Source organism: Ovis canadensis, chromosome 23 (genome assembly GCF_042477335.2).
Source record: "Ovis canadensis isolate MfBH-ARS-UI-01 breed Bighorn chromosome 23, ARS-UI_OviCan_v2, whole genome shotgun sequence".
Classification (NCBI taxonomy): Eukaryota; Metazoa; Chordata; class Mammalia; order Artiodactyla; family Bovidae; genus Ovis; species Ovis canadensis.
The window spans coordinates 23615054-23759232 of NC_091267.1; the positions used below are offsets into that span (position 1 = coordinate 23615054).

At 35.5% G+C, this 144179-nt stretch overlaps 1 protein-coding gene across 1 annotated transcript; it reads left to right on the forward strand.

Annotated features, from left to right (window-relative positions):
- Positions 1-8627: 8627 nt before the first annotated feature.
- Positions 8628-86279, forward strand: CDH19 (cadherin 19). Its single transcript, XM_069568428.1, has 12 exons — positions 8628-8920; positions 37369-37669; positions 41195-41489; positions 47824-47943; positions 50662-50826; positions 52907-53088; positions 53828-54081; positions 58750-58871; positions 72106-72227; positions 77464-77578; positions 81547-81798; positions 84863-86279. Exons 2-12 carry the CDS (start codon positions 37475-37477, stop codon positions 85351-85353), a joined length of 2313 nt encoding a protein of 770 aa, XP_069424529.1. The 5' UTR covers positions 8628-8920; positions 37369-37474; the 3' UTR covers positions 85354-86279.
- The last annotated feature ends 57900 nt before the right edge of the window (positions 86280-144179 follow it).

The following is a 144179-nucleotide window of genomic DNA, read 5'->3' on the forward strand; positions in this document are numbered from 1 at the left end:
TAACTTCAAGGCTCACTCCCTCATCTTAGTGATATATTTCAACACTATCTTGTTAATTGGACTTTTTCTGAACATTCTGTATAAAATTCTGTGCTTCCTGCCCCATGAGAACGCTAACTACTCCCATTATCAGTTCAGTTCAGTCGCTCAGTCTTGTCGGATGCTTTGCGAACCCATGAATTGCAGCACGCCAGGCCTCCCTGTTCATCACCAACTCCCGGAGTTCAATCAGACTCATATCCATCGAGTCAGTGATGCCATCTAGCCATCTCATCCTCTGTCGTCCCCTTCTTCTTCTGCCCCCAATCCCTCCCAGAATCAGAGTCTTTTCCAATGAGTCAACTCTTCTCATGAGGTGGCCAAAGTACTGGAGTTTCAGCTTTAGCATCATTCCTTCCAAAGAAATCCCAGGGCTGATCTCCTTCAGAATGGACTGGTTGGATCTCCCTGCAGTCCAAGGGACTCTCAAGAGTCTTCTCCAGCACCACAGTTCAAAAGCATCAATTCTTCAGCACTCGGCTTTCTTCACAGTCCAACTCTCACATCCATATGTAACCACTTGAAAAACCATAGCCTTCACTATACAGACCTTTGTTGGCAAAGTAATGTCTCTGTTTTTGAATATGCTATCTAGGTTGGTCATAACTTTCCTTCCAAGGAGTAAGTGTCTTTTAATTTCATGGCCGCAATCACCATCTGCAGTGATTTTGGAGTCCAAAAAAATAAAGCCTGACACTCTTTCCACTGTTTCCTCATCTATTTCCCATGAAGTGATGGGACCAGATGCCATGATCTTCGTTTTCTGAATGTTGAGCTTTAGGCCAATTTTTTCACTCTCCTCTTTCACTTTCATCAAGAGGCTTTTTAGTTCCTCTTCACTTTCTGCCATAAGGGTGGTGTCATCTGCATACCTGAGGTTATTGATATTTCTCCCGGCAATCTTGATTCCAGCTTGTGCTTCTTCCAGCCCAGCGTTTCTCATGATGTACTCTGCAAATAAGTTAAATAAGCAGGGTGACAATATAGAGTCTTGATGTACTCCTTTTCCTATTTGGAACCAGTCTGTTCCATGTCCAGTTCTAACTGTTGCTTCCTGACCTGCATATAGGTTTCTCAAGGGGCAGGGCAGGTGGTCTGGTATTCCCATCTTTTGAAGAATTTTCCACAGTTTATTGTGATCCACACAGTCAAAGGCTTTGGCATAGTCAATAAAGCAAAAATAGATGTTTTCTGGAACTCTCTTGCTTTTTTGATGATCCAGCAGATGTTGGCAATTTGATCTCTGGTTCCTCTGCCTTTTCTAAAACCAGCTTGAGCATCTGGAAGTTCATGGTTCATGTATTGCCAAACTACCCCCCATACCTGCTTATATTTCTACTTAGCCCTTTTGTTTATCTAGTACACTCTATATTCTACTAATTTACCTTGTCTATTCACTATGACCCATCACTAGAACATGAACTTCATCCCCCATAGAAGCTTCTTTTCCTGGATCATTCCTAATTGTACCTCTTGCACTAAGACAGGAGCCTAAGAAATAGTATATACTCTGAAGTTTCAAGGACAAAAAGAGGAATCAATCAAGGAAAAATGGATGTTAAGTAAAGTCCTTATATGGTTAGTTTCATTGCTTTACAAGTGATGCTGACTATAACACTACTAAAATTGCTGATCATATTTTTTAAATGTTTCTTTTAAAAATTGTAAGTTTTCTTCATTAAAGAGGGAGTGTGTTGCAGTGAGTACAATATAGACTCTGGAATAAAAAATCCTCTGACTATTCAAGACCTTGCTTTGCTATTTGTCTCATGTTTACTCAAATGTAAAGGAAGCTGATGACTACCTGGCAGAAGTGTGGTGGGTATTAAAGAGTTTCTATCATAGCACAGCCATGCTGTGTGTGCTATAAAATGAAATAACTACAGCTTTCCATTTCTTCTGCAAAACAGAACACTCTGAACCTGCCATAATACTCTCTAATATATGAGCACATGTTCCTCTCAACCATGCAAATATATTATTACAAAAAGCCAGCTTTGTTTATTTGCAAAACTATTTATGCCAAGTTTTCTAATTATTAAAAACATGGATTTACAGACTATAACAAATGAAATATGTCTAAAAAATAGAAACCATGATTTTTCTATTGAATCTAAGATATATATTCCAGAAATGATAATCTGTTAAAAAAGATCAGATGTTAAAAAAGCTGTTAAAGGGTATGAATAAAAGCATTTTTTAAAATAGATACGAAAAAATTATTGAAAACAAACAGGGAACATTTCTGTCCACATGAAAACCTGTACATGGATGTTTATGGCACTTTATTCATGGTTTCTATAACTTGGAATCAACCAAGAAGCCTTCAGTAGGTAAAAAGATAAAGTGTGGAATATTATTCATGAATTAAACAAATAAGCTATCAAGTCATAAAAAAATAGAGAAATCCTAAATCCATATTGTAAGGAAAAGAAGCCAATGCGAAAAGGCTACCAACTGTATGCCATTTTCTAGATCTGTAGGTAAAAATAGAGAGAGAATAAAAAAATCAGTAGTTACCAGGACTTAAGGGGAAAGGTGGGATGGCAGGCAGAGTGCAGAGGATTTTTAGAGCATGAAACTACTTACTCTACATGATACTCTAACAATGGGTACACATCCCAACATTTGTCCAAGTCAACAGCATGTAAAGCCCCCGAGGGTAAATCTTAATGTAAACTATGAAATTTGGATGATAATTACATATTCCTGTAGGTTCATCAATTATAACAAATGTTCTACTTTAATGGGGGACAATTACAGCAGAAGAGGCTCTGTGTGGGGAGGGGGTGAGGAGAAGATGGGAACTATGTGCATTTTCTATTCAATTTCACTGCAAACATAAAACATTTCCTGAAAATTACACTATCTGTTTATTACACAATATACTATATACCAGACACTATATGTCTATTACACTATAAGTCTTCACAAGTTTGTTTAAATTCCTTCTTTATTCTTCAGAAGCAAACTAGGAAACATAGCTATATGATGAACATGTTTTATAAAAAGAGATGCAGAGACCCATTCTGAGGATAATATCGTGAAGAAAATCTTTAATACGCTAGGGGAAAATATATGTATAAAATTAACATGAATGTATTGGAAGTTGATCAAAACATTCCTTCAGATTTTCAATAAGAGATTAGAGTTAGCTCAAAGTTCATTCAGATGTTTTCATAAGATATTAGGAGAAAATCCAAATGAACTTTTTAGGCCAACCTAACATATATTTTCAGAGAAGGCAATGGCAACTCACTCCAGTGTTCTTGCTGGAGAATCCCAGGGATGGGGGAGCCTGGTGGGCTACTGTCTATGGGGTCGCACAGAGTTGGACACGACTGAAACGACTTAGCAGCAGCAGCAGCATCATATGTTCTAAGTAAATATAAAATATTTAAATTGTCTTGGGACTTCCTCGTTGTCCAGTGGTTAAGACTGCGCTCCCAATGCAGGCGGTCCAAGTTTGACTCCTGGTCAGGGAACTAGATCCTACATGCCACAACCAAGAATTCACACACTGCAACAAGGAACTGGTGTAGCCAAATAAATAAGTGATTAAAAAAAAAAATAAGCTGTCTTTTAATTTAAAAAAAAAAACTAATATTTTAGTCAGCCATAGCAATTTATTGACCCACAGATAAGCAAGATAATGTAAGATGACTGCTCCTGTGTAGACTTTTGTATATTTGTGTGTGTGTTTATTCATCTATTGATCAAATACATGTAATTTAATTTTTAAGTAAAATGTCCTATACATATTAATTAAAAACACCACACCACATGAATATAAATCAGATAATATAAACTTTTCCTTTAAATGACTAGGTAGGAAATAGTTTCTATTTTGCAGGTCGAGTCTCTTGCAATTATTCAGTTTTCCTTAAAAACTTGAAAACATCCGTAATTTGGACTATATGTAAACAAGTTAGTATGGTTGTGTTCCAATGAAACTGTTGTTTTTTTTTTTTAAACAGAAAGCTGGATTATTTGACATGTTAAGGGTCTTATTTTGCATATGTGGATAAAATATCATTGAATTAATATTTAAGCACTACTAACTTCCAATGACTAGTTTCTATTAATTTAAATGCATGTCATTTAAGCAGAGTTTTTCTTTATATGCTCTGTGCTTGGTCACTCACTCAGTCATTCACTTTTGTCCAACTCTTTGCAACCCCGTGGACTGTAGCCCACCAGGCTCTTCTGTTCATGAGTTTTTCCAGGCAAGAATACTGGAGTGAGTTGCCATTTTCTCCTCCAGGGCATCTTTCTGACCAAGGGATCGAACCCATGTCCTCTGCATTGGTAGGCAGATTTTTCCCACTGAGCTACCTGGGAAGAAGCCCCTTTCCTTATAAAAATATATGAAAAATCTTTCATAAAATGCCCTTCAACTTATACTTGTGGAAACTTAAAGGAAATGGCAACTCACTCCAGTATTCTTGCCTAGAAAATCCTATGGACGAAGGAGCCTGGTGGGCTACAGTCCATGGAGTCACAAAGAGTTGGCCAGGACTGAGCGACTGAGCACAAACAATAGGCCATCTCCTACGGTGTGGGTCAGTCTGCAGAGAAGCTGTTTTGTTCTGAAATTCTCTCCTAATCACCTCTTGATTAAATACATATATCTCACATATCATCACATAGTCTGGAGGTTATCATTCTTCTGTTAAAAAGTGATTTTATTGGACTTTCATTTTGTTACATTTCATTTGGTTAAGCATCTTGTTTGATGCTTAAAAATGATGTGTGTTTTTATTTTCAAGAGATGGTTGATCAGAGTTTTATTTGTCTTTGTATAACTGTAACCTCTAATGAGATATCTTACAAAAGGAAAGATATGGATGACTGATAAGTAGATAGATAGATAAATAAACAGTTCAAGAGCCAAGGTTCAAGTGTGCTAATGCTATATTTGGGGGTTGTACTTCTGAATTATATTATTTTAAATTGTTACTGTATTATTAATTACTAAAATATATTTTTTATGGAATAGAACTTTTTTATTTTTGCATTATTCAATCATTTTTCTCTGTCTTGGAGTTTATGTTGCAGTTTAACCAGAGAGAATTATTCCTTAGATACAAAGCTCCAAAGCAAGGTCTTCCCACAAAAATAGAAAAAAGTAACAAAACAGAAAATAAAATAATAAAATGTGGGTATATATGAACAGATACATTTTATTTATTTGTTGGTTTGCTTTTTTACTTAATTGATTTTTATTGGAGTATAGTTGCTTTACAATGAACACATTGTAATTTTACCAAACCTCTGGTTACTGCAACTAGAATTTAAAAGATAAATCTTCTAAGACTATGCAAAATGTTGCCATATTCAATAGAATGTTTCTTTATTAGCAGCCAAGTTTTCTGAGTTTAACACAAAAGGATTGATGTTATTTGAAATATATGGATTAGCTAGTGTTTTAGTGTTTATCTTCTCTTATTTATTGTGATATATGATCATGATTTAAAAAAAATGCATCAAACTGGACTATTAGAAAAGAATAACATCTAAAGGTCACTCTAGGAAAGAAATTACTTTTATTTTCAGCTTTTTGAAAAGCTATTTTACATGTTTGTCTATAGTATACACTGTTGATTGTCAAACCAGATTCAATAATCCAAATTTTATTTGTTCACATTAATCCATTTCTCTACCAAGTAGTTCTTCCTTCCAGGTGCAGGAATGGCTTAATGGTTCTAATCTTTTCTCTTTGGCGTAACTTTTTCATATATGGACAAAAGATTATATTAGTCAATACGACAAAAATTAAGTTTTGGGGACACTCTTGGAGTGATAAATTACTCTTAAGCACAAGATGAGAGCAAATGAACTTGAATAACTGATTGCAAGGTGAAACCACTGGCTCCAACTAACCCTAAGCCAACTTCATCTTTTTATGTATGTTCCACATTTCTCCAAGTTTTATTCCATTCTCTTAACTTTATTTTGTATTGTTGTCTCTATGGCAGCCAAAAAGAATCCTAATTGACACAATGATTTACAGTTAATATATTTTAAATTATTTCTATCAATATATATGAGTTTTTCTACAACCATTCATGAATATTATTTTATTATATTATAATAAAATATGTTATTATAATATATAATACATAATAGTGTTCTCCAAGACTGTGGTGATCAGGAGGTAGCCCTTTAATTCTGTCAACCAGACCACAGCTGATTGGAGCCTTAATATCTCATTAAAGTCATCTGGGTCATCTATGCTGAGATATATCTACAGCTAAACTTTCTGATTGAAGTTTTATCTCCAGGGATTGAGCCTAAATAACATCTGAATTTGTCCTCTGCCTGCCTTTATGTCTGAACTTCATTAGCTGCTCCATTCTGCAGCTAGTCATTAGATTTACATTTCTTAATGATATTTTTTAAAAAATAAATTGGTGGCTCTTCAGAGCATTAATGAATTGTAATATGTTCATTTAAATCTTAGATTAACTCAATTCAATCCTAGTTTGAATTCTTCTGAAACTACACGCTCTTTTCAACAGCCTGGGGTCAGATGACATTTGTAGAATTCTCCCGGACTGCATGTGAAAGCTGATGATTGTTTGCTAGAATGTTGCTGTGTAGTTATGAAACAGTATCTGAGTCTCAGGAATGGTCCACCCTCCCTACATTTGTTCTATGATGTGGAGACCTCCAGTAACCCATAGTGTACCAGGGGCTCTGTCTCTCCAATGGATAGTGCTGTACTTCATTCTGAGCTCTTCCTTCTGTATTAAAGTCATGGTCCACCCCCTATTTCTTTACTCTCCCACACCTAGAAACAACTGTTCTCCTGATGTGAGGAAAATGTGGTAGAAGTAATCCATAAGCTTTTTTGATGCCGAGTCCCATCAGTCCAGTCAAGTCCACATTCTTGGTTGTGATATACAGACTTGCTGGATTTCCCACTGTGGTATTAAGAAACTTTCTTCTTCCAAGGACCATAAACTCTTAGACATTTAGAGCACTTTCTGCCTAGATTAAAAACAAATCTAGTTGGTCAATTTACATTGGTGTTTTATAACAGATCTTTAGTTAACGAAATAAAAAAATTGCCATTAATGGTATTCTACATAAAACACATAGTTTCAAACTGTACAGTATTCAAAAAGTTCGTTCCTGTCTCAGTAGATTTTCTACAGTGCTGATTGCCCCTTTAGTGGTTTTATAACAATCAGTGTATAAAACGCTGACCCACACTTGCTCTCTTGCCTGAAGATAAGCCCTCGGGACATCTTGTTGAATAGGGCTATTGGTTGGAAAAGTGTAATTGCAGTTCAGAGTGGAGCTGAAGACTGGAAACTATTCCCCATAAAATATTAGATTCGTAATCCAAAACTGGAATATAGATGAATTGGGAGTTCATTATGCAAGTGAAATAAGGCATTCACAGAAGGATGTGCTGTCTGAGTCCACACACATGAGGTTTCTAAAGTCCTCAAACTCAGAAGCAGGGGGTAGAATGTCAGTTGACAGGGCCACGGGACAGGTGGAAATGGGGAGCTATTGTTCAATGGGTGTAGCATTTCAGTTACACAAGAGGGGCGATTTCTAGAGATCTGCTGTATAACATCATGCCACTAGTTTACAGTCCTGTACCATGCACTTTAAAGAAGTTGTCAAGAGGGTAGCTCCCATGTTAAGTGTTCTTACCACAATTTAAAAAAAAAAAAAAAGCTAACGGAAAAAAAAAAAGAAATTTTTGTTTGGTTTTGCTGCATGTTACACAGGCCTTTAACATTTATTTAGTAAATGATAAACAAGAGAATTGCTTTATATTAACTCAGAAACGAAATAAGCATGAATCAGATAATCTACATTACATAATCTATACCGTTCTCATTAGCATTGGTTGTAACCTCTTTCCCCTTCTTCTTCCTTTGTTATGATAAAAAGAATGCACATACGTATCCTCCAGATAGTGCAGGATTTAAGTCTATTTCTGAATTTGAGGCTGTTTCCTACAATGCTTGCATATGTAAATCATAAAAGTATTAAATTTTATAGACATTGATCATGGTGTTGAACACTGTTCATATTCTTTAACCTTTCTCTGATTTGGTTCAAAAATAATTTTTAATTAAAAATAGCTTGAGTAACAATATACAGTGTAAACAGTATAGAGTATAATATTATGTAGTTCACTATAAACAACAGTAACTATTTATAACAAAACTTAACTATAAATTCGATAAAATAAATAAATTTAGGTAGTTCATAAACCAAGGGAAAAAGAGGATTATAATTTAGACATTGCCCTCTCTGTATTTTACTTCATTCCTGAGTAGAAAGACTGAATTTAGGAACAGCCAGAAGTCATAGAGACAGAGTTTAAAAGCTTTTCTCTTTTTAGCAACTTTTTGTGCCTGCTTTAAATTGATCATTTGTTTCATCAGCTAATCCTCAAGTAGAGGGCATGTCCTTTCCACTTGCAGAATTCTCTTACATAAGTTGAATTTCCTCCTTATCATCTCAAGCCAGTAAGCACTTTATTTTCTTTTTTGTTTGTTATTAGGAGAAAGAGGGGGGGAAATCAGCTCCTAACTATTTGCTGGAGCTGTCTGCATTTTAATCGCAGACTATGAACGGACATCAGAGTGCCCTTATGATATTTTGCACAAAGGCTCAGTGTTCATGGCTCTACTCAGAGAACCCAAAATAGCATTCAGTAAGCAGTGACATACTGGGGGTCTTGGTACTACAAGCACAAGTGTCTGTAACTCAGAGCAATGTGCCGCATGTAAGGTTCGATGAAAAGCCTGTGAAGCAAAATCGGGGCAAACTCTCCTACTATTCTTCCTGTGTTTCACGTGAACTTTGGATTTCAGTCTCTTCAGACCTCATTGAACTTGAAGATACACAGGTAAGAATGTGATAAACAGGCGAGTATTGATTATATAAGCTAACTCAATGAAAATAGAGCCAAAAAGTACTTGAAAAACTCTCTAATTTTCACTTCATAAGCAAAAATTTCTAAAAATCTCTAAACTTGACATGTACATTGAATATTCTCTAAAACAAAGGTCAATTTAGCACCCCTGCAATTCAGATTCAGGAAAATAAAAGTTCTTTATACCTAGAAAATTTAAAACAAGTTTCTTGGGAGGAATGTAGCATTACTGCATCTTTCTCCAGGATTTTGTTTCTTAATTTTTAAAAATATTTACCACTCTACTATCAGATGCCATGAGCAATAAAGTTATAAATTTTAAAGATATGTGGAAATATTTATTACAAAGTAAATATTTTTAAAATAATGAATTATTTCTTAGTAAATTATATTCAGTATGGAGATTTCCACATATCTGAATAAAACTATATGCTTTTTTGAAAATCTCTTATTAAAGTTGATATATACTTATTTTATTTTCTTTCTTTTTGTCAGGTATTTTTGGTTATCAAATTTTTCATTGACTTTCAAAAATTCTTAAAGTAAAATGCTAAAGTAATTAAGAATGTTACAAAAATAATAATAATAGCAAACTATTGAGCACATTAAGAATACAAATATGTACATATACAAACATGTACACATATCAGCTGTCAATCTATTATAACCATTGCATGAAAGTTAATTCATCAAATATGAAATACACAAAACTATAAACTAAGAAAATGCAAAATGTGACAGGGATTTATTACTGTATCAATTATGACTTGTTGCAAGTAATTTTAATTGAGTTACTAATTTTAATAAAATATTTCAATGTAAATTTGTCAAGCATTTAGTAAATCCATAGCTAGCATATGAAATAACTGCAGAAGAAGTTAACAAAATGTATAGGTAGAATATCAAATGTTTTCTCAGATTATGTAAATTTATAGTTCAGTTCTATCAGTTTATTTTTTAATTAATATATCTGGAGAGAAGACTTTGTATTTGTATAAAATATTTGCTAATTTATAATTATAATTGAGACATTCATATTTTAGATGTAATAAAATTGTATACTTTCATATTATATTATTATTTCAAATTCTAAGTGTTTTTAATGTCTAAATATAACTAATATGCACATATATTTAGAATTTTAGATTTGAAAATATTTTTATTTCAATCTGAATATGTTTACCAAATATTTTTAACAAAATATTTAAAAATGTTTCCAGCAAGAATAAAGATACAAATTTATAGGTCTAGAATTGCTTAAAATGTTAAATAAAGAGTTTATGAAATCTAGCCTGGAAAATCCCATGGACGGAGGAGCCTGGTAGGCTGCAGTCCATGGGGTCTGTGAGTCAGACATGACTGAGCGACTTCACTTTCATCTTTCACTTTCATGCATTAGAGAAGGAAACGGCAACCCACTCCAGTGTTCTTGCCTGGAGAATCTCAGGGATGGGGGAGCCTGGTGGGCTGCCATCTATGGGGTCGCACAGAGTCAGACACGACTGTAGCGACTTAGCAGCAGCAGCAGCAGAAATCATTTGCTCTCTTATTCTTTATATGTGTTTTCTTTACAAACACTTTTTACCAATGACTGAAATGAATCAGATCATTAGGTAAATTATATAAAATTTTTACAGTTTCAATTTTAGCATGTTTTTGTTTCCTTTTATGGTTAAAAACACACACACTTTCACACAATTTGTAGAAATCTTAAAGCATAGATTAACTACTTATGTATTTTGTTTTATTTTGTTTTCTCCTTTGAAATATTTCTAATGTACTTATCTTCAGAAAATTTTTAATTATTAAATTAAATTATCATAAATTGAAGATTCTTTAAACTGATGTGCACAAATTTCCTCCATGCATTCACTAGAAACCTATTGTTCAGAAATTTATCATAATATATGACATATAATTTGGTAAATAATAATCAATAACTCATTATGAATTGATAGTGAACTTTTTGCCAGTCATGCTCTTAAAGTTATTTTATAGGCAAAGTGTTATAGTATAGTATCTAATAAGTTATTGAGTAGTAATGCAATAAGAATAAATGCATGATACAGTTTGAAAGAACATATTGATTTTTCATATCTGTTTCTTTAGATTAGGATTTATTGATACTGACCATAATGTTTGAGGACTATGCTAATGAGCATGAGAAATTGGAACTTTTGTACTTTGTTGTCATGATGACTTTCCTTAATAACTATGATCATCTAATACCTATATCTTTGCTTTGTGTAACAGATTAAGGATAAAACACAAATACAGAACTTCATAACCCATATGAATCCTTTTTTTCTGCCAGTGCAGGTAACGACTCATAATTTGAGAAATGAATGAGTTACTTTTGCCATAGTGACCAAAAGGATGTTTGACCTTTTTTTTAAAGACTCACAGTGTTAGAGTTTTGTTGCCACCACTCAGTTGAGAGAATTCAGCTTAAATGCTCTAAAAATCTACCTTTTCACAACTTTTAGAAAATCAGTTTCTTTTTGAGACAATGCATGCCCTTTTGAAATAATGCATGAATATTCAGAAGTGATCCAGTCAGACAATTCTTATTTCAGATTTTTTTAAAAAATGGCTCTAGAATTAGTAAAGTAGAAATATTTTTGTCAGAAGTTTGTCTCATTAATTGGTACTTAGTAAAAGACATTCAAGACCATCAAAAAATGTCTTAAATTTAAAGGAAAACATAATTTTTCAAAGACTCTGCTTTGGCATCTGAAATCAAGTTTGAAATGTTATCATAGAACAGTGACTTATATGAGATCAGCACATTTACATTTTATCTGCTCCTTCCTTCTAAGAACTTACATGATAAATGAATTTCGTAAATTAGCAGGATAGTATATTAAAGTGGGAGTACTTTTGGCACATCAGTTATGGCTAAAAATAACCTAGGTAATTTTCTCTAAGTGCAAAATTTAGAAATGTCATTCCTGTGGAAATAAGGAAATTATACATAAATCATGGGAAAGGAAAATGCCACCGTTTTTCTGCCTTTAAGTTGAATTAGAGCTGAATTGTTTTCAAGAGTTTGCTATCTATTTTATTCTTAAAAATCTCTAGTGGAGCATCAGTGACCTCCTTTTTAAAGAGATTTGTTTGTTTTGTTTTGGTTTTGGCCACGAGGCTCGTGGAATGTTAAGTTTGCTGAACCCAGGCTCTGAGTACTGCAAGCGCAGAGTTCTAACCACTGGACTCCTAGAGAATTCTCATTACCTCTATTTTGTTTGTTTTGAAGTTAGTTGATTTACAATGTTGTGTTAATTTATAATGTACAAAAAGTGATTCACACACATTCCCTTCTCTATTCCCTTCTCCAGAAGATCTTCCTGACCCATTCTGCACGTGAATTCTTTATTGTCTGAGCCATCAGGGAAGCCCTCTTTTTCATGTTATTTCCCTTTATGGTTTATCACAGGATATTGAATACAGATTCCTGTGCTATACAGGACTTTGTTCTTCACCTGTTCTCTACATGATAGTTCACATCTGCTAATCCCAAACCCCCAATCCATCCTTTCCTCACCATCCTCCCCTGTGAGTCCCAAGTTTCCTCTCTCATATCTCTGAGTCTGTTTGTTTCATAGATAAGTTCATCTGTGTTATATTTTATTTTTTATATTGTTTATTTTTTTCTTTGCAGCATCTTTATGTATCACTCATTTAATTGCCCTACCAATGAGCTCTCAAACACTGTAATTTCTATGTTAAAAATTGTTCATTAATTCCAAATGGGCAAAGACATGTACCTGCTTTCCTGTCATTTGCAATGGCTTCGAGAGACACATCTACCATTGGAACTCATCTAGACCTTCAGTCAGTCTTCAATCCACTCTTCTAATTCTTGAGAAACACTTAAAAAATTATTGAGCTATTCATCACAAGGCACCAGCCTTTGGTTTTTGTTTTTAATTAATGAAAAGAAGCCAAATTAGAACCCTTCAGGTACACATTAGCGAGTGTTATGGACTCTCCTGGTGATAAGTTAAAGAAGATATCTATTTTTCATGTTCATTTGTAATACTATTTTTCTTATTAAATATAACTTAGTGTCAAACTCTACTTTCTGAATAGCATATAGTTTCTCTACCAAGAAACTATGTAACTATTATTGTCATAATTCTGTCCAAAACCTCTTTAAACATTGACTGGTTGTATATGTCAAAAATTGCTTAACTAGCTGCAACAATTAGATTTCCAAATTTTTACACAGTAAACAATGTCTTGCAATAATGCATTGCATTTCTAAATGTCAGTTTATTTCTGTAGGACAGAGTTTTGGATCTGAGTTTAGTAGATTCAGTTCAGTTCAGTTCAGTTGCTCAGTCGTGTCCAACTCTTTGCGACCCCATGAATCGCAGCACACCAGGCCTCCCTGTCCATCACCAACTCCCGGAGTTCACTCAAACTCATGTCCATCGAGTCGGTGATGCCATCCAGCCATCCCATCCTCTGTCATCCCCTTCTCCTCCTGCCCCCAATCCCTCCCAGGATCAGAGTCTTTTCCAATGAGTCAACTCTTCACATGAGGTGGCTAAAGTACTGGAGTTTCAGCTTTAGCATCATTCCTTCCAAAGAACACCCAGGACTGATCTCCTTTAAAATGGACTGGTTGGATCTCCTTGCAGTCCAAAGGACTCTCAAGACTCTTCTCCAACACCACACTTCAAAAGCATCAATTCTTCGGTGCACAGCTTTCTTTATAGTCCAACTCTCACATCCATACATGACCACGGGAAAAACCATAGCTTTGACTAGATGGACCTTTGTTGGCAAAGTAATGTCTCTGCTTTTAAACAGTCTGAAATTCTTAACATTCCTGAAAGATATTTTCTAATTTCAAAATACCATTCCAAGTTATTTTGCTGGTATGAAAAACAACTAATAACAAAAAGCTATGGATTAGGAATTTAGAGGTCATGGGAGTATCTCTTATACTTATGCACTTATAGTGCATATCTTTGAAAGATTTACGAGGTAGAAATGACCATAGATGAAGCTTGAATATGCATGAGAGGTAAAGGAGGAAAACATGAAACAGGGAATTTTTATTCAACTAAAGAGTTTCTAAGTAGAGGCTGGTTTTATTTGGTGAAAGAAACAACATAATCATGATGTGGAGGACCCACTCCTGTATTCTTGCCAGAAAAATCTCATGGACGGAGGAGGCTGGTGGGCTACTGTCCACAGGCCGAAAGAGTCAGACACAACTGAAGTGACTGAGTACACAGGCATGCAACGATATGGAGTGAAGAATAAAAGAGGATTAATGAGGTGCCTCTTGGAAAATAGGTGTGTAGATCAGGAGATAGGTATGTATAGACTATTCACGAGATTGCTTTGTGATGTTTCAGTATATAAACATTAATTGAAGCTGGAAAACCAAGAGATAAACATGTACCAAATGAGCAAAAATTTTTTTTAAGGATGGACCTCCAGAATTTAGGGCAAGAAAATGAAATGGAGATTCTACAGGCAAAAGAGAAACACAAATGTGTATGGAGATTTGCAAACCAAAAAAGGGAGCATTTTTAAAAGGAACGTGGTTATTGTGAAGGCAAAACCATGTTATACCACTGTGAAGCTAATTTTACAATAATAAATAAGTGTTTTTTAGATTTTGTTAAAATATAATGGAAAATCCCTTTTGATCTTGATAGATTGGTTGCATTGCAGTATTAGGGCAGGGGAACCTAAATTGCATTTTTCTGTAGACTGAATGAGAGAACGTGAAGACAGTGAATGGGCACTTATTCTGTAATATTTCCCCTCCATTTGCTTTAATATTTACTTTTGGATGTTGTGCCTTTTGAATTAGTGTTCTAATTTCCTGATCTTTTGTATCCAATTTTCTATATCTATGCCTCATCATTCTAGTACCTAAGAGATTGTCTCATATTTATCATTTAACCATCCCTCCCCCCACCTTTTAAAAACTAGTCATTAGATTGGACTTCATTAGATGTCTTTTTTTCTGGCAATGACTAAGGTAATTGAGTTGGACCTCCCCAAACATCATTACAGGCTTCCCTGGTGGCTCCGTGGTAAAAATCCTCCTGCCAATGTAAGAAATGCAGTTCGATCCCTAGGTCGGAAAAATCCCCTAGAGAAAGACATGACAACTCACTCCAGTACTTTTGCCTGGCAAATCCTATGGACAGGAAGTTTCTACTCCAAAACCTGATTTCAAATAATAGAAACTGTATACATTAGCCTTGGCTGTATAAACCTGCTAGGGTGCTTAGTCACTCAGGGTGTCTGACTCTTTGTGACCATTTGGACTGTAGCCTTCCAAACTCCTCTGTCATTTGTATGCAGTCTGTAGCAAATATTTCCTATTATTCTTGCTCTGTCTTGGAAGGAGTTATTTTCTCTACGATTTAAGCAGCATTCATATTGACAGTTAACTCCTTTGATTTTTTGTTCCTGTGGTAATGGGGATTTACTAGTGATTCTCTTATACACTCTAAGGATGGATTAATTAGTGGGTTCTGAAGAAATCTGGGATTATAAACGTTTAATGGTTTGTTTTATAGCCTAACTACCTTTGTTTAGCATTTGGCATGTTCTAGGTGCAGTCCCAATTCTTTTTACCTGGCTTATCACAACATATACAAAAGTCAGGTATGTTATCTTATTTTGCAGTTGGAGAAACTCAATCTGAGAGTGTTTAAATACCTTAGTGCATGCATGCTGAGTTGCTTCAGTCGTGGCCGACTCTGCGACCCCAGGGACTGTAGCCCGCCAGGATCCTCCGTCCATGGGAATCTCTAGGTTAGATTACTGGAGTGGGTCGCCATTCCCTTCTCCAGGGAATCTTCCCTACTCAGGGATCCAACCAGTGTCTCTTATATCACCTGCATTGCCAGGCAGGTTCTTTACCACTAGAGCCAGCTGGGAAAGCCATACCTCAGTTAATACCATGCAACTATTATCTATAGATGTACAAGTCTTTACATTTTATTCAAATTCTTCTTAATAGCATTAATTTAATGTTACTAAATGAGAATTTAAATAAGTAATATAATTACGAAAAATAACCAGTTGAAAATTACACAGTTGGTTTGATTTAATTCTTTACCTCATGTCATACCTTTGTCTACTATTACACATTCTCAGTCATTATTATTCATAATAACCATCCATTCTAGATATAATTTGGCAACCAGAAGGTTACTGCTACATGATCAGAGCCATACAGTAAAAGTCAAGCTGAGAACTAAAGCAAATTGTCCTCTTGAAGAGAAAGGAAGCAGGATAAGGTGGGAAATGTCTGCTTGGAACATCCACCCAACCACGTAGTGCACCTCTATCCTAAGAACGGTCTCCAGACAGATGCTTAGATAACACAGGGCATACACAGGACCAACAACAGAGCTGTGGGAAAATATAAGAATTTCTATGTTTGTTGATGCTTTATCTCCTTCTTTTGCATTTCATTTTTCCGTGTGTCTTGTGAAATATCTGTACAGTCATAAATGTTGAAGTAAATGATTAGTATACACATGCTCAGCAAACGTTGGAGTCCACTTGAAGCGTTTTTCTTTTCCTGATAAGAGTATAAAACATGAAAGTTGGGAAACCACTGCTCTAAAAATAAATCCTGGCCCATATCTACACACATATTTCTTTTCCAAAATATTATCCATATTCCAAAATCCTTCAAGCACATTGGTTAAAGGTACCCACTCAGAAGGAAGCAAGTGCCCTGAGTTTAACTCTAACCCCACCGGGTATTACACGGCTGAGCAAAGTTGTTAACCTACATGTGCACATTTTCTGCATTCATAAAATAGCAACATAGATAGAAAGTATATCATAGAAATGTTGTAAGATGAGTCATTTAAAAATGGCATAGTATTTGTATAGTTATAAGCATGGATTAAACATTCAACATTAGTTAGATACGATGATAATAATGATGAAGGTGATGATGGTGGTGGTAGTGTCCTCAGTCTATTTGCCTTAGAATCACCTTTCAGTTCAGTTCAATTCAGTCGCTCAGTCATGTCCAACTCTTTGCGACCCCATGAATCGCAGCACTCCAGGCCTCCCTGTCCATCACCATCTCCTGGAGTTCACTCAAACTCATGTTCATCGAGTCGGTGATGCCATCCAGCCATCTCATCCTCTGTCACCCCTTCTCCCCAATCCCTCCCAGCATCAGAGTCTTTTCCAATGAGTCAACTCTTCTCATGAGGTGGCCAAAGTACTGGAGTTTCAGCTGTACCATCATTCCTTCTAAAGAAATCCCAGGGCTGATCTCCTTTAGAATGGACTGGTTGGATCTCCTTGCAGTCTAAGGGACTCTCAAGAGTCTTCTCCAACACCACAGTTCAAAAGCATCAATTCTTCAGCACTCAGCTTTCTTCACAGTCCAACTTTCACATGCATACATGACCACTTTAGAGACTGTTAAAAATACCTCACTGAATCAGAAAGTGTGGAGTGGAAAATCCACATTTTATCCCAGGTTTCATTTCAAACTAATGTAGAGTAAGTGTGTAAATTATTTCTTGCGGCTAGAGGGAATGAACCAAGCAAGCTACTATTTACTTTACACACAAAAAGATTAAGACATTCTCTTCATGCATAGTAAAAAATTTTCAACTAGAGAACTTTTAATCAGGTCCAACATAAAATAATAATAGAATTGTCACATATGTTCACAGTTTAGTATAAAAACCATTACTACCATTTTCAAAAAAAGTATTTTTGCTTAAATGCTTTTATTATTTCACCCAGTTCATCTGAGTCCAATACTATATGGTTCTATGAAACTATTTTATGAATTTTAAAATTTTGCTTTGATACTACACACACAGATACACATACACACACATACACACACACACAAGCAAAATAGCAGAGTGTATGACTTTAAATTTCCTTTTCATTCACTAAGATTTGGGCCTTTAAAAAATCCATGTTTATATTATGCCTTTTTCAATAACAAAATCATATTTTCCACACCATTTGGCAGTGGTGCTTACTAAGTATTGCTTTTGATGGTAGAATAAATTTATAGATATTATAGTTATAAAGAAGATGTACTGAAAAAATTGATAATTGAAGAAAGGAACATTTGGTTGATATATTTGACTGGCTTTATGTAGCTACTAATACAACATCAGCAAAAATTGTCAGAGTACAAATATGTCTTTATTTACTATAGTAAGAAGTAGCTAAAAAGATTTCCAATAAGTAAAAGACAAAATAATATATTTACAATGGAAATTGAGAACTAAATAATAAATGTTGTAATAAATTCTTGTGAAACTAGAATATATTTTTGATAAGAAGGAAAATATTTTTACTTTATCTTGTCATTGTAGAGATATATAAGTTCAAATCGACAGGTGGTATTTATGTAATGAAAATAAGTAGCCAATAATGTCGTATAATCACACAAAACAAAGTTTTAGGTGAAAAATGCTTCATTTGCATGATTCTATGATTGTGGAATTCCCAACTGTTTAATTTATGGGTACAAAGCTTTTCACTAAACGTTGATGGTAAATAAATAAAGAGAAAACAAATCAAAGCTCCCTCAATAGGCAATGAGTGTATAATTGAGATTTCTTCATATGTCAGTATAATCCTAATGAGTGGCAATGAATGGACTGGGTCTATACATATCAATACAGATGAGTCTAACTCATAGATTAAATATTCAATTTGAGAAAGGCTTTACATGATATCTCATTCATGCAGATTTTTAAATGCTGAATATATGTTATTTATAAACATCCATAGAGTAGATTTTTTATCTATAGAAAAAAACTCTTTATATTCAAGATAATAGTTATCTTTTTGGTAGAAAAGGAGGAAGATTCATAATATTCATTATGTAAATATTAACATTAAAATACAAAAAGTTAATACTTCAAAAGTTTTATAACACTTTTTTCTCAAAGAAAAAATACTTATCAAAGTAAACTAATAAGTAATTGCTAAATTTTGGATGGAATTCCAATTGTTTTTAATATGTTTACGTGTGTATGTATAGATATGTAGTATAATTATGTATATACATTTTAATTACATGATAATATAATATGTATTATATATAATATATTATACACATGTTGCTTTAATGTGTGTGAGTGTTTGTGTGTGTTTTCTGTGTGTGTAACAAATTTTTGTGTCTGTAACAAGCTTTTGTGTGTGTTTGAGTCTTGGGATTTAACATACAATGAATAATTGAGAACAGTTCATGCATAGGTGCACTTTCTTTTTGAAAATTTTAGACACCCCACTATTTTATGAGTGTATGAATGTAGATTTATCTTTAGTTATATATTTCTTTTTGTATATGCTGCTCTCAACTACCTTTCATCTTTGTAATCATACATAAAGTAAAATCAATTGTAAAATATTTAATTATCTGCAGTAAAATTTTTATGTCTACTTTCCTGTTTTAAATGTTAATTAATATCATAGAATATAAACAGCCAACAAATAAATATTTTCTGCTTGCTACCTCAAATCATAGAAATGGTACTAGAGGGAACATCAGTCTATCTATCTATATTCAAATATAGCTCCAAACAAAAAAATTAATGCCTTAATTAAATTATCTCAGAAAGTAAAGATATATATTATACATCCCCCCAGGGTGGGAGGAAAGGGTCGGGGGAAAATTAAAATCTGTAATTTTCCAGGAAATTCATTATCCTAGCTAACCTTCAGTTTAAAAGTCATTCATTATAACTTTGATGAAACGAAGTTTCAAGTTTTTGTTTTTAATGGAATACCCCAAGCTGATTTTAATACTTCATAGATTGCAGCCACGCATGTAAAATATCCTGGTATTAAATGCTTGAGAAATGTACCAAGATCAGAATGCACCAGATAGATAAGGGAATCCCAAAGAAAAATATACTCAGTATAAAATATTTTAAGCATATGCTTTAAAAATACTGAAGAAATGGCAGAGGAATTAATTCAGCACCTAATATTGTGGAGAAAATATCCCAGAAAAACGAGGACTGAACTGAACTAGAGAAACCAAGATTTGATATAATGCACAAGAAGTTAACTGAATTATACAGGCTATGGAGATTTGTGGCCCATCTGACTATGCTTAATATCTTAACTTGGAAATTACTTAACTTGGGTAGCTATTTGAAATAATGTTTTTGAAATTAATATGCAAATACACTTGTCCCTGGGCACATCATATTTCTCTCCATCTCTGACCTTATTCAATTTCTTGGATCCTTTTAGGTTAGGCATTTTTATCTCTTCTGTTACTCTGACAAGTCTTTATTCCAGCTATTATCTATAGCTGGCCTCTGTGACCTCCTTTCTCTCATTAGTTTCTATAAGCTCACTTTCATCTTTCTTCTCTTTAAATGGGAGTTAATAATTAGCATCTCATTGAATTAAAGGAATATTAACTGAAAAATACAGGGAGTACCTCCTATGGTGTTAAGAATCTAGTTGGTGATTTTATGGGGGTGCTAAGCTAGGTAACCAAGTCCTCAGCAATCTCATACCAAAAATGATTGAGTCAGTGGGGGGCGCAGTCACTCATTGTCTCAAGCTTGACTGAAACTCCATCCTCTCATAACTAAAGCATCTGGTTGCCTAAAATAGGAAAGATAAAGACAAGAGAACTATTCAAATGTCTTTTACTGCTTCGGTTCTGAAACATAAATGTATGGTTTTCACTTGTATTTCATTAACAAAATAAAATGCATCAATTCAGTTCAGTTCAGTTGCTCAGTTGTGTCCGACTCTTTGTGATCCCACGAATCGCAGAACAACAGGCCTCCCTGTCCATCACCAACTCCAGGAGTTCATCCAAACTCACGTCCATAGAGTCCGTGATACCATCCAGCCATCTCATCCTCTGTCGTCCCCTTCTCCTCCTGCCCCCAATCCCTCCCAGCATCAGGGTCTTTTCCAAAGAGTCAACTCTTCACATGAGGTGGCCAAAGTATTGGAGGTTCAGCCTCAGCATCAGCCCTTCCAAAGAACACCCAGGACTGGTCTCCTTTAGGATGGACTGGTTGGATCTCCTTGTAGTCAAAGGGACTCTCAACACCACAATTCAAAAGCATGAATTCGGCACTCAGCTTTCTTGATGGTCTAACTCTCACATCCATACGTGGCCACGAGAAAAACAATACCCTTGACTAGACAGACTTTGTTGGCAATGTAATATCTCTGCTTTTTAATATGCCATTTAGGTTGGTCATAACTTTCCTTCCAAGGAGTAAGCGTCCTTAAATTTCATGGCTGCAGTCACCATCTGCAGTGATTTTGGAGACCCAAAAAATAAAGTCTGACACTCTTTCCACTGTTTCCCCATCCATTTCCCATGAAGTGATGGGACCGGATGCCATGATCTTCGTTTTCTGAATGTTGAGTTTTAAGCCAACTTTGTCACTCTCCTCTTTCACTTTCATCAAGAGCCTTTTTAGTTCCTGTTCACTTTCTGCCATAAGGGTGGTGTCATCTGCATATCTGAGGTTATTGATATTTCTCCTGACAGTCTTGATTCCAGCTTGTGCTTCTTCCAATCCAGTGTTTCTCATGATGTACTCTGCATAGAAGTTAAATAAGCAGGGTGACAATATACAGTCTTGACGTACTCCTTTTCCTATTTGGAATTAGTCTGTTGTTCCATGTCCAGTTCTAACTCTTGCCTCCTGACCTGCATATAGGTTTCTCAAGAGACAGGTCAGGTGGTCTGGTATTCCCATCTCTTTCAGAATTTTCCACAGTTGATTGTGATCCACACAGTCAAAGGCTTTGGCATAGTCAATAAAGCAGAAATGGATGTTTTTCTGGAACTCTCTTGCTTTTTCGATGATCCAGCAGATGTTGGCAATTTGATCTCTGGTTCCTCTGACTTTTCCAAATACAGTTTGAACATCTGGAAGTTCATGGTTCACGTATTGCTGAAGCCTGGCTTGTAGAATTTTGAGCATTACTTACTGGCATGTTAGATGAGTGCAGTTGTGCGGTAGTTTGAGCATTCTTTGGCATTGCCTTTCTTCGGGATTGGAATGAAAGTGACCTCTTCCAGTCCTGTGGCCACTGCTGAGTTTTCCAAATTTGCTGGCATATTGAGTGCAGCACTTTCACAGCATCATCTTTCAGGATTTGAAATAGCTCAACCGGAATAACATCATTTCCACTAGTTTTGTTCATAGTGATGCTTTCTAAGGCCCACTTGACTTCACATTCCAGGATGTCTGGCTCTAGGTGAGTGATCACACCATCATGATTATCTTAGCAGTGAAGATCTTTTTGTACAGTTTTTCTCTGTGTTCTTGTCACCTCTTCTCAATGTCTTCTGCTTCTATTAGGTCCATACCAGTTCTGTCCTTTATCATGCCCATCTTTGCATGAAATGTTCCCTTTGTATCCGTAATTTTCTTGAAGAGATCTTTAGTCTTTCCCATTTTGTTGTTTTCCTCTATTTCTTTGTACTGATCGCTGAGAAAGGCTTTCTTATCTCTTCTTGCTATTCTTTGGAACTCTGCATTCAGAGTTTTATCTTATATTCAGAGTTATATCTGCATTCAGATGCTTATAGCTTTCCTTTTCTCCTTTGCTTTTCACTTCTCTTCACAGCTATTTGTAAGGCCTCCTCAGACAGCCATTTTGCTTTCTTGCATTTCTTTTCCATGAAGATGGTCTTGATCCCTGTCTTCTGTAAAATGTCAGGAAACTCTGTTCATAGTTCATCAGGTGCTCTGTCTATCAGATCTGGTCCCTTAAATCTATTTCTCACTTCCCCTGTATAATCATAAAGGATTTGATTTAGGTCATACCTGAATGGTTTAGTGGTTTTCCCTACTTTCTTCAATTTAAGTCTGAATTTGGCAATAAGGAGTTCAGGATCTGAGCCACAGTCAGCTCCCAGTCTTGTTTTTGCTGACCGTATAGAGCTTCTTCAATTGTGGTAGGGATATTGGTAAGCTATGATAATGTCTACCATAGCAATCAAAAGATTTTCGTTCTTTTTTTACTCTCTTATTTCACATGCCAGTCACAGCTATTTCTGCTTACTAATTATTTAAATGTTAGAGATGGTTAAGGAAATCCTACAGAACTAAAGGTAGGCTTTTCTTAGTAACAGGGTGAAAGGGAAGATACCTTGTGAACAATTACAATGGTCTCTGAGACTGGAATCTCCTCATGCTACTCAGAACCTTTTCCTATAATTTTTGCAGAAATCTCAACCTTAGTATTTCCAAACCTACCTAATCTCTTTTGAATTCCAGTTAGCCATCAAGTTTTGTTAATCCAGTTTCCATATTATTCGTTGTGGTCCTCATCCATATTATCTGTTTCTGGGAACTGTGATTGACCTGACTGTTGGAATGCACTGGAGCCTTCATTTGGGCAACAAACTGTCATGGTGGATGGGAGAAACAGAACAACCATTTCAAAGTCCTGGAATTGCAGATGCCTTTCAGCACTCTTAGAAAATTAAAATTATTTCTTGAAAACTGACCTCATATTAACTAATGGTTAACATAAATAAATATAAATATGAATGAAGACATTGAGCAGGGAAACAATGCAGTAGGTAATAATAGAGTCCCCAAGATACTTCAGCTGAAATAGTTCAAGAACCTTACACTTTTACATTATTAATATCCTTGTTTCTGCATGTAAGTAAGTAGTGGTTGTGGTTTAGTTTCTCTTGTGACCCCACGGACTGAAACCTCCTGAGTCCTCTGTCCATGGGATTTCCCTGGCAAGAATACTGGAGTGGGTTGTCATTTCCTTCTCCAGGGAACCTTCCAACCCAGGGATCGAACCCCAGTCTCCTGCATTGCAGGCAGATTCTTTACTGACTGAGCCACCAGGGAAGCCCATTTAAGTAAGTAGAGAAGCTTTTAAATAGATTCACACACATGCAGAGTATCTTCTGGACTGAGTATTGAGGCAGTTCCACAACCTTGGAAAAAATAAACTTCAAGGTGCAGTCTGTAACCTTCCCCCAACCATTCTATAAGGAATGATAAAGTTGCTTATGGAATTAGGGGGTTGTTAAGAGACATTCCTTGTTTTTCTTTTGTAAAAAGATCTGTCAAATTAAAAGAGAAAAAGGAAAAGGATTTCAAACTACTTCCTCTGTGATAATATTACCACTCACAGCCCCCAGAGCCTCACATTACTGCCTGTCCAGCCCTAAGATTTTATAGAATTTGCTTGCTTCACACCTTTAGATCCTAATATGAAACATTAGATGTGCTTTTTTAAATTAATAAAGAGAAATATGTTATCTTATTTTTAAGTAGCATTTTAGAAACTAGGACTTTAAGAGTTTATTTTTTTAAGCTTTGGCACTTCCTGACCATTGCAAAGTGTGTCTTTTGATACACTATTTGGCCAAGCCTACTCAGTGATTTTCAGAAGACAGAGACATGGTATTAATTGCCATCTGCTTGTCTCTTTGAGGAGCTGGCTAAGTTGAGCTTAGTTTCAGCTTTACACAAGCTTTCAGAATACATTATATTTTATAAGTTTTCACAGATGGAATAATTATCTTTATATAACCAGGAAGAGGTCATAGAAAAGACAATTTGTAATTAGATTCAGTCACAAACTGTATAAGTGCATAGATTATCATATTTTTCATCCCTTAAGTCATAATTAGTCTTCTTTGAAAACGTAATTGTTCTGAATCACAGTGGGATCATTTTCAGCCCATATATGCCCATCCAATATCGCACATTGCTTCAAGTATGACAATGTTTATCTGTCATAGTCACTTAGCATTCTTGGAAAAAAATAATGATATTCACATCCTTTGAAAATACTTGTAGAACACATACATTAGAAACAATGTATCCTACACTATGTTTGCAATAGTCATTTATAAAAATTTTACATGTGCATGAAGTTTGCAGAAATAATAGTAGTTGACCACTTCAAAGTTTAGAAATAAAGAAATCACTACGCATTTACTACCCAGGTATAGGTTGTTATTTTTATAGAATTACTTTAAAATACTTACATAACATAATAGTGTTCTGTGTACATTGACTCATTTAATCAAGATAACCCCAAGTGATATGCCTTATTTTCATTGTCATTTTTCATATGACAAAACTGAGGTATGTAGTTAGTGTTAGTCGCTCAGTCGTGTGCGACTCTTTGAGATCCCATGGACTGAAGGTCCCTCTGTCCATGGGATTTCCCAGGCAAGAATAGCAGAGCAGGTATTGCCCAGTCACACAGTAGTGGATGGTGGGGCTGATCTTGTCATAGACATCTTTGCTCCACAGGTGGCGCTCTTAACCCCATTGAGCGGGCTTAGAAAATTGCATTTCAACATTTGGGAGAATCACCTCACTCAGGAAATAGTAAACTCTTGATCTTCATTATGGTGCTACATAACCTTACTTTATGTAAAATAGCTTCATAATTCATTATAAAACTATGTGTATAACTGTATAAACTAAATAAATATTAATACTGAAAAATAGAAATGTATATTCTTTTACTCCATTTATAATTCTTCAATTCAGAAATGATTTCTATTTGCATTTGAGGGCATGGTCTTCCAGGCTTTCTTCTCTGAATTTGTCTACATTTATGGTCAAATTAATGGAGTCATTTTCTACGTAATTTCTTTTTTTCACCTAGCAATGTGTTACACCATATTTCCATTTCATTAAGGGCCTTTACAGCATAACATTTAGTAGCTGAATAGCATTATGTTAACATGAATTTCAGGCTTACCTGGTAGCTCAGTTGATAAAGAATCTGCCTGAAATGCAGGAGACCTGGGTTCGATTCCTGGGTTGGGAAGATTCCCTGGAGAAGGGAATGGAAAGCCACTCCAGTGTTCTTGCCTGGAGAATCCCATGGACAGAGGAGTGTGGCAGGCTACCGTCCATGGCTTCACAAAAGTTGGACACAACTTAGCAACTAAACCACCACCAACATGAATTTTGAAACTTATTTTTTTATTCACTCCTTTCTTTGTCATCTATGAGAGCACTTTTTTATATCTTCTCCAAATAATTAGATACAAGGTATTCAGGCATTTTCCCAGTGTTTTGAAATTACACAATGATAGAAAAATATAGAGAAATATTTATGAGTTTATCTCCTGAAATACTGTATTAGAATATCTTTTTAGGTATTAGAAATAGAGCACTGTTTTATTCATCTATATTACATGTTTTCATGAGAATGTTATATGAAAAAAATTTCAGAAAATAAAGTTTTTTTACTTTGAGAAATAGCCAGTGGACCTGCAATGGCTAAATTAAAATTAAATTACAAAACTGGTAAAGACATAGTTAAGTTTTGTACATATTAATTGCTTTGGCAACATGTAGTGAGGAATATAGTCAAAAGGAGTTCAGGTGAACCTTCAGTAGAGAGTTATACAAAGATTTAGCCTTGAAGTTATAAGAATGAATCCCATTTTGGTAGCTTGTGGAAGGGAAATAAAAGGTGGGATACCAGATTTTTTAAAATGAGATTTTGCCAGTGTATATCATCAACTGAAATCTGTATCTTCCCATTGTGGAATATTTCGCATGGGCATTTTCAATCTTATCAATGCACAGCCTTCACATGGGGCTCATTAATCCACAGCTCTCCCTGAAAGTGAGTGAAAGTCGCTCAGCTGTGTCTGACTCTTTGTGACCCCACGGACTCCCCTCACTGCTGCTCCAAAACAGAGCTCACAACAGCCAGCCCAGGAATGAACTGACTCTACATTTTAGGACACCGCACAAGTAGTGTTGGAGAAGGCTATAGTGTCAAAGAGGGCTTAGGTGATTTCAGCCATTACATTGCTTCATCTGTAGCATACACTGTCAATTCCACAGTAAATAAGTAAAATATAAGTCTAATGAGAATTCATAAACAGAACAAAGAAAAGGGTCTTTTACATTCTAAATCTCTTAAGAAAGAGTTAACACATGGTTAATTATAATTTTTGGTTCAAAAATTGTCTTCCTTCTCACTTATATCTGCAAGCTATATCCACTCATTTCTTAGTATAATCCTATTAGCAGTTTTGAGAAAGCCATATAAAAGCCTTTATTTATAATGTCACTCTAAGAGACTGCCAAGTTTCCCTTGATTTTTAAGAGATCACAAATAGGATTAAGTTTCTATATTTATCTGATCCACACTTCCCCAGCTCCAACTTTTATCTTCCCCCACACAGACACCAAATCCATCATTCTGACTTATTCTTTCCTTTGCTTTGTGACCTCAAGAATCTTTAGAGTAAGAGGGAAAATGATGGTGTAAAAGGAGATAATAAAAAACATTTTATTATGTCTAGTTTCAAGACTGGTCCAAAAGTTAAAATGCAATTTAAAGAACTTTATTCAGCTTTAATAACATGAACTACCCAAGACAGATGTCATACACAATGTTAGAAATCTATGCATTTCCTTTCTTCTATTCAGGAAAATGCAAAGTATATTGTAGACTCTAAGACCTTAAAATTAGATATACAATCCTACCTCTATTTAGTATTATGTAGATCACTTAAAATTTCTCAATAGACATCCCTTCATATGTGAGCATAATATATTATATGAAATATACTTTTCTATATTGAAATCATATGATTCTACTTGGATATATTATATTGATGCTTATAATAATAATGTTATTCAAATATTAATAACTTTATTAGACAACATTGTGTTAATATCAATGCCACCTAATTTTAATATATATTTTGAAAAATACTATGCTATACATTTTATTTAATATTACACATATGTCTAGATACTGGCACTAATATTAAATCCAAACAAGCTAACATGATTCAGAGTAATGGTATGGTTTTCTCTATATTGACATATTATGCATGGGGGGATAATATATGTATATACTGTATAATATATACAGTATTTTATACCATATATAGTATAATTATGATACATAATTATTATATAAATATAAAAATTGCATACATATATACAGTGTATGTATATAAGGGGGAATACATGTAAATATATGTATACTTATACCTGATACATTTTGTTGTACAGCAGAAACCAACACAACACTGTAAAGCAGTTCTCCTCCAATCAAAAATAAAAATTTAACAAAGAAAGAAATATTATACAGATTCATATTCCTGTATTCACCTGATTGGAAAATAAAACCAGGATTGCTGACGTATCAGAAATGTCACTGGCTATTTCTCTAGGGCCCAATTCAGACATATTAATTGATAACAGTTTTCCTTATTAGCCTGGACTCAGCTCTGGGTGTCTCTCAGTCTGACACCGTTGACAGCTGCCAACACTCTTCATTCAAAAATGAACCATTATTTGCAACAATTTTTCGTTCCCCTAAAATGTATGACCACTATAGAAAATTTGGAACATGGAAGATTGCAAACAAAGCCATAATAGTTCCTCATTCAAATATGCTTACTGACACCATTTCATCCTATTTTTATACTGAGTTTCAAACGACAGGGTATTGTATTCCTATCTGTTTTGTTAGGATACAGATGCATGAAATAGTGATAACTTAACTTTTAAACATTTCCATCATACACTTAAGCTGAAAAAAATAACATAAGGTAGATCAATCATTCAAGTTTAATGGATATTATGTTTTGATAGCTCTAGGTTGTATCAGAGGAAAAAAAATGCCACAGATATTTCTAAACTTCAAATGTTAAACCAGTTTCTCTTTCTCCTATCATCTTAACTACCATCATAAAATCTGTGTATTATTTTTCTTTTCTTAGGCTTAGTTTAGAAAACCAACTTATGAGAATAATTTATAATGTATCACCTTATAATTTTGAAACATTTGGTAGCATTCAGTTCAGTCACTCAGTCGTGTCCAACTCTTTGCGACCCCATGAATAGCAGCACGCCAGGCCTCCCTGTCCATCACCATCTCCCAGAGTTCACTCAGACTCACTTCCATCGAGTCAGTGATGCCATCCAGCCATCTCATCCTTGGTCGTCCCCTTCTCCTCCTGCCCCCAATCCCTCCCAGCATCAGAGTCTTTTCCAATGAGTCAGCTCTTCTCAGGAGGTGGCCAAAGTACTGGAGTTTCAGCTTTAGCATCATTCCTTCCAAAGAAATCCCAGGGCTGATCTCCTTCAGAATGGACTGGTTGGATCTCCTTGAAGTCCAAGGGACTCTCAAGAGTCTTCTCCAACACCACAGTTCAAAAGCATCAATTCTTCGGCACTTAGCCTTCTTCCCAGTCCAACTCTCACATCCATACACGACTACTGGAAAAACCATAGCCTTGACTAGACGGACCTTAGGCAACAAAGTAATGTCTCTGCTTTTGAATATACTATCTAGGTTGGTGATAACTTTTCTTCCAAGGAGTAAGCGTCTTTTAATTTCATGGCTGCAGTCACCATCTGCAGTGATTTTGGAGTCCAAAAAAATAAAGTCTGACACTCTTTCCACTGTTTCCCCATTTATTTCCCATGAAGTGATGGGACAGGATGCCATGATCTTCATTTTCTGAATGTTGAGCTTTAAGCCAACTTTTCGACTCTCCTCTTTCAGTTTCATCAAGAGGCTTTTTAGCTCCTCTTCACTTTCTGCCATAAGGGTGGTGTCATCTGCATATCTGAGGTTATTGATATTTCTCCCGGCAATCTTGATTCCAGCTTGTGTTTCTTCCAATCCAGCGTTTCTCATGATGTACTCTGCATTTAAGTTAAATAAGCAGGATGACAATATACAACCTTGACGTACTCCTTTTCCTATTTGGAACCGGTCTGTTGTTCCATGTGCAGTTTTAACTGTTGCTTCCTGACCTGCATACAGATTTCTTAAGAGGCAAGTCAGGTGGTTTGGTGTTCCATGGTGCCTTAATTTGAACTTCAATTTTTTATACATTTTTTCCTGCATAATTCAGTTTATATTTGCCTCTAAGTGGACAAATTTAAAATTTTATTTGAGGTATAAAGTGGTAAAGAAAATAGCTGTTAGTTTATAAAGTAAACTAGCTTTTAAATAATACTAAATTTAGACAAATTATCTCCACCGTGTCCATGTATGTGCTCAGTTGTGTCCAATTCTTCATGACCGTGTGGAGTGTAGTCTGCCAGGGTCCTCTGTCCATGGAATTTTCCAGGCCAGAATATTGGAGAAGGTTGCCATTTTTTCTCCAGGAAATCTTCCTGATGAAGAGATCAAACAAGAGTCTTTTGTGTCTCTTGCACTATAGGTGAATTCTTTACCTTTGAGCCATCTGGTATGCCAATTCAGTGGTTGCCCAAATTTTTAATTTCATTAATTTATTATAGAGTTCTGTTTTTTGTATATTTCATCAACTGCTGGTACTAAAATATTTAATACTTTCTGTGCATCATATTGATTTTATAAATATAAAATAAATTATTGTTATTTTTATTGTTGAAAATATGTTTTAAATACAGTTAAAATGCAGTGCAAATACTCATTAACCAATTTCAAGAATATTAATTATCAGGAGGACCAAAAATTATCAGTTGTTGACCAGAAAAACAATGACAAGCAAAAGTAGCAATATTTTTATTTATCATCTAATAACCAATTCATATTAAATGTTAGAGATTTATAAAAATGTAAGGATAAGAATGTGTTTCTACAAATCAAGATCTAGACAATGTCCTCACTTTACACTTGCTCTTGTATCTTAAACATCTTTTAATCTAGCACAATGTCTTCTTTAAAACCCTACACTTTTTTGGTCAAACTACTAACATGTTGAAGCCTCCCCAATACTGTCCCTCTATGTTGTCACTGAGCACACAGGCTTTGGGTTCCCTGCCTCATATAACAAATTCCCACTGGAACTTTCAATGCAAAAAGACAGACTTTTGGACACAGTGGGGGAAGGGGAGAGTGGGGATCTTCCCCATCCAGAGATCGAACTTGGGTCTTCTGCGTTGCTCGTTTATTCTTTACTGTCTGAGCCAGCAGGAAAGCCCTAATGCATACGTTTGAGTGCAAAAGAACAGACTTTTGGATGCAATAGTGGGGAGGAAAAGGTAGGAAGATTTGAGAGAGTAGCATTGAAATAAATCAGATTTTTTTAGCAGCAGTAATGAGGGATAACTGACAGAACAAACCACACATATTCAAGTTAATTTGGGTTCCTTTGGGATATTTATACTTCTGTGAGACCATAATCACAGTCAAGATAATGAACAAAGCCATCACCTCTCGATTTTCTCTTAAGACCCTTGGTATTCCCTCCTTCTTCTCCAGCTCAATGCTCTCTCAAGAATTTACCTGTTTTCTGTCATTGTAATAGGTTTGAATTTTCTAGAATTTTATACAGATGGAAACACGCAATCTGAATTATCTTTTGTCAAGCTTCTTTCATTCAGCGTAACTATTGGGGATGTTACTTTGTGCATCAATAGTTCATTTATTTTTACTATTCAGCACGATTACACCCCATGGATGTACCACACTTAATACATTGAATTGTTGCTAGTCATTTGATTTGTAGTCAGTTGGGCAATTTTAAATAAAGCTGTTTTAAACATTTTGAAGGAGATCAGCCCTGGGATTTCTTTGAAAGGAATGATGCTAAAGCTGAAACTCCAATCCTTTGGCCATCTCATGCAAAGAGTTGACTCATTGGAAAAGACTCTGATGCTGGGAGGGATTGGGGGCAGCAGGAGAAGGGGACGACCCAGGATGAGATGGCTGGATGGCATCACTGACTCGATGGACGTGAGTCTGAGTGAACTCCGGGAGATGGTGATGGACAGGGAGGCCTGGCGTGCTGCGATTCATGGGGTCGCAGAGCCAGATACGACTGAGCGACTGAACTGAACTGAACTGAAACATTCTGGTAAATATCTTTGCTTGGACGTGTAATTTTATTCATCTGTGGCAAATATCTGAGAATAGAATGGCTGGGTCACATGGCTGGTGTATATTCAAGTTTTTAACTTAAAAACCTGTTTTCTACACCAGTTGTGCCAGCTTCCATTCTCACCAGCAGCACATGAGAACTATATCCCATTTGGTACAGCAATCTATAGTCTTAATTATTTGATGATGATTGATTGTGCTTTTAATTTTCTTTTTATTCTCAGAGATTTTTCTTGTTCAGTTCGCATTTCAATAGAGGAGGCCAGTGTTAACTACACCACAATTATAACTATTTACTTCTCGTTAGTTCTATTGATATTTGCTTCATGTATTCCAAAGCTCTGGTATTAAATTCGCTTATGTTTGGGAATGTTAGGCCTATTTGATAAATTTCCTTTTATAGTCTTTGTAAATGCTCTTGTTATGTCAAATGATATAACTCTTATCTTGAGGTCTTGTTTCTGAGATACTGATACAGCATTTCCACTAACTTATGACTATTATTTTATGGTACATTTTTCTCCTCCTTGTCCTTACAGCCTATCTGTGTATTTATAATTACATGCTTTGTTTAGTACATTGTTGGGTTAAGTTTTTAAATTCCAAACTGACAAACACTGCATGTTATTTGTAGTGTTTTGTTAATCTCATTTTACTGCAGTGACTTATTTGGTTGAAGTTGCTATACAATCTTGAGTTTACTTCTTCTCCTGCATTCTCCTGTTTATTATTGCACTAATAAAAAATTTCTAGAATCTTACTTTCCCTTTCTTGGTCCCATGATATGGCATTTTGTTTATTTTCAGTGATTGCTCTAGTGAATTTGGTGTGCATGCATCATTTCTCACAACAGCCTACTTGAGCAATTGCTTTATCTATAATGTAATAAGTTGAATAATAGATAATGTAATTTCCCACATCCCTTTATTTTCACCATTATCAGCACTGATTTTATTCTACATGTTATATACCATGTAATATTGTTATTAATTTATAAATAATATATATTTTTAAAGTATTAATAAAAATAAAAAATAGCCTTTTATATTTATCTATACATATTTAATATTTCCTTCTAATTCGTCATTTTATGTTGGTCCACATGTCCTTCATTCTGAAGAGTTTCCAGTTAATAGTTTTACAGTGCAGTTGTGCTGTTGATTAATTCTAATGTGCTTTATAGTACCTTGATTTTGAAGGATATATAATTATAGGTTGGAAGGTTTTCTCTCAGAACTTTATGGGCTTCACTCTCTTTTCATCAGTAATTTCTGATGAGCATTTAATAGACATTCTCATTGTTTCCTTTTTTATCTTTACATTTTATTTTTAGTAATTTTACAATAACATGATTTTCTTTGATTTTTCTTTTACTTGTTTGTTGAGTGTCTTTTTAAGTGTGGTATTGTTCTGCACATTTGAAAAACCATTGGTTATTATTATTTTCTCTCTTTTCTCTCTTGGATTCCAATTATATAAATATTATACTATTGGAAATTATTCCATAGTTATTGAAATTATCTTTATTGTTAAAAATCATTTTTTCTCCTGCTGCTATTATCTCTCTACTTTAATTTGAAAAATTTAAAAAATAATCTTTAAAATCAATGGTATTTTCTTCTATAATGTTTGATCTTTTGATATAACCATTTTGATCTTAGGTATTACATCATTCAGTTCTAGGAGTTTCATTTTTTTTTCTTTCTTTTTTGTGTTTCATTATGTGGTCACTAAAATATTTGATTTAGACAGTTATCATCAATAACCGGCAAAACTTTAAAAGAAAGAGTGATGAGGAAATTCATAATAAATGGTTCAAGTGCCAGTACATGAAGCTAATAATGAAACTTAGGAACAAGAACACATCAAGACTGGAAATAACATGTGACAAAAGTAAGAAATTTTTGCCTTCAGATATGAAGCAATATTAAATGTAGAGTATCAGTTATGAGTATTGTTGACAAATATGTAAAATTGCATCTAATCAAGATTCTACTAATTTAAAGTGAATAAAGAAATATATTAAACCACACTGTGGGGATGCAGTCAGAAAAATCCATAATGTGGGAAAATCCATGGGATCAATTACTTTTCTCAACACATAAATGGAAAGAAAAGTTAAATTTAGTGTGATGAGACTTGTGGGTTAACTGAGATTTAACAAATGTCTCAACAAACTACATGGTGTGTAAATAGCTGAATCTTGACTCAAAGATGTTTAAATAATTTTAATTTGAGTATTGTTTGAATATTTGATTGTATTGAAGACATTCTAAAATTTTAGTAGTTAATTTTGATTTTTAAAAAAGGTACACACTTCCAGAACTATGTTGAATAGTAGCGGTGAAAGTGGACACCCTTGTCTTGTTCCTGACTTTAGGGGAAATGCTTTCAATTTTTCACCATTGAGGATAATGTTTGCTGTGGGTTTGTCATAGATAGCTTTTATTATGTTGAGGTATGTTCCTTCTATTCCTGCTTTCTGGAGAGTTTTTATCATAAATGGATGTTGAATTTTGTCAAAGGCCTTCTCTGCATCTATTGAGATAATCATATGGTTTTTATTTTTCAATTTGTTAATGTGGTGAATTACATTGATTGATTTGCAGATATTGAAGAATCCTTGCATCCCTGGGATAAAGCCCACTTGGTCATGGTGTATGATCTTTTTAATGTATTGTTGGATTCTGATTGCTAGAATTTTGTTGAGGATTTTTGCATCTATGTTCATCAGTGATATTGGCCTGTAGTTTTCTTTTTTTGTGACATCTTTGTCAGGTTTTGGTATTAGGGTGATGGTGGCCTCATAGAATGAGTTTGGGAGTTTTCCTTCCTCTGCAATTTTCTGGAAGAGTTTGAGGAGGATAGGTGTTAGCTCTTCTCGAAATTTTTGGTAGAATTCAGCTGTGAAGCCGTCTGGACCTGGGCTTTTGTTTGCTGGAAGATTTCTGATTACAGTTTCAATTTCCGTGCTTGTGATGGGTCTGTTAAGATTTTCTATTTCTTCCTGGTTCAGTTTTGGAAAATTGTACTTTTCTAAGAATTTGTCCATTTCTTCCACGTTGTCCATTTTATTGGCATACAACTGCTGATAGTATGGGGAGGGAGGTGGGAGGGGGGTTCATGTTTGGGAACGCATGTAAGAATTAAAGATATTAAAATTTTAAAAATAAACTAAAAAGTAAAAAAAAGGTACACACATACACACATATATACATATGCCATGTGTGCCTAAGTTTGCTTGTGTGTGTAATGAATCATTAAAATGATAGGACATTTCAAAATTTTTTTAATATCAGGAAATAGGCGTGTATACAGATTAAGCAAGACTGATCATGTCTTGATAATTTTGAACCTAAATGATGGCATACAGCTGTTCATTATACTATTTTGTGCTTAAATGTATGAAGATACTATAATATAAAGTTAACTTTGATGGTATTTACCTGACATTTTAAGTGTAATACATATCACTGCTAGTGATAGTTTTCCAAATTTATACAAATTATCTTTTCATAAAGAAAACTGTACTTGTTCCAAATGTTTTCATTGTTCATTGCTATCAGAAATATGTGTTTTATCGATTTCTAAGCAACAGACATAATTAAAATTTCAAATATTGAACATAGGGTAAAATTAATATTTAATTTTTACCACAGGTGAATTTTTTCTTTATTTTCATTAAGTAAACTTATAACAAAGAATATATCTGCTTGAAGGAATTAGAGAGGGACCATGGAATTCCCATTAACAACAGTATGTTTTTTGTTAATTAGCCTTTTTTAACATCTCTTACTAACAGGAGCCAAAGACCTATGAAATCTATCAGGGACAATCAAAGATACATGGAGAAAATTCAAACAAGGTCATATGAAAGACTCCTAACTGAAAAAGATTTTATGACTTTTCTGTTGATTAGGGCATTGTTAGATCTGACAAAACTATTTTTCTTCTGTGAAAGTGAAAGTGAAGTCGCTCAGTCGTGTCCGACTCTTTGTGACCCCGTGGACTGTAGCCCACCAGGCTCCTTTGTCCGTGGGATTCTCCAGGCAAGAATACTGGAGTGGGTTGCCATTTCCTTCTCCAGGGATTTTTCTTCCTTAATCCCAACAAAGCCAATTTGGTTATGTGGAGACTATGTAAATATGGGAAATGAAAAGTTATTCTGTTTCATTTAAAGGTGAGAATTACCAATCATGTCATGGAGAGTTGGTATGATCAGTATCAGGTAAATGGAAAGTTCTAAATGGAAAAGTCCCTAGCTTGTTTTTTGTTTTCTTTGTTTGTTTGTTTTTGTCTTAATTTTTTAAATTCATTTTTATTTATTTATTTTAGTTGGAGGCTAATTACTTTACAATATTGTATTGGTTTTTGCCATATAGTGACATGAATCAGCCATGAGTGTACACGTGTTCCCCATCCTGAACCCCCTCTTCTCTCCCTCCCCATCCCATCCCTCTGGGTCATCCCAATGCACCAGCCCTGAGCACCCTGATTTATGCATTGAACCTGGACTGGCGATCTGTTTCACATATGATAATAAATATGTTTCAATGTTATTCTCTCAAATCATCCCATCCTCACCTTCTATTTAAATACTGAAAGACCTTTCATCTCCATTTTACTTATTATAAACATTTAGCCATGTTACCCAAGCACTGAGATTTTTATTTTATTTTTTATAAATGGTTTTCTTTCTTTGTTAAGATGAAAAACATTTCTTTGGTATATATTTGCAATATAAAAATATCTTAGAGTTTCTATTTGCAAAGTATTTCATAACATCAAGATTATGAATCAGTATAAAATTTTAAGTCCCCCAGGTCTTAAGCTGAATTTTCTTTTTTTTCTATTTAATTATCTATGTAAAATATCATAATTTAAGAAACTGAATTGAAAAAGAGAAATGTCACATTTTTACCTGGTTTGATAGTTGATTTAATGGAGTTTGAGTTTTACTGAAATAGAAAGAAGTAAGCTAGTTAAACTTTTAAAAATTTATCAGTGCCAGTTATCAGTCAAGGAGATTGGTAGGGCAACTTTTCCACCTTCAGGCAGATTTATAACAATAACTAGGCAGAAATTTGTAATTGTTCCATTCAAATTATTCCTACAAAATATGATTAACTAGCTTACCTGGAAAATAAATGCATATTTTGTCCCATTTTTACAGATGCAAAAGTTTTATCCTGCCTTCAATAATTCTGTGAGAAAGTGTTTTGTTTTTAGGTGATTCAGGATAATTTATTTATTATTTTTTTAGATTTATTTATTCTAATTGGAGGCTAATTACTTTACAGTATTGTAGTGGTTTTTGCCATACATTGACATGAATCTGCCATGGGTGTACACATGTTCCCCATCCTGAACCCCCCTCACCTCCCTCCCCATCCCATCCCTCAGGGTCATCCCAGCACACGAGCCCTGAGCACCCTGCCTCATGCACCAAACCTGGACTGGCGATCTGTTTCACATATGATAATATACATATTTCAGTATTCTCTCACATCATCCCACCCTCACTTTCTCCCACAGAGTCAAAGTGTTATTTTTTAAATCTCAAAATATTGTTTTATTCTGTTCTCTAGGAATATGGAAGATACGTAAGAGTTGAAAATATTACAAGAGAGCTTAAGAGTTTTGTTTGCAGCACACTATTTCCCCTGGAGAGTACCATTTGGAATCCAGAGCAAAATGAATTGTTGGTTATTGCTGCCTTTTATGTTTGGAATTCCTCTCCTATGGCCTTGCATTATAGCAACAGAAAACTCTAAAACAGAGGAGGTGAGGCACCCAGCGGGATCTCACTTGAGAATCAGGCGTGGCTGGATGTGGAACCAGTTTTTTGTACCAGAGGAAATGAATAAGACCAGACATCACATTGGCCAGGTACTGATTTTCTGAAAGTGCTACTGGAAATAACCTTGTAAATCTAATCGAATGAGTTGTGGAGGCTTCAGTATTTGATGAATTTTTCATTTTCTCAGTGGAACTATTAGAAAGGCTCAAACAACAGCATAACTGATTGTTTAATATTTGCAAACACCAAAAATATTCACAAAACTTGAAGAAGAGAGAAAGCTCTGCATTTCAAATTTCACTTTAGTCTCTCATGTGAAAATGCAGCCTTTATCAACATCTGGAAATCTGATGGTGTTATTTTTGGTAATGGATCAAAGCAACAGTAATGTTTACCAACAGTATTTAGCTGTATTTTCCATTATGCTAAGTGGCTGTTGATTTACTCCTCATTAATTTTTAATGAAATAGATTAATACCAAATACTTTTATAGTCATGTAGCTTGAAGAACCTACACACTTCATTTGATTAGTGAAGTTGAAGTAAAATGAATAATTATTTCACTTCTCTCTATAAAAACATTTTAAGAAAATGTCCTTAATGACACAAAACATTTCCTATTCATGTTTTCAGTTTTTATTCTTAGTTGATTTTCTTTAAACAGAGGTAATTATAATATCATGTCTTCTTCTCTGTAAGGCTCTTTCTCTGGATGAATGAACTCAAATAAGTTTAACCACTAATTAACTAGCACTAAAATTTAATTGGGCCCAAAGGGTGAAGCACTCAAAATTCATTAACTCCCTCCTTCTAGCCCTTTCAAAAGAACTTCTGTGTTAGTGTGTTGTCTGGATTCCACATGAGTTCATCTAGCCCATTAGCCAAATATATGACTACATTCAACCAACGACCTTGGTTAGGATTTTAGGCCAATTTCAGTCATTGGGGTGTGTGTGTGTGTGTGTGTGTGTGTGTGTGTGTGTGTGTGTGTGTATCTGGTATAAGTAATATTTCTCACGCCTTTTTTGACTTTCAGTGGTAAGGCTCTAAGGGAAGTGCATCAGTGCAATCAAAATGAGGACTAGTGATGTGATTAATTCACATTTTCTCATTTCTTTTTTTGCTTCTGCTCACTACAGATAACTTTTATTTCCTCCTTTCATATAGCATTTAGCTTTTTCATTCTGTAAAAATATTTATGAAAATATTCTAACAGATATCTTTCCTCTAAACAACCTCATTAGGCTTAAACAGTAACTGTTTAAAGGAGAGTTATAGCAAATATTTACATGTTTGTAGTGACAGAGCTGGTAAAAAGACAATATAGCTGATATGTCCAAAAATCACTTTCTTTTTGATCAGTTTGTTAAAAGGGGTTAAAATTTGGAAGCACAATGAAGTAAAGATTTAGTCAAATAAGATTTTCCAAATTGATTGTAAATACATAATTGCAAAAATGGTTTTGAATGGAAAAATAGAAAATGTATAATCATGAAATTGAAATGTGTTTAACTTATGCATTTTGTGACATAAATAGAAGATGTTGAAATTATGGTTTTTTTAAATTAAATCTGAATCCTAAAAAGATCAGGCTCACTGATCTATGACAATCAAACTGAATATACTAGAAATGCATTTATCCATGACCAAATCTGACTTTCCTTGATCCTGATATTCAAACTATATTGAAATGATATTGGAAACCAGGGCATGTGATTCTTCTCATTTCTAATACTTATTTTAGAAAGTACATTTGTTTTCCTTAATTTCTCATCATTAGGGGATGTGGACTTCACTTTTATTAATAAGTAAGGACTTCCAAAATTTAAAAGCTGTAATTCTTTTTTCATTATTTCCAATTTGTTTCTTTTATTGTAAAACAATGATTCAAGACAGCATTATAATATTAAATTGTTCATTTTGCTATCTTGAGATATTCTCCCCACATAGAAAAATGTATTAATTAGTCCAGAATAATGATACATTGTACCTTGAGCTGTCAGAAAAATTATGAAATTAAGCTTGTGTCTATTGGTTTACTGTATATATTTTCAGAGAAGCTCTTACTCTGAAGAAGGGCATATTCATAAATAGTGCTCCCCAGCTGGCACAGTGGTAAAGAATCCACCTGCCAATGCATTAGATGTGAGTTCGATCCCTGGGTCAGGAAGATCCCCTGGAGGAGGAAATAGCAAACCACACCAGTAATCTTGCCTGGAAAATTCCATGTACAGAGGAGAACAGGAACACACCAGTATTCTTGCCTGGAATAGGATGGACAGAGGAACCTGGTGGGCTATATTCCATGAAGTCACAAGGAGTCATACATGAATGAGCACACACACACATTCAAAAACTGGAATATGAATAAGGAATCAAGAAAACCATGGATTCATGATAATTAGGAGGTCACTCTCTAATGCTTCTTTTCTTCATGTAAAATAAGTTAGATATGAAAAGTCATGTAGTATTTTCTATATCATAACCTTTTTTAACATATAAAGTTCAAAATTTCATTAACACTAGGATAAATAAGCTATTTAGTGAGAGCCAAAGAATAGGTACATTTGAGAATTAAGTGGACTACATTGGAAAGAAAGAATTAGATCTAACTTGACTTAAATTTGAGGACTAAAAGACCATGTTTGTAAGAGGGGAGGGGCTGTGTAGGCGAGGGTCTGGGGTCAAACAGGGCTTTGGTCCAAATCATAATTCAACCCCCAAACCATAAAACTCTATGAAAGTTTTTATATTTTTAAATCTCACTTCTCTTCTCTATTCAAAGAATTTATTAAATCAACAATATGTATTTTACAATATTAGTATGAGAATTAATTGAAAAAACTAATATAAAGCAATTTTCAGATTTTATGGATGATTGAGATTATTATCATAGTCTCAACATGCTCCCTAATTTTCTTACTAATATTTCCATGTCTTCTATGTGTTTTTAGCCTAGAGATAGAACATCACTATTTAAATTTATGTAAGTCATTATCTCTTTAACTGTCTCTAGATCCCAATCTAATATAAATATTTGAGAGTATGGTTTTAATGACTAAAAATGTAATCATCTGAGTAAACACGAACTGGCTGTGTTGTGCATAATGTATAAAAGAGACTTTGTTTTTCAATCATTATAGTTTCTAATTGGAATCATCTATTTAGAGTAATAAAATTTGTATACTGCTTTACAGTGAAATTTCAGAGTCATCTTCCTGGAGATAGATTTTAATCTTAAATTTAACATTTCACCTCATCTAATATGCGAAGAGTTGACTCATTGGAAAAGACTCTGATCCTGGGAGGGATTGGGGGCAGGAGGAGAAGGGGACAACAGAGGATGAGATGGCTGGATGGCATCACTGACTCGATGGACGCGAGTCTGAGTGAACTCCGGGAGTTGGTGATGGACAGGGAGGCCTGGCATGCTGTGATTCATGGGGTCGCAAAGAGTCGGACATGACTGAGTGACTGAACTGAACTGAATACAATATGGGAATTATATGAAATTATTAGTTTGGAGAATAATTAACAAACATGAAAATGAAACAGGTAAAATATATCTATTTTAACATATCTAGACAGTAAATTATCTCTCTTTGCACTTGCAGCTAAGATCTGATTTAGACAATGGAAACAACTCTTTCCAGTACAAGCTTTTGGGAGTTGGAGCTGGAAATATTTTTGCCATTGATGAAAGAACAGGTGACATATATGCTGTAGAGAAGCTTGATAGAGAGGAACGGTCCCTCTACACTCTCAGAGCCCAGGTAATCGACACCACTACTGGAAGGGCTGTGGAACCTGAGTCTGAATTTGTCATCAGAGTGTCGGATATCAATGACAATGAACCAAAATTCCTAGATGAACCTTATGAGGCCATTGTACCAGAGATGTCTCCAGAAGGTATTGCATATTAATTTACATCAAAGATGTACCTGTTAACAATGAAAACAAATTTAAAGTTTCAAGCATATGTTTTGAACATGAATTATTTAAAGTTCTACCTGGGTACTTCCTTCTGCAAATCTGTTAAGTAAAATATTTGAAAAATTTGACTATACACTAAAATTTTATAAGCAACAATACTATTTATTATTAGGTAATTTGTCTTGTTAAAATATAATTTCAGTCTTCAATAAAAAACGGTTAAACATGTTTGAGTGATACATGAAATTATTTAACTTGTTCACTTATTAGTTTCTTCAATATAAGAATTTACTTTCCAAAATATACTTTTGAATCTTAAAAAAAAATAGGATCATCTTCATTTAAAAATAAGAGAAACCATTTTATAAGACAAAAATCTATAATCATCCAAACGAGGGATCATGAAAACTAAAAACAAAACAGTTGAAGATCTCTGTGTAGCCACATCCATTTTTAAATTTCTTTTTCAAACCCAATATCATTTTAATAAATACTTTAACTATAAATACTTGTAAAGGAAAATGCTTTCCATGAGATATAATAATTGACTGCCTTGGAAATCAGACTTGTTTCCAACAGGGGGAAAATTATCATACAATCATACAAAATTTGTCCACTCTTTTTTGGTCAGAAAATTGTAACAAAACAACAAATAGTATATAATTTTTAATTCATAAAATGTATTTAATCGTGATAAATGAATTTATTTAAGTGTAATTCAATAATGATTTTTAAATTATGCTAAGGTGCTTTAACACTGCCTTGTCTGAATTTGATCCATTATCCAGCATGTCTAAAAATGTAGATTCCATAATATACTTTCCTGATTCTTCACCCTTTAACAACTAGCAATTTAAAGACCCATTTCTACATGTATTCAAAACATAGATTTTTAACACCAGCATAAACAAATTTAGCTGTGTAAATGGGCTTCCCTGGTGGCTCAGGGGTTAAAGCGTCTGCTTCCAATGTGGGAGACCTGGGTTTGATCCCTGGGTCGGGAAGATCCCCTAGAGAAGGAAATGGCAACCCACTCCAGTATTCTTGAAGATCTCCTGGAGAAGGCAATGGCAACCCACTCCAGTATTCTTGACTGGAGAATCCCATGGACGGAGGAGCCTGGTAGGCTACAGTCCACGGGGTCGCAAAGAGTCAGACACGACTAAGCGACTTCACCTCACCTCAATGTATATCAAGGCCAATTATCCTTAGATATAAATGATGAATTAGTATTGTCCTGTCTGATCATCAGACAGAGATACATTTCTTTTTCTCCTTCCATCCTTCTCATCCTCCTTCTCCTTTTCCTCCTAGCTCTTTTCTTTTCCTTCTTCAACAAACATATGTTATAGATCTAACATGTTCTAGGAATTTTTTGTGAGACTGGGGATTTGGTTGTAAAGGAAACATATGAAGTAATTGCTAGTTAACAGACCTTATATTTTAATTATAGTGTATAAACTGTAAGCAACTATTTTAAAGAAGTCAGGTAATATTTGACCTTATATGTTATTAAACTGTTAAATATGAGCAAAATATGATGATGGCTAATTGACTGGACAAAGTGGGGTCATTTAGGAAGTAATATTTACAGAAAATGATCCAAAGAGGCCAGCCATGCCATGTTCTGGGAAAAAAATTCCCATGGCACAGTGAAGAGAGCTGCAGAGCACATGGCAATGGATGAAATCTTAGTGAAGAATGTAGGTAGGGAAAGGAAAATATACAGGGTGACAGAACCGCTAGATATAAAGGAGTTGACTGGTGAAGGAGAATCAGTGGAATTAGACAGTCATATAAGAAAAGAAAGACATGAGAAGCAATGTTGCAAAAGAAGAGATCCTACAACTGCATGGACGCTGCTGTGAGGTTGAATGAAATCAACAGAAAAGAGTGATTTTTTTCCAAGCATTTGTGCAAGTTTACATGTAAGTTTACATACACGAAATAAGTTTTTGCCAGACAATATGTCTGATAAAGTGGACAAAGTCAAATATCATCTTAAATTTTATTTTCATAAAGTCCTTTGCAACAACTACCTTGAAGATTAAGAGGCTATTCAGAACAACCAAGTTGATTTAAATTTTGCATTTTTGAGAAAATCTCTAAAGGATAATATAGGAAAACAATATCAACTATCAATGTAATGGATAGAATGCAGACTTACTATATTACATACTTTGTTGTTATAAACTGCTTCCCAGGTGGCACTAGTGGTAAAGAACCTTCCTGCCAATGCTGGAGATATAAGGACACAGGTTTTTATATTACATGCTATGTTGTAAGTTTATTAAAGGAAGAAGTAAACTGAGAAATTACTCTTATTAAAACCAGAGAAAGTGATTTTTTGTAATTATACTTTCTTCACATAACAAGATAGATAAAAATTGATGTAAGAGACCCAATCACTTCAAGAGTCCAATCATTGGCTCTTTGCATTTACAAATAGTTTGGTCATCTGTGACCAAGCTGTGGTGACAACTCAGAAATTCAGTGACCTTTAGCTCTTTCAGTCACCAAGCGAAGGCTTTCCCTCTCTCTGGTATACATTCCTTGCTAATTGAACTTCAAGAAATTATTCAATTTAATTTTTTAAGAGTTTCCATAAATTACCCAATTCTAATTACAGAGTGGTGTCATAAGATAGAATAATAGGAAATAAGGGTGAGAGAATTCAGTGTACACATATACAGGTTTTGGGTTATTACTCTTCCCCTTAGCACACAATTTTCATGATCATTCTGCATTGTCACAGTAGTTCTAAGCAGGGTGGTCAGCTCTCCAGTTCTACCAAGGACCACCCTACTCACACCTATATATATATTTGCAACTTGTACTAGAAGCATTTGTCACTGATTTTTAATTTTTTTTTAAAATATTAATTCTTTCATTACAATAAGCCCCAGTGAATTTTGTAGACATCTATTGTTTTACTTCCAGTTTCTTTCAGAATGTGTGAGACAAATGGGCAGTGAATGTAGTTCTTTTTAAGACATGATTAAATCTGAATGAGGGCCATATGATAAAACACAGTTAATCTGAGAAACTGATCAAATGATCCAAATGTGGATGAAGGATATCCTGATGATATACTTCAGGTTAAAATAGTCTGCATAAGATACCTTTCATTAATGTACATATAGGTCATTTATCCTTTAAAAATATATTTATTTCGAATATAATTTAGAGAGAATTTAATTTTTGACCTATTAATGTTGTAGAGTCAACCTTATTAGTTTTAGTGAGAGTATATGAAAATGTTGATCAAATGAGTAAATAGAGGCTAAACAGTTTAGATTATATATATGACATACACCATGCTTCATACACTGATTGAGTAATACACATGAAATATAATACTCAATCACCAAGTGTCTGTTATCTATCTTTACTGGTATTATAAGGAAAGGGACACTTTAAACAGTCATCGATTGTTTCCATGAAAGACATATCATTGGCCTCGTGGTGATTTTGTCAACATTCTGTGTACTGTATAACATTCCTAACTGCAAGCTCTTCATGACCCAGATAACCACAATGGTGTGATTACTCAAGTAGAGCCAGACATCCTGGAATGAAAAGACAAGTGGGCCTTAGGAAGCATCACTAGGAACAAAGCTAATGGAGGTGATGGAATTCTGATTGAGCTATTTCAAATCCTAAAAGATGATGCTGTGAAAGTGCTGCACTCAATAGGCCAGCAAATCTGGAAAATGCACCAGTGGCCACAGGACTGGAAAAAGTCAGTTTTCACTCCAATCCCAAAGAAAGGCAATGCCAAAGAATGTTCAAACCACCACACAATTGCACTCATCTCACTCGCTAGCAAAGTTATGCTCAAAATTCTCCAAGCCAGGATACAACAGAATGTGAACCATGAGCTTCCAGATGTTCAAGCTGGATTTAGAAAAGGCAGTGGAACCAGAGATCAAATTGTCAGCATCCATTGGATCATGAAAAAAGCAAGAGAGTTCCAGAAAAACATCTACTTTTGCTTTATTGACTACAGCAAAACGTTTGACTGTGTGGATCACAACAAACTGTGGAAAATCTTCAAGAGATGGGAATGCCAAACCACCTGACCTGCATCCTGATAAATCTGTATGCAGCTCAAGAAGCAACAGTTAAAACTGGACATGGAACAACAGACTGGTTCCAAATAGGGAAAGGAGTACGTCGAGGCTGTATATATTTCTCCTGCTTATTTAACTTATATGCAAATAACATCATGCAAAATGCTGGGCTGGAAGAAGCACAAGCTGGAATCAAGATTGCCAGGAAAAATACCAATAATCTCATATATGCAGATGACACCACCCTTTTGGCACAAAGTGAAGAAGAACTAAAGAGCTTCTTGATGAAAGTGAAAGGGGAGGGTGAAAAAGTAGGCTTAAAATTTAACATTCAGAAAACTAAGATCAAGGTATGCTGTTCCATCACTTCATGAAAAATAGATGGGGAAACAATGGAAACAGTAACAAACTGTATTTTGGGGGGCTCCAAAATCACTGCAGATGGTGATTGCAGCTGTGAAATTAAAAGACACTTGCTCCTCAGAAGAAAAGTTATGACAAACCTAGACAGCATATTAAAAAGCAGAGACATTACTTTGCCAACAAAGGTCCACCTAGTCAAAGCTAAGGTTTCTTCAGTGGTCATGAATGGATGTGAATGTTGGACTATGAAGAAAGCTGAGTGCCGAAGAATTGATGCTTTTGAACTGTGATGTTGGAGAAGACTCTTGAGAGTCCCTTGGACAGGAAGGAGATCCAACCAGCCAATTCTAAAGGAAATCAGTCTTGAATATTCATTGGAAGAACTGATGCTGAAGCTAAAGCTCCAGTACTTTGGGCGCCTGAAGAATGAACTCATTGGAAAAGACCCTGATGCTGGGGAAGATTGAAGGCAGGAGGAGAAGGGGTCGACAGAGGATGAAACGGTTGGATGGCATCATTGATGCAATGGACATAAGTTTGGGTAGGCTCCAGGAGCTGGTGATGGACAGGAAAGACGGGCGAGGTGCAATCCATGGGATCTCAAACAGTTGGACGCGACTGAGCGACTGAACTGAACTACAAGTCAATGAACAATTTTTCTTATACATGACAATTTCGCACAGAAAATATACAAAATACTATCAAATGATGGGTATTTCTTAATTGCTTCAATGCTTATTTATTATTACTGTTTATGTTACTTTACTATTTTTGAAGATTTCTACAGTTTTTTAATTACTGATTAAGAACTTATACAGGCTTGCTTCTCTCTACTGACTTTTTTAGAAAAAACATTTAGAAAATATTTAAAGCTTTTAAAGTTAATTAATCTGTATTTAATGAAATGTTATGTCTATAAAACGGAAACAGAAGGAAAGAAAGACAGAAACTGAAAAAAAAATATAATCAGATAATAAGAGTGATGTTAGAATTGACCATTCCTAAAGTCCTTCTAAATTTTAGAGCTGATATTTACAAATTGTGAGTCAGAATAAAGCAAGACTTTATGAAATTTATTTTAGAAGTTCTGCCTCAAATTTGTATCATCTTAATTTATTTTACATTTATTATTTTCATGGTAAAAACACAGAACACAGAGCTTCAAAAATCTGTGTTTCCAACAAGACTCATAATGCTAGATTCCATATTTATATAAAAATCATTAGAAAGCACAATTAAATAAAGATATTTAAGTTAACCACTGATTTTAAACATACAAGTATTTATTTCCCATGAATTTTATTGATTGTTACTAAATTAGATTAAGAACGCTTACCTTATCAAGCTGGTAGATTTTTACATTGCACTTTAAAAGAAAATTCATTAAAGTAGGCATTTTGTTGAAGGGAATGATATTAGCCTAATAATTCTGCTTATTTTCAGGTTGACATTATGTCAAGATCATTTTAATAACATTTATTAATATTTTTAAATTCTATAATTTTTGAAGAACTGGTTACAATATGGTTTTTGAAGAAAAACTGCTTTTAAATCTCCCTTTGATTACTTCACTAATAAAACATCTTTGAATAATCCTTAATTATACATTTTAGTGGGTTATTAAATATTTAGGTTGCATTAGATCTATACATTTAAAATTCTATATTGTATTTGGGAATAAGGGCTATTTTTTTATAAAGTTATATTTTCTTGTCTAAACAAAAGTATATTTGTTTCATAATTTATAAAAAGGAGGGCAGGTCTTTCATTGCATATCATCATCTTTCTTGCTAAAGAAAGAATCTTAGAGAACTAGGATCCATTTTCCAAAAACCAGAGTCTTAATTTCTTGTAACTATTTATGTTCTCTTCAGGAACATTAGTAACCCAGGTGACAGCAAGTGATGCTGATGATCCTTCAAGTGGCAATAATGCTCGTCTTGTGTACAGCTTACTACGAGGCCAACCATATTTCTCCATTGAGCCAACAACAGGTATTCCTGGATGAAATAACGTGCAATTCAACATGATTCTAAGTTGGCAAACATCAGAGCAAAAGTTCCCTGCCTACAAATGTGTTGTAAAGTGGACCAAATGTTTCCATAAAGAAGGAGGTTGTAATGTAATCTTAAGCATTTAATTATTTTTATTTTTTAGCTGATTTTTCTAAGGTTGAGAGATTAGATTTTTCACATCCATACCACAAATGATTTGTGTATGGATTATAAAGCATACCTAAGGATTAGTACATTTTAAAAATATGGGAAAGAGACATTTACAAACAATTGACAAAAAAGTTGATACAAAGAAAGCCTGCAAGCATATTAAAATTCTGTAACCTTAGTAGTCATCATGGAAATGCAAATTAAAATCACAGAGTTCCACCTGTACACCCAGCCAGAGTGTTATGTACTTTTGATTTACATGAATGTAGCATTTGATTTTTCTATCCATGCTTCTTCAATTTCTGTTAGTCAATTGAATACTTTATAAAATAAATAAAACAAAAGTTTTCTATATCTATTAAACATATAAGATTTTTTTAACATTGGTCATTTAACAAGTATGATTTCTTTGGTCACTGCAAAGATTAAATACACATAAAGAAGTTTATATTCTCTAAAGATGAAAAAAAGAAGTACCTAACTAACCACCCAAAAATGTGGCAAGTGCCAAAAGGAGTAAAATTCTGTTTGTTAATGAGACAAGTATTATATCCATCTCAATGACATGAAAAGGTTTAAGCAATTAAAGCATGTGTTGGGTCTTTAAGTATTTCTTATTGATTCATTCATTTAGCAAATACTAAATATCTCACCTTTTGTCAGTCAGGTCTCTTGTGAGAATCAGATTTTGAAAAGTATGATTTGAGTGACTATATTCTTAATTCTCCCAGAATAATGCCTAGTTTCTATTATCCTGAATGTACAAGTTAAAGTTATTTTAATATATGCAATGGATGCCTTAAGACATTTGATTTTCATTCCCTTACATGATCTTGGTTGAGAAGGGTCGAATATGTAACAGGCGTTGTGTTTACAACATATTATGTTTACAGCAGTATGACATTGCAATATTAAAAAAATAAAAGGGAAGCAACTGGAATTCTTTCCTCTTGTAATTTAAATATAAATATTAAACATTTGCATATTGATAAATACATGCATTTAGTTTGTGTATATCATGAAGTAAAATAAACAAGGTTCAATAGAAGAAAGTAAGCACTATTTCATATTGTCTGGCAAGGCAGAAGGCACTGAAAACAGGATGCTGAGCTGAGCCTGCAGCCAAAGTGAGGAGAGGAAGGCATTCCAGATTATAGGAAGAATGTACAGGAAATCCCTGAGAAGGGGAACTGTTGAAGCTGTTAGACTGTCCAGGCACCAGGGTGAGAAAACACGACAGGAGGAAAGCAGAAAGTGAGTTATCTGTGAAGGAGACGTGGGCCAGGTGGCACCCGATCTTCTTGGCCATTTCGAGCCTTGTCTTTCCCTCCTATTCCTCGCTGGCTTCTCAAGTATTATATACTGAACAAATCTGCTAAAGCAATTAATTTCATTAGTGGAGGAGCAGTAGAGTGAGCAACAAGGCAATTAAAAGCCAAAACACAGAAGAGGTAAGTTTTGGAGCGTGTAAGAGGATCTAGGAATATATTTAAATTTGTTCATTCTGAAGATGAGAAGAAAAGTAAAGAAAGTAGGCAAAGTTAGTTGAAGCCTCCACACATGAGAAGTGAAGGTCTTTGTGTCCCTCTCAGTCTCTACACCTTTGGATATATAATTCAGAAGGTCGAATACTATTCACCTTTGCTAATAGCAAACATGATTCTCTGTTGAGTCACATCTGGGGAAGACAGTAGCAGCATCTGTTTCATATATTCTATGGTTTCCATATTGATTACGTATACTAGAATATAATTGTGAAACACCAGTCCACAGTTAAAATATCTTCAGGGTATGGTCCAATTTATCCTTCTTTTTTTTTTGTTCAGGTATCACAGTTTTTAATAAATACCTTTGCCCAGACGTTGTTGAAGATTAGCCATTCCCTGTCTTATATTTGTATTATGTGTTCCCCAATCTTTAGGACTGCATTTTGCCCTCCTATTCACCATCTTAAGCTTTTCCTAGGTTTCTTCAATGATGAATAACGTTTTATTGAATAATTTTATAGAAAGTGGACACTGAATACAACAATTTCATGGTCCAGTGTGGGTTTGAATAGCTCTGTTGGTGGATTATGAGTAACTGTGAATCAAAAATCAGCCCTTCTTCACAGGTCATGACTCAAAATAGATTTTAACATCACAGGTGCACAGTATTTTTTGCATAAATTTGGCATTTTTATTTACACCTCTATCTATAGTAAGTCAACTTCTTCCAAGTTTAGGGGAACAATTAATTGTAGCACCCTAGTAACAGGTCAAAAAAGAAAGCAGAAAAATAAGACTTTCTTCCTCTCTCCCTGTGGTTTATCTTAGCATAGTATTTTATTAAGGATCTACTACTATTAGTATTGTGATGACTAAACTCTAGGCAGAGTTGGTGATTAGTATATTGTCACCTTTTTATCTCCAGGGCAGCATCTGGCACATTGTAGTGATTCAAAATGTGTCAAACCAATGATCTTATGTTCAAATTCTTAAGAAATTGACTAGGGAGAAGCCATGGTTAATCATGAAATAATAATTGCCGTTTGTTACATTTTTAAAGGAAAAATAAGGATATCTTCTAAAATGGATAGAGAACTGCAAGATGAGTACTGGGTGATTATTCAAGCCAAAGACATGATTGGTCTGCCTGGAGCACTGTCTGGAACAACAAGTGTATTAATCAAACTTTCTGATGTCAATGACAATAAACCCACATTTAAAGACAGTAAGTAAGAAGTACCCTAACAAATGATTTTTGAAAGTATGGGAAACAGCGTAGACTAAGCCTTGATTTGGCGATGTATTAAAGCATCTGCTTTCAGATTTAGGATAGTGTCACTCTCTTCTCAAGAGTAATTTGTTGGCAATTTTTAATTCGTGCAGTTGAATAAATGATTCTTTTAACTTCGCCACAATGACAGATACATGGTAGCATACTTAAACTCTTACTTCCTGAAAACAGCAAAATATTACCGATTTTAAAGTGACATTTCTCCCACTTAAAAAAAGAGAACGAGCTCACAAGCAGTCTGTGTAGTGACTCGCTCTGTGCTTCTAAGGAAATCATGAATCCCTTTAAAGAAAAATTATTCTGAATGTGCTCCTTTTTTTTAATTCTAAGATTTACTCTTTAGAATGTTATCATTCCTGATGATTTTTTACATTTTAGCATAAATTACAAATGATATATGAGTAACTAATTTTAATAAGTTTTATGCAAGTTACTTCTGAAAAGTAAAGAAAGGAAGCTTATTTATTTTTATTTGTGTCAATGTATTTCAAATATAACTGCCATTATATAAAAAGAATAGAGTCATCTGATGCCAGCATGCTTTTTCACAACCAACCAACTATTGCCGCTCCATCATTTGTTTCTTTTTAAAATTATTTTATTGATGTATATTTTGGGCTTCCCTGATGGCTCCGATAGTAGAGAATCCGCTTGCAATGCAGGAGAGCTGAATTCAATACCTGAGTTAGGAAAATCCGCTGGAGAAGGGAATGGCTACCTACTCCAGTATTCTGGCCTGGAGAATTACATGGACGGAGGAGCCTGGTGGGTTACAGTCCATGGAGTTGCAAAGAGTTGGACACGACTTAGTGACTTTCACTTTCATAACTGATTTACAATGTTGTGTTAATATCTACTAGACAGCAAAGTGATTCAGTTATGCACATATATACATTGTTTTTCATATTCTTTTCCTTTATTATTTATCACAGGGTATTGGATATAGTTCCCTGTGCTCTACAGTAGGACTCGTTTATCCATTCTTTGTACAATAGTTTTCACCTGTTAGTTCTGAACTTCTAATCCATCCTTCCCCCAACTCCTCATCCCACTTGGCAACCACAAGTCTGTTCTCCATATCAATGTCTGTTTTCGCTTTGTAGATACGTTCATTTGTGTCATATTTTAGATTCCACATATAAGTTATAGTACATGGTATCCGTCTTTCTTTTTCCAACATAGTTAACTTAGTATAATGCATGTTGCTGCAAATGTTCTTATTTCATTCTTTCTTATGGATGCACACTTCCACATCTTTCTATTTCTTTTCAACTATGGTTAATGCAATCCAGGTTCATATTCTCTTAAATCAAACTGCTACAGTTAGAACTCAAATATTTGCTTTTAGACGCTACCTTCTTTAATCCATACTTATATTTATTGGTAATTGTAGGTATCAGAGAATGCCTGAGTAATATTGAAAAACTTTGTATCAAATATAATTTGGCATTGTTGAAGGATACAACAGAAAATAAATCCATGAATAGTGAGAAGGTATGAGTATGAATGGGCTTCCCTGGTAGCTCAGACAATAAAGAAGCTGCCTGCAATGCAAGAAACCAGGGTTTCATCCTTGGGTCGGGAAGATCCCCTGGAGAAGGAAATATCTGTCAATTTCCCTGGAGAATCCCATAGACAGAGGAGCCTGGCAGGCTATAGCCCATGGGGTCACAAAGAGTTGGACATGATTGAGTAGCTAATAGACACGTGCGCACACACACACACACACACACACACACAAATATGTATAGAAATTTGGAAATTCTATGTAGTGGTGAAAGAACTTTCTAAGATATATTTAAAGAGAGAATAATAGATATTCAAAAAGATACGAGGGAAATGTTTAGACTGCAAAATATAAAGGGAGAGAGAGAGACGTGTATTTAGAATAAGCAGTTAGTGAGAGTGGGTATGTTTTTTTTCTGACAGTGCATTAAATAAGGAGTGAGTGCTATATTTGGAAGTTCTTTATGTTGATTATCAGTGCAAAATATCTTGAATTTTGTTTTTGAAGGTTTATACCGCTTGACTGTCTCTGAATCTGCACCTGTTGGGACATCTATAGGAAAAATCATGGCATATGATAGAGACATAGGAGAGAATGCAGAAATGGACTACAGCATCGAAGACGATTCAAGAACATTTGACGTCATTACCAATAATGAGACCCAAGAAGGAATAATTATACTAAAAAAGGTAGATGCATTAAATTTTTTGCTTTGAATAATAATGCAAAATCAAATCTGAAATACATATAATTATTTTGTGTAACCAGTTAGTGTTTACTTTAACTAAGTAATTAAATTAAGATCTTGTGATTTTTAGTTTACAGAAAAAAGGAAAGATATGTGTGCTTTTAAAAAAATTCTAAGATGTTTCATTTTTTAGAATATAAACATATATTGCCTACATTTTAGCATAAATTACAAAGCATAATTTAAAAATAGCTAATTATCAATTTTGTGCAAGATACTTCTGAAAAAATTAAGAAAAAAGTTCAGTTTTTTATATTTCTATCTATATATTTCAGATATAACTGATGAGAGAGATATTACAGAGCTCCTTGAATTACACTGTAGGAGAGTTTTTGAAAAAGATTTTAAGACAGAGGACAAACTTTTCAAAAATTTCTTAAATAACAGGAAATTAATTCTCAACTCCCTAAGATACTTATACTCAGAAAAGTATAGTTTTAACCCTAAAAAAACTAGTTATTAACCAAAAACATTTTGTAATAGTTGTAAATAACAAATACACATAACATAGGGATTTTCTCCACAACTACTAAATATTTAATGACAATCTCATAGGGATCCAAGCACATAAATAGTAAAAACCTAACTGGAAAGCACCTGAGACTTAATTTATCAACAAAACCTTTTTTTCCCCCTAAGTAATTCCTTGGGTTTTCTGTGTACATTGTATTACTTTGCAGAAAGTGAACTTTGAGGACCAGAACCACTATCGTATTAGAGCAAAAGTTAAAAATCCCCAAGTTGATGAGCAACTCAGGGAATACCACACTGAAGCTTCCACCACTGTCATCAAGATCCAGGTGGAGGATGTTGATGAGCCTCCTGTTTTCCTCCTCCCATATTACATCTTTGAAATCTTTGAAGAATGCCCTCATGGATCCTCTGTAGGCACAGTCTCTGCCACTGATCCTGACCAGAGGAAATCTCCTATTGGGTATGTCTGGAAGCCCAGCTTTGCATTGATAAATGAGGGAACACAGATTAGCTTGAAAATAAAATTTTTTTATAAGTGGAATAAGAATATATCCAGACCTATATTTCTCTCTATGGTCACTTATAAAATTTGCAAAAGTTTAAACAAATCAAAACAGGAAACCTCACTGTTGGTTAAGATGCAAAGAAATAAGCACTTGCAAACATGGGCAAGAGAGAGGCTGTGCACCGAAATTCGATGCAATCAACTCTATTAATTGGGATAGGGATGTTAGGGAAAAGAAACCCTTGATTATGCCAAGTCAGAGGAGAAACAAATTTGATGACAATGTGGTTCATACAAATACTATTTGATTAAGTTAAAGTAAAAGTCGCTCAGTCGTGTCTGACGCTTTGCGAACCCATGGACTGTATATAAGTCCTGAATTCTCCAGGCCAGAATACTGGAGTGGGTAGCTGTTCCCTTCTCCAGGGGATCTTCCCAGCCCAGGGATTGAACCCAGGTCTCCCACATTGTGAGCTGTTCTTTACCAACTGAGCCACCAGGGGATGATATTCAAGTTAACCAAGCTTTTACAAGATACCATTAAAGGCATAAAAATGAGTCCAATCAGTTAGAAATAAGTTTTTTTGTTGCAATTAAACTATATTTACCATCCATTAAATTAGTCTGTTACATTAAGGTAATATACTTTCTGCCTTTTTTTAAGAAAAATTTATTCACCTTGTAGTTCTTATTAAAGATAAAAGCAAAAGCTGTTATTATATTTGGCTGTGGTCACATTTTTCTCATATATGTTACATAATATTTGCATATAATCAACTTTAATGCTTTTGTATTTTTTTAAATGTCATATTTTCAGCTATGTTTTTACTCATCATTATTTCTGATAGCTCAGTTGGTAAAGAATCTGTCTGCAATGCAGGAGACCCTGGTTTGATTCCTAAGTCAGGAAGATCTGCTGGAGAAGGGATAGGCTACCCACTCTAGTATTCTTGAGCTTTCCTGGTGTTTCAAACAGTAAAGAATCCTCCCTCAGTGTGGGAGACCTGGGTTCGATCCCTGGGTTAAGAAGATCCCTTGGAGAAGGGAACAGCTACCCACTCCAGTATTCTTACCTGGAGAATTCCATGGACAGAAGAGCCTGGCAGGCTACAGTCCATGGAGTTGCAAAGAGTTTGACATGGGCTGAGTGACTTTCATAAAGCATTCATCATTCATTGCCTTATTTACACAACTGACATTAGATATTTAAATTGTTTCTACAATTTGTCATTATAAATGATAGCATAATGAAAACTTTAATCATGAAAGTATTTATTAAGTTATGTGTTCTTTACTATCGTCAGAAAAACAAGTAAGTTAATAGACATGCTATTTAAAATTTAAACAATGTACTGTGCTTTGATTATATACACACACACATATATTGGAAGTCTTCCCTGGTGGCTCAGACAATAAAGAATCTGCCTGCGATGCAGGACACCCGGGTTGGATCCCTGGGTTGGGAAGATCCCCTGGAGAAGGGAATGGCAACCCACTCCAGTATTCTTTCCTGGAGAATCCCATGGACAGAGGAGTCTGGCAGGGTACAGTCCATGGAGTCACAGAGTCTGACACGACTGAGCAACTGACACACACACACACACACACACACACACACATACTATATATATACTTATATTCATTACTAAGTTTACTGCTAATAAATAGGAACTATATCTACATGTTAGAAGGCAGCATTTTGTAATTAGGAATTACAGTGGGAAAGTGGAGCATCATCTATCTTAAAAATGCAAAGAAGCTTCTTCTTTTTATTAGTAGCCCTTCCAAACAGCAAAGCAATACCCAGCATCTTGGAAGCCTGTGTAATTCTCTGGACTATAAATATGGAAAATAGATGAATAAGGGAAGGTGATGGAGGAAAACATGTATTAATAGTTGTTTTAAGGAGTCTAGTATGCTAGAAATTAGAACCTCGAAATTATCTGTAATAAAAACTCCATCATAAAGTTATAAGAAACTGCACAAGAAATCTTCCCAAAGTTTTTCATCTTATCCCTATTCTTTATATTACTTCATTGTTTAGATGACAGATAGAGGGAATAAATTCTTTTGCCACTACTGTGGATGATTTATTCCTTGGGCATTGTTAAAATTTCCTTTCTAACTAAACCTAGAGTCAAATTTTATAATTTTTATAAATATGGGAATGGCACTAAAATCTTTTCTGTTATTAAAGAAAAAGAAAGAAAATTAAAAACTTTAGAAGCAGTGAAATTGAAAATAGAGATATACAGTGGAATGATAGCTGGTTCTTCCAAAACACCGGTAGAAGTTATCCATCTAACCAGACTACCAAGGGGAGAAAAGAAGAGGCAAAAATTACCATTATCAGAAATGAAGGAGGGAATGCAATTATTGAACCTGTAGACATTAAACAGTATTATAAGGAGATACTAAGAACAACTCTATGTCTATGAATTCAGACCAATTCCTTGAAAGGGAAAAACTGCCTGCATTCACAGCAAAAGATAAATAATCTGAGTAATCAGGCTTGTGGGAAAGAGTCTAGCTCACTAGCTGGAAGGAGGTTTGTGTTTCTTTCAAGAATGACAAGGATTTCTTTCACCAGTGGAAGAAGCTGTCTTTAAACACCTTTCACCAAATCACAGACTTAGAGAACAGACTTGTAGCTCCCAGGGGGAAAGCTGGAGGAAAGGGACAATTAGGGAGTTTGGGATGGACATGTACACACTGCTATATTTAAAGTGGATAACCAACGAGGAGATACTGTATAGCACCGCTGTTCATGGGATTCTCCAGGCAAGAATACTGGGTTGCCATTTCCTTCCCCAGGGAATCTTCCCAACCCAGGGACTGAACCCAGGTCTCCTGCATTGGAGGCAGATTCTTTACTGACAGAGCCACCAAGAAAGCCCCATAGCACAGGGCACACTGCTCAATGTTATGTAACAGCCTGCATGGGAGGGGAGTTTGGGGAGCAAAGGTACATGTATATATATGGCTGAGTCGTTTCCCTCTTCACCTGAAATAATCACAACATTCTTTGTTAATTGGCTATACCCCAATAAAAAACTTAAAAGTTAAAAAAAAAATCCTCTATTACTTGTGCATAAAAGCATCCTTGAAAGATCTGGTGGAGTTGCACCTACTTGGGAAGATTTAGCCTTTGTTATGGGCTTGGCTTTTATGTGTCTCAATTCTTCTTCTGGGAGACGGGAATAGTACTTTTGTAGAGGTGTATGAAGATTAAGAACAGACTATAAAGGCATCCTTATATGCATGGAGAAATCATTTGTTTATATCATTCTGTCAGGAACGCTTTGCAGTGAGAAAACACCACACAACCACATTCTATTCACTCAGCACTTTTAGTGGAATGAAGAATCTTTAAAAAGGAATTACAAAGCAAACCAAAGATTAATCTGAACATCTAAACTTTATGTTTTAGGCTTTTTAGTCCATACTGTTTCTAATATATATTACACACTTATTTCTTAAATGGTGAAGTGAAGTTAAAGTCGCTCAGTTGTGTCTGACTGTTTGTGGTGTTGGAGAAGACAGTTGAGAGTCCCTTGGACTGCAAGGAAATCCAACCAGTCAATCCTAAAGGAAATCAACCCTGAATATTCATTGGAAGGACTGATGCTGAAACTGAGGCTCCAATACTTTGGCCACCTGATGCGAAGAGCTGACTCATTAGAAAAGATCCTGATGCTGGGAAAGTTTGAAGGCAGGAGGAAAAGGGGACAGAGGATAAGATGGTTGGATGGCATCACCAATTTAGTGAACATGAGTTTGAGCAAGCTCTGGGAAATTGTAAAGGACAGGGAAGCCTGGCATGCTGCAGTCCATGGGGTTACAAAGAGTCAAACACAACTAAGCAACTTAACAACAACTGTTTCATTTTGTCAAAAACATCTAACTAGGAAATGTGACCACTTGTTGATATGTAAGCAAATTGCTTATAAAGATTTAACAATGAGCAGAGCTAAAACTTGGAGAAGGCAATGGCACCCCACTCCACTACTCTTGCCTGGAAAATCCCATGGATGGAGAAGCCTGGTAGGCTGTGGTCCATGGGGTCGCTCAGAGTTGGACACGACTGAGTGACTTCACTTTCACCTTTCACTTTCATGCATTGGAGAAGGAAATGGCAACTCATTCCAGTGTTCTTGCCTGGAGAATAACAGGGACCAGGGAGCCTGGTGGGCTGCCATCTATGGGGTCGCACAGAGTCAGATACGACGAAGCGACTTAGCAGGAGCAGCAGAGCTAAAACGGAATTTCCTTAAAGCTTAATTCTCTGTAGTTTCTATTTTCATTTCCCCCAACAACAAACAAATTAGTGTGATATTTTTTAGAGACCTTGTTAAAATTCTCTCTTGCGAGTGAGAGTGAGTGGCATGTCCAGATTTAGCACACATTATTTGAAAACTAGAGTGTGTTTCAGGTTTTTCTCCTCTGTTTCCATTGGGTTGAAGTGCAAATGTAGAAATTATCTTTTTGAAATTTTTCAGCATCATACTAGCTCTGTAGAATGTGGATTTGATATATTTTTGCTTAAAAAGAACAACGTATACACTTTAAAGTTGCACAGAGAAAATAATACTTTAAAGGAATTATTTGTGTCTGTATGTGCAGATATTCTATTACCAGAAGTGAAGTGTTCAGTGTTGATGACAACGGCACAATCTTCACAACAAACCCACTTGATCGAGAGACTAGTGCTTGGTACAACCTAAGTGTTATAGCCACGGAAAAATGTAAGTATTTACTTGAGAACCATATATTGGTTCACCATGTTTTTTAACCCTTTCAACAATCTCTAAACATAAGGACAAAGGGTAGCTTAAAGTGTTGCTGAAATTAGAATTAAATGGTATTTTATATATCAAGTGTATATCATTTATTTATCATGTATATCATTTATATATCAAGTGTTTATATATATAAGTATATATTATTTATTATTTAAAAGTTAACAGTCTGTTTATTCTTACTACAGCTTATTTATATACTTACCACAAAATATCTCTATTTTATTATGGCAATATATAATGTTTAATATAAGAAATGAATCATAGAAAATTCAGGAAAACATAAGAAATAAACCCACATTACTTGAAATTTAAAAACTTTAATTATTTATTACATGTTCTTACAATATTGCTCATGAATACATTTTAAATCAATTTTTAAACATTGAAAATAAATTTTGCAAGTTTGTTTTTTCAAATTGGAGATGTAAATATTGCCCAGTGAAATTTGCTCAAATAAAACTCATATCAGCTGTGCTAATGGTCACATCTTCAATAATCAATAGTAACCAGGTATTTTTCCATTTTCAGGTTTCAAAACAGATAAAATTATCCAGTTTACCAGTTAGTTTGTGTCTTTAAAATTTCAATTAATCAGTTATTAAATCAAACAAGCTCAAAATAATAGAGAGAACAGAATGGAAAAGACTATCAAAATCATCACTATTATAGTCAATGGATTTCATATAATACAGTAAAGGATTAGGTTTGTGAATCTGAAATGTATCAGAATGCATCCTTTCCAAACTGATTTTGCATAGAATTTTAATAATTGTGTTTACCTACGTGGCTTGTTCTTTAAAAGTCTTTAAACACATATCTTACTCCTCACCTTATTGAGCAGTTTGCTGATGAGATGCTGGAGTAGAAAGCATCACTTACATATTTTTTGTTATACACTGAGTGGCTCTTTGGCACCCGGGTAGATTGGGGCTGAGTCTTGAATTTTCTATTTAAACATTAAATGGATGGGGTGCAAATGTTTCAAGGGAATAAATGTCTGCTGCACAGAAGAAATGCTAAAGCTTTTGGTGTCAGAAAACACAAGGATGTTTAGCCTAAAAGCAAGAAGCTTTTATTCACTGGATATTTGTGAGAAAAAAATTTATTGCTATTTACAAAGCTATTGAAGAAAGAATTCAGATCAGTTCAAAGGATGAGTGAACATCTTTGAAAAATGTGTTTCTCCAAGAAGTAGTTTTCAACTGTTAAAAGAGCATGTTTTAATGAAATTTATGTAAATAATTATCCACTGTAATTTTATTTTATATATAAGGAGAGCTTAAGTAAGAATATTTCATTAACTTCTGTTAAATTAGAAGCATTCTTAAATTAGAATTTTAGTTACTATAAAGCAGTGTCTTTAAAATGGATTATGTATATTCTAAGACACAAATATTGTAAAAATTATAAAACACTTTATAAATAGAAGAAGATTAAAAATATGGTTAATGAAAAAATGCCTGTGAAAGGCAAATTGAAAATAAACAATATATTTATATTACATGAAATTTATTACTGAGAAGTTAATCATTGTTCCAGAAATAAGTGATTAGAAATGTTATAAAGTTTAGAAATTACACATTTCTTGCTGATCTGCTTCTTGTGCTATAAAATTCATTTCTGAGAGTAAAAAAAAAAACTCATTTAAACTCATCTTTGAAGATATATTTTGTAAAATATCTGTTTCATTTTAAGGGAAATTGTTTAGAAAGAACTTATATTACACCAAGCATCCAATTTTCATGCATTTTTTCCTCTATCTCTTGATTCATTTTTAATTCACATTATTAAGCTTACTTTAGAACAATTTTGGAAAAAAATAATTGCAAGTGCCAATTTTTTATTATGGTAATATTGATATCAAAAATAATTTTTGACCCATTTCAGTCACTTAAGACATATTAATATAAACAAAAACACCCAGATGGTGGAAAACAGGGCTTCATATAAAATTGTTACATAAAGCACTTGCTGCATGTGTTAACTATCTGGAAGTTTGTGACATATCAGTTATGTTGATTATAGGAAAGACATGCTCCAAATTAACATGTGTTTTCCCAGCAAATGGAGTTCACTGTGTGCTTAGTCTTTTTCCTGGAAAGTTTCCCAAATTAAGCATCAAGCTATTTATCAACATGACAGCTAAGTGAATTGTCAGGGAAGTTTGTAATTTCCTCAGTTCTGTCTCGCTGCAGCAGAAATTTGAAGCAATGAACAGACTATTGTTACAACTCAGTATATTTTGGCAAGCAAAGGAAAACACATCCTCCAGGAGTAAGAGTGGGCCACCTAAAATTCATGAAGAGAAAAGAGGCCCCCCGGCTCAATTTTGCCTCCTCTTTTTGTATGTTTTTTCTCCTCCCAATGAACCTGTCCTATGTAAATTGGGCTAGGCAGGAGGGCTGTTTGTTTTACCTGAGGTTCTCACTTGGTCCTTGGACCTTCTTTTGTTCTATTTTCATGGGCTTTTTCCTTTCTTTGTCTTTTAGCCACCACCATTCTGGACTTCTTTTTCCTAATCTAACTACATAACAGAATAAAACAACTAACTACTTTAAACTGAAGCTGCAAAGATATGGGTATGCTTTGTATAGTCATGTCAAAGGTTTAATTTGAACTTTTTTTTTTTTTTTGAGCCTTGAAAAGATCTTTATTTTTTTTTCTTCAAATACAATTTTATTTTATTTTATTTTATTTTTAATTTTTAGTTTTTTATTTTTTAAATTTTAAAATCTTTAATTCTTACATGCATTCCACTTTCTAACACCGCACACAAAAATAAACTCAAAATGGATTAAAGATCTAAATGTAAGATCAGAAACTATAAAACTCCTAGAGGAGAACATAGGCAAAACACTCTCAGACATAAATCACAGCAGGATCCTCTATGATCCACCTCCCAGAATGCTGGAAATAAAAGCAAAAATAAACAAATGGGATCTAATTAAAATTAAAAGTTTCTGCACAACAAAGGAAAATATAAGCAAGGTGAAAAGACAGCCATCTGAATGGGAGAAAATAATAGCAAATGAAGCAACTGACAAACAACTAATCTCAAAAATATACAAGCAACTTATGCAGCTCAACTCCAGAAAAATAAACGACCCAATCAAAAAATGGGCCAAAGAACTAAATAGACATTTCTCCAAAGAAGACATACGGATGGCTAACAAACACATGAAAAGATGCTCAACATCACTCATTATTAGAGAAATGCAAATCAAAACCACAATGAGGTACCACTTCACACCAGTCAGAATGGCTGCGATCCAAAAATCTGCAAGCAATAAATGCTGGAGAGGGTGTGGAGAAAAGGGAACCCTCCTACACTGAACTTAATTTTTTTTAATTTCTAATTTATTTTTAACTTTCTAATTGAAGAAAAATTGCTTTACAGAAAAAATGTGGTTTTCTGTCATACATCAACAAGAATCAGCCATGGGTATACCCATGTCCCCTCCCTCCAAGACCTCCCTCCCACCTCCCTTTCCACCCCACCCTTCAGCCTGTTGCAGAGCTCCTGTTTGAGTTCCCTGAGTCTTACAGCAAATTCCCATTGGCTCTCTGTTTTACACATGGTATTGTAAATTTCTATGTTACTCTCTCCATACATCTCCCCTTCTCCCTCCTCTCCTCCTACCTTAACAATAGGTCTGTTCTCTATGTCTGCTTCTCCACTGCCACCTTGAAAATAAATTAATCAGTGCCATCTCTTCAGATTCCATATATATGTGTTGGTATATGATATTTATATTTCTCTTTCTGACTTATATCACTCTGTATAATGGATTCTAGTTTTATCCACCTCATTAAAATAGATTCAAATGTGATCTTTTTATGAGTGAGCAGTATTCAATTTTATATATATATATATGTACCACAGCTTCTTTATCCATTCATCTGTCGATGGACATCTAGGTTGCCTCCATGTTCTACCTATTGTAAATTGAGCTGCAATAAGCATTGCGGTACACGTGTTTTTTTCAGTTTTGATTTCCTCTGGGTATGTGCCTAGCAGTGGGATTGCTGGGTCATATGGTGGTTTTATTTCTAGCTTTTTAAGGAGTCTCCATAAAGTCTTCTATAGTGACTTTATCAGTTTACATTCCCACCAGCAATGCAAGAGTGTTCCCTTTTCTCCACACCCTCTCCAGCATTTATTGCATGTAGACTTTTTGATGATGGCCGTTCTGACTGGTGTGAGGGGGTATTTCATTGTAGTTTTGATTTGCATTTCTCTGACAATGAGTGATATTGATCATCTTTTCATGAGTTTGTTAGCCATCTGTATGTCTTCTTTGCAGAAATGTCTCTTTAGGTCTTTTTCCCACTTTTTGATTGGGTGGTTTGTTTTTTCTGGGACTGATTGTATAAGCTGCTTATATACTTTGGAAATTAATTCTTTATTGGTTGTTTCTTTTGGTATTATTATCTCCCATTCTGAGGGTTGTCTTTCACTTTGTTTGTAGTTTCCTTTGTTGTGCAAAAGCTGTTAAATTTAATTAGGTCCCATTTGTTTATTTTTGTTTTTGTTTACATTACTCTAGGAGGTGGATCATAGAAGATCTTGCTTTGATTTATGTCACTGAGTGTTCTGCTCTAAGAGTTCTCTGTTCTCCTCTAAGAGTTTCATAGTTTCTGGTCTTAAATTTAGGTCTTTAATTCATTTTGAGTTTATCTTTGTGCATGGCATTAGGTAGTGAACTAATTTCATTCTTTTTCATGTAGTTGTCCAGTTTTCCCAGCACCAATTACTGAAGAGGCTGTCTTTGCCCCATTGCATATTCTTTCCTCCTTGTCAAAAATAAGGTTCCCATAGATGAGTGGGTTTATCTCTGGGTTCTATCTTGTTCCATTGGTCTATATTTCTGCTTTTGTGCCACCACCATACTGTCTTGATGACTGCAGCTTTGTAGTAGTCTGAAGTCAGGAAGTTTGATTCCTCCAGCTCCATTCTTCTTTCTCAAGACTGCTTTGGTTATCCAGGGTCTTTTGTGTTTCCATATAAATTGTGAAATTTTTTGTTCTAGTTCTGTGAAAAAAGCCATTGGTAATTTGATACAGATTGCACTGAACCTGTAGATTGCATTTGGTAGTATAGTCATTTTCACAATATTGATTCTTCCCACCTAGAAACATGGAATATCTCTTCATCTGTTTATGTTGTCTTTTATTTCTTTCATCAATCTCTTGCAGTTTTCCATATACAGGTCTTTTGTTTCCTTAGATAGGTTTATTCCTAGATATTTTATTATTTTTGTTGCAACAGTGAATAGTATTGATTCCTTAATTTCTCTTTATAATTTTTCATTTTTAGTAAATAAGAGTGTAAGTGATTTCTGTGTATTGACCTTGTAACCCACAACTTTGCTGAATTCACTGGTTAGCTCTAGTAATTTTCTGATACTTTCTTTTGGGTTTTCTATGTTTAGTATCTTGTCATCTGCAAATAGTGAGAGTTTTACTTCTTCTTTTCTGATCTGGATTCCTTTCATTTCTTTTTCTTCTCTAATTGCTGTAGCTAGGACTTCCAAAACTATGTTGAACGATGGTGGTGACAGTGTCTTGTTCCTGATCTTAGAGGGAAAGCTTTTAGTCTTCACCACTGAGAATGTTTGTTGTGAGCTTTGCATTTATGGCATTTACTATGTTGAAATAGGTTCCTTCGGTGCCCACGTTTGAAGTGTTTTTATCATAAATCAATGCTAGATTTTGTTGAAGGCCTTTTCTGTATCTATCAAGATGATCATATGGTTTTTAATCTTTCAACTTCATGTTATGTTGTATCATGTTGATTGATTTGTGTATATTGAAGAATCCCTGCATCCCTGGAATAAACCCAACTTGAAAACGGTGCATGAACTTTTTGATGTGTTGTTGGATTCTGTTTGCTAGAATTTTGCTGAGGATTTTTGCATCTATGTTCATGAGAGATAGTGGTCTGTAATTTTATTTTTTCATGTTGTCTTTTCCTGGTTTTGTTATCAGGGGTTATGGCCTCATAGAATGAGTTTGGAAGTGATCTTTCCTCTGCAATTCTTTCGAACAGTTTCAGAAAAATAGGCACTAGCTCTTCTCTGAATGTTTGATAGAATTCCCCTGTGAAGCAAACTGGCTCTTGGCTTTTGTTTTAGGGGAGATTTTTTATCACTGTTTCAAGTTCAATGTTTGTAATTAGGCTGTTTAAAATTTCTATTTATTCCTGGCTCAGTCTTGGGAGGCTGATTTTTTCTAAGTATCTGTATATTTCCTCTAGGTTGTCCATTTTGTTAGCATATAGTTATTCATAATATTCTCTTATGATCCCTTATATTTCTGTGTTGTCTATTGTAACCTCTCATTTTTCATTTTATTGATTTGATTTTTCTCCCTTTTTTTCTTGATGAATCTGGCTAGTGATTTGTCAATTTTATTACTCTTCTCAAAGAAACAGCTTTTAGTTTTATTAATCTTTGCCATTGTTTCCTTCATTTCTCTTTCTTTATGCTCTGATTTTTATGATCTCCTTCATTCTGCTGACTGTGGGGGTTTTGTGTTCTTCTTTTTCCAGCTGCTTTAGATGTAGAGTAGGCTGTCTATTCAATGCTTTTCCTGCTTCTTGAGATATGATTGCATCGCTATAAACCTTGCTCTTAGAACTGCTTTGCTGAGTCCCTTAGGTTTTGGGTCATCGTATTTTCTTTGTCATTTGTTTCTAGGAATCTTTTGATTACTTTTTTTTATTTCTTCAGTAACCTCTTTGTTATTTAGTAATGTACTGTTTAATCTCTTTGTGTTTTTTGCTGTTTCGTTCCTGTAGTTGATATCTAGTTTCATAGTGTTGTAGTCAGAAAAGATACTTGACACAATTTCAATTTTCTTAAATTTACTGAGGCTTGATTTGTGGCCCAAGATGTGGCTTATCCTGGAGAGTATTCCATGTGCACTTGAGAAGAAACTGTATTCTTCTGCATTTGGATGGAAAGTCTTGAAGCTATCAATTAGGTCCATTTGGTCTAATGTTTCACTTAAGGCTTGTGTTTCCTCATTGATTCTATGTTTTGATGATCTGTCCATTGACGACAGTGGCGTGTTAAAGTCCCCCACTATTATTGTGTTGCTGCCAGTTTCTCTTCTTGTGTCTGTTACTGTTTGCCTTATGTATTGAGGTGCTCCTAAGTTGGTTGCAAAGACATTTACAATTGTTATGTCTTCTTCTTGGAGTAATCCCTTGATCATTATGTAGTGTCCTTCTTTGTCTCTTATGATATAAAGTCTATTTTGTCTGAAATATGGATTGTCACTCCAGCTTTCTTTTGGTTTCCATTCTTATGGAATATCTTTTTTCATTCTTTGACTTTCAATCTGTGTGTGTCTCTAAGTCTGAAGTGCGTCTCCTGCATATATATGGGTCTTGTTTTTGTATCCATTCAGTCAGTCTGTATCTATTTGTTGGTGCATTTAATCCATTTACATTTAATGTAATTATTGATACATATGCGCCTATTGGTATTTTTTGATTGTTTTGAGTTTCTTTTTGTAGGTTTTTTCTTTCTCTTGTGTTTACTGGCTATATAAATCCCTTTAGTATTTGTTGTAAGGCTGATTTGGTGGTGCTGAATTCTCTAAATTTCTGCCTGTCCATAAAGTTTGTGATTTCTCCATAAATTTTGAATGAGATCTTTGCTGGGTATAGTAATTGTGGTTGTAGGTTTTTCTCTTTCAGTACTTTATATCCTGCCATTCCCATCTGGCTTGTTGAGTTTCTGCTGAAAGATCTTCTGTTAATCATATGGGTTTTCCCTTGCTGCTTTTAATATTCAGTCTGCTTAATCTCTGTTAGCTTGATGAATATGCGTCTTGATGAATTTCTCCTTGGGTTTAACCTGTAGGAGACTCTCTGTGCTTTTTGGATTTGATTGACTATTTCCTTTCCTGTGTTGGGGAAGTTATCAACTATAATTTCTTCAAAACTTTTCTCAGTGCCTTTCTTTTTTCTTCTTCTTCCTCTAGGACCCCTATAATTCAAATATTGGCACATTTAATATTGTCCCAAAGGTCTCTGAGGCTTTTCTCAATTCTTTTCATTCCTTTCCCTTTATTCTGCTCTTCAGCAATTATTTCTGCCATTCTATCCTCCAGTGCACTTATCCATTCCTCTGCCTCAGTTATTCTGCTATTGGTTCCTTCTAGAATATTGTTAATTTCAATAATTGTGTTATTTATCTCTGTTTTCTCATTCTTTATTTCTTCTATGTCCTTGGTGATTGTATTAACTGTGTTAAATGCTTCTTGCATTTTCTCCATTCTATTTTCAAGTCTTAGGAGCATCCTTACTATCATTATTATGAATTCTCTTTCAGAGAGATTACTTATTTCCTCTTTATTTGGTCTAGTGAGTTTCAACCGTACTCTTTAATTTGTGTTGTATTTCTCTGCCTTTTCATCTTCTTTTTCTTTTTTTAAGTGCTCCACTTGAGGTCTCCTCTTCCAAGCTTTAGGATTATATTACTTCTTCCTTTTGATTTTTGCCCTTGGAGGGAAATGTTGGCTGCGTGGTTTGTATTGATTTCTTCTTGGGGGTGACTTGTGGCTGTGTTCTAGTGGGAGAAGGTCAAGTAGGTAATTACAGAAACACTGGGACATATACACACACACTTCCACACATTCAGTTATAATCAAAGTATTCTAAAGAAAAGAGGGAGATTGACTTGGTGAGCAAGGGAAACCAGAAGTGATATCAACCAACTGAAAGAAGAGTTACCTAATGCTCAATCTGGAAATCTGAGTATGAGCAGAAGGCCAACTGAGGAATATAGCATAGAGAACTCAACAGTTTAACTTACTTGGTCAAAGAAGAAAGAGTGATGGGAAAAAAGGAGAATAAAAAAAAGAGAGAGAGAAAACAAAGAGGAGAAGGGAGGGAAAAGAGAAAAGGAAGGGGTAGAGAAGAGGATTAAATTTTTTTTAAAAAGAGGAAGAAAAAATAGCAAAACAAAAATTAATAGATGTGTGTGGAAAAGATTTATATATATTTACAAATAGCTACAGCTGGTAAAGCACAGTAGGAAAAGCAGTTGAATACATCCAAAACAAAATCCAAAAATATTCATCAAGGGGAAAAAAAAAGTGAGAAGGAGAAAAAAAGAAACCACCTAAAATGAATGTTTTTCTTGCTTTTTTTTGACAAGAAACACAAAGAGGAAAACTCCACAGCACCACAAAGGGCTAATATTGAGGTGGAAATATGTAGGGGGAATAAACCATGTGATTTATAAGAAAAAAAGAGAAAAACAATCTTAAAATGATTTTTTTAACAAGAAAAAGAAGAAAACTCCACAGCACCACAGAAAGCTAATGTTATGGTGGAAATATGTTGGGCAATAAGCAGTGTGATTTATAATAAGAAAGAATCTTAAAATGATTTATGTGTATATATATAACAAAGAGGAAGTAAAACAAAGAGGAAAACTCCATAACACCACTAAATGCTAGTGTGAAGATGGAGCTATGTTGGTGGAATAAACTGTGATTTATAAGAGAAAGAAAGAAAAAAAATGAAACAGAAAAAAATAAAGGATTTTCAAGATCATAGCTTTTAGTTGTGGAATCTGTCTCTGTGGATGGGGCTGGGTTAGTGTTCTGTGATGTTTTCCTGGTTGGCTGAGCTTGTGCCTGAGTTCTGGTGGATGGAACTGGATCTCACCTCTCTAAAGGGCAGTGCAGTGTCCAGGAGTAGGTTTTGGAGTGTCTATGGGTTCAGTATGCTTTTGGGCAGTTGTTGTACCTTTCAAGGTGTTCAGTTCAGTTCAGTTCAGTCTTTCAGTTGTGTCCAACTCTTTGTGACCCCATGAATCACAGCAGCCAGGCCTCCATGTCCATCACCAACTCCTGGAGTTCACTCAGACTCACGTCCATTGAGTCAGTGATGGCATCCAGCCATCTCATCCTCTGTCGTCCCCTTCTCCTCCAGCCCCCAATCCCTCCCAGCATCAGAGTCTTTTCCAATGAGTCAGCTCTTCACATGAGGTGGCCAAAGTACTGGAGCTTCAGCTTTAGCATCATTCCTTCCAAAGAAATCCCAGGGCTCATCTCCTTCAGAATGGACTGGTTGGATCTCCTTGCAGTCCAAGGGACTCTCAAGGTGTTAGGCGCGTCTATTTCCGCAGCTGCTTCAAAGTGGCCCTCAGCATAACTGCAGTGCCACCAGTCCCCTACTTGTCCCTGGGATCATTGCCGGTGCTTCTGTTTCCCGTCCCGCCCTGCGATTTTGGCCGAAGCTTGCTAGGTAGGTGCCTGTGTGGATCCTTCTATGTCCTGGCGATTTGTGTGGGCTTCCCTCACCTTCCTGAGCTCACCCTCTGTGACGCAGGGCTGTGTGCACTTGGCTCTCAGTTTCCGAGGTCCACCTTCTGCATCGCGGGCATTGTGTGCACTTGTCTCAGCTCCCTGGGCGTCCACTCTGCGTCACTGGGCTAGCGTGGACTCGTTTCCGCTTCCTGTGCCCACCCTTTACGTCGCGGGGTTTATGTGCACTTGTTTCCTCTCACTGCTTGCACTCTTTGTCGCGGGGGAGTTATTTGTTCTTCTCGGGGTTATTTGTTCTCTTGAAGGCTGTGCCGGGAGGGTTGTGTGCGCTGCCCAAGTTTGTATGCCTCCCCTCTGTCAGCACCTTGTGTTTGTGTACCTGCTACCTGGGCCCACCCTCTGTACTGCAAGGGTTGTGTGCGCTGGCTGGGTTTGTCTGCTGCACCACTCTCGGTTCCACTGAGCCCGCCAGTCTGTTTGGGGTCACAGTCCATGGCCTGTTAATCGGCTGAGAAGTACAGCTTTCTCTGTTTATTGCCCTCCAAGTACCTGCTTTCCCTGATTTTCTAAGACTCCGAAGCTCCCCCTTGGGCCCGCCTATGAGGGAGATTCCCAGTGCCGGGGAACTCCTGTTTCAGGTCTCCCTCCCTCCCTTGGGGCACAAGCTCCTGCCCAGAAATCCCCCTTTTTAAGTCTCCCTCTTCTCTCCGACCTCATTTCAGAGAGCTTAGCCTGTCTCCCAGAGGCCTGGGGTCTTCTGCTGTTGCCTAGAGGTTGCTTTGCAGGAGCTGTTTCATATCTTGATGAGTTTTTGATGTATTTGGGGGGAGACTAGCGATCTCCCCATCTTACTCTTCCTCCATCCTCTCTGATTCCTGAACTTAATTTTAAACAGCTTTTTTTGAAAAAAAAAAAAAAGATAAAGATTTTAAATGATTTTTAAAACTAATTTTCTTAAATTTATTTGCAACATATACTTTGTCCGTTTTACTTAGGCAGAAAGTTGTTCTACAGCGATGTATAGTTAAACCATAAAATATGAATCTTAAGTTTTGAATAATTTCATCTTGAAATTTCCAGAAATATCTTTTCATATTTTAATGTTTTCAATCTATTTGATCCTGAAAATAGTTCAATAGAGTCACCAAATAATAATTCTTAGTGGTTTATGTAATTCCTAAAGGCCATGGGTTTCTTTTATATGTAATAAAAACACCCCAAGTTTTAATTTTAACTAATTGATTATGTATTGGTTAAAATAATTACATACAAAATCTCATCCCAACCTGGAAAATCTCTTCACAAGGTGAAACAGATATGAACAGTTTTATAATTAAAAACATTAAACTAGAATTTGATGTACATCATAGTTGGAAAGAAACTGCCAAGTCAGAAAGAAATCTCAGGCCTTTTACATACTCAACCAAACAGGATCCGCTGCAGGCATGTCTCAAGATAATGGCGTGGGTAGCCATTCCCTTCTCCAGGTGACCTTCCAGACCCAGGGATCGAGCTCTGGTGTCCTACCTTGAAGGCAGAATCTTTACCACTGAGCCACCAAGAAGCCCAGATGAACAATTACTAGTATTAAAGTGGGAGCACTTAGTACCACCACGTGTCACACAGTTTATCCTAAGTCCACTAAGTAGTTGGAGTGACCATTTGTGCTTGCTAACTGGCTTTATCTATATGAAAACTAAACTTTTTATACGTTTATGACAGGAAATAGTTTTGTATCTTGGTGAAGGTTTTTGCTGAAGTTAGGTGCCTACCCTCCCACAGAAAATGGGAGAAAATATGCTATTAATATCTTCCTTGATGATTAATTACATTCCAAAGAATTGGCTCCCAGCACCGAAAAAAGACAAGCTTGGGTTGTAAAGTTGGCAAGAGATTTGTCTCAGTTTTAAAAGGTTAACATACATTTCAAAGAGATAGAAAGATGATTTACAAGCTTTTCTAAAGTAAATACTCTAAGAAGGGGAAGGAAGGAAACACTTTTCCCTAATTTTCAACAGAACTAATTCTCTCTTTTTTTTAAATTGTTCTTTGCCTTTACACATTACAACTTCAAATATAATGCTTTTGGATTAAAAAAAGAGCCTGCAAGATTATAAAGACACTGAGACAAAAGAAACGCCTTCCCACTCTTCAATGTATGTACCTTCCAGTGGCTTTTTAAATGAACAAAGAAAGATTTGAAATAATGATATACAAATATGCAATACCATTGCCTGATGGCTCAGTTGGTAAAAAATCTGCCTGCAATGCAGGAGACCCGGGTTCCATCCCTAGGTCAGGAAGATCCCCTGGAGAAGGGGATGGCAACCCACTTCAGTATTCTTGCCTGGAGAATCCCATGGACAGAGGACCCTGGCAGGCTACAGTCCATGGGGTCACAAAAAGTCAGACACGACTGTGTAACTAGCACTTTTTTTTAACAGGTCACAACTGTGGACAGTTATGCCTCCTAGTACCTTCAGACCACGTCTGAAGACAATTTAGATATTCACAACTAGAATGGACAATGCTACTGGCATTTAGTTAGTAGAGGCCAGGGATAATACAAATATGTTTGACAGTTCCTGGATTAAAAAAAAAAATGTTCATATACCTGACTATCTTCTTTACTTTTACTGCTTTTCCTCATCAGCTTCCTACAGTTGATGGCAGGTACAAGGCACGCTGTAAACACTGATTGAGCTGAATGTTCTGAGAACATTTTTTGTAGGCTCTATTGTTGTATATGAAATATATAAAGATCCTGTCCTCAGCTTTTATTCATGTGAAATAAAAATATACCACATAGCCTCTAATGCAATTTTCATGACTATGTTACCCCTAACAACAGCATTATTCTTTATTTTCATTCTGTTTACTCAATTTGCAGACAATATCGCACAGATTTCTTCAGTCCCTGTCTATGTACAGCTTCTCAATATCAATGATCATGCTCCTGAGTTTTCTGAATACTATGAGACTTACGTTTGTGAAAATGCAGTCGCTGGTCAGGTAAGAATCCATCATAAATCATCAATATTTAAACAGAACTTTGTATTATACAGAATAGCATTTTCTATGTATTCCTGCTGCTTTGAAATGATATTAATAAAAATAACCTTTATTTAGCTATATTAATTATAGGCTTTAATGTTGTAAGTTACATATAATTTAAATTTCTTTCTTTCAAAAAATATGTAAACTTCAAATTTTCTATTTCCAAATTCGTCACATTTGAAAAATCTCCTAACCCTTAGAATTTAATAGTACATCATTTGTACTTTGACAATAAAGAAATTAATTTTTGTGATTCTGTAAATAATTTTAATTAACTTTTATTATTCCATCCATCATGCAAATAAAGATAAAATGATATATAAAATACATCAGACATCAACAGATGAAATTCAATTTGAAATGAATTATTAAATATATAAAGACTTAAGAAAGCATACTCATTTTGAAATACTTTATCATTACTTCACAATTTTTTCACACATTTTCTTATATGGAGCTTACCTTTTTACATTTGTAAAATATAGAGTTTAAATTAGATTCTCCTTTGAGTATCTCAGTTCCAATACACAATAACTTTACATTTTTTAGTTATCCTATTAAATCTCATAAAACATTAAAAAAAAACTACTTTTTAAAATACTGAAAAAGTATTGCAGTTGTTTAGTCTCTAAGCCGTGTCAGCCTCTCTGCCACCCCATGAACTGCAGCACTCCAGGCTTCCTTGTCTTTCACTATCTCCCTGAGTTTGCTCAAACTCCTGTCCACTGTGTCAGTGATGCCATCCAACCATTTCATCCTGCTTTCCCCTTCTCCTCTTGCCCTCAATCTTTCCTAGCATCCGGTTCTTTTCCAATGAATCAGCTCTTCATATCAGGTGGCCAAAATATTGGAGCTTCAGTTTCAGCATCAGTTCTTCCAGTTAATATTCAGGATTGATTTCCTTTAGGGTTGACAAGTTTGATCTCCTGACTGTCCAAAGAACTCTCAAGAGTCTTCTCTAACAACACAATTTGAAAGCATCAAAAAAAAAAAAAAAAGAATCAAGTACTAACAAAACTATAAAACAAAAATTGAATGTTACAAAAACCAATATAAATGTATTACTGGTACTGGTTTTATTTTTATTGGAGGTTTTTTTACTTAGATTCTTGATATATTCTAGTTGGTTTGAAATATATTATATTTTTTTTATAAAATATCTCAGAAGCAATAACTCAATAAATTTCACTTTCTTTTCTTAAAGTAAGTTAATATTTTTTAATTTATCAGATTATTTTATTTTGAAATTATTGTTTGAAAGACAATGAAATCATACCTTTGAGTATGCATATCAAGAAAAAGAAAGAAAAATTGGGTAAATTATAAAAATTAAATCTCTATATTGTAATATGATATTTGTGTGTTCTAATAATTTGAAAATCTGAATGATGTAAACAGTGTTGGGAAGATGATACATAAATATATTAAAATTCTCCAGTCTTTTCAACAAATTTTGCTGTAACAAATGGATAAGAAGGAAACAGGGAGGAAATGGAAAACTCCATCTAAACCTCATACTTTATACAAAGATTATTTTATAATGTATCATAGATTTAAACATAAACCTAAAACTAGAGACAAGCAGAGGAGAAAACATTATGTTATGGCTAGGCAAAGAGTTCTTAAATATAACACCAAAATACCAATCCATAAGAGAAAACATGTATTAATTTGATGTAATCAAAATTAAGCCAGTGGAAATCCCTGTTAAAAGAATAAAAAAGACAATCTACAGAGTGGTAGAAAATATTTGAAAGTAAGAATGAAATGATATAACTGGTAGTCAGTCTAATAGTCAAAATCTCCCTTAATACTGAAATACATTTGGTAGTATTTTTTTAAATAATAATAAGAATAAAATCTCTGCTTCCCATACTATTAATTCATAGTGTTCCGAAGCTTAGGTCCATACAATAATACATATAATTCATACAAAACAGAGTTACCAAAAAGAAGAAAATATATTTGAGAACATAAGATTATCTAGTAAAGTGAGTAAAGTGCTGACAAGTAAGATAGAATTTTGATTTTTCTGAGAGCATTAAAAAAAAGAGAGAGAAGAGGAGGTTGCTCTTCAATAGGTGTAATGTTTCTATTAAGCTGGGTGAATAAGCCTGTGACATTGTCACTATGGTTAAAGATGTGTTAAGAGGGTGGATCTCATTTTAAGTGCTTTTGCCACAAAGTTTTTAAAATGTAGAAGAGAAAGAGGTAAAATTAATTTTAATGTTTGACAGAATATGATGATTTTCGCATGTAATAAGAATATAAGGAAATATTTTATGTATTTTCTCATACTATGAAAATCACTCTTGTTTCATTTCCCACAGGCTCAGACAGCTGGACAAAATGTTGTGTTAAAAGGTCTCCTGTATCTATCTGCTTTGGGTAGATAATACAATCACTGTAGGAAACCCAAATGCCAGAACAGTGCACTCTATTCTAAAGGAAATCAGACACTCCCTTAATGACCTATGTGGCTAAGCAGAAGTTTTATTTCTGTTCCTTATTGAAAATGGCCAGGATGGGGAGAGGAAGAGTAAAAGTTTGGGTTGCAAAATATGAATATAATAAATGAGTGACATTAGGGCAATTTGCCTTTTCTGTTTGGTGTAAATAGTTATCATTTTTCAAATTAATGATTCTGATTATCTTGACTGATACCAAATATCTTTTCCAGAAGTAAAGTAGAATAGCAGTAATTTTTAGATTCCTTCATACCAATACACAGTCTAATGTAAAGACAGTTACATTGTCTCCATGTAAAAATTTTTTCTTGCCTAAATTTCTATGATCCCACAGTGTAATCCCTGGTGTTCTCTTCATCTTCCTTTCTTCCTCCTGTCCCTTACCTTTTATCTTTTTCAGACTCACTCTTTCTGTTATCCACAAAATGTCTCAGTTACAGTTCATATGCAAATGACTTCTAGATCTTTATGCCAGTTCTTTCTCTTATAGTTAATGGCTGTAAGTCCAAATAATTAGAGAAAATTTCTACATCTATTCTACTGGAATGTAAACAGTGGTGATGGAGACACTCTTGGCCCCAGCCACCATGGGACACCCAGACCTGAGATGACTTGGCATGCTCCAAATGCCAATGAAACATTTGTTAAATGGATACCTTTGGGATATTCATTATATACATTCATAGTTTAAATTTATATGTGATGATTTTCTGTGAACTTTTATAAAGAATTTTATTAAAAATTACAAAAGTACTTTATCAAAGGAAAATGAGAAAATATATATTGAGATAAAATCTAAGACTATTTCATTTTTAACAGAATAAATTTACATCTATACAAGTTAATGGCAAAACATAACATTTAATGAAATTTAAATACATCTAATAAAATTTTTTGAAAACTTTTTTTGAAACAGTAGTTCTGCCTTTGTCTACTATCAAAATGTTAAGCTATCATGAGCTTCTCAATATTTTTTCCTTAAAAACATTCTAAAGAAAGAAATAAAACAGACTACAGACTCGATTTTCTTGTAGCTCTATTATTTGATTAGCACTTTGACCTTTAGAACAGATGTTCACAACCTTTTTGAATACTAAATGTGTATCCTAAAAATAAATAAAAATAATCCTAAAAATTTATATCTCTATATTAAAAAAATTATTGCATATAGTTGATTTATAGTGTTGTGTTAGTTTCAGATATACAGCAAAGTGAACCAGTTGGCACTCCAGTGGTTAAGAATTTGGGCTTCCATTTCAGAGGGCACATATGTGATCCATGGCGTGCATGCATGCTAAGTCGCTTCAGTCATGTCCTACTCTTTTTGATCCTATGGACTATAGCCTGCCAGGCTCCTCTGTCCATGGGATTCTCCAGGCAAGAATACTGGAGTGGGTTGCCATGCTCTCCTCCAGGGGATCATCCCAACTCAGGGATTAAACCCGTGTTTCTTACATCTTCTGCAATGACAGGTGGATTCTTTACTGTTAGTGCCACCATCCCAGGAACCAAGACCCCACTTGCCGTGCAGTGTGGCCAATAAATAAATAAATATTTCTCCAAATTTTGAACTTAGAACATTAATTGGGAAAGACAGAATTCAGAATATTAGACTTCCAAGCCCATAACCTTCATCCTGGCTATACAAAATCTTGTAATAACTCAAAAGCATTATCCTGATACAATGCACATTTATTATGTAGGCATGGATTGAATAAAAATGTTTTATTTTACTAGATTATTTAATTAACACTCCATGATTGTGATTTAATTAGGAATGTGTTGTAAGGCAAAAGATAAATCAATGTAGAGAAATAATGTACAAACTGCATTAGTTTCACAAGGTTCTTCATGCATGTGTAGAGATATGCTTTGAAATACAAGATTATAAATCATATCTGTCATCTTGCAACTAAGGGTATTTTTGCTTGACACATTGTTAAAAGCAATTTAATTCTAGAAAATTCAAAACAATAACTTCTATAGTCAGTTTACTTTAATTTCCAGAATTAATCACAGTCTCACTATTTGATCTTGACAGCACATCTCTTTTTTGACAATAATTAACTACTTGACTGACACTTTCACATCTTGAAAGCAAAGGACTAATTGTGAACTGATTTGTTCCTAGTTGCATTATTTCACTTTTTTGTAAACTGAGATAGACAGAGGAATTTACTTGACATGGAATACTTTTGCTTTAATCTTTTGGGTGAAAGGAAATCATGTACATCACCCCTAAGCTTTAAATACACTATTCCTAAAATCAATTTATAAACTCATTAGTTTAACAAATACTCAAGTAAGACAATAATATTTATTACAGTTATGTCTCCAATATATGCAGGAACTATTTAACTTCAGCAAATCGTAATGGTTAGTATTCAGATAAGAGAGAGAAGGAGAAAAGGACAGAATGGAGAAATCCAGGCAGGAAGGATCGGAGGATGTTTTCTGACAAACTTAGCTTATGGAAATCATCTCATCCATTAATAAGAATTTACTTTTTATGTAATACCAAAACATTCTTCTGAAAGGAGCAAGTAAACATGTTTTTAACCTCAGAAAATATTTTCATATTTTCCACCAATTTTGAGATATCCTCTGGAATATCCATAATGATTTTGGTAAAGCAATTTTAATAGAAGCTAATAATAATTTAAAATAATAATCACAATATTATAAAGAGACTGATCAAAACTTATCCCTATTTTTTTTCCTAGGTGATTCAGACCATCAGTGCAGTGGATAGAGATGAATCCATAGAACATCACCATTTTTATTTCAATCTATCTGTGGAAGAAAATAACTCGAGTTTTGCAATCATAGATAATCAAGGTAATGCCATTCATTTATAATAGCTTTCTGTTCATTCTTCGAGATCTTGTTTAATTTTAAGAAAATTCATAGCATTACTTTTTATACTGTTCCTGCAATATGATAGTGTTGAGAAATTATTCGAGGAGTGGCAATGGAAATGGGAAACAAAACCCAAAGTAGTGTTCTGGGAATAAGAGCCTCATTTCCCACTGGATTTCTTTAAATTGGAAGCACTTCTTCAAGTAATTATTGGTTATAAGCCCTTGCAAAGTCTGAATGACCTTGAAAATATAATTGCAGTTCCTCTCATGTCTTCATATCTGGAAAGGAAAATTATATATGCTTCCTTGGTAGCTCAGACAGTAAAGAATCTGCCTGCAATGAGGGTGACTCAAGTTCAGTCCTGGGTTGGGAAGATCCTCTGAAAAAGTGAATGGCAACTCACTCCAGTATTCTTGTCTGGAGAATTTCATGGACAGAGGAGCCTGTAGGACTATAGTCCTTGGGGTCCCAAAGAACTGGACACACCTGAGCAACTAACGATCAATGCAAAGAAATAGAGGAAAACAACAGAATGGAAAGACTAGCGATCTCGTCAAGAAAATTAGAGATACAAAGGGAACATTTCATGCAAAGATGGGCTCAATAAAGGATAGAAATGGTATGGACCTAACAGAAGCAGAAGATATTAAGAAGAGGTGGCAAGAATACACAGAAGAACTGTACAAAAAAAGATCTTCATGACCTGGATAATCATAATGGTGTGATCACTCATCTAGAACCAGACATCCTGGAATGTGAAGTCAAGCGGGTCTTAGAAAGCATCACTACAAACAAAGCTAGTGGAGGTGATGGAATTCCAGTTAAGCTGTTTCAAACCCTGAAAGAGATGATGCTGTGAAAGTGCTGTACTCAATATGCCAGCAAATTTGGAAAACTCAGCAGTGGCCACAGGACTGGAAAAGGTCAGTTTTCATTCTAATCCCAAAGAAAGGCAATGCCAAAAAATGCTCAAACTACCCCACAACTGCACTCATCTCACATGCTAGTAATGTAATGCTCAAAATTCTCCAAGCCAGGCTTCAGCAACATGTGAACCATGAACTTCCTGATGTTCAAGCTGGATTTAGAAAAGGCAGAGGAACCAGAGATCAAATTGCTAACATCTGCTGGATCATGGAAAAAGCAAGAGAGTTCCAGAAAAACATCTATTCCTGCTTTATTGACTATGCCAAAGCCTTTGACTGTGAGCATCACAATAAACTGTGGAAGGTCCTGAGAGATGGGAATATCAGACCACCTGACCTGTCTCTTGAGAAATCTGTATGCAGGTCAGGAAGTAACAGTTAGAACTGGACATGGAACAACAGACTGGTTCCAAATAGGAAAAGGAGTACATCAAGGCTGTCTATTGTCACCCTGCTTATTTAACTTATATGCAGAGTACATTATGAGAAACTCTGGACTGGAAGAAACACAAGCTGGAATCAAGATTGCCAGGAGAAATATCAATAACCTCAGATATGCAGATGATACCACCCTTACGGCAGAAAGTGAAGAGAACTTAAAAAGTCTGTTGATGAAAGTGAAAGAGGAGAGTGAAAAAGTTGGCTTAAAGCTCAACATTCAGGAAATGAAGATCATGGCATCCTGTCCCATCACTTCATGGGAAATAGATGGGGAAACAGTGGAAACAGTGTCAGACTTTATTTTTTTGGGTTCCAAAATCACTGCAGATGGTGATTGCAGCCATGAAAGTAAAAGACAATTACTCCTTGGAAGAAAAGTTATGACCAACCTAGATAGTATATTCAAAAGCAGAGACATTACTTTGCCGACTAAGGTCCGTCTAGTCAAGGCTATGGTTTTTCCAGTAGTCATGTGTGGATGTGAGAGTTGGACTGTGAAGAAAGCTGAGCACCAAAGAATTGATGCTTTTGAAGTGTGGTGTTGGAGAAGACTCTTGAGAGTCCCTTGGACTGCAAGGAGATCCAACCAGTCCATTCTGAAGGAGATCAGCCCTGGGATTTCCTTGGAAGGAATGATGCTGAAGCTGAAACTCCAGTACTTTGGCCCCCTCTGGAGAAGTGTTGACTCATTGGAAAAGACTCTGATGCTGGGAGGGATTGGGGGCAGAAGGAGAAGGGGATGACAGAGGATGAGATGGCTGGATGGCATCACTGACTCGGTGGACGTGAGTCTGAGTGAACTCCGGGAGTTGGTGATAGACAGGGAGGCCTGGCGTGCTTCGATTCATGGGGTCGCAAAGAGTTGGACACGACTGAGCGACTGAACTGAACTGAACTGAGCAACTAACACTTTCACTTTTCATAGTCACTTGATTGATTCAAAGATATTTGGAATCATTAATTAGAAGCTATAAATATATGAAAAGGCTGTTCATTTCCCTTCAAAACTAAATGGTTATATCAGCCTAAGAACAAAATGTTCTAAAGGTTTTCATATGGAAAGACGGAGTTCCTTTTCCTTCCATACAGAAGTAGGTCAACTTTGTACAAAGCTGCAGTGTTCTTTTTTCCTTCAGTAAAATATTTTTTGTTGTCATATATGTTTCTATTCTAATTTTGCTTCATATCACAAAAATATGCAGCACTGTAGGAGTCATTATTCGGGCATCTATAATCAAACATCTGCAGCTGTTCTTCCTTATGCTTGAGTTTAAGCTCCCGTCAAGGGGAGATCTTTTATGGAAGGATAAATGCAGACACATTCTTTCCCCTTTGGCTTTGTCAAATTCCCTAGTGAAAGAAACTCAAATAGATTTAAGATTTTTTTTAAAAAGCCACATCAAAATAAGAAATAAGCTATAGATTTGTTTATATTAATATAAAATAAATTAGTGGGACAAAATAAATATATTGAAACAGAAAGGGAACAATTTAATATTGGTTTAATATTTGTGGTTATAAGTAATTTAAGAAAATACATACCCAAAAGTATAAACTTTCTCACCTGTTTGATCTGTCTAGTGAATAAAATCACAGGTTTATAGACTACAAGAGCATGATGGAGAGTTTGTTTTTAAAAGGAGATTTGGGAAAAGTGATAAGTAGGCATGCATTTCAAAAGACTTTTATTTTCATTTATCTATTTCAAAGACTTCCATTTATCTATCTCCTCTTATTTGTTTGTGTCTTCTAAAATTTGTTTGATTGCTACAGAATATGTTTCAAGGAATGCCAATACAAAAAAAAAAGTGTCTGGGGGGGAAACATATTGTGTATCACGGACTGATACACAATAAACTGCACTGGAGAAGACCATTTAGCATATTTGGAGAGTCAAGGAAAAAAATAAAATATTTTGAAGTATATATGATTTATTTTTGTTAACTATTTGAGCGTTCTAGCCAAGTGAATTAATCAGTACTATTAAGGTTTACTGAGTCTCTGAAATATAAGTAGAAAATAGGTTAATAATGTCAAGGTGAAATGAAATGTTCTAAAAGAAACTTTAACTCCAAGTAAAATTAATTATATTGCCTTATTAATAAATACATTATTTGAGATCACTTACTGTGACACAGAGGTGACTTTGAAAATCTCATGTATTCATATTATTTGTGAAAGTAATGAGTTTCTATTAGAAAAATGAGTCATGAGTATTTAATTCAAATGAAACTGATGTGTCTTTATACATTTAATGCTAGTACCCCCATATACTGTCAATGGCTAATTAGAAAGCAATTTCTTTTCTGTGTTCCATATGTATGTTTCCTATCTTTACCAAAAAAAAAAAATAGAACTGATTTATACAATTCATCTAATTTTGTAATTGGGATTCAGGCAAAGTCGAAATCAGTAATGACTTTTTGAATTGATCTTTTAATTTTCTTTTTCATCAGAAATGTACTCTTTCTTATTTGAGCTTATTTAATCTCTACATTCCTGCCTCTTCTACACTTAGTGGCTATGAATTTCTTTTGCATTATTAAAAAAAATTATGCCTATGGATTTTTGTTTTAGATAACACAGCTGTAGTTGTGACCAATAGAACTGGTTTTAGCCTTCAAGAAGAGCCTGTTTTCTACATATCCATCCTAATTGCTGACAATGGAATCCCATCGCTTACAAGTACAAACACCCTTACCATACACGTGTGTGACTGTGGTGATGCTGACAGCACACAGACCTGCAGTCATAAGGATTTCATGCTTTCCATGGGATTCAGGGCAGAAGTCATAACTGCTGTGCTGATATGCATTATGATAATATTTGGTAAGTCATGTGAACTGAGCATATATTCATTTATTGACAACAATATGATACATATAGAAAAGAGTTAACTCCATTATAATGATATAATGTGGACTTGTGTATGTGTGTGTGTGTGCCTGTTTGTGTGTGTTTAATTGCCCTTATGAATGTGTTACAACTCTTAAATCAAGTGGAGTAAATGAAAAAATAGCGTGAATATGCACTTCAAGTTGAAAATTGATAACTCTTGAATTTGATGAGTATATGAGTACATATGTGCACGGCCTTTTAGGAGTGGTTTTGACACACACACTGCAACATATGTAGTAATATAAAAATTAGTAATAATGATGGTCAACTTCTGTTGTGCACTTATTATATTCCAGGAGACTGTCTTAAGTGATTTGCAGAAATTTTGCAGTTTACTCCTCAAGATAACCTCAAGAAGTAGCAACTGTTATCGCCTGTATTGTACGGATGAAGAAAGTGAAAGTCAAAGAGTTACCTAATTTACAAAGGGTCATGTAGCTAGTAAATGAAGTGCTGAGGTTCCATAACCATAACACACTTCCATCCAACCCTTTACTGCAGCACACTGAAGCCTAGGAGCATTGGGGAGTAAATGTTACGATGAAAAAAATGTAAACGAGAAGTAACAAGGATCTACTGTAGAGCCCAGGGAACTTGTCAATACTCTGTACTGGCCTATGTGGGAAAAAGTCTAAAAAAGACTAAATATGTACACATGCATAACTGATTGCTGTACACTTAAAACTAACACAGTATTGTAAATCAACTCTACTCCAAAAAAGGAAAAAAAAGGAAATTCCAACTGATCAGGACACACATAGTTCTGTCGGTCACATATATCTCAGGGTTTCCAACTTTCCAGCATATATCATGAGGAATTAACAGAAAGCTTCCTGCTTAAAAAAAAAACAAAACACATTTGTTTGTGATGGGTAATTATGCTTAAGCTAGCTTTGTAGTTAAAAATAAACATAGTTTTCATTCTGAACAGGTAAAAGAGTCTTACTTAAAGTGTTAAACATGAAAGAAATCTCAGTAAAATAGCTCCACTTGTTTTCATCTGTTTGCTATTGTTGTTGCTGTTGTTTTTACAAGGAAATAAGTTATAGTCATTTTATAGATGAGGCAAATGAGGCTCCAAGTGTTTTAGCTAGGCTTTCAAAACTACACATTATGCATCAAGCACAACTTTTACCTTTTCTTAACATACCAGTCTATATAGTCTAAACCTTTCTGTTGCTTCCCTCATAACTTCACATCAAAGCCAACACAACTGTATTGAATGTTGACAGCAACTGTATGAGCCATGGGTTATGAAATCCCAAACTCACTACTCAAACTGACATACAAAATGTTTCAGGATTTGCTTTACTTTCACTCTTCTCATCTTTCTCAAATCTTTAAAAATCATGCATTTCTCTTTTACCAAAGTTACCCTTCTTCTCTACCTAGCTTCAGTTTTTCAAATTATTTTTGATGATCCTTTATCATAAAACTGAATGTATTGCTATATAACTAGATATTAGAAGCAAGAAGCAGTAGAAACAGTATGATGTTTGCAGGTTCCAAACACAAAATTGCTCACTGGTACAGACCCAAACCTAGTCCCGAGACCCTGCAAGTAAACCAAGGGCAACCTCACAGTCAAGGGCATGAGTCATATTGAAAAGGTGAAATGTCAGGTTCAACAACAGTCAGAAGTTTCCTGTGAAAGTTTCATGAATATGTGCTTCAATTCATAGATTGAAAAATTATTTATTAGCTCCCTTTCTATTTCAACCATATATCTCAGCTTTATTAAATTACTGTACCTGGATTCAGGCACAGTGAGCTTATTTCAGGAACACTATTTCAATTTATTTAAATGTAAGATTTACCTAAAACACTGCCTAATATATTTCTCTTTTGATAATATTAATAACATTACTTCCTGTTTGTTTCAGTTCCTGTAGATGAAATTCTGAACAGATACATAAGATCTGAAATTGTGTAAAGGTTGACTACGCATGAAACACATACATACACTTTTCTCCAAAATTTTTTTAAAAAGCATTCTGAAATTGTTCTATTTCTACACAATTTTAAAAATGTTTTATATTGATACAATTGATTGATGTGAACATACCAGTGTTATGACTCAAAAACCTGATAAGTTTGGAATTTCTGAAATTAGTATGGTATAGCAAAGCACAGATTGTGAACCAACTTTCAGGTTTTGAATGCCAGCTTTTTGTTTCCTAGACATGTGATTTAATCTCTCTGCACTTCATTTTCACCATCTTCACTAGAGCACTATAATAAAATATGGGTATCACAGCAAATCAATGAATATATGTAGAACTTTTAGAAAAATGACTAGTACAGACTTTGTAGCCAATAAATACTAACTTAGAAAGAAATTATGCCACAGAATGTGTCTCAGTGGTAAAAATCAAACCATCTCAGTGTGCTTAACTTCCTCTAACATGGATCACTGGTTCCTGAGATTGACCGAGGCACGTAGATTGGAAAATCTTATTTCTCATCTTTGTTCTATTTTCAATAAAGAAAAAAAATAAAATTTTGCCATAAATCATATCATCATATAAAGTTGACTATATTTCTCTGATGTTTTTCCACTCTAAATCATCAACCAATTGAGACTGCTATACTGCCTTATCTTTCTTCAAGTCCCTTTGGTAAATTTTCAATGACAAATATATCTTTGCTTTATAATCAGAAAACTGACGCTTTTGTCTTAAGCTTGTAACAAAAGCAAGAATTTATAGCTTATTATAAATAACATACTATTTAACAATTTTTATAATGTAAATAGATAACATATTTAATTATAGTATGCATTAATATTAAAAATGTAACAATATTTGATAATATATTTCAATACAAATAGAATGAATATATAGTATAATATTATTAGGCATTATTGTTTATTTATAATATAGTAATACAAATATAAACATGCATTATATTTATAATGGAAGTAATATGAAGCCTTAATATTTATAATATATAATATTGTATTTGTGTTACTGTTCTGATACGCTTTGTTTCATAGGGTTTATTTTTCTGAACCTCGGTCTGAAACAACGGAGAAAACAAACGCTGTTTCCTGAGAAAAGTGAAGAATTCAGAGAGAATATATTCAGATACGATGATGAAGGTGGCGGAGAGGCGGACACAGAGGCCTTTGACATCGCACAGCTGCGAGGCAGCGCGGTAATGCGGGGCCGCAAGCCCCGCAGACACGCCAGGGCGGAGATGCGCAGCCTGTACAGGCAGTCTCTGCAGGTCGGCCCGGACAGTGCGGTGTTCAGGAAGTTCATTCTCGAAAAGCTGGAGGAGGCTGACACTGACCCCTGTGCCCCACCTTTCGACTCCCTCCAGACCTATGCTTTTGAGGGAACAGGGTCCTTAGCTGGATCCCTGAGCTCCTTAGACTCCGCAGCCTCTGATCACGATGAAAATTATGATTATCTTAACGAACTGGGACCTCGCTTTAAAAGATTAGCGTGCATGTTTGGTTCCACTATGCAGTCAAAGAATTAGGGCTTTTTTCACTAATATATTTTTTAAAAAATGCTAATGTATGTTTGGGCAAACTGGTAGTCGCTTGGTGAAAAGTTGTTAACTTCAGATCCCTGGGAAAAGAAAGAGATGCAACTTATACTATTCTCTGATTTTCTTGGAGTAAATATCCCATATCGTCCCTGACTGCAGATAAGGGAAGTGAAGCTAACTGCAGACTCCCTCTAGCAAGCCCCTGAAATACTCTTTCAGACTTTTTTTTTTTTTATGTCAAATACAAATTCTCAAAATTTTTGACTGTTTAATGTGAAAAGGGCAATGAACTAGATCGTCTTAACTTTATTTCATTTATTCACATTGTGAATCTTGCAAAGTAAGAGTAAAGTGTTTCTGTGTGTTAACTTCCTGATATGCTACAGAGAAAAACATGTAGGAGAATCTGGGTAGTTATATATAACTTTGAAAAACTCTTTTCTATGAATATGCAAGCTTATGACTGAGTCTATGATTCATTCCAGTTTGATATTTTAAAATTGTCTTCAACACCACATTTTAAAACTGTTTTCAAATTTAGGTAGATGCTTGGTATTTGTTTATGAATCAAAGATATAGTGTAAATTTATATTCTCTTTGATATTACAGCTTTATAGAAAAAAAGGCATAGAGTATGTTTAGGAGATTTTCATAAGTTATTTTCTTATGTATTCAAAATACTTATCATGTCACAATGCAGTCACAAAGTACATATCAATATTTCCTCAAGATTAAATTAAAACTTTTTAAAAATAATTGTGTGAAATTTTTTCATTTTAATTTTATTGCTACCAAAATGATAGAAGTAAGTGAAAGGAGTACTGGGTTCAAACTGGAATTAGTATTCATCCTAAATATTATGATCAACTGTGCTGCTCTTACTGTGCATAAAATAAAACATGATAAAATTCTCAGCATTTCCTTTTTTATCGATGCTTAGACTGTAACTGATTCTTCTATGTCATTTTTTTATTACTCAGTATAAAATTAGATGCAATAGTTACTTTTATTGTAGCATTATGGAGGAAATATGCTAAGCTGCTGGACATAAAGCTTGAAGGTAACATTAGATAGTAAGATAATAAAACACTGATTTTAATCAGCCTTGTAAGAATGATTCTTGTTCTATCCAAATCAAAGTGAAATTCGAAATTCACGGGTTGAACAGAAAGTAGTGAATACTGTGTGCTCAAAATTGCTATATGTGTTCATTGCTTTATTAATAGGGTATGAAACTGAACTGAACTAAATTGATCATATGTGTTCAAATCAAATATTTCAAATAATTTTGAGCTGAATTTGGAACAGTTGAATACCTACAATCTCTCTCTCTGTATTTTGAGATATAAACATCCAAACCATGTAATAGAAGTTAATTTTTTCATCAATATCAATCAGGTATCATTCATATCATTTTGTGTCAGCAACACAGATATAATTTTACAAAAGTCTGAGAAAATCAGACTTGAAATACAACAATTTTGGAAGATATTAAAAGCAGTTGGAGAGGACATAAACTGTAGTAAATCCTTGTACATGCATATCATTATTTACTTAGGGAAAAGTAAGAACAGTAAATAAAAGAAACTTCCAGAAGAGCAAAAACTTGCAAGTAAAAACAAAACAAAACAAAACACGTGTGGGTTGAGAGAACATTTACATTCCTATCATATTGACATAAAAATTGAAAAAGTATAGTTAGGGAAATTTTCATGAATCATTCCATGAATGGCTGCTTCCTGTATTTAGAAAATAGTATATATAATCTTGGCTAAAGAAATTGAAAGTGTGATAAATAGCAGGTGAAGCAATCCATGGAAAATAGATTAGAAAAAAAATAGAATCTTTGGGGCTCACAGTTAGTTCTGTCATGGATGGAAGCCTTATAAACAGCTTATCAACTTGGAAGAATACCTTATAAAAATGCACATTGATGCAATATCTGCATCAATAAGGTTTACTGTTTGAGTCCAGTGGCATTCAGCAGATGTGTTAACATGAATTCTGGTTTAATTAATGATAGGATTGTCAATCATAGCATACATAGAAAAAGAGATTCAGGGATGGATACCTATATGTTAGTCTATAAAGTGTCCTTTTAAAATTATATGTAAAAAATACAATCAGATTTTAGTAGATAAGTTGCAATTTTCTAGAAATTATACTCAGTAATATTTCAAAAACTATTTAAATTTTTTTTCTAGTCACACAGGTGTTGCAAGAATACAGCTGTATCTCAAGCGAAAGACATGACATTAAGATCTCATTTTTGTACATTTTAATACAGGTAAATCAGTGTGGATATTTATGAAATAGCACAGCTTCACATTATTACCTGCACTACAGTGTTCTTGCCTGGAGAATCTCATGGACGGAAGGGCCTTATAGGCTACAGTCTATGAGGTTGCAAAGAGTCAGACACGACTAAGCAACTAACACACACAGGCTTAAATGTCACTCTTCATTAACTTAGAGGTTGATGCCTAAGTCTTAAACTACTGGTGGTTGATACAGGAAGATGTTAAAAGCCTTTATAGGGATCAGAAAATATTAGGCGTATTTGTTCACTAAGCCCATGGCTTGAGCCTGTCAGATCTGAGTTTGCATTATTTCACTTTCATTTAGGTAACTGTGTGAACTTTGTCGAACTGAATAATCTTTCCACGTCTGAGGTTGTGATCGCTAAAATGAGGTCCAATCTACCTATTTCACACAATTGTTGTGAAGAATAAGCAAAACAGGAAGAGTGTACAGTACCAGACAAAACGCAAGAGCTCAGTAAATGACAGCCCATCATCACAAAGGCTGACACGCCTCTGCTGGAACGCACAGATCCCTTTCTTTTCAAACACTGAACAATCCCAAGGGCTTCACAGCATATTTAAAATATAAGTCAACTTTCTGACCTGACATGCAAGGTCGTGTATCATCCTGTGTTCTGCTTATTTCTGTATGCTCTCCACTCTTCCAATGTCATGCTCAAGGCCTGAAGCAACCTTTCTCCAAACATTTCTATTTTTCATTCCCTCACTTCATTCAAGTCCATGATCAATTCTGACTTCCCCAGAAAGACCTACTGGGCCACTCTCCCCCAAATGTGGGTCCCTTGCTTTGCTTTCTTTCCATCAGATCACTCGGTCACTTGGTATTTCATTGTACATATGGTACTTGCTATTGTCTTTATCCTTTTGTTACAATGTAAAGCCTAATTGGACAAGAAATTGTCTGACTTTTTCACTTGTTCTTGTCTGAAATAGCTTCTGGAACACAGTATGTGACTAATAAATATTTCTTGAATGAATGCAGTAATGAATTTCAATCTGTTTTTCTTGTTCATGTATTATAGAAGCAACCTTGATTTTGTTGAATATTAATATGGAATTAAAGTATTTGTCAAATGAGATTGACACTGGGTGGTTCTGGGATACAAATAATATTTCAGAACTTTGAAAATACCCCAGATTTTCAAAATCTTTCTGTAAATTATGAGTTTGTTATTTTAACTTGTTTGTACTTAATTATATCACTTCCTGTTGTGGGGAGGGGTAATGGCAGTTACCCTGTTTGGTCGAAACACGTCTTTTGATGATTGCTGTATAAATTCTCATATGAATAAATTCCCATGAAGTGTGATGTGCAGGAAAACATTTGTGATGCATGGCAATTCTGCTTCACATGTTAGAAAACAATCTGAGAACAAATGTACTGTTAAGTTCGCAGGGCTACACAAAACCTTCAAGGTAGCTTCATGTTCTTTTTTATGATATAAATAGGCATTAGGTATCAAAGACACTAAAAGCTGGGAGACACATTAGCGAGAGAAATGTAGGAAAGGATTATGCGGCTTTTTTTTTTTTCTTCTTTTTTTTTTGGCCACACTGAGCAGCATGCGGGATCTTAGCAGCCTGACCAGGATTGAACCCACGCCCCTTGCCGTGGAAGCCCAGAGTCCTAACCACTGCACCGCCAGGCCAGTCCCATATGTGGTTTTTTATATATCTAATTATGTCTGTCCTCTATATCTGCGTACCCATCCAACCATCTTTCCAGCCGCATATCTATCTACCATCTATCTCCGGACTATTATCTTTCTCCTCCTCCAGGAAATTGTAATTTCACAATTACACTAGAGATTAGCATCTCAATCACAGGTTAGATCCTTGGGACCTGTTAGCACTTGTTGTCTTCTTTTCCTAGAGAGCTCTGAGGATGGGATGCTGCCTGGTATGAAACGACAAGGAGAGAGGGCAAGAACTGGGCAAAATGCAGTTCCTACCCTTTGACAAGGCAAAACTGCGTAATTTCCCAGAGATTAAGTCATTGCACCTGTAGATATTTTGCACAGAAGGGAGAAGCTTCGGGAGCTTAAATCAGTCATTCAAAGACTGTGTGACACAGCTAAGGAAAAACAGAGACCTCTGGTCCTTAAAACGTCTCCGAATCCCCCCCTGCATGAAATCCAGAACAGAGGGGCAGCCATCAGACGGCTGTCATCACTCAGGACTCTGGCTGCGAAGTTCTGACAGTGCCAGGCCTTTGTCTTTCACCTTTCCATCCCTACCCAGAAACCAGAGGTCCTGACCCACAAAGTGGAAGAGACAGAGCCATCTTGGCCAAGGTGGGCATAACAAAGACCAATGGAAATGTCTCTTAAAAACTGAATAAAATAAAGCATGTTCATGATGTTTCTTTCACATTGCAAACTAATCAATAAAGTGGATACATTAAAGTATCAAATCCATTTGGCATTTCACGTAGTTTGAATAATTTGAAATTCACCTTGCTAGTGTGAAGCATTAGCAAAATACAAAAAAGTAAATATAATTGATAGTTTTATTAGGCCACTTGAAAGCATATTAAAATAGTTTGCACAACTTTATTTTATGCTATTTTTTGTGCTTATTCATTTTAATATTTAAATTTTGATCTGTTCTTTGGGGTTTGCAGTGTTAAGTGGTTTATCTCAGCCAGACTTAAGGCTAGACATAGAAATGACCATATATTCATGATGACACAGAGGTACAAATCTGTAGAATGTTTTGCCCTAAAAAAGGGGGTAGCGATGATATATGGAAATCACATGTTTCTGTAATATTGCTTTATTTACATGGTAAAGAGAGTAAGTGGTGTATGAAGTACATTTTACATTGTTTTCCAATTGCTAATGTTTCTTTCTTGTGTAAACTTTGGAAGTTACTTAAATCATTGTCTTTTGGTAGATCCATCTGTACAGTGGTAACATTAAGGATATATACCTCATCATATTATTAGAGGAAGTAACCGAAAAAATACATATAAAGAATTAACTGAGCTTAAAGGAGTACATCAAGGCTGTATATTGTCACCCTGCTTATTTAACTTCTATGCAGAATATATCATGAGAAACGCTGGACTGGAAGAAACACAAGCTGGAATCAAGATTGCCGGGAGAAATATCAATAACCTCAGATATGCAGATGACACCACTTGTATGGCAGAAAGTGAAGAGGAGCTAAAAAGCCTCTTGATGAAAGTGAAAGAGGAGAGTGAAAAAGTTGGCTTAAAGCTCAACATACAGAAAACGAAGATCATGGCATCCGGTCCCATCACTTCATGGGAAATAGATGGGGAAACAGTAGAAACAGTGTCAGACTTTATTTTTTTGGACTCCAAAATCACTGCAGATGGTGATTGCAGCCATGAAATTCAAAGACGCTTACTCCTTGGAAGAAAAATTATGACCAATCTAGATAGCATATTCAAAAGCAGAGACATTACTTTGCCGACTAAGGTCCGTCTAGTCAAGGCTATGGTTTTTCCTGTGGTCATGTATGGATGTGAGAGTTGGACTGTGAAGAAGGCTGAGCGCCAAAGAATTGATGCATTTGAACTGTGGTGTTGGAGAAGACTCTTGAGAGTCCCTTGGACTGCAAGGAGATCCAACCAGTCCATTCTGAAGGAGATCAGCCCTGGGATTTCTTTGGAAGGAATGATGCTAAAGATAAAACTCCAGTACTTTGGCCACCTCATGCTAAGAGTTGACTCATTGGAAAAGAATCTGATTCTGGGAGGGATTGGGGGCAGGAGGAGAAGGGGAGGACAGAGGATGAGATGGCTGGATGGCATCACTGACTCGATGGACGCGAGTCTGAGTGAACTCCGGGAGTTGGTGATGGACAGGGAGGCCTGGCGTGCTGGGATTCATGGGGTTGCAAAGAGTCGGACACAACTGAGAGACTGAACTGAACTGAACTGAATGTCGAGGAAACATGACATTATAACTTGTTGTGACTGTTAAAAATAAGAATTATTATAATTATATGAAGTTAATCTTTAGGAATGCTCATAGACTCATCTTACTCTGGAAATATTATGGGCAAAAGAAAATGAAGTGGAAATGAGTGAAGATGGCTGAAAGCTATCTACAAACTTCTGTTTATGAAATAAGTCCTGAGAATGAAATGCACAGTATGTTGACTATAGTTAATAACACAAAAAAAGGTGAGAAGAATATAAATTAATTTAGGACAATAATTAGCTTGCTGTTACTTCCTGCCTGCCCACTTTGACCCTTCCATGGTAATGTGCTGTTACTACCAAAGGAAAAATTAATTGCTCGAGTTATACATTATGTATGAGATGTTCTAATTGAACATCCCTCCTCTGTGACATTTACTTGGAAAAAGATCTGCTAAATTAAGTAGTAGCCGCACTTGGTGGTGACTTTTTCTTGGTTTATTTGTTTTAGGGAAAAAAAAAAAAAACCAACTATGAACAAAGAAAGGGTTGATTTTGCTTACTTTTGTAACTGATGGAAAAGTGAAAATATTTCTATGTTATGTTAATACTGGATCTACATGGAAAACAAAGTAAATGGGCTAAGGGCTCTAAGAAAAAGCTTTCATACCTTTTGTAATATCTAAGGTCTGATACCCAGAGTTCTAATTTTATACTAAGAATTTAAAGTACAAAGCAGATTGTTCTCATCACCTCTGAAGATACAAAATGAAAAGCTGCACCTTGGCTTCTCTCTGTATTCCACTGTCCTTTCTCATTAAAACATAAAATAAAATAAAATAATGACATGTTGCCATATAGTCTCTGATGAGAACGTTTTTGTCATCTTTTTCTCTTCTAACTATTCTTAGGGCTCAGGCAAGTTCTAGGCAATTATCCAGCTCATACTGACACCTCAGTTTTCAGAAACTTCTTTCTCATCCCAGAAGACCTCTGCGTTATCCTGGAAGCTTCCTTTGCAGAGCTAATTATCTAACTTTAACTCTCTTTAAAACTTAACACATACCTGCACTTGACAAATTCAATTTACATAGAATTTCATCTGATCACTTGAAAATGTCAAGTTTCAGGGACTATATAAATAAAATTAGAAGTTTATAAATCCTATAATATATTTATTCATACTCACCCATCACCGTACATCATTAAAATAATTTGTCCAAATAGCACAGTGTTTAAGAACAAACATTTCTCCCCCTTTGTAAAGTATTCTACAGTCATGTTACTTTATGTGTTTAAGTAAGTACTTGAAATTGAAATCTGTACCGAAGAACATGCTGGGAAAATGTGTTAACTGTGCAAATCCTGTGCATTTCTCACTCTTGTGTTCACTCACCTTCTGTAAATAAATAGCAAACATCAAAGACTTTATCCACTAGTATCATCTACTGAACAACACCACATTGAGTGCTGAGCAATGAATCCTGATTGGAATCCTAACAAATGCTATATGTGTGTCCTCACCTGAAAAATAATGATGAGCCACACATTGAGGTTGAGTTGAGGTTGAGTTGACTGTGACCTGGGTGTCAGGCTGGCACCCAGGTGAGACAAGGTGCTGAGTCAGTTCCCTCTGTGCTTCGAAAAGGAGCCACTGCCTCTTATTGATCCTCATTCAGTTACACTTCTGGCCAAAACCAAGAACGTATTCATGATGAGATTTGTATTTCAAATGTTTCTGGATATGACAAACAAAGCTATTCCTTTAAATCTCACTCACCCTTTTTTTTGTTTTTTAATTGCAGTTGCATTTCCAGGTGTTATTCTAAGTGTTGCTTTAAGTGTTATCTCATTTAAATCTCTATTAGCAAAGTAAGGTACTGATATTATTCCTAGCATACTAATAAGGAAACCAGGACAAAGAAAAACGGATTTGCCTAAAGTCATACACAAGATCAAGTTAGTTCTAGATTCCAAGGTTTAATTCATCATACCATATTAGCTCCTAAATCTGTGTCACTTCCTTAGGTATTAATCTGGGGCTTTTTCATTTGGTTACTGATGATTTGTTACTTTAGATGATATGGTAATATTTATAAGCATACATGGATAGAATAAAGAGCTGATTAGTATTCTTTTTTCAAAACATGCTTAGTCATTTTTATGTTATTATCACTGAAACTGAGTTTCTATCAAAATTAAATGGCAAACACTCTTCTTTTCCTATTATTATTACATACCATTCCTTATTGCTACTAATCAACCATAGAAATGACACATTCAAACCATATGTGGGAACAGAAAGAACCTTGATTATTTAAGGATATGCATTCTTAAATTATTGTTATATTAAACTGGCATAAAAGTGCTGTATATTAATTTACTTAATATGACATATTTTCCCTCTGCATATTAAAGATCATCCACAAAGGGCATACAAATAAATAATTGTGTATATGTTATCATGAATAGCAAGTACGTAATGAGCAAAAGAAATAAAAGAAAGTAGGCAAGAACATGAAAAAGCACCAGATTCACATTGGGGAATTCAGAGAAACAGCTCTCCATTGGCATTGCTTGTTGTCACATCCTCCTGCTCCTTTCTTGGCTGTTTTTGTTTGTTTGTTTGTTTGTTTTCCTATGTGAGTATTTTCTGTATCTTTTAAAACTTACAATAGAATGAGTTTGATTTTTTTCATAATTTAATCCTCAACCAGAGAGAGGGATTAGCTATTTTTAAGCAATGACTTTTGAGATTCACAGAGACAGAGAACTGAATCCAAGTCTCACAGGATTGTTGAATTATTCTGATGTGTTTGGGTAGCACAAAGAAAGCTTTCATAATAAACACACATGGTTCCCTGATGCATTTTTCAGCAAAATGATCTCTGCCCTAGGAACAAAAGAAAGATAATAAGCCTGACATGTTCTTTTAATTCTCCTCTTCTGATATCAGAGTTCATGGTCTGTATTATATCAAAGAATGTAGTTCTCCTTGATTAAAGGAGACAGCAACTGACCAAGGGATGACCTGAAATACCAAGATAATAGCCACCGTCACTACTGAGCACCAGGTCATCTACTGATTTCTCTAACACACACCCACTTCACTCAGGATAAAAACAAAATAGAAGTTTCCATTTTACCTACAGTGACTATTTTCCGTGTTCTCTTTCTACTCTCCTTATGGAAAGAAAATAACCTAAAATCCTCCTTCTTAAAATTTTTAGAGTAAATAGTAAAGCGTGGTGGGCAGTTATTAGCATTGAATCATTACTGAATCGTTGCCAAGCAGTTAAAATGCCTGTTTCTATTGATGAAATAAAGCTTGACTGACTTGGCAAAGGCAAAGTAGATATGACATCCATAAAATCTGCCCCGGGAGGGGGTGCATTCTACCCACTCTTTAGGTTGGATGGGTAGAATTCAATAAAGACTATGGGCCCTTCTGTATTTTTGTGCCAAAGCAAAGATTATCGTTATTGGCTCAGAGGAAGAGAATATAATTGAATATGTATGAGGAAGTAGCACCAACCCACACAGAATTTTATATTACGTTAAAATCCTAAATTTTTCTTGTGATTTTCAGCTTTAAAATGTTTGGTTTGCAACATTAATAAAAACTATCAGAGCTATTAAAACACATAGATAGCTAGAGTTAGAAGTCATTTCTTAGGTTTCTATGAGTGAACCAACTTAGTGTACTTAACATTCGGGTGGCAGAAAGGTTTCTGCCCTTGTAAATCATTTGTTGCCTTATAATGTATTCTTTTTTTCTAATTAAATTGATTGCACAAAGCTTGTGGAATCTTGGGCTTTGAACTCAAAAAGCCTTGCAGGGGAAGAGCAATTCATTTCCATGCTGAGTCTTCTTTTGCCACGTGCCTTACACTTCTAAAAGCCAAATGTTACGTTTTGTGGCATGTATGCTAATCCCTGAGGCAGGTTGCAGCTCATAGTTTCCCTTCCCTAATCACTTCCATTGACTTTCATACTGTCTACAACATTAAGTTAATCAGAGTATTCCATCATGACCTCTAATTGCATTTCTGAAAGGCAGGATACTTAAATGTATCAAATATGTTAAACATGGCATCAGTCCCACTGAGATACTGGGAATCTCAGCAACATCAAACCTTTATAAAGCAACTCAAGGTGCCTCTCTTCTTCCAGACAGTCCTTTTATTCAAGCAGAACGGATCTGAGTTGTGGCTTTTACAATTAGCTTTTGACTTAAGACATTACCCCAGGTGAGAGAGGATCTGAACAAGTAAAAGAGGATCAGTATAACAATGAATTTTAAAATGACATACCTGTACTGCTTTGCATTAGTAATAAAAGAGTCAAGCGGTACTGGTTTGGAATACACAGGTATTTAGTAGGTATTCTTTGGGAAAGGTACTATGTAGTTAACACTGTTAATCTTTTCAAAAGTTAAATCTCATACAGTTAAACCACTATTAAACTACTTATAAGATACAATGACACTTAAGTCCCAAAAATGTCATTCATTACTAAAAGTAGAAGGAAAATGTGAAAATGCATATGTTAAAAGATTTTGTTACTTAGTAGTTATTTTCTTCAAAAGATCCGTTTGAATAATACTATTAAATGTGATAGCTACATGATCCCTATATTGTTACTTTTTTTTTTTTTTAGGATGATTTGGTTCTATTTTACTTGGTGTCATGCAGTGAAAAATTGTTGTTGTTTTTAGTCACTAAGTCATGTCCAACTCTTTTGCGACTCTTCTGTAGCCCACCAGGCTCCTCTGTCCATGGGATTTGCTAGGCAAGAATGCTGAAGTAGGTTGCCATTTCCTTCTCTAGGGGATCTTCCCAGCCTAGGGATCAAACCTGCATCTCCTACATTGGCAGGTAGATTGCTTACCACTGAGCCATTAGGGAAGCCCAGCAATGAAAAATGCCATTATATATACATATATATATATATATACACACACAGACATACACACACACACACACACACACATACGAACTATAGCAACTCATAGTAACATACATCATAAGGGACAGAAGTCACACCGTAAGATTGTGAGAATCCATTCTGCTGTTCTCATCCTTGGTTCTTTCTAATGGCATATAGACAGCATATTTATTCAATTTTCCCTTTTAAATCCTAATCAGTAAGTATTTATTGAGCACTGATTACATGCCTAAGTGTCTTTAAAATCAGAGAGAATGACGCAAGTTCTCTTAAGACCCCAAATATACTCTAAACAAGAGAGAGCCATGCAGCTCCAGTTCTCATAATCTCAAAGAGGTCCCCAGGAGGGGGTAGGGCTGGGAGACGCAGTAAGAAAACTTTCTCTAAGCAGGTAATATTTGAACTGGGCTTGAAAAAGAATGATAAAGAGATGGTTCTTTATATGATGTTTGTGGATCATGTGAACACATGTACCTACAACACAGTGGAATTTCTTCAGATGTTAGAAACTTCGGTGACACCCTTTAGCTTGCAGGTACATAAGAATTGCCTCAAAGTTAGTACATAAGTAGTGAATACCAAGTGTGGTGCAAATGCAAACACTAGGTAGAGAGTGTAACTATGCAGCAGAGAAGGAACATGGTTGCATAACTCTGCAGGTGCTATTTATTTGCAATCAATGTTGCAATAGAATTTGACTCATGTGGCAACTCTGGTCACAAATGTCTCTCCCAAGAACACTGTGAATGTACTCTAATTTTTAGACAATTTTAGATTTATGTTTGCTATATTGCTTTTAGATTTACATTTTATTTTTTGAGTATTAATTGCCTATGTTTAGGACTTTACTGGTGGTTCAGACAGTAAAATATCTGCCTACAATGAGGGAGACCTAGGTTCAGTCCCTGGGTTGGGAGCTTTGCGACTGTCTTCTGGTGAATGAGACTAGAAATGAAGATTTGGGCAGTAAGAGTGATTATTGCCTACTGAGATAATGGTTTTTCTTTTCTTTCTTTTTTTTTCCTTTCAGGCTCTTGGGTATTGCCATCGCGAGTCCCTAGCTGTGTTGGTTTTTCAAGTTGGGTGTTTGGGGGGCTCATCTCTTGGGTGTCTCAATGGGCTTAACCCACTGAGTAAGTCGGGTGCTCCCTGTAGGGGGTTAGAACCATTCTCTGGGATAAGGTACCGTTTGAATTTCCTCCTCATTGTGGGTTGCATTCTCCCTACTGTTGTGTCTTAATTTGAAATTGTGGCCCTTCTGAATTCTAGTAAGTGGGCAGCAAATCTTTCTTAAAGGCTCAGAGGGTAAATATTTTAGCCTTGCTCTGCATATAGTGCTTATTGTAACTTCTCAATATTTGCTTTTATAGAGTAAAACAGTCACAGATGATACATAAATTAGTGGCATGACTATGTTCCAATAAAAATATCATTTGTAAAATCAGGCAGCAAGCCTGCAGGCCCTAGTTTTCTAACCCTTGTTTTAAGATATTTGCAAATCCAATCCAATTCCAGCTCTATGTTAGTGCTTTAGTGCTTTAAGTAATGATTTTTCCCCCTGTGTCCTATGAATTAAGCAATCTGGTGTGGAATTTGCCTGGATTATGCACGAAGAACAGCTTTTATATAGATTTTATCATATATTGTCAAGTTATTACAGTCTCCTACTTCAGTTTATTCATGTGAAAAAAATCGAATATAGCAATACCTCTACGGCAAAGGAGGACAGAGTTGAGGAAAACAAAGGAAATTGTCCTACCTTCCCTATGCCTATCTTAGTACTTTGTAGGAGCTAGTTAAATATGCCTGCTTTATACACTTGGTCAATTTTTGAAGATCAAATTAGAAAATGTATCTGAAAATATATAGTACATGATGTGATACTTGATATTTAAGGGTTATTATAAACACAAATAGTAAATATGTTTTGTTCTGTATAACCAGGTACATATTTTCTAGGGCTTCCCCGGTGGCTCAGTGATAAAGAATCTGCCTCCCGATGCAGGGCAAGTGGGTTCCAACCCTGGTTTGGGAAGATTCCCTGGAGAAGGAAATGGAAACCTACTCCAGCATTCTTGCCTGGAGAAGCCCATGTACAGAGGAGCCTGGAGGGCCACAGGGCATGGAGTCGCAGAATCAGACATGAACTCGTAACTGAACAAAATAGTATCTAAGCTTCTACCTGGGCATATTCCTGTGGACTGAAAGACTATCTGATCAATTAAGCAACTGATCAGTGATTACTTTTTAATCCCTTGTCCTCTGCTGTTGAAGGAGGTGCTTTAGCTCAGGTTAAAGGAGGTGCTTATAGCATAGCTTTTGTCATTCAGCTCTGTTTTAACCTGCATGCTTCAGAGAAGATTGTATGACTTTGAAATAACCTAGATTTTCAGCATTAACTCTACAATTCATCCATAATCTCTCCCAATGCAGCCATTCCTTTGAATGGACACTTTTCCTAAAGTGATTATCATATACAGTACTTCTCATAAGATACAGATCTTGTTAAAGTAGTGGCCATCCCTGTCATTTCTTTAAAACAGAAGCCTGTAAATCATTTTTTCTTATATAATTTAACAGTGAAGTAGGTTTAATGCTTTGCTTAAGAATTATGGAAAATTCTCTAAAACACGAATTTGTCAGGATGGAACTACAATATCTTTATGGGCAATTTTATTTTGAAACATGGTCTGGTGTGAATCAGCCTTCCTGATTTCAAAATTAATAGCAGCGAAGTATATTCTGAAATAGTTTTAAAGCACTACCCTCTCCATCCACAGTCACTTTTTGAGAAACTTGTAAGTGCAGAGAGAAGCGCATTTAGAAAACGAACTAAATGCAAGTCACTTCATTTGTAAAGTCCCATAGTGACACTTTACAGAACATAGGAAGATAGAGTGGTCACTTATCTTTTTATCTCTAGTTAGCTTAGATTTTAAAATTCTTATCTGTTGCTCCTCTCTGAATTGATCCTAATTTATCATGCCAGAAAGCTATCTCTTTAATAATCACAGAGTATAGTACAGAGTTGCCGGCTTAATAGGTCATCAATGAAATCATAAATTAGACTCTTAAGATAGGTATAAATTATCTTTACGAAATTTACTTATCCAAAAAGAGAAATAGTTAGAGTTGGGCTGAGAGAAATGATTGCTCTTTTGGGGTCATAACAGCTTCCTATTTCAAGTTAATAAGAATTAAATGAACTGCTGCAGCTTGTGTGCTACTGTGCATTTATATTGCATGACTTTGCATAAATGTTATTTTTATATGATCTCATGTCAAACATGAGAACAAAGGCCAAGCAGGTGAAAGAACTCCTGCGACTTCTTATAAGTTAAAGATTTGGATTTTACAAATGTCAAAATAAACTTAAGCAGCAAACTGACTGAAATCTCTAGCCAAAGAGAATTTTCAACAGCATACAATTTATTCTTTGAATCTCTCAGCTTTATTGAATCTGATAAAATGATAACAATGTCTTCTGTTTTTTAACTGAAGGCTCGAACCAATGTTTTGAGAGCTTAAATTTCACTGTTAACCTACAAAAGATTATTAGTATTGTACTTTAAAGTATCAATTCTGCTTATATATCCTCACTAACATAAATATATATATATATATATATTCTGAAAAGAACTATCACAAAATCTGTATTACTCAGAGGTATCAGTAAAATATCATAAGACACAATTTCAAGTTTGTTGTTAAGATCCAAATGTGTTTTTTTTTTTCACTGAATTTATGTCTTAATCTTGCATTTGCAAAGCATCATTTATAGGTCTGAGTATGTGCCTACTGAAGTTTGATTTTTATCACTCTACGTAAGTCAAAAGGTTTAAAGTAATTGAAGGAATTAAATATATAAGAATTATTGAAAGATTTGATTTACAATAGTCTAGTAGAACATTTTCTAGGAGAGGTTTTAGGAAATGAAAAGAGTCATCAAACTAGCAGGAAAATGCCCATGATCATAGATGCCTATAGCAGAGGACAGGAAATTTGCAGGAAAACTTTATTAAAGCCTGAAGAGTTGGCAGTATATTACTTCCTCAGAAACCTGTGGGTCCTGCCCACCCTGAATGGAATAATTGCCTTTATTTTTCGCTTTCATTTTCCAGGTCTCACACAACTACTTCTTATCAGTAGATTTAAACCTGAAATAATGCGGACTGGGAGGAGGTTCAGCACATTTCTCACATCAGGCACAACTGGGCCAGAATCAGACAGAAAAATAGAAACCTGCCTTTTCTACAGGTAGGTGTTTAATACAAGAAATGATAACCTTAAAATTCTGTTAAAGCGCTGGAGGAGTCAAGGACTGAAAAATTATTACTAACTCTCAATTTCATTCTTAGATTGTAAAAAATCAGTTTTGCAGAAATAAAGGAAACTTCAGACAATAAAAGGAACTGCCTGTAACAGCAGACAGGGAAATTATCAAGGAAACACTAGGAGAGCTACATAACTTCATGTCTTCCAAAGCCCAAGCTTACACCTGAAACTCTGCAGGAGACACAGATGGTTTCTGCTTCTGTTCTGCCTTCCAAACTGGCTTTGCTTTTCTCCTTTTCAAAGTTCCGCGTTGGTGAAACCTCAACCAGAAATTTGCTCTCAGTGTTTCCTGTCCATAATTCAGCAAGGGCCGGAAGATGATGGTGATAATTAGTAGTTGAAATAGGTGGTTTTCCACAGTTATTACTCACTCATATCTAAACTGTCATCAAGTTATGTGGATTCTACTTGTTATACAGATCTCAAATGCATTCACTTATCTCCACCTTTGTCCTTATCCTCCTGGTGTGTGTGTGTGTGTGTGTGTGTGTGTGTGTGTGTGTGTGTGCTTAGTCACTCACTTGGGTCTGGCACTTTATGACCCCATGGACTGTGTAGCATGCCAGCATCTCTGTCCATGAGATTTCCTAGACAAGAATACTGGAGTGGGATGCCAATTCCTCCTCCAGTGGATCTTCCTAACCTAGGGACAGAATGCCTGTCTCTTGTGTTACCTACCTGTGTTTCCTACATGTACATTTCCTACATTCCTACATTTGCTACATTGGCAGATTTTTTTTTTTTTAACTGCTGAGCATCTGGTCCCATCACTTCATGGGAAATAGATGGGGAAACAGTGGAAACAGTGTCAGACTTTATTTTTTTGGGCTCCAAAATCACTGCAGATGGTGATTGCAGCCATGAAATTAAAAGACGCTTACTCCTTAGAAGAAAAGTTATGACCAACCTAGAGAGCATATTCAAAAGCAGAAATATTACTTTGCCAACTAAGGTCTGTCTAGTCAAGGCTATGGTTTTTCCTGTGGTCATGTATGGATGTGAGAGTTGGACTGTGAAGAAGGCTGAGGGCTGAAGAGTTGATGCTTTTGAACTGTGGTGTTGGAGAAGACTCTTGAGAGTCCCTTGGACTGCAAGGAGATCCAACCAGTCCATTCTGAAGGAGATCAGCCCTGGGTGTTCTTTGGAAGGAGTGATGCTAAAGCTGAAGCTCCAGTACTTTGGCCACCTCACATGAAGAGTTGACTCATTGAAAAAGACTCTGATACTGGGAGGGACTGGGGGCAGGAGGAGAAGAGGACGACCGAGGATAAGATGGCTGGATGGCATCATGGACTTGATGGATGTGAGTCTGAGTGAACTCCGGGAGTTGGTGATGGACAGGGAGGCCTGGTGTGCTGTGATTCATGGGGTCACAAAGAGTGGGACACGACTGAGTGACTGAACTGAACTGAACTGAGCCACCTCAGAAGTCACTATCCTCCAATTACATGCCATCATTCTTTCTCACCTGGACTATCACAATGATAATAAACTGGTCTCTTCAATTTAGTTGCTAAGTCGTGTCTGACTCTTTGTCAAAATGCAGCACACCGGGCCTCCCTGTCCATCACCAACTCCCAGAGTTTACCCAAACCCTTCTCCATTGAGTCAGTGATGCCATGAAACCATCTCATCCTCTGTCATTCCCTTCTCCTCCTGCCTTCAATCTGTACCAGCATCAGGGTCTTTTCCAATGAGTCAGTTCTTTGCATCAGGTGGCCAAAGTATTGGAGTTTCAGTTTCAGCATCAGTCCTTCCAATGAATATTCAGGACTGATTTCCTTTAGGATTTAGGAAATCTTGGTTGGATCTCCTTGCAGTCCAGGGGACTCTCAAGAGTCTTCTCCAACAGCCCAGTTCAAAAACTTCAGTTCTTCAGCGATCAGCTTTCTTTATAGTCCAACTCTCACATCCATACCAACTATTGGAAAAACCATAGCTTGACTAGACAGAACTTTGTTGGTAAAGTAATGCTTCTGCTTTTTAATATGCTGTCTAGGTTGGTCATAGCTTTTCTTCCAAGGAGCAAGCATTTTTTAATTTCATGGCTGTAGTCACCATCTGCAGTAATTTTGGAGCCCCTCTCCCCACTGAAAAATAATAATAATAAAGTCTGTCACTGTTTCCATCATTTCCCCATCTATTTGCCATGAAGTGATGGGGCCAGATGCCGTGACCTTAGTTTTCTGAATGTTGAATTTTAAGCCAACTTTTTCACTCTCCTCTTTCACTTTCATCAAGAGGTTCTTTAGTTCTTTGCTTTCTGTCAAAAGGGTGGTGTCACCTGCGTATCTGAGGTTATTGATATTTCTCCCAGTAATCTTGTTTCCAGCTTGTGTTTCATCCAGCCTGGCATTTTTTATGATGTACTCTGCATATAAGTTAAAAAAGCAGATGACAATATACAGATGATGTACTCCTTTCCTGATCTGCAAACAGTCTGTTGTTCCATGTCCAGTTCTAACTGTTGCTTCTTGACCTGCATACAGATTTCTCAGGCGGCAAGTCAGTGGGCCTACTATTCCCATCTCTTTAAGAATTTTCCACAGTTTGTTGTGATCCAAACAGTCAAAAGCTTTGGCGTAGTCAATAAAGCAGAAGTACATATTTTTTCCTGCAATTCTTGCTTTTTTGATGATCCAGCAAATATTGGCAATTTGATCTCTGGTTTCTCAGCCTTTTCTAAATCCAGCCTGAACATCTGGATGTTCACGGCTCATGTACTGTTGAAGCAAGTTTTGGAGAATTTTGAGCACTACTTTGCTAGCATGTGAGATGAGTACAATTGTGTGGTAGTTTGAACATTCTTTGGCATTGCCTTTCTTTGGGATTGGAATGAAAACTGACCTTTTCCAGTCCTGTGGCCACTGCTGAGTTTTCCAAATTTGCTGGCGTATTGAGTGCACCACTTTCACAGCATCATCTTTTATGATCTGAAATAGCTCAATTGGAATTCCATCAGTCCACTAGCTTTGTTCCTAGTGATGCTTCTTAAGGCCCACTTGATTTCACATTCCAGGATGTCTGGCTCTAGGTGAGTGATCACACCATCATGGTTATATGGGTCATGATCTTTCTTGTATAGTTCTTCTGTGTATTCTTGACACCTCTTCTTAATATCTTCTCCTTCTGTTGGGTCCATACAATTTCTGTCCTTTATTGTGCCCATCTTTGCATGAAATGTTCCCTTTGTATCTCTAATTTTCTTGAAGAGATCTCTAGTCTTTCCCATTCTATTGCTTTCCTCTATTTCTTTGCAGTGATCACTGAGGAAAGCTTTCTTATCTCTCCTTGCTATTCTTTGTAACTCTTCATTCAAATGAGTATATCTTTCCTTTTCTCCTTTGCCTTTAACTTCTCTTGTTTTCTCAGCTCTTTGTAAGGTCTCATCAGATGAACATTTTGCCTTTTTGCATTTTGTTTTCTTGGGGATGGTCTTGATCACTGCCTCCTGTACAATGTCAGGAACCTCTGTCCACAGTTCTTCAGACACTCTATCAGATCTAATCCCTTGAATCTATTAGTCACTTCTGCTGTATAATCAATCATAAGGGGTTTGATTTAGGTCTTACCTGAATGGTCTAGTGGTTTTCCTTACTTTCTTGAATTTAAGTCGGAATTTGGCAATAAGGAGCTCATGATCTGAGCCACAGTCAGCTCCCAGTCCTGTTTTTGCTGATTGTATAGAGCTTGTGCATCTTTGACTGCAAAGAATATAATCAATCTGATTTCAGTATTGACTATCTGGTGATGTCCATGTTTAGAGTCTTCACTTGTGTTGCTGGAAAAGCATGTTTCCTCTGACCAGTGCGTTTTCTTAGCAAAACTCTTTTAGCCTTTGCCCTGCTTTCTTCTGTACTCCAAGACCAAATTTGCCTGTTACTCCAGGTAGATCTTGACTTCCTACTTTTGCATTCCAGTCCCTTATAATGAAGAGGACATCTTTTTTGGGGTGTTAGTTCTAGAAATTTTTGTATGTCTTCCTAGAACCGTTCGACTTCAGCTTCTTCAGCATTACTGGTCCACGACCTCATCTAATCTGTGACTCTGAAGATTCTGTGTACAGCCTCAAAAACTACCTTTTCTTTTAATTTTTCTGGAGAATGTTGTTCATATCTTTTCACATCAAAGTTTAACTATTTACCACCAGTCAAATGAAGTCTCATTGTCAGAAATAATGTGATGTCAAGGTGTATTACTATTATATTTATTCTATGTCAATAAGGGAGATACACATAAGTTAAAATGGATAACAAAATAATAACATGACCGATTTACCATATTTTGACAATACTTTATTTCAACATAAAAGTACTTAAATCAAAATATTCTTGTAGTCGTTCCCTCACCCAGAATATATTTTAATTATTATTTGTTGTTGTTCAGTCACTCAGTTGTGCCCGACTCTTTGTGACTCCTTGGACTGAAAAATGCCAGGTTTCCCTGTCCTCCAACATCTCCTGGAGCTTGCTCAAACTCATGCCCATTGAGTCGGTGATGCCATCCAACCACCTCATCCTCTGTCATCTGCTTCTCCTCTTGCCCTTAATCTTTCCCAGCATCAGGGTCTTTTCTAATGAGTCAGCTCTTTGCATCAGGTAGCCAAAGTATTGGGACTTTAGCTTCAGCATCAGTCCTTCTAGTGAATATTCAGGACTGATTTCCTTTAGGATTGCCTGGTTTGATCTCTGCAGTCCAAGGGACTCTCAAGAGTCTTCTCCAACACCACTACTCAAATCATCAATTCTTTGGCGCTCAGCTTTCTTTATCGTCCAACTCTCACATCTGTACATGACTACTGGAAAAACCAATACTTTTGACTTGCTGGACCTTTGTTGGAAAAGTAATGTCTTTGGTTTTTAATACTCTGTCTAGTTTTGTCATAGATTTTCTTCCAAGGGTCAATCATCCTTTAGTATCATGGCTGCAGTCATCATCAGAAATGACTTTGGAGCCCAAGAAAATAAAATATCTCACTGTTTACATGTTTTCCCATTTATTTGCCATGAAGTGATGGCTTTTAAATTAAACTTTTAAACTCCTATCTTTCTTTATCTTATTCATTTTTAGATAGCTTTTAAAAATAAAGTTTGAAAATAAAAATGTATTTACTCATTGGCACTAGAAAAGCATTTCCAGGGCTTTATGTGAAAGATGTAAATGTACTGTATGAAATGATATGAATGTGTATAAAATGCATATGCTCATATTATTTCCAGATCTTATGCATTGCTATATTCTTAATTCTATCTATATGATATGACACTATACCTCTGAGTAACTTGTCAGTATTCTTTCCACTACTCATATTCAGTATAATACTCATAGTCAATACAAACTTATTAAAATGTGCACATTATGTAAGTGTAACTTATTATTCAACTACACATCTTATTTCTTTGCTTTTTCCTTTCTGTCTCTGATGATTAATTTTGTGTATCACCTTGACTAGGCTATGTTGCTCAATTGCTATATCTGAGACAAGACTAAGATGTTGCCAGGAAGAAATTTTTCAGATGTGATTAACATTTAGATCAGTAGACTCTGCATAAAGCAGATTGTTAAGTCACTTCAGTTGTGTCTGACTCTGCAACCCCATGGACCATAGCCCATGAGACTCCTCTGTCCATGGGATTTCCCCAGGTAAGAATACTGGAGTGGGTTACCTTTTCCTACTCCATGGGATCTTCCCAACCCAGTAGCTTATGTTTCCTGCATTGGCAGGTGGTTTATTTACCATTAACTCAATTTAATCCAATCAGTTGAAGGTCTTTAAGGGCAAAGACCGAGGTTACCCAAAGAAGGGATTTGGACTCAAGATTAAGGCATCAACTGTGACCTGAATGCTAGCCTGCCAGAACTGTCCTACAGAATTTGAACTTGTCAAATCCCAAGTTCCTTAAAATAAATCTATTTGTCTGTCTATCTATTATCTTATATTGATTCCATTTCTCTGGAAAACTTTGACTAATACAATGTTCTTTATGATTTCAAATGTACTTCTTAGCGGGGGCATGATGAAAAATTCAGGAATAAAAGCAGAGCTAGTTCATGAAGCATGCATGTTATATTGAAAAATTTTGAGGAGTTTCTCTATAGCTGCCCTAAGTTACAATGAGATAATTTTGATAATTGTATTTAGCTTTTAGAACTAATATTTCAACTGTACTGTACAAAATGTGCTGCATTTTTAAAGGTAGATCTCTGGAAGGTGAATTAGATCGAGAATCTCTTAGAAAAGAGTTTATGGCATTCATCACATGAAAGTTACATGGTGGTCTCAGAAAATGGGATGTCTAACATACAGATGGCTAACAAACATATGAAAAGGTGCTCAACATCACTCATTATCAGAGAAATGCAAATCAAAACCACAATGAGGTACCATTTTACGCCAGTCAGAATGGCTGCCATCGAAAAGTCTACACGCAATAAACGCTGGAGAGGGTGTGGAGAAAAGGGAACCCTCTTACACTGTTGGTGGGAATGCAAACTAGTATAGCCACTATGGAGAACAGTGTGGAGATTCCTTAAAAAACTACAAATAGAACTGCCTTATAACCCAGCAATTCCACTGCTGGGCATACACACTGAGAAAACCAGAATTGAAAGAGACACATGTACCCCAATGTTCATCACAGCACTGTTTATAATAGTCAGGACATGGAAGCAACCTAGATGTCCATCAGCAGACGAATGGATAAGAAAGCTGTGGTACATATACACAATGGAGTATTATTCAGCCATTAAAAAAGAATACATTTGAATCAGTTCTAATGAGGTGGATGAAACTGGAGCCTATTATACTGAGTGAAGTAAGCCAGAAAGAAAAACACCAATACAGTATAATAACACATATATATGAAATTTAGAAAGATGGTAATGATAACCCTGTATGTGAGACACCAAAAGAGACACAGATGTATAGAACAGTCTTTTGGACTCTGTGGGAGAGGGAGAGGGTGGGATGATTTGGGAGAATGACATTGAAACATGTATAATATCATATAAGAAACTAATCACCAGTCCAGGTTTGATGCAGGATACAGGATGCATGGGGCTGGTGCACTGGGATGACCCAGAGGGATGGTATGACCCAGAGGTGGGAGGGGGGTTCAGGATGGGGAACACATGTACACCCGTGGCGGATTCATGTTGACGTATGGCAAAACCAATACAATATTGTAAAGTAATTAGCCTCCAATTAAAATAAATAAATTTAAATTAAAAACAAACAAACAAAAAACAAGAGCAAGGTTGAAACAGAAAAAAAAAGAACATGGGATATTTAAATTTCCTTTTCATTTAGGAATCAATTATTTATGTTGGGGCTTCCCTGGTGGCTCAAAGGTTAAAGCATCTGCCTCCAATGTGGGAGACCAGGGTTTGATCCCTGGGTCAGGAAGATCCCCTGGAGAAGGAAATGGCAATCCACTCCAGTATTCTTGCCTGGAGAATCCCATGGACAGAGAAGCCTCGTAGGTTACATACAGTCCATGGGGTCGCAAGGAGTGGGACACAACTGAGCAACTTCACCTTCATCGATTTATGTTGACAGGATTCAAAGTATGATCCTGAGAGTGGGTGGGTAAAGAGAGGATGAATCATCCTTATTAAGATTACAGACATTTATACTGAAGGTAAGATTTGGATGGAGAGAAAGATGCGATGATAAATGGGAGAAAATGACCAGAAATGTGGTAGACAGCAGTGATAGGAAGGGTGAGAGTTCTGCGGGGCAAATTTCTGGTATAGAGCAGTGTTACAGGGAATAAGCGGCATAGGTTATAGGAGACACACACCTCAGGGACAAGGCAGGGAGAGGGAAGTGTTTCTGAACAGTTTGATAATTTAGTTGCTTTTTCTACGAAACAGAGATTAAAAGGAGACTGTGGACTCTGTTCATGATTTAAATATTCCACATCTTGGGTCATCATTATTGCTAAAAGGGATATGAGTTTCAGAGTTAAAAGTAAAAGTGTTAATCACTCAGTCATGTCCAACTCTTTGTGACTCCATGGACTGTAGCCTGTCAAGCTCCTTCATCCATGGGATTCTCCAGGCAAGAATACTGCAGTGGGTTGCCGTTTCCTTCTCCAGGGGATCTTCCTGACTCAGGGATTGAACCTGTATCTCGCACATTGATGCCAAATAAATGTTGGATAAGTGAATAAATCAATGAACTTACTGCCACATGTTTATCTCTTCTAATCTAATAATTTAGGTTTATTCCTTTTGATCTAAAATTGCTTATAGTGGCCTCCCTGATACTTGGAAAGTTCTTATAAATGGTATTAAGAATTATTATTGCCCACATAATGGAAAGCGCTTGAAGGCAATCTGATGTTGGAAACCCTCTAAAAGTGGTTTCGTTCAGTTGCTCAATCGTGTCCAACTCTTTTCGACTCCATGGACTGTAGCATGCCAGGCTTCCCTGTCCATCACCAACTCCAGAAGCTTGCTCAAGTTCATGTCCATCTCATCCTCTGTCATCCCCTTCTCCTCTCACCTTTAATCTTTGCCAGCACTAAAAGTGGTACCCAATTTGTATAGCAAAAATATTGGCTATTAATATTTAAATTGGGATTTCAATTTGAAGTTTGAATTTAATCACAAATATGAAAGAAAGATTAATGATAATTTCTTTAGAGTTAAGGGATACCTTGATATAGTATGGTACTCAAGCAATTTACAGTAGGAATAGCTGTTCATGTTTGCAGTGAAATATAAAAAAATGCCTCAGTTAAAACATGGAGCTGATCTTTATATAAGATTCTCACATTCAAATCCTTTATTATGAGAATTTCAATTTTAATTACATAAAATGAATTCCATAAAATACAAAGTGAACAAATGTATATTTCATTTTAATAAGAATCATTATAATGTGATGGGAATTGAAATTACTTTCTAGGGAAAGCTATCACCTCATAGACTGAGTGTGCAACCAGCCAAGCTATATCCAGCTTGAACAAGTTTCTCTATGCCTTGTTTTCTCATAAGTAGGATATAACTAATAATAAACCTATAACCATTTAGTGACTTAAAGTACGTTAAGCAATTCACATGGTTCCTGAGAAAAATAGTTTTATGAGCATTAGTTGTTTGATGGAGTCTTAAAAATGAATTATGTTTAAATTCACCTAAATTATTGCTTCATCTATATGTTATTTGATGGTTGTGTATAAGGCACTATTCACCCCAAATTTAGTCAATCAGGGTGTATATTTCATAAACCTAATCAGATTAACTTAATCTAAATATAAACGAAGAAAGAACTTGAAAGAGCACTCAATTTTCTCCCTTTTTTATTTTAAAAATTTGCTATTTGAAGTATATTTGATTTAGTATTAATATATTAGTTTCAGTTGTACAGCATAGCGTGGAGAAGGAAATGGCCACCCACTTCAATATTCTTGCCTGGAGAATCCCACGGACGGAGGAGCCTGGTAGGCCACAGTCTACGGGGTCATGAAGAGTCAGACACAACTGAGTGACTTCACTTTCACTTTTCACTTTCACACATTGGAGAAGGAAATGGCACCCCACTCCAGTGTTCTTGCCTGGAGAATCCCAGGGATGGGGGAGCCTGGTGGGCTGCCGTCTATGGGGTCGCACAGAGTCGGACAAGACTGAAGTGACTTTAGCAGCAGCAGCATAGTCATTCAGTATTTTTATTGTTATATTCTATTCAGTTATTACAAGATGTGTGTGTGTTAGTCGCTCAGCCCTGTCTGACTCTTTGCGAACCCATGGACCTTAGCCCGCCAGGCTGCTCTGTCCATGGGATTCTCCAGGCAAGAATACTGGAGCGGGTTGCCATTTCCTTCTCCAAAGTACAAGATAGTACCTGTAATTTTCTGTGGTATATGATATATCCTTGTTGCTTCCCTATTTCATGCATAGTAGTATGTATCTCTTATCCTCATACCTATAACTTGCCCTTTCCTGCTTCCATCTCCCCACTGATAACCTTTAGTTTGTTTTATCTTGCAGTGAGTGTGCTTCCATTTTGCCATATATATTTGTTGATTTTTTAGATTCCATGTGATAGTGATGTCATACACTGTGTGTGTGTGTGTGTGTGTGTGTGTGTGTGTGTGTGTTTCCCTCTGTCTGAGTTATTTAAGCATAGTATTGCCTGGGTCCATCTGCATTGCTACAAATGGCAATATTTCATTGAAAACTAACTCAGTTTTAATCATCTGTAATACTTAAAGAGAGAAAAATGTAAACCTCCCTTAAAACTGACAATCACTTTTCTAGTGAAAATAAAGCTATTTCTTTCAGTTATATAGTCTATGTAATGTAAAACTTTAAGAACTTAGGTGTGTAGAAAAATCATCAAATAAAGAGAACAAAGAACAACTTTAAAAAACTGTATTTACTATCTATTTTATATAAAAATTTAATTGTGTTCTGCTGTGAAAATAATGTCTAGATAAGAACAAATTCCATTCTTCTGAATGTGATAAATTTTAGTAGTGTTATTCAAGCATTTCTAATAAAAACTGGTAAATAATTCATGGTACAGACACTGCCAACTTGCAATAATTTTTCTTTATCTCAAATTTATTTACCAAGAAGCTGACAAGTTTTAACTCGCCAAAAATAAATGAGAGAAATAGCAATATTAATGATCCTCTGTCTTCTAATAGTGAAAAGTAGAGCCAAAACATTGTCTCCAGGACCAAAGTGTGAAGTATGAATTTAGGATTTTTCAGCTGTGGATTAGTAATGGGCCAAATACAATCATATTGAAACTCTGAAGGCAAGTGAATGAATAAAACGCGTTCCCCCATGATTTGCAGAAAGGCACACAAAGCCAAGTAGATGGGATGGGAGTACAAGTTTTCCATGTGCAGGCCCTTCGGATATCAGGAGCCATCACCAGCTGTTACATGAAAATATTCTTCTGTGCTCTCATTTTTTTGTTGTAAGTTTTCTCACATGAGGCATAATTCTTGTCTATACTTTCATCACCATATTGGATTTGCTTCCAGGAGATAGTACCATGAATTTAAACCAGAAAAATCTCTCATCCTAAATTAATCTGCTTTGAAATAAATTGATGACTTAGATGTTGGTTCAAGAAGTCTGTTCCTTCCCTGGGTTCCTTAACACCATCTAATTTGGTGAAATAGAATAAATGAAACAGCATTCATGTGAATCACACTTAATCTGGGCTTGTCCCAGTAAATGTATTTCCAATTTTTGACATCTGCATAAGGACCACATTTTTCTCCACATTTTGATATACCTTTAGTTCCAATAATATGCAGTGTACACTGAGGAAGTTTGAGAATTTTCCTTTTCTCTCTCTGTTTTATATTTCTTCATTCTTCTTCTTCCTGACTTGTTATTTAAACTTTTTTATCTTTCTCAGAATTAAAGTCATTCTCTGTTTGTGTGTGTGTGTGTGTGTGTGTGTGTGAGAGAGAGATAATCTGTAATCTATATAAGCAGAAGCATTCATGAAATTTTACTTTTCTTCTCAGGCAGGGTGATTGCATTCCAACAGCATAAACAAAATCTGTGTTTGCCCTTGGCAGTGACAAAATGGCTTCCCAATTGCTTCAGGTCATGAAACGGACATTTTAATATTTTAGCTTATGGTGTAAAAAGGAGAAAGAGCAGTGCTTTGGGTACACTTGGCTGATTTCTTTCACCAAAAATTCTAATACCAACTTCCCTGATTATTTGTTCAATATTTATATATCTCTGGTTTTTCTCATATTATCTTCCCTCCTCCAAATGAACAACAACAAAAAAATCTTTTGCTAAGAGAAAATTACCAGGCAATTATTAACACTAGTTCTTCAATTCACCTACTTGATTGCATCCCACACAATAAACTAATGGAAAGTTGAAGAAATGTTTATACATTAGTAAAACATTGTATAATTTTTAGTCATAGAGTTTATTATTTAGAAGCAAAAGTTTAACATTATTCACCAGGATGATTACTTCAAATGATAAAATTTACATTGACTTACACATCTATACATTCCCTCAAATTATAATATTAATTATAGCAATAGTGTATTTCACTTGTTGAAGATTTAGCTTTTGCACCTCTTCCCATAAGGTGACTGGGAAAAAAAAGCTTTAAAATGTTGTCTTAAGACAAGGCAAGTCATTTTCAATGTATTTTATACCTTCAAGGAATTAAATTAGGTTTATTTAGTTAGTGAATGTCCAGACCACCTGTACCAATGTTTCTTTGAACAGTCGACATATGGGGAAGAAAAAACTGCCAGTATTGGGAGTAGCAGGTAATTAGTGTGGCATAAATATTTTGGGCTTTTTAAAAAATTCTGCTGTTTCTTTGCTTTGAACATGTGTTTGGATTGAGCTGAATTTGACATTATCATATTTGTATGTGTGATTAATAGAATATGACTAGAGAAACAAACTGTTTTGAAAGAGACCTCTTCAGGCAGGTAATGTCATGCAGACTGCAGCTGAAATATCATACCATCCATTCCAGCAGTCTTCTGCCCTTCTATCCACATTCATGATTTCCTTGTTAAGTTTTTCTCTTTGAGTGCTCCACACCTCAAGGATATGGGCAAAAAATAGATAATACTATAAACATGTTCTTTTCAAAACCCTATGATCAATTCATGTAGAATCATTGAAATGAGTATAAGAATTACCTCCTTTGCCACAAAAATCCCCCTAAAATGACAATGCTACATCAGTAATCAGCAATTGTTTAAACACAGTCTTGCAACATTAAGACTGTTCATACTTGAACTATATACATGGACCCAAATTAATGAAGGAACACAGCCTTTAGTTTATTAATGGCTCCAGTTTCATTCTTTGGACTTTGTAGAATTTTCCTGCTCTCACAGCAGTTATTCATACATGGTATCCTGGAGACTACCAAAAAAAAAAATTTGGATGGAAATCAGAGATGTAGTATTAATAATTTTTATTATATTGCTGCCTTTGCTCATTTGAGCTGCTATTGCAAAATGCTGCAGGCCAAGTAACTTGTAAGCAACAGAAACTTATTTCTTACTGTTCTGGAGGCTGAAAGTCCGAGATAGGATGCTAGCATGATTGGGTGAGGTTCCACTCCCAGGTGGCAGGGTTCTCATTGCGTCCTCACATGTTAGAAGGGGCTCCAAAGCTAGGTGGGATCACTCTCTCTCTCTCTTTTTAGTAATTTTACTTCTATTTATACACAATTTTTCAAGTTTATTGAGCTGTAATTGACATATTACATGTGTAAGTTTAATGAGTACAATGAGTTGATTTGATACACATAATATAGTGCAGTGTGATTACTTAACACCACCATCATGTCACATAATACCATTTATTTTCTGTGGTGAGAACCTTTAAGAATATACAACTGTACGGTGGACTGTATCCACAATGCTGTGAATACAGTCCTCAGAACTTTATTGTCTTGTAGTTGGGAGCTGGTACCCAGTGACCAATAGCATTCTGACTTGTGAGTTTATAATATAAAGAGGCCATGACCATATGTCACAGTATTTTATTGCTTCTTTTTACAATTAATAGAATTTTAATTTTTTAACACTTCTGGGCTTGTTTCCATTTTCACTAAACTGGAAGAATTATATTACCTATCTTATGAGACTGTTGTGAGGATTAAGCAGGATGATGGAAATAAGACATTTAGAACAGTACCTGGCACAGAGCAACTCTTCAGCATGTGAATGAAAGCCTTGTCCATTGGTGAGAGTTGAGTTACAGTGACATTTAGAATCAGGAAGGTAAGTGCTTGCTTCAGAAACAGATAAACTAAAATTGAAACAGTTTAGAAAATCAGGAAGCTGTGGCAAAGAATCTGCCTGCTGACATAGGAGACACAGTAGATGTGAGTTCTATCCCTGGGTCGGGAAGATCCCCTGGAGTAGGAAATGGCAACCCATTCCAATATTCTTGCCTGGGAAAGTCCAGCTGCAGAGGAACCTGATGGGTTCGTGGCATTGTAAAGAGTCTGACATGACTGAACACTATCCAAACAGACAAAGAATCAGGAAGGTGAGGACTAGATCCCACATCCCCCACTTTCTAGCTGTGTGATCTCCAAAAAGATCCTTTAACCATCTTAACTCAATTTTTTTTCATGCGTAAAACTGACATCACAGGTACTTGTTGAAGAAGTTCAATTTTTAAAAATATAATTTATACAGCAAAGATTATATTACTTCCAAGTATTAGAGATAGATGTATTATATTAAATATTTTCTTGATGTATACAGTCATTGAATTTCAAAAATGTAGTCAGTCTTAAGGGGTTATCTTTAGTTTCCTGTGGGATTGCTTGATAATACTTTTCATTGATATTCTAAAGTGATATTGGCCTAATGTATTGCTTTATCATTTACATTATTTACACTTCAGTATAACTCCAAACAAATTGAAAAAAATATCTTTTCTTTTCTCTGAAACAGTTTGCATGTGAATTTACTCTCTCTGATCTTTAAAAATTGGGTACAATTACTCTCAGGAAGAAAAAAATCACAAGTCTAGGGTATTTTACTGGGAAGTTCTTTTATATTGTTTATACTCTCTGTATCTTCTGGCTACAATTTTTGTTTGCTATATTTTCTCCAAAGCATACATTTCATCTGAATTTCCAAATTTTTAAGAGAGATATATTTTAAGTTGTTTCTCTTTTTAAAACGTTCTTTGTTCTGTGAGTTTCGCATGCCTTTTCTTAATTTTATATCTGTATGCTTTTAAACCCTTGTTGAGTATTCAATTAGCTAGAGTATGTCTAGTTTGTCTGTCTTTATTTTAATTTTAAAAATAATTATTTTCAGCATAATTATTCTATATTGTAATTGTTGTTTCATTTTTCCAAATTATTTCATTCACCTTTTATGGTACTTTATAGTTTTGTGACTAAATGGCATATGTAAATATTTTATATTTTTAAATTTCTAGACACTTATCCTTAAGATTTGTCAACTTTTCTAATTCAAAAAATTCAGAAATTATAAGAATTGACTGTCCAAAATAAATTATGGGTAATTCAATCTATTTCTAAGTAATTATAATTCTGCGAAAATAGTGATAAAAATGTAATTTTGTCAATATGCATGTCAAAGAACATGTTTATTATGAAATTTGTGACATCTCCTTATTCATTCATATCTTCTGCCATTCAAAAATCTTTACTAAGGACTTATCCATTTCCTATTTTGCTATATGGTTTTTTAAAGTCTGGCAAAATAACAATACTCATTAAAAAGTCAGTTTTACAGCACTCCCTGAGCCATCACTCAGTATGCAGGCAACTCACCTTCTCCAATATGCAATTAGCTTTTTTATACAAAAATTGATTCATGGTTAGATTTTCCATTATCTGGAATGTGTCCTTTTGAAGCAAATTTTCCTAAGCACAAAAAATTCTGAGACCTGGACTTCAGATAGCTTTGAAAAAATATTCACCCTCTCATCCTTGTATTAAAAAAAAAAAAAAGAAGAAGAAGTATTGCATTATCATAGGAATGTTGTTTGACTTTTTATAAAGTATTTCTTTGAAACAAATTCAATGTGTCTCCACAGACGCAAATTATTTTCTTGAGAATGAACATTTCTTCTTTTCCTTTTTTATTTCCATCAATGAGATAGAAACAAATAAGGAAATGACAGACACATCGTGGAACTCGTTATACAGTAAATAGAGTGCAACCACGCAAATGCAATTCACTGGTCCACCTGACTTGATAGAGGGACAGGGAGGTCTTCTGAAGACTTTCAGTGTCAGCTAAGTAATAATACAAATGGGACCAGGGACGTGTTCAAAATTCTGTATATACTCTTAACCAGTGTTCAAATATGTTGCTGCTTTTCCCATATCCAGGATTATAAATTCAGGAATCAAGAGTGGAAATGGGAGTGGCTGACTCATACTGATGCCTACAGACCTACAAGTGAATCATTTGCTTCCTATCCCTGTGAACTTAGGCTCTCCTAGCTTCAGTACAGTTCAGTTCAATTGCTGAGTCATGTCTGACTATTTGTGATCCCATGGACTGGGGTCACTCCAAGTTTCTCTGTCCTTCACCACCTATCAGAACTTGCTCAAACTCATGCCCATTGAGTTGGTGATGCTATCCAAACATTGGTCCTCTATAGTCTCCTTCTCCTCCTGTCTTCAGTCTTTCCCTGCATTAAGGTCTTTTCCAGTGAGTCAATTCTTTGCATCAGGTGGCCAAAATATTGGAGCTTCAGCTTCAGCATCAGTCCTTCTGATGAATATTCAGGACTGATTTCCTTTAGGAATGACTTGTTTGATCTCCTTGCAGTCCAAGGGACTCTCAAGAGTCTTCTCCAGCACCACATTTCAAAAGTATCAATTCTTCAGTGCTCAGCTTTCTTTATGGTTCAACTCTCACATCCATACATGCCCACTGGTAAAAAACAACAACAACGACAACAACAATAGCTTTGACTAGACAGACTTTGTCGGCAAAGTAATGTCTCTGGTTTTCAATATGCTGTCTAGGTTGGTGATAGCTTTTCTTCCAAGGATCAAGAGTCTTAATTTCATGGTTGCAGTCACCATCTGCAGTGATTTGGAGCACCACCACCCCCCCAAAAAAAATAAAATCTCTCACTGTTTCCATTGTTTCCTCATCTATTTGCCATGAAGTGATGGGACAAGATGTCATGATCTTTCTTTTTTAAATGTTGAGTTTTAGGGTGGCTTTTTCACTCTCCTCTTTCACTTTCATCAAGAGGCTCCTCAGTTCCTCTTTGCTTTCTGCCATAAGGGTGGTGTTATCTGAATATATGAGGTTATCGATATTTCTCCTGGCAATCTTGCTTCTAGTTTGTGCTTCATCCAGCCCAGTATTTCTCATGATATACTCTGCTAGTTTAGAGACTTCAAAGGAAGGAATGGGGCTTGCCACTGGTATAGTGGTAAAATAATCTGTCTTCCAAAGCAGGAGATGCAAGAGACATGGGTTTGATCCTGGATTGGGAGTAGGAAATGGCAACCCACCCCAGTATTCTTGCCTGGAAAATTCCATGGACGGAGGAGCCAAGCAGGCTATACAGTCCATGGGGTCACAAAGAGTTGGACATGACTCAGCATGCACACTGGCAAAAGAATGAATGCTTCCTTCAAAGAGACAAAATGTCTCCACTAGTAAGAGGTTACTGCTCTCTCTATCCATTTTGACCTCCTCATGGCCCTGATTTAGGCAAAGAAGGGAATTAATTTACTGGGTGGGATACTGAACCTGATTATTGAGGGGAAATTGAGCTGCCTATAAAACTTTATACACTATTATGCCTGGCAAAGCCAAGTTTCACAAAAACTAAACAAAATGAATAATGCTGGTTTAGTTTAAGTTGCATTAACATTGATTAATAACTGTAGAAAAGTAAACTTGTAATAAATAAAAAGTAAAAAGAAATATCATAACCATGACTTTCAATAGTACCATGTGAGAAAACACTGTAACATTTCATACGTAATTTTATAAAAGAATCCTTACCTCTAGGCTTTTTGAATTTGTCGGTAATCATTTATTTTTTCCCAGTGAAAGTGTTATATGTATTATGGTACAAAGCTTTATAATAAACAAATGCATATTATGCATATTAATGTCTATTAATACTCATATTATGTATATTAATTTTGCTACTGGATATTCCATTAAATATAATCATGAATTAATTATAACTTATTGTGGGGCTAAGATCTCATAATAAAAATTAATTGCTTAGCATATTGTCCTGAAGAGCATAAATTCATTCAACATATTGGGCAAATGTACATCCCACTGTGCTTAAAATATCCACGGAGGTAAGAATAAGCCCATTGGAGAGAGATTTTAGTCCATTTTTTTCTATAGTTATTTATAGAATATAGTCAGCTTGATACAGAATCTTCCTCAGCATAATTTCTATCCATTACTTTTATTATACTTCTCTCATCTGGGGTTTTATTCTATACATCTAATTCCTCTTATGAAGGTGTCCTTTTAATAACTTAAAGACAATATTCATGCCCCCCCCCCGATTTTTTCCTTCCACAGGCAAATTTCATTTCACATACATCAACTTTTCTTTTCCTCAAAATCCTGTTCTTTCTCTTTGGGACACATTCTACTTTAGATGATCATTTATTTCAAGTCTAACACTCAGATTGTATCTGAGAATTCCAGCAATGAGTTAATGCTTATCTCTTTCTTATGTTATATATATTTTATATTTTGCATGTATCTATATGTATTACATGCACATTTTGATTTAAGAACCAGACCTGGAGAGGTTCCTATCATGGTCAAAATTCACGTGCCTGCTAAGAGGTAGAATTGGGGGACTCAGGGAGAATTGTGAGTTGACATATCACAGTATCTATCCAGGTTTTCCTCACTGGGCTTCCCAGGTGCCTCAGTGGTAAAGAATCCCCCTGCTAAAATGCCGGAGAATCCCACTGACAGAGGAACCTGGTGGGCTACAGTTCATAGGGTTGCAAAGAGTTGGAGATGACTGAGCGACTAGACAACATTACAGTATTGATTCCTATCCAGATTTTCCTCACTACTACCCTAAAATTATGAGACAGATTAATTGCAAGATGGTACTTACCTCTCCTGCGCATAAGTCCAGTCATGAGGTCAAATTTCTGCTTGACTGAGAAAGCTGTGTGCAAAATAGAAGATGTCAAATTGTATCACTTAAACTTTAGAGGCAAGGTGGATTTCATTACTGTAAAGATGGAACAGTAATCAGAAGTTAATAAATTTGGTATTCTAAGTGGCAAAACAGATGAAAATGGTTTAAAAAACTAAAGAGGTGTTTTTTTTTTGTTTTTTTTTGTTTTTTTGTATAACATAAGTATTTTTTTTCTTGAAAACCTTATATCTGTTTTGATTGCCTACTGCAGTATGACAGAGTTACTGCCAAGCCAATATTAAAATTAAATCTACAATGAAGACCAAAGAGCAAATCTGATAGAGAAAATAAATATATCTGATGGAATTGCTCAGTATTATTAAGACAGTGTAGATCACTACTTGCAGAGATAAGATATGAATATTGTTGTAAAGTTTGTGAAAAATTATCTGAAGGAATGTAGTGATGCATGCATGGAATACGTAGGAATAACTGCTGAGGAAATATGTATCAGGCAGATGAAGAAAATAAAACCTACAGATGAAGAACTGCATCAACATAACACTTTCACCAGAGTGAAAGGGCAGCCCATAAAATGGGAGAAAAATCTGCAAAAGAATTAATATCAGAAACACATAAAGACTTCCTAAGTCTTGGTAATACACATATAAGAACAAAATCAATTTAAAAAAGAGAGAAAGGAATTGAATGGACATTTCCCCAAAGAAAACAATATATATGGCTAATAAACACATGAAACGATGCCCAATGTTACTAAATAATTAGGGAAATGCAAATAAAAATGACAATGAGATACCCTTTCACACTCATAAGTATGGCTACTCTCAGAATATAGGAAATAAGAAGTGTTGACAAGGATGTGGAGAAATGGGAAATTTTATACACTGTTGATGAGAATGTAAATGGTATGGCTGCTATGGAAAACAGTATGGCAGTTCCTCAAAAAATTAAGCATAGAATAACATATGATACAGCAATTTCACTTCTGGGTATATATCCAAAAGAATCTGGAACATCTTAAAGAGATATTTGGCACTCCCATATTATTGCAGCATTATTTCGCGTTAGCTAAAAGGTGGAAGTAACTCAAGCATGTATTGATGGGTGAATGGAAAAACAAAACGTGCAATAAGCATACAATGGAACACTATTCAACCATAAAATGAGAGTAAATTCTGACATGTGTTGCAGCATGATTAACCCTAAGCACATTATGCTAAGTGAAATATGCCAATCACAGAAGAACAGGTACTGTAGGATTCCATTTATATGAGGTACCTAAAGTAATCAAATTCATAGATATGGAAAATAGAATAATGGTTGGCAGGAATTGGGAGTAGATGGGAGTATTTTACTTTAGGTATAGAATTTCAGTTTTGCAAGATAACAAAGCTTCTGTGGATGGATGATGGTGATAGGAGCACAGCAATGTGGATGTACTTATTGCCACTGAATTGTACTTAAAAATGGTTAATGGTAGGAACTTCCCTGATGTCTAGTAGTTAAGACTCTGCACTTCCACTACAGGGGATATGAGTCTGATCCCTGGTTGGAGAACTAAGACAGTGTGTGGCAGAGCCAAAAAAAGGAAAAGCTTAATGGTAATTTTTTTGCTGTAAGTATATTGCTATAATTTTTAAATTTTCCAGTTATTTGAAAATCAAAGATGCCAATCATTGCTGCATAAATACAGAGAAGTAGTAGCAAGGGAAGTGTGGTGATATGTTGCATTATGGGTTATGAAGTCAGTTCAAGACAGATATTGATGATGCATGATGGATACCGGCTCATAGATTTCTATTCTATTAATCAACACAAAATGAAAATTAAAATTAAGTGCTTTGCATTAGGTAAATGATTGTGAAACTATATTAAGTATGTTTATGTTTATTTTGTTTCCAACATTTTGCAGATATCAAATGAACTGCATTTATTTCCACAAAGAGTTACAATAGATACTCTCTGTAGCTGAGCCAAGGACAATTTATTGAAAATCAAAGAGAAATGCCTTTTATAGTTGCTCCCATATGCTTACATATTTTATGCTTTTGTTTGCATTTTATTTATTTATTTATTTATTGTTAACAGATGCTTTTCTTCAAGTGTAAAGATTGTTTGATACACTTGAAAAGGGCATTATTCCCCCAATGATTCGGAGAATAGAAGCCCTTGCAATGATGAATGTGATGCAGCTTTACTCATTTGGCTTTATTAATACTGTCTCTAGTTATAACTCAGTTAAAATTCAAGGCAAGGGTAAATAAAATAAAAATAGTCTGTCAATTTTATGATATTAAATTTAATGATGGCAATTTGATATAAATTTAATATTTGGCAATATGATTTTGCTTATTTATTTAAATGACTTTACTTTCTCATTCAGCAAACCAAAAGTTGTTCATCAGAGAGAAAGCCTTGGATTCACAGGTTTATTGAAATATATTTCTATAATATAATTTTGTTTGAATAATATTCCATAGTATGTGTATACCACACTGTCTTTCTGCATTTATCCATCAGTGGGCACTTAGTTTGCATATCTTAGCTACTGTGAATAATGCTGCAATAAATATGAGAATGCCAATATGTCTTAAAGATAATGATTTCATTTTCTTTGGATACATACCCAGAAGTGGAATTGATAGGCCATATGCTATTTATATTTTTAATTTCTTGAGGAAATTCTATACTGTTTTCCATAGTGGTTGTTTCAGTGTGAAGTGAAGTGAAGTCGCTCAGTCATGTCTGACTCTTTGCGACCCCGTGGACTGTATGTAGCCTACTAGTCTCCTCCGTCTGTGGGATTTTCGCGGCAAGAACGCTGGAGTGGGTTGCCATTTCCTTCTCCAATTACGTTCCTACAAATAAGGCAAAATAGTCCCATTTTTCTTTACACATCCTAATCAGCATTTGTTATCTCTGGACCTTTTGATAATAGCTATTCTAAGTAGTGTGAGGTGATATCTCACTGTGGTTTCCATTTGCATTTCCCTGATTAGTGGCCTTGAACTAGGTGTTTTGGAAGCCAGACCCTGCAGTGGGAGTCTTAAAAGTTGAGGTCTAGATGTGGAGTCCTAACCCTTTGCCCTCAAGGAAAAGCTAGGTGTTCAGAGTCCCTCCTAGTCATATGAGGGCTTCCCTGATAGTTCAGATGGTTAAGAATCTGCCTACAATGGAGGAGACACAGGTTTGATGCCTGGGTCGGGAAGATCCCCTGGAGAAGGGAATGGCAACCCACTTCAGTTTTCTTGCCTGGAGAGTCCCCTGAACATGGAGACTGATGGACTACAGTGCATGGGGCCACAGAGCTGGACGTGACTGAAATGACTTAGCATGTGTGCAAGCCCAGATGTATGGTGCCATGTTAGGACTGGGGCTTGTGTCTCTGCCTCTCCTAAGCTTTTCAATGAGGATATTTTCTCACCTGCATACTGTGTAAGAGTGCCTCAGCTAGCTTCTGGGTTTCTTTCAGAGGGAATTGTCCCTCCTGAAGCTATACATTCAATGTTTTTTGTGGGAAGAAGGAAGCTTAGGAACCTTCTGTTACCATCTTGGTGGTCCCCTCTTGCTATATATCGGACTTCCCTGGTGGCTCAGATGGTAAAGCGTCTTGCTTACAATGCGGGAGACGTGGGTTTGAGACCTGGGTTTGATCCCTGGGTTGGGAAGATCCTCTGGAGAAGGAAATGGCAACCCGCTCCAGTACTCTTGCCTGGAAGTGACTATACATTTGACTATACAAATGACTATATATCTTGGTGGGCTCCTCTTGATATATATTAAAATTACTTATTTAAATTCATGTTAAGAACTTCTAGACTTCCCTGGTGGCTCAGATGATAAAGAAGCCACCTGCCAATGAAGGAAACTGGGGTTCAATCCTTGTGTCGGGAAGATCCCCTGGAGAAGGAAATGGCTTCCCTCTCCAGTATTCTTGCCTGGAGAATCCCATGGACAGAGGAGACTGGCAGGCTACAATCCAAAGGGTTGCAAACAAATTAGACACAACTGAGCATCTAACACTTTCACTTTACGAACTTCTAATCAAAAATATAGATTTTCTTTGGAGTTCCAAAAACAGTAATATATGTTTCTTTGAAACAGCTGTCATATTCTCATGTGTTTTTTTTTCTATAAGCTAATTAGTCATAATTCAGCTATCATTCTTCATATGACATGGCAGTGAACTAACTAGCAGTTCACCTGAATCAGCCTTTATCAAGGTGCTTTAAGTGGGCAGTCCCTCTCACTTACACATATTTTTATTTAAATTTAGTGTCAAAATATATGAAAAACCTCCAGGGTCACAATCAAATGCAATCAGTTGTTAGTAACATTTCCATCTTTATAAATAGTAAAGCCATCTTAATTTTGCCTGGCCACCGCTCTTCACACCATAACCAAGGTGTTGAGCACATTCACCGTCTACCCCAGCCCCCTGGTGCATCCTGAGTTTACAAGGCACCCCTGCCCTCTGGGAGCCACTATTTGGTGAGGAGAACAGATTGAATACCTGAGGGAATAACACCTGCATCACTCAATTTTGATTTGTTATCAAGAAGTAACGGCATGAAATATTGTTGAGCGTTCTATTTCCCATCGGAAGAACTCCTAATGATACCTGGAATACCAAATAAGAAATTTGTCATAGTGAAACCTAAGGAAATAATGGGGTGCCAGAGACTATTAGCTAACTTTCAAAACTCCCTCCGCCAGCCCCTCATCATGGGTGCACATCATGTCTCCACCACTCTTTCGCTTAGGTCTGATCTTTGGGTAAAGGAAGAGGATGTAGGCAGAAGTGTTCTGTTTCTGACCAAAGGCTTCTAAGTCAGCAGCATACCAGCTTCACACATCCCTTTTGTTTAGTCATCTGCATCTTATATATGGCAGGCAGGCGTCTATCAGGCAGATGGTGAGTAAGCCCTAACAGAGGGCAGGGTTCTGAGTGTGAACCAACAAATGAGTGAGAATTACACGCAGACCTGGAACATCTCCACTCAACTATCAGGTAGAGAGAAATACACTCTTAAACCACTAAGTTGTCTTGAGTATCTCGTGTCATAGTTGGTTAGTAATTAACACAATTAACAATAATTAACAGAAAATCAGCAAATATATAATAAACCATAGATTATATGACATAATTATAAGCCAAAACAATAGTTTCATAAGCTGGATCCTGAGACCTAGGGGTGAAGTTAGTGTTAGATGAGGGGACTAATTAATCAGAAACAGGCAGAGTTTCTCTAGCATAGGACCGTGGTCCTTTATGCAAACTTGATTATATATACTGACATTTTAATTTTGTAAACGATCCAAAAATGTTCTATAGGAATATCATGTACACTAAGTCATGGGAGAGCCCCATTTATCCTTGAGTAAACAATGAAAACCAGAATTTAGTATGGAAACTTAAATGCAAATATATAGTATTATACTTGTACTTAAACTAAAATGAACAGCCCTGACAGTCCTCAGTGAAAGAGAAATATAACATATGGATACAATTTAAATTCATATTAGGAAATACAAATACAAAATACCCTCTTTAGAAGTTTTTGATTGTAACATGATTTCATCCATTACTTGTCAATATATCTTTTCATAGTTCTCCCAAGAATATTTCTGTAAATGCAGTTTGAGGGACTGGCTGTAAAATCTCTTTAAAGTGATTTTACTGTAATTGTTGCCTTTATCTCTCATGAGATTCAATTTCATGTTTCATCTGCTTCCCCAATTTCCTATTGTTAAATAGAAAAATATGTTCTGATCTTCTAAAAAATGCATGGAAATCGACTTCACCAAATGGATAGTTTTGCAGGATACAATCCATCTATTAAGGAAAGAATTTGAAAAGCTAAAGACTTTAGTAACGATTTTTGTATCTGCAGTGCCTTTCTATCATTAAAAATACTTCAAATAGTCAGATAGTTGAATACATCGATTTTATATTCTAGGTTCAGTTGTTTCCTATGTTTATTCTGAAATAAACTATTTTGTAACTATTTTGTAAGTGAGCTATCAGGTAATTTCTTCTAAAATGTTAGGACTAATTATTAACACAATAATTCTTGATATCAAATAATAAGATATGGATATACTTTTATTCCAGGTACAGTTGTATGCAGTCAATACTCAAGTATTCCTGTCATAAATATGACAGTTTAGATAACTTATCAAATTCACAGATATTAAAAGACAGAGTCACAATTCAAAACCAAGCCATTTGCCTGCTGAGTCCATGATTTAAACACTACTCCATGTAATTCTCCACAAACCATACTGATTTAATATAGGACTATCATTTTAGGCAAAAGGAAATTAAGGCTCAAATAAGAAATATGACTTATCTAAGAATGAACAATAATACAATAATAGTTTCTTTCCTTCTAGAATAGTTCAGTAGGTATCAGTGTCCCATAATATAAATTTAAAATTATCCCTTTAGTTAACAAAATAACAATAATAATTTTAATAAATTACTAACATCTGCTTAGTGAAATGCAGTGTTGGAATTGAGATTGAATATAAATATGCCCAATACCAGTGTCTGCACTTAGGCACAGATAGTTTACCATATAATATGCAGTGAGGTATGTATAATGTTGAAAGTGTTTAAAAATAAAATCTAGGAATTTCCATTTACACAGTGAGAACACAGGGAAGAAATCATTCATATTGTTTCAATATCATAAATGACTTGTGTCACTACCCCATATCTAGACTGCCACATACTTGTCTTGTACTGAAAGTATTTAGAAGTGACCAACTCTAGATCTGAATAGAAGCAACCAAAAACAAACACATTACTGTGAAAATTGTATGAAATTATTTGGGGCCTATATAACGTTTCTCTCTTTGATGTCTTTACTCTTCCCTGAAGCACAGGAGACATGGGATTCAATGCCTAAACTGTCATCTTGCTGGACATGAGAGGACAATAACTCCTTTGAATGGGCCTCAGTACCTACCTACACATGATTCTATTATAACCTGGCTTTTTGATACATTTCACTTTCTTTTACCAGACAGAAAATTTTCAATATTCTCAGCATTTCCAAAATGCATGCCTCTAATTCTGACTGTATATTTATCCAATAACTCCCCTCTGCAAACTAACTGCCATCATGGGTACAGAGGAATGAAGGACTCCATAGCAGACATCAGGCTGGGATTATGGTCAGGGTAGCGAAGTTAGTTGGCCTACCAGTTAATAACCCTCGGAGGACATTTTAGCCAGGATGTTTGCAGCTCCTTTTAGAATGTAGGATTGAAATTTTTTCAGCTTAGCTGTGTTTTCCCTTGTCAATTATCAAAGTCATACATTCACTCTCATTATCCTGCTATATTTACTTTGATAAGTTATGACAAAATATCCTATTTTGAAATTTTATATGAGATCAATATAGGTTGAAAATATGGTTTCTTTTAATGTTCAAAGTTTGTTGTTCAGTCACTCAGTCGTGTCCAACTCTGTGACCCCATGGACTGCCGCAGTGACTTCCCTGTCCTTCACCATCTCCCAGAGCTTGTTCAAACTCATGTCCGTTGAGTTGGTGATGGTATCCAACCATCTCATCCTCTGTCGTCCCCGTCTCCTCCCGGCTTCAATCTTTCCCAGCATCAGGGTCTTTTCCAATGAGTCAGTTCTTCCCATCACGTGGCGAAAATACTGGAGTTTCAGCTTCAACACCAGTCCTTCCAATGAATATTCAGGGTTCCTTCCCTTTAGGAAATACACACATGCTTTTCTATACATAGGGTATTATTTTATGTGCTTGCAATTGTTAGTCTCACCCTGAAAAGCAGAAGCATCCTAACATATAAGTCACATAATGTAGTTGGCTCTTGAGACGGATGATAACATACACACACTCCAAGAATATGTAAACTGTTCTTATGTACAGAAATGAGGTCTCTGGTGAAAGCTTCTCAAAAGCACATCTGAGATGCCTTGAGAGTAAGAGCACTGGCTGGGCTTTGTTCTTTTTTTTTTTAATGTTAAAGGGGAATGGTTAGGATAAGGTTTCCCACACATAGGCAGAGACTTTCTATTTAAATTTCCTACTTTCACCAAAGAGGTGAGAACCCAGACTTTCTATCAGCTTGTCCTGATGTGGGACCTAAGTGAGAGTGGGGTGGGTTGAGGCTTCACACTGTTAGCAAACAGTAAAAAATGGAGTCAGATCCCTTATTTCATTTTTTAAATCATTGAAACAAATAGAAATAGTAGTACTCTTGATAATGTCACCACTGAGATACAAGACAGTGGGCAACAAGGTGTTAAGATGACATTCAGAGCTGTGTGTCTATAGGAAGGATCACGCCCTGGTAAAAATCTATGCGAGAGGCCTGGAGGTCTCAGGAGCTTGGATAGATGGGCTTGTCTCTGGCCAGGACTTGCCCTACAGGAGGACTTCAGGGAAGTCCATGAGAGCACTGCATATTCTTATCATACCTTCTCTCTTTATTTTGACCAAAAAGAAACCTCGTGGGGAGGAGAGAAGAAAGGAACCCATAGAGTTAACATTGACCCCACCCACACATTTCCCCCAAGACATCATCATAGTGGATCTCACCATGCCCTACAGATCATTGGACCTCAGTTGTAGCAGAAGCTGAAGTTTCTAGGAATGTCACCATCCAATGACTTCTGTGTATGTTGCTAGGCAACCCATCAATGAGACCCTATCTGAGATGCCTTTCTGATCCTCCAAAATCTTCTACCATTCTCACTCATACTCACAGTCAATTACTTGCAAAATTTCCTTCATCTTTTCTGCTTCATCTTTCTCAGGGTGAGTGTATATCCTTCTCTTAGTGAACCTAGTTATTTCCTGTGAATATTACTTCACTCTTACAACCTAATCAAAACACCTTTTAATGTTCCTCTGCATCATGTCTATGCCTCACATACTGTAGGAAGTTGGTAAAGGTTCTTGCTGTTCTTTGGTAGTATTTCACATGACTGTGTGTACTCCTTGTTGCCACTGCACGTACAGGACAGGGTCTGTACCATCTACTATCCCTCCTAAGATGGATGATGTCTATTGTGCTAAACTTGGCAATTTTTGTATGCTGGAAATAAACTTGATTCTTTTGAACTTGCTCCCATCTTTTTCTATAATCTTGACTTCTCAATTTCCTAATTAACTTTTTTCTCTTACAATATCAACGCACTTTTATTCTTTCCAAAATAGATATAGAATTAACAAAAGCGAAATGGTTGACTAGATTGTTTTCGTATGTACCCTTGAAATATAATTGGGTGCAGTTTTTCATAGTCTGTTTTAAACAACTGATGCTTAATAAGCACAATGGAAATAAAGATTAATTGCCTTAAAATTTACCAAATCTTCAGAGTATTTGTAAATTTCATTGATTTAATCTTCTGCCTTCTTTCAAAAGTTCTAAATCTACAAGAGCTGAATGAGGCTGCATTTGGAAATATTTTTCCTTAATTTTTGTAGGGTACACAGCATATTTCTATGTCACAATCTAAATATACAGGGTCATATATTTTAAAACATGTTTAAAATTCTGTGCTTTGGGCTTCCCACTACTAGGTGGTGCTAGTAGTAAAGAACCTACCTACCAACGCAGGAGACGCAAGAAATTGTGGGTTGGATCCTTGGGTCTGGAGAATCCCCTGCGGAAGGAAATGCAACCCACTCTAGTATTCTTGCCTAGAAAATTCCAGGGACAGAGGAGACTGGCGAGCTACAGCCCATGGGATGGCCAAGAGTCAGACACTACTGAAGCAATTTAGCACCTTATGGAAGACAAATATTCCAAACGTGCTCACTTTCATAGTTCAGTTGGTAAAGAATCCGCATGCAATGTAGGAGATCCTGGTTAGATTCCTGGGTTGGGAAGATTTCCGGAAGAAGGGAAAGGCTACCCACTATTCTGGCCTGGAGAATTGCATGGACTTTATAGTCCATGAAGTTGCAAAGAGTTGGACACGACTGAGTGACCTTCACTTTCACTTTTCACTTTAGAGGCACATATGCTACATATTTCACATGTGTAACTGACGGTCCTCCTCTGATCAACATATGTGCAGGCTAAAATGTGGAACCTGAGACTTTGACTGCTCCTGTGCTTGGAACATGGCATCAACATGCCTCACACCCACTGGAAGAAACCCCGTCTGGTGCACTGACATCGACTCAGATAAATACACAGCTCCCAACTGCTTGGCCTCAGAAGCCATCCAAGCAATTTTAAAATCAATTTGGTGTTTGACAGGGAGCCTTCGCAGTTCCCACAGGAAAGTAGCGGCATGCTGAGGCATTTAGTGTGAACAAAATTCTGACAGCAGCATTTTGCTGAAGTTGAGCCTTTGCAATATTTTTTTTTCTTTTTTTCCCTAAAAGACCACTTAAAAGGGACATGATGATAGTCTAACCTATAGGTTAAAACAGGAAAATATATTGTCTCAACATCTGTGGGACAACAGTCGGTGGATGCTTTCTGTTTTTAAGGCAATGACAAAATTAAATTCTTGTCATAGATCTGAAATTAGGATACAAAGTCGAGGGTTCATTCCCAATTAGCTACCAAATGTTTGGCACAAGCACAATGACCACTGCCATTAAATCAGAAAGACAGGAAGCTTCAGGAAATAGTGCATCTCCAGCAGCAATTTTAATCTAACTGTTCTGGCATCATTGCCTGTATCATTTAATATATATTGAATGATAATGATACTAAATCAATTCATTTTGTTCTATATGTATTTTTAAAAGTCCATAACAATTGGATTTGCATTTAAATCACCACTCTATATATCATAATCAATATTATCTATTGTAGCATTAATCCTACTGAATACTAGACATTAATATTACCTACCCTAACCTTTCTAGTATATATACTTACTTTCTCACTTCTCAGAGGACCATTGCATTTCATTCATAAATGAGTGGAAAAATGCTACAACAATAAAGCATTTTTCTCTCTGTCATTAAAACACTTATCTTTCATTCTAAATGGTCTGAAAAATTTTATGATAGAACTGTCTTCCACATGCAATTTCTGATTTTAAATATAAGCAATCGGTTTTCACTACATCAACCTACTGTTAAAAGAATTGAAAAAAGATGTGTGTGTGGAGGGGTAGACAGACAAATATGGGAGAAATCAGAAAAATTATTTTTTAGGTTAAAAATAAACACAAACCCCGAAGCCTCTTAGAATGAATATAATTTAGCTAATATATACACCCTACACAAAAAATATTTTCCTCACATTTTTGTCTTATGAAGGCAAATGGAACCTGGTGGGAAAAGTTCAATGCAAAGAATCAATTTCTCTTCTCTCTTCCTCTCTGTCTGTCTCTCTACAAGTACAGAGCAGAAGCACCATGATGGAACACATTGCCATGGATGGTAAAGTATGGATGGATGTAGGTCTAAGGTAGGCTTTTGTCATTATCTCCAATCAATTATAAACCAATTAATTTTAAAGCTATAGATATACTGCAAGAACCTCTGAAATTCTGCAAATATATTACCTGCTGTCATTCATAGCCACTCTGAAGAGCTGAAGAAACTGTTTGATTCCAAAGTGTTTATTTAACTTTGGAAGACCAACACATAAATGTGATATGTTTTATTTGTTATTGGGATAAATTTTACATAGGATAAAAATAATCACTTCAAAATATAGAATTCAGTAGCATTTAGAACAGTCACAATATTGTGCAACTACCACTTGCCTCAAATAATTTTCATCAACACTCAGAAAACCCGACACTCACTAAAGAGTTGCTCTGTTCCGTGCCCCAGCAAAGCCCTGACAAACACCTATCCACCTTCGGGCTCCATTGTTTACTCTACTTTTATATTTTGTAAAATATAATGACATAATTTAATGCTTTGTGGCTAGATTCTTTCACTAAGCATAAGCTTTCAAGGCTCATTCATGTTTAGGATGTATCAGTACAAAATTCATATTATATGGTTGACTAATATTCCATTGTATACAGGTGCTGTGTGCGCAGTCCAGTCCAATCCTTTGCCACCCCATGACTGTAGCCCACCAGGCTCCTCTGTCCATGGGGTTTTCCAAGCAAGAATATTGGAGTAGGTTGTCATGCCCTCCTCCAGGGGATCTTCCAGAACTGGGTATGGACTCTGCATCTCCTGCTGTCTCTTGCACTGGCAGATGGGTTCTTTACCACTGAATCACCAAGGAAGCCCAATGTATGGATATAACACAATTTGCTTTTCCTTTCATCTGTTGATGAGCTTTTGGTTTTGTTCCACCTTTTGGCTATAATCAATAGTGCTGCAGTGAGCATTTGTGTCCAAATATTTGTTTGAACACCTGTTTCAATTCATGTGCTAGTTGGTTGTCTGTATATCTTTTTCAAAGAAATGTCCGCTTAAGTACTTTATCTATTTTTAATCAGATTGGTTGTTGTTAAGCTGTAAAAATTATTTTTATATTCTGAATATTAGACCCTTTTCAGAGTTATAGATGGCAAATATTTTCTCACGCTCTGTAGACTGTCTTTTCTCTTACTTGATAATGTCCTTTGATGCAACAAAATTTGTTTTTAATAAGCCAAATTTGTTTATATTTTCTTTTGTGGCATGTGCTTTCTTTATAATATCTAAAAGTTCATTGTCAAATCTAAAGTTATGAAGATCTACTCCTCTGTTTCATCTGAGAATTTTAGAATTTCAGCCAGTATATTTAGGTCTTTGGTCCATTTTGAGATAGTTTTTGTTTACAGTGTAGGGTCTGAGTTCAACTTCATTCACTGTCAGGTCAAAATTCAGTTAATCAAGAATCATATATTGAAGAAACTATTCTTTTTCACTGTATGGTCTTGGGCCCCTTTTGAAAATAAAATGGTTATATATATATATATATATATATATATATATATATAGACAGATATAAAGATATAAAATTCTATTTCATTAGTCTGTCTATTCTTATTGTAGCATCACTCTGTTTTGACTATATTAGCTTTTTTGAAATTAGGAGGTATGAGTCTTCCAACTTTGTTCTTATATTTCAAAATTGTTTATTTGAAATTCCATATGAATTAAAGACTGCCCTTTTTATTTCTGAAAAACTTCTACAGGGATTTCACTGAATCTGTAGATCCTCTTAGGTAGCATTGTCATCTTGATAATATTAATCTTCCAATCTATCAACATAGGTTGTCTTTCCACTTATTTAAATATTCTTTCATCTTTTTCAGCAGTGTTTTGTAGCTTTCAGCATACAGTCTTTCATCCCGTTAGATAAGTTTATTCCTAGATTTTTTTTTTGGTGTTATTAGAAATGGAATTGTGTTCTTAGTTTCCTTTTCAGATAATTTATTGTTAGTGCATTGAAACACAAGGAATTTATATGTATTAATCTTTTATCCTGCTACTTTGCTAATTTAGCTTTTGGCTCTAATAATTTGTTTGTGGTTACTCTAGGATTTTCTATACATATAAATTCATGTTACCTGCAAGCACTACCCAACAGACAGGTTAAAACAGACAACATATTTCTTTGAGGCTAAGGTATTCTCTGCTTCTTCTTGAATAGGGTCCAGGCCCCACACAGGGTATATGAGCTACATTCTTCAATACTATTACAAAGCCAGGGAGAAGGTGGGACAGGCAGAAACAAAAGCATCATTAAGTTCTCTTACATTTTTTTTGTTGCCATTTTTAAAAATTCAGTGTTCACTTATTTGCTATAAACCTTTGACTGTTTTCATAGTTCTGCTAAAGTGGATAATGACAATTTTTTCTCAAATTTGTAATTTTCTGTGGAAGCACTAGTCCTTAGAGCTACCTACATTTGTCTGATTTTTTTCATGGCAATCAAAGCCAGTTAAATTTGGATAACACTAAACAAAAATAGATGTTTTCTAGATTATCCTTGGTTAATCAAAGGAGTTAATCTATGAAACAAACAAACAAACAAACAAAAAACTGATCCCACCAACTCATCACAGAGAGGAAACACGTAGCTCTATGAAACTCAAAGGATGAAAGCAGATCCATCAAGAAGTTGTTGTCATCATGATAATTCAAATCCAAAGTGGTTACATGTAAGTGTGCCTGTGCAACTTTCTAATTCTCAGGATTAAGGATTTTTGCACTGAAACCCTGGGGTGTTAGATGGTAGATTCTCTTAGCAATACTATGGAGAGAGGGGAAGTTATCTAAAGGAAAGTATGCCACTCAGAAATGAAAATGAAATGTCCTCTAAAACAAGGAGGGCTAAGAACAGGCACACACAGGCTGCACACAAACCCCCATTCCATTCCAACCCATTCTTAATATACGTGCACAGTCACATATTGTTCCCATGAATAGAGCTGCAAACTCATTTCTATTCAACTTTAGAACCTTCTCCGGGAACCCAAGAATCAAAGGCAACTGTTCAGTTAGATTCTAAAGACAACACTGCTGTGGTCCTGAGATTCAGTGGGTGTCTCAAAGCTCATTACAAGCTCATGAGGTGCTGGTGCATATTTACAGAGTCAGAGTCTGCCTTAAAACATAATTTTTTTAATTGTGAAATCGTCACTGCTAAATCAGACTAGTAGAATCTTCTCCCTACAATCTTGAAAAAGATTATTTTATAATGTTTACTTTAAAAGCACGCATGTTAATCTCAACTATTTTTGTTATGAACATAAACCTGTAGTACTAGTGTACAGTAGAAAGTAAACAAGAAAATACAGTCATAAAATGACTAAGGAAGAAGAAAATGGAATAAGAATTACAGTGTTAAACTTTACTCCTTATTTCCCTTCAGAATAGCCAGAATTATCATTTGATATTTGTTGAATTATTCATGCCATTTGCATGCTACTTGCTTACTATTCCTGTAGTTTCTTTATTACAGTACATTATTTGGAGATGTTACTATTTCTACACATAGATCCTAGTTGATGTATTTTTCTTTATTCTTAGTACATTTTTGTTCATGCTTACAGTTCCAAGTAAAAATGTTTCTCTTTGTCATAGAGAATAAACCCAAGAATTTCATTTTTTTTTATGTTCAAATTACAGATTTGTTACAGGGAGTTAAGTACATTAATTCCATGAATATTTGGCTTGAATATTTCATGTGTGTCCCTTTCCACTCTAGATATTCATATAAAAATAGTCAAAAAATAACTAGAGAGAAAATTATATTTTATTTGGTTTTATTCTGATTATATATGCCTTGTCAGGTGGCACTACTGGTAAAGAAACTCGCCTGCCAATGCAGGAGACATAAGAGATATGGCTTCGATCCTTGGGTTGGGAAGATCCCCTGGAGGAGGGCCTGACAACCCACTCCAGTATTCTTGCCTGGGAAATCTCATGGACAGAGGAGCCTAGATGACTACAGTCCACAGCATCACAAAGAGTTGGACACAAGAAAAGCACCTTAGGACAGCACACAGCACAGATATGCCTTATTCCACTCTTTGTTTAGAATCATATCCACTATCATTTATTCCAACATGATTGTAGGAAGGACAATGCAATCAGAATCAGTTATGTAAGGGCTGAAATGTATTAAGCATATTTTGCAGTTATAGAAAATAATAGACTAGTCCATAAAATAAAAATTATGACTTTTCTTTATGTTAAATTTACTCATGTCATGGATAGTTTTACATACTTAAAGCAACTAAGATGTAGTCTTTTCTCTAGAGTAATGGTTTATCTAACAATCTGATATTATAAGCCAGTCAACTGTAACAAAATGCAAATCTGGAAGTTATCTAATCATCTCCTCAGCAAAAGGGAAAATAAATGTCACATATGTCATTGTGTTCTTGCATGGGTGGGGTAGAGTAGGGTATTAACTGTCCTGGTATTAAAGAACAAAATGTGTTCTACTGTAGTCAACATTTAAACTGAGGATCTCAGGGGAGGAGTTTTGTAGAGAGAATTTTTGACTCATTTCTTTATTGTGTTTATTCATTTTTTCCCCCATAAATGATGACATGATTTGTTTGGTCAGATAAATGATTGTTCATAAGTCTAACTGTCTCTCCCTTAACCATAGGTTTATTTTCTAAGTCTGTAAGCCTAAATTCTATAAGTAAGTTCATTTGTACACACTGCTACATTTAAAATGGATAACCAACAAAGACCTACTGTATAGCCCATAGAGCTCTGCTCAATACTCTGTGTCAGTCTGGATGAGAAGGAGGTTTGGGGGAGAATGGATATATGCATATATATGGCTGAGTCCCTTCGCTGTTCACCTGAAACTATCACAGCATTGTTAATCAGTTATACTCCAATACAAAATGCTTTTGGTGTTAAAAAGATTAAAATTTAAAAAAAGAAAAGAAAAATTTAAAAAGAAAAAAGTGATTTATCATGAACATATGAAATACTCTTGGAGAGTTATAAACTCAAAATATAATGTTATAAGCATTAGCAAGGATCAAGAAATCTTAAAAAAAAAAAAAAAAGAACCTGCTGAAAGTTACGTAAAATGCTACACTAATCCCCAAACAGGAGAGTACAAAACATCTAGAAATATGATAAAATGTAAGGACATTTGTGGCAAAAGAAAATTCAATAGATTCTGAGAAAAAAGATACAAAGTAGATAATTAGAAACAACTCAGTTTTATATAAGGAGACAATGAAGTCAGTTTTCAAAGTATTGAAAGCAAAGTTAATTCTGTAATTTTATAACCTTTATTATAAATAACATTTAAAGGAGAGAGCATAGTCAAGATTTCCTGGGAGTACAAAGCTTTAGAAGGTTTAGAATAGGAATATCATCTTGAAAAATACCCGTTGATAAACCAATTCAAAAATAACCCATGTAAAGCTCAAGAACGACTCCTCTTTCACTTTTCACTTTAATGCATTGGAGAAGAAAATGGCAACCTACTCCAGTGTTCTTGTTTGGAGAATCCCAGGGATGGGGGAGCCTGGTAGGCTGCCGTCTGTGGGGTCGCACAGAGTTGGACACCTCTGAAGTGACTTAGCAGCAGTAGCAGCAAAGCTCAAGAATGCACTAATGCATATTGGTAGGAAAGGATGATTAAATAATCAACTTAGTTATTTCAAAAAGAAAGGCTACTGTTGTGGTTGCGGTTTAGTTGCTATGTTGTGTCCAGCTCTTTGCGACCCATGGACTGTAGCCCGCCAGGCTCCCCTGTCCATGTGATTTCCCAGGCAAGAATACTGGAGTGGGTTGCCATTTCCTTCTCCAGGGAATTTCTTCACCTAGGGATCAAACTCAAGTTTCCTGCTTTGCAGGTAAATTCCTTACTGCATAGCCACCAAGAATTCTCCACAGGGGCCACTAATAAATAAATCATGCAGAAAGAGAGGGGAGCAGAGGCAGGAAAATGAGACACAACTGTGCTGCTGTGCTTGCTCTTTTGGGGACAGATGAGAGTCTTCACTTGGAACCTAGAGGCAATAATGAAAGATGGAGATGGTGAGTATGAAATTGACACCCAAGACCACATGCAGGGGCAGGAAGAGCTGCAGGTGGGGTTAGAATGAAAAGTGGAGAGGGAGAGGATAAGTGACAGTAGATGCCGAAGACCAACCTCAGCGTTGGAAAGTGTAGCTGGTCTCAATAACCTCCATCTTCTGAGTCTCTTCTCAGGAAGATATGCCCACTGGAACCTCAGGTGGATCATGGATGTTAGTATTATTTATTAAGCTATATATCTGTTTCCTATATTGTGTTACCTGTGTATTTTATTTTCTCAGTAAAAATTTTCAAATGTTAATAATAAATTTAAAATGTGGAATGAAACAAAGTATATCTTTTCAAGGGCCCATGTGTGATTCATGAAGATGGATTATATATTTGTCCCCCAGAAAAATCTCAGTAAGTTTCCCAACCTAGAAATGATGCATACAAAACTATTTCGTATTATTTTCAACAAGCGTAAATTTAGAAGCAATAGTTACTTTTGTTTTACATTTTGAAACCTCTGCAGAAAACAAACAGAAAGCCATGAAGAAAAATCTCAAATCCATGAGGAACTACAAGCTGAGAAGCATGATTTCCAAAAAACAGTAATAATGAAAACATCTTGATTAGACTCTATGAGGTGAAGTGACAGTTGCTCAGTTGTGTCTGACTCTTTGCAACCCTATGAATTATACAGTCCATGGAATTCTCCAAGCCAGGATACTGGAGTGGGTTACCATGCCCTTCTTCAGGGGACCTTCCCAACCCAGGGATTGAACTCTGGTCTCCCACATTGAAAGTAGTTCCTTCACTAGCTGAGCCATCAGGAAAGCCCGAGTATACTAGAGTGGGCCGCCTATCCCTTCTCCAGCGGATCTTCCCACCCAGGAATCGAACTGGAAGTGAAGCGATAGTCACAAAGTCCTGTCCGACTCTTTGCAACCCCATGGACTATAGGGTCCATGGAGTTCTCCAGGCCAGAATACTGGAATGGATAGCCTTTCCCTTCTCCAGGGGATCTTCCCAACCCAGGGATCGAACCCAGGTCTCCCACACTGCAGGCAGATTCATTATCAGGTGAGCCACCAGGGAAGCGCAAGTATACTGTAACGGGTAGCCTATTGCTTCTCCGGTGGATCTTCTGACCCAGGAATTGAACAGGAATCTCCTGCATTGCAAGTGGATTCTTTACCAGCTAAGCTGCAAGGGAAGCCCTTGTCCCAAAATAAATCTCTATCCAATAGCTTAGAGATGTTAAGGAGACATCAAATGAACTCACATAAATATTGTTGCAGAACCCCTAAGCAAATATTTGCAAACAAAATCAAGTGTCATTATCAAGAAGTAATACATCAAACTTAAGTGAAACTACTTGAAAAAATATACATGTATTACAATATTCGAGAAAATATTTAACATTAATATAGTCAATTATTTCTTTTCTAAGAATTAAAAAAAAATTATTTATGGACTAGCTTGAGAGAAGGAAATGGCAACCTACTCCAGTAATCTTTCCTAGGAAATCTCATGCATAGAGGATCCTGGCAGGCTATAGTCCATGGAGTTGCAAAGAGTTGGACATGACTTAGAGACTAGACATACACACACACATCTCCATATATAACGAGACCAACAAATGATACAATAGATGAATAGATTCCTCTTTGACAACTTTTTTCATGAGTATAAATACACATAAACAGCTCCAATCCACTATTGTCCCTGTGTAGAAAATAGTAGACATATTCTTTGAACAAAGAGGCATGCTTATAATTATCACAAGTGTTTAATATTTAACCAGATGTATCTGTTGACATGAGTAGACAGGAACTTTCAAGTGAATGGCAGATAAAATAATCAGATGAAAAACTATTGTAAGCGATAACAAAATTCTTAAATAGTAAGATACAATGTCAGTATACAGACATAGACTTTATATATACAAACAAAATACACAAAATTTCAAAGGATTGCTTTAATGTGTCCAAAATAGAAAAGAAATCTCATAGCACTTGTGAAAGACTCAACTGCAAATGTGAACAAATGAGAAATTATGCTGTGTTCTTGAAGAGAGAAGCAAGCATCATAAAAATATCTCCAAGTTAATGCAAAAATTTAAACCAATTTGAATAAAAATAGCAACTGATTTTTTTTCCCTCTGGAATTATGCAAGAAGTTTGTAAATTTTAAATGTAAATAATAATGAATAGTAGTAACTAGGAGCAGTTGAGTCTAGACCGTCAGGTAAAACTACTCTAAAACTATAATAATTTAAATTCTGTGATATCAGATTAAAAATAGGCAAATAACAAAATAAATAATCCTAAAAAGACTTTCATATACAGGAATATACAATATGAAAAATGTGATGACTGATTTTATCAATTCAGATAAATAAAGGGAAAAAATGATTGATGAGCAAAGGAAGAAAAGTCTGAAAAATTAAAGATGAGTAACAGTATCTAAGACAGGTATGTAGAAATGACCATCATGAATCACTACTTGTTAAAATATTAGGATATTTAAATAAAAGCCATAAATATCTAAGAAATTCAGAATTGTTAGATTTCCACAAAAATATTAATAAACACATAAATATTAAAAACAGAAGTATTATTAACTAAACCGTATTAAATATACTGCATGATTGTGTGTATGACAGATGGCTTTATATGTAAGCAATATGTCAAGAAACCAAGACAATCTCCTTTAGGGAATTTTTTATTATTTTTTTTAATAATAAAAAGGGAATGAGATACCCAAGTCACTTTGTGTGTTAAAAAATGAACCTGATGTGATGGTAAATTTTATGTGCCAACTCTGTATGACAAGGTGCCCAGATATTTGGCTAAATGCTATTCCTGGGCATGTCTGTGAAGATGTTTTCAGATAATATTAGTGTTTGAATCAGAGGACTCAGTGAAGCAGTTTGCCTGCTGTGGGTGGGCATCGTCCAATCCATTGAGAGCCTAAATAGAATAAGATGTCTGAGAAATGAAGAATTTGCCATGATTACATGGGCTGGGACATGCATCTTCTGCTCTTGATGTCATGATACTCTTTGCCACAAGGGAGACCACATTTCAATTACCGCAACTGCTGTTCCTCTCTATTCTCTGTTAGCGACATATCCCTAGATTATATATGAAGTCTCGCTAAATACTGTCTCCTGCTATGTATTCCACAGTACAGGGCGTTTTGCAGAGCCAAGGCATGTTTTTAAGCCTAGTTTCCAGTATTTAAGTTTGCCGTGGCAGATTGCATTAATTTTCTTTATTTGTTCACTCCTAGGAGAAGGAAAGGGCAGCCCATTCCAGTGTTCTTGCTTGGAGAATCCCAGGGATGGGGGAGCCTGGTGGGCTGCCGTCTATGGGGTTGCACGGAGTCGGACACGACTGAAGTGACTTAGCAGCAGCAGCGGGATAAGGTAAGTTTTGTTTCCATGCAAGATAAGATCTGTGCAGAGTGTATTTCCCATCCATTGTTGTTGACTTAGCAATGTGATTTGTTTGGTCGATGAAATTAGTAAAGAAATTACACTCATACTACTTCTAAGCCAAGTCTTCAAGAGGCTGTTCATGTTTCTGCCTGTTCCTTTGCACTTCTGTGAGCACCATGAGAAGGGTGTGCACTAACTAGCTGCTGATCCAAAACAATGCAGAGAAGTATGGAGCATATCTAAAGGGAACTCAAGGTCAAAAGCCAATGACAACTGACTAGGCGTGAAACAGAGCTTCCGCATCCAATCCACAGACAAGTGAAAAGGAAAACAGCACGGTTTAGGCCGTCTTGTAATGCAGTGTTATTTTAGTGAAAACTGAGTAATAGGATTGGGTAAGCAAAATCATGTCGCATTGATTCTCCGCGTTAAAGGGACATTTAGACAGGAACGTCTTTCTAGATACAGTTCTACACTTAGTATGATTATAAACAGCTTAATATCTATATTGAATGCATATTATAAGCAATTATTATTTCAGAAATGCTGTCTCAGTGGCATACATCATGTTGCAGAAAATATCATTTGAAAGAAGATTGCTCAAAAAAACAATCGTTTTGTTAATATGACTGGATCAGTGCTTTCCAACTGGTGCATTAATAAAGAATTCATCTGGCAATGCAAGACACACAGGAGATGCAGATTCCATCCCTGGGTGGGAAGATCCCCTGGAGTAGTAAATGGCAACCCACTCCAGTACTCTTGCCTGGAAAATCCTGTGGAAAGAGGAGCCTGGTGGGCAACAGTCCATGGGGTCACAAAGAGTCGAACACAACTGAGTAACTGAACACGCACACATATTCCCACAACTCTGTCCCCAGAGCTAGAAATTTTCTTCATACAATGGCTATGCACCGACTAGTGCTATCTTTCTTCTTGCCATTGGTATGCTGCAATTTCAAGAGATCTTGGTTTGTTAAAAAGCTAGATTATCCAGCAAAAAAAAAAAAAAAAAAGGCCTTAGTCCCAAAGAGATGGATTAATGAAAACAAGGGTGAAAAGTGATCTTTTTTTTTTTTTTAATAAGAATTAGTTTGTTGGCACAGGTGCAGCAATTTATTCGTATTTTAAAATTAGAAATGGTCCAGGTGAAGCTGTGAAACATTTCTGAAAGATTTACTACTTAATTTGCTTTATTCACTCGATTATTTTTCTAGCAGTGATCTCTATATATTCTAGTCAAGTACACATGGAAAATTCCATTTGTGAATACAAAGTAGTGCACACTTTTCTCAGTGAATGGACATCTTCAGAAAGGTAGATGGCCTAATTTAGTAACGCTGCACCTAGTAAGATTTTAGAGAACTCATTAAGTCGGTAAATGATGAGGCAAAATGAAACTGTTAATGGCAGACTAAGTAGGCTAATGTTCTGTGTACTTATTAGCTCTATAATATAAATGTATGTAAGACACTGCTTCTTGGCAACCTCAGTCTAGCCAGCCAGAGTATCTGGTGCCAACCAGCGTATCACTTGACTAGAGGCATCTGTCTAGGAAAAGAGAGCATTGGGGAAAAATTATAAGCAGCAAGAAGCTGTTAAACTAATATGCTTATAAGGGCAGCTGATACAACACAGAGAAATAATTTAGCAAATTCCAATTTTATCAAGAATGAATCTACCAATTTGGATCTCAGAGTCTCAAAGAAATACAGTGAAACAGAAAGTCACTATTTATTAAAAGAACTTTTTGAGTTAGGTTTTTTTTTTTTTTTCCATTCCATAACCCACCTTCTCCTTGAGATATGTAAGTTGGGCCCAGTTGGCAAGAAGGGTCTGATAAGTCAAGGTAAGGAAGGGGTCTGGAAATACTTTTCAGGTTATGTGAATGATAAAATCTTACACTATGCACAAGTTACACAATAATTTGAAACATAATTATGAGAGGGATAACTTAGGATATCATCTCGGATGAGAGTTGATGAGGGTAACTGGCTGTTTCTTTCCAGCTCATGACTGTGTTTGGCTTAGATGAGTGTTTCCTTCTGGGAGTTTGTCTCATACTCACTAAGACAAAGGAAATTGCCATAAGTCACTGAACGACACATTCTTTACTTAACATATAATGTAATGTCTTAGATGCACTGTATCTGTACTTTGAAATGGTAGATGGAATGAACAGAGTTGAATTCAGAAGGAATATGTGGTTCCTTTACAAACTTTACATTGGAATGAGTGTCTTTATTGCTCTATATAGAGGTATGTTCCTTCTCCAAAGAGCTTGAACAATTTCAAGGTGGGGGTGGGTGGGTAGAACGGACTTGAAAGCAAATACTAATTTTCACAGCACAGTTGGCTTTATGTCCATGTACTGATATGTATTTTCCCACTGGAACAAGAAACTCTGAGTTCTAGAAATACAAATGGAGATGAGAATAAAATGAAAACTTGTTCACAAACTATTCTCGAAGTATTCAAACTTGCCATGTTTTTTGTTTCTGATTTTTTTTTCCCAGTAGAACTTTTGGGAAAGCTTACCAAAATTAATTAAAATACTGGACTTTCTAGTTCCTTTATGGTCTACTGTAATATTAGACACCAGGAAGAACAAAATCTCATGAACTATTTTCAGTTTAATTGACTTTCTCATATCTGCCAGTACCTGCTTTGATCCTGATGGTCCCACATTCAATTTTCTTTATAATTTAGGAATGTTAAATTGAAGGCCATCAATTTTGACTTTAGCTTTTCCCTCTTTTTTTAATTTTTTTTTTTTTTTGGACTGACTGCTGCCACAGCGGTCAGTCACTCATCTCAGTCTGTGCAAAATCTCTGTATCTCAGCTCTGCTCAGTAAAGTGATTGAAAATCGCTTTTGAATTTTGAGGTGGAGGCTATGGACAAATATGGCCCGGAAGAGCATTTCCTGTGGCTTTGATTCCCAAATGGCATTCAAATATGTTAGTCATCTGCCCCAGGCCCTCACCTACTCTTTCACCTTTGCTCGGTTTGCAAATGTTTATTTTTGTTCAGTCTGACCTACTGGAACATGATACAAAAACTGCCTCTGCCAATTTCTCTGGAACTGCCTTTACAAATTCCCATTTTCTAGACCACTTGGTTTATCTATGCCGTCAAGCTGGGTGTGCAGTCTCCCTGTGTTTATCTGCCAGCAGTACAACCTGAATATCTTATTGAAATCTTGCCAATCACATTTATAACAGTAATAGATATGGAGAACAGGCAAAGAATCACTGTGACTGTTCCTATTGGAAAGGCATCTGAACTGGCTTCTTACTCAAGTAGTTCATGTCCGTTAGTGAAGTGGTGACAGAAAGATGCCCCCGTCCTCCCATATTATGCTGGGCATTCATTTCTACGCTGATGCTAGAATTTGGGCTCTATTTCTCAGAGTCTGTTTTTGCAGAGATGAATGTGGAGTAGAATCCCATGACCAACCACACTGAAAGGTGGGTTGAGAAGGTTGTGCACATGAGGTTAAGCCTTGGCTCAGTATACTTCCGAACGGTCTCAGTCTCGATTTTCAGTTTAAGAAAGATGGAGTGATTCTGGCTTACGAGTGTTTTTCAGGTATAAGGGCTGTTTAGGAATCTTTAACATCTCTAAACTGATTTTGTGTCTTTTCTTTTTTATTATCTCCTAGCTAAACATGATCCAACCAAAGTTTATACCCATGGCTTTCACAAAGTCTCAGAGTGAGTACAGTGACTTAAATCAAATGTGCCTGTGAGGACAACAACTATTTAGCTCTCTTTTTATTATCTTAGGTATTATTGGACTGGACAA

Bases quoted from the DNA above. Each gene is read 5' to 3' on its own strand.
- CDH19 (XM_069568428.1), top strand. From the start codon at position 37,475: ATGAATTGTTGGTTATTGCTGCCTTTTATGTTTGGAATTCCTCTCCTA. The intron at 37,670-41,194 runs GTACTGATTTTC...TTGCACTTGCAG, and splicing joins CCAGACATCACATTGGCCAG to CTAAGATCTGATTTAGACAA. The intron at 77,579-81,546 runs GTAATGCCATTC...TTTTTGTTTTAG, and splicing joins TGCAATCATAGATAATCAAG to ATAACACAGCTGTAGTTGTG.